Source organism: Gorilla gorilla, chromosome 9, assembly GCF_029281585.2.
Source record: "Gorilla gorilla gorilla isolate KB3781 chromosome 9, NHGRI_mGorGor1-v2.1_pri, whole genome shotgun sequence".
Lineage (NCBI taxonomy): Eukaryota > Metazoa > Chordata > Mammalia > Primates > Hominidae > Gorilla > Gorilla gorilla.
This window is the reverse complement of record NC_073233.2, coordinates 97476019-97620197: the sequence shown is the minus strand read 5'-3', so window position 1 is coordinate 97620197 and position 144179 is coordinate 97476019. Positions and strand designations below refer to the sequence as shown.

The 144179-nt window shown below is 36.7% G+C and overlaps 2 protein-coding genes and 2 pseudogenes across 11 annotated transcripts; 1 reads left to right on the top strand and 3 right to left on the bottom strand.

Moving 5' to 3' along the window:
• Window positions 1–12452: 12452 nt before the first annotated feature.
• LOC101146795 (cell adhesion molecule-related/down-regulated by oncogenes-like) lies at window positions 12453–16850 on the bottom strand (annotated as a pseudogene).
• A 12364-nt stretch (window positions 16851–29214) lies between these two features.
• TRIM77 (tripartite motif containing 77) lies at window positions 29215–36768 on the bottom strand. 2 transcript variants are annotated; one of them, XM_031006258.2, is made up of 6 exons: window positions 36358–36768; window positions 35562–35657; window positions 32668–32898; window positions 31910–31932; window positions 31103–31200; window positions 29215–29708 (listed from the first exon to the last, which is right to left on the bottom strand). In XM_031006258.2, exons 1-6 carry the CDS (start codon window positions 36766–36768, stop codon window positions 29215–29217), a joined length of 1353 nt encoding a protein of 450 aa, XP_030862118.2. The 2 variants fall into 2 exon arrangements, with proteins under 2 accessions (XP_030862118.2, XP_030862119.1); XM_031006259.2 differs by lacking the exon at window positions 32668–32898.
• An 11599-nt stretch (window positions 36769–48367) lies between these two features.
• Window positions 48368–110855, bottom strand: LOC101149915 (glutamate carboxypeptidase 2). Of its 9 annotated transcripts, XM_031006261.3 has the most exons (20): window positions 110438–110599; window positions 108785–108881; window positions 108079–108184; window positions 102225–102411; window positions 94753–94854; window positions 88615–88740; window positions 87635–87821; window positions 85110–85203; window positions 77831–77929; window positions 76855–76940; window positions 75273–75392; window positions 73110–73192; window positions 71117–71180; window positions 66641–66708; window positions 59878–59969; window positions 58641–58731; window positions 56173–56437; window positions 55791–55872; window positions 50359–50451; window positions 48368–48674 (listed from the first exon to the last, which is right to left on the bottom strand). In XM_031006261.3, exons 2-20 carry the CDS (start codon window positions 108855–108857, stop codon window positions 48485–48487), a joined length of 2208 nt encoding a protein of 735 aa, XP_030862121.2. In that variant the 5' UTR covers window positions 108858–108881; window positions 110438–110599; the 3' UTR covers window positions 48368–48484. The 9 variants fall into 9 exon arrangements, 8 of the variants coding, with proteins under 8 accessions (XP_030862121.2, XP_030862120.2, XP_030862123.2 ...); XM_031006260.3 differs by lacking the exon at window positions 108785–108881 and having other exon boundaries at window positions 110438–110804; XM_031006263.3 differs by lacking the exon at window positions 50359–50451 and having other exon boundaries at window positions 110438–110519.
• Window positions 110856–125133: 14278 nt separating this feature from the next.
• Window positions 125134–125278, top strand: LOC115936420 (uncharacterized; annotated as a pseudogene).
• The last annotated feature ends 18901 nt before the right edge of the window (window positions 125279–144179 follow it).

Sequence of the window (144179 nt, the reverse complement as noted above, 5' to 3'; positions counted from 1 at the left end):
TCTTGCTAGCGGTCTATCAATTTTGTTGACCCTTTCAAAAAACCAGCTCCTGAATTCATTAATTTTTGAAGGGTTTTTTGTGTCTCTATTTCCTTCAGTTCTGCTCTGATTTTAGTTATTTCTTGCCTTCTGCTAGCTTTTGAATGTGTTTGCTCTTGCTTTTCTAGTTCTTTTAATTGTGATGTTAGGGTGTCAATTTTGGATCTTTCCTGCTTTCTCTTGTGGGCATTTAGTGCTATAAATTTCCGTCTACACACTGCTTTGAATGCGTCCCAGAGATTCTGGTATGTTGTGTCTTTGTTCTCGTTGGTTTCAAAGAACATCTTTATTTCTGCCTTCATTTCGTTATGTACCCAGTAGTCATTCAGGAGCAGGTTGTTCAGTTTCCATGCAGTTGAGCAGTTTTGAGTGAGATTCTTAATCCTGAGTTCTAGTTTGATTGCACTGTGGTCTGAGAGATGGTTTGTTATAATTTCTGTTCTTTTACATTTGCTGAGGAGAGCTTTACTTCCAAGTATGTGGTCAATTTTGGAATAGGTGTGGTGTCGTGCTGAAAAAAATGTATATCCTGTTGATTTGGGGTGGAGAGTTCTGTAGATGTCTATTAGGTCTGCTTGATGCATAGCTGAGTTCAATTCCTGGGTATCCTTGTTGACTTTCTGTCTTGTTGATCTGTCTAATGTTGACAGTGGGGTGTTAAAGTCTCCCATTATTAATGTGTGGGAGTCTAAGTCTCTTTGTAGGTTACTCAGGACTTGCTTCATGAATCTGAGTGCTCCTGTATTGGGTGCATATATATTTAGGATAGTTAGCTCTTCTTGTTGAATTGATCCCTTTACCATTATGTAATGGCCTTCTTTGTCTCTTCTGATCTTTGTTGGTTTAAAGTCTGTTTTATCAGAGACTAGGATTGCAACCCCTGCTTTTTTTTTGTTTTCCATTTGCTTGGTATATCTTCCTCCATCCTTTTATTTTGAGCCTATGTGTGTCTCTGCACGTGAGATGGGTTTCCTGAATATAGCGCACTGATGGGTCTTGACTCTTTATCCAATTTGCCAGTCTGTGTCTTTTAATTGGAGCATTTAGTTCATTTACATTTAAAGTTAATATTGTTATGTGTGAATTTGATCCTGTCATTATGATGTTAGCTGGTTATTTTGCTCATTAGTTGATGCAGTTTCTTCCTAGTCTTCATGGTCTTTACATTTTGGCATGATTTTGCAGCGGCTGTACCGGTTGTTCCTTTCCATGTTTAGCGCTTCCTTCAGGAGCTCTTTTAGGGCAGGCCTGGTGGTGACAAAATCTCTCAGCATTTGCTTGTCTGTAAAGTATTTTATTCCTCCTTCGCTTATGAAGCTTAGTTTGGCTGGATATGAAATTCTGGGTTGAAAATTCTTTTCTTTAAGAATGTTGAATATTGGCCCCCACTCTCTTCTGGCTTGTAGAGTTTCTGCCGAGAGATCCGCTGTTAGTCTGATGGGCTTCCCTTTGAGGGTAACCCGACCTTTCTCTCTGGCTGCCCTTAACATTTTTTCCTTCATTTCAACTTTGGTGAATCTGACAATTATGTGTCTTGGAGTTGCTCTTCTCGAGGAGTGTCTTTGTGGCGTTCTCTGTATTTCCTGAATCTGAACGTTGGCCTGCCTTGCTAGATTGGGGAAGTTCTCCTGGATAATATCCTGCAGAGTGTTTTCCAACTTGCTTCCATTCTCCCCATCACTTTCAGGTACACCAATCAGACGTAGATTTGGTCTTTTCACATAGTCCCATATTTCTTGGAGGCTTTGCTCATTTCTTTTTATTCTTTTTTCTCTGAACTTCCCTTCTCACTTCATTTCATTCATTTCATCTTCCATCGCTGATACCCTTTCTTCCAGTTGATCGCATCGGCTCCTGAGGCTTCTGCATTCTTCACGTAGTTCTCGAGCCTTGGTTTTCAGCTCCATCAGCTCCTTTAAGCACTTCTCTGTATTGGTTATTCTAGTTATACATTCTCCTAAATTTTTTTCAAAGTTTTCAACTTCTTTGCCTTTGGTTTGAATGTCCTCCTGTAGCTCAGAGTAATTTGATCGTCTGAAGCCTTCTTCTCTCAGCTCGTCAAAGTCATTCTCCATCCAGCTTTGTTCCGTTGCTGGTGAGGAACTGTGTTCCTTTGGAGGAGGAGAGGCGCTCTGCTTTTTAGAGTTTCCAGTTTTTCTGTTCTGTTTTTTCCCCATCTTTGTGGTTTTATCTACTTTTGGTCTTTGATGATGGTGATGTACAGATGGGTTTTTGGTGTGGATGTCCTTTCTGTTTGTTAGTTTTCCTTCTAACAGACAGGACCCTCAGCTGCAGGTCTGTTGGAATACCCTGCTGTGTGAGGTGTCAGTGTGCCCCTGCTGGGGGGTGCCTCCCAGTTAGGCTGCTCAGGGGTCAGGGGTCAGGGACCCACTTGAGGAGGCTGTCTGCCCATTCTCAGATCTCCAGCTGCGTGCTGGGAGAACCACTGCTCTCTTCAAAGCTGTCAGACAGGGACATTTAAGTCTGCAGAGGTTACTGCTGTCTTTTTGTTTGTCTGTGCCCTGCCCCCAGAGGTGGAGCCTACAGAGGCAGGCAGGCCTCCTTGAGCTGTGGTGGGCTCCGCCCAGTTCGAGCTTCCCGGCTGCTTTGTTTACCTAATCAAGCCTGGGCAATGGCGGGCGCCCCTCCCCCAGCCTTGCTGCCGCCTTGCAGTTTGATCTCAGACTGCTGTGCTAGCAATCAGCGAGACTCCGTGGGCGTAGGACCCTCCAAGCCAGGTGCCGGATATAATCTCGTGGTGCGCCATTTTTTAAGCCCGTCGGAAAAGCTCAGTATTAGGGTGGGAGTGACCCGATTTTCCAGTTGCGTCCGTCACCCCTTTCTTTGACTCGGAAAGGGAACTCCCTGACCCCTTGCGCTTCCCAGGTGAGGCAATGCCTCGCCCTGCTTTGGCTCGCGCACGGTGTGCGCACCCACTGGCCTGCGCCCACTGTCTGGCACTCCCTAGTGAGATGAACCCAGTACCTCAGATGGAAATGCAGAAATCACCGTCTTCTGCGTCGCTCAGGCTGGGAGCTGTAGACCGGAGCTGTTCGTATTCGGCCATCTTGGCTCCTCCCCACAAAGGTAAAATTCTTGACAGCATGACACTCAGAGTTAAAGATGGTATTATTTGGCTTAAAAACCACAAATACTGACAAATATAAACTAAACTTGTGAGTTTGCTATTTTAGTAAAATATCGTTGGTTAAAATACTGATCTCTTTGCTTCTCTGTTACCTCATCTATACATTCATCAACTGGAAATAAAATTATGGTTAGATTAGGCCAGGTGTGGTGCCTCATGCCTATAATCCCAGCATTTTGGGAGGCTGAGTAGGCCAGATCACTTGAGGTCAGGAGTTCAAGACCAGCCTGGCCAACATGGTGAAACCCCATCTCTACTAAAAATACAAAAATTATCCAGATGTAGTGGTACATGCCTGTAATCCCAGCTACTCAAGGGGCTGAGGCAGGATAATTGCTTGAACCTGGGAGGCAGAGGTTGCAGTGAGCCCTGATTATACCAGTGCACTCCAGCCTAAGTGACAGAGCAAGACTCCATCTCACAAAACAAAACAAAACAAAAAAATTACAATGAGATTAGATATAGGTAAATGTTAGACTTAATGCTTATAAAGTACCTAACTCACAGTAGATTTATAGAAAATGTTAGGCTGTCACCTTTTTTTCTTCTTTATTTCTTTCATCATCCATATTTCTCCTTTACTTAATTCCAATGAAAACCTTTAAGTAATGCATATTATGTAACAATATATATTACATTAAATAAATTAAAATGCAATTAATGATATTTATCTGCAATGCACATAAAGACCTACTACCTTGCTAGAATTTGGTCCCAAATTTGACCCAAGTTTACCAGAAATGTTTTAAAATAGTGTTGTGGATTGTGTCTGTGTATGTGTGTATGTATGTGTGTGTGTGTTTGTGTGTATACATATATATATACACACTATATATTTGTACATAATAATGAGAGAGTGTTGAATGCAATGGCAATTGATAGGAAGTGCAGTACAATTTTTAAAATGTAAAAATGTTTCTGAAAGGAAATTAAATCAAAATTTGTCCTTGAAAAAACAAGTATTAATTCAAAAAGGAAGTATTGGAAGTGGAAGTGATGTCCAGACAGAGGAAACAACATACCCAAACATTCAAAGTGAAGAAGGCCATGATGCTTGTGGAGAATCTACTTCTACATTTCTTTGTTCCAGTCTTCTGTTACACACAGCTCATGGAAACTGCTAAACACACTGAGATCCAGTTTAGAGGAATTTCTTGTTTACACATTTTTAAAAATTTCGCCTTAAAATTCTGAAAATATAGAGAGGTACAGTGTGCTTTCAGACTATTTCCAAACCTCTAAAGAAAAACAGAGAAAAACTAGGTTAACAAAATTAAAATTCATGAACAATATTTACAACAACACTGGGTAACAATGTGCCCTACAAAAAATCCCCAGTGTAAATAGTTACAGACAAATCAGGAAGACCTGCAATATCCATGAGGAATCAGAATCCTTTCAAGATGAAGCAGAGAGGGTGAACACAATATATTATGGATTTGAGAACCCCCAAGTCAGCAACAAGGATTCATTAGAAAGTGTGCAAGGCAATTAAAAAACAGCTACAGAAACTAAGTAGGGTGGGAGTTTGCACACATCAATAAGCAAGAGTCCAGGATGAGATAAAAAAGAGGCTGGGACCATATGGCTTCTACAACTCTTAAAATAACCAGACCAAATTCTCTTCCAGGATCAAGTTCTGTATTGAGAAGAATTTACTGTAAGTAAACTACATATTAAACAAGGCTGACACAATAGGGCCAAAAAAAGAGAAGGCCTCTAAAAAGTAAGTGGGGACAGAAGCAGAACCAGGACAGAGCAAAAAGTGAAAGGTCTTATTACTGAATATCTTATAAAATCAACAGGAGAGCTCTAGATTCAGGATGCTAGGAAAGCTATCTTGACCGATCTTTACCTTATAAAAGTTCAAGTTTAATTCCATACAAATGGCATCAATATGGCATGCTTTTGTTGTTGTTTGTTTCTTATTTAAGGAGAGTGCAGAGGGAAGAAAGTGCCTTTCCCAAAATAGTATACCTTGATATGACTGTTCATGAAGTAACGTCTAGTGTTTTTAAAAGAACCTTAGTGCCAGGGCTACAGTGAGCTTATATTCTGCAGCTGCAACCTTGAGAGAAGTGCTTCTGGGCAGTCCTCTCTGTTTCCTTCCCAGCAGAACCTCAGCCCCACTTCACTGGATCCAGCTCCATCACTGTGCCTGGCCACCTCAAGTTATTCCTGAAGGTCAATTTCTGGAGTATATCCTAATCCTCTCCTTCTCCAAGCACCCCTCTTGGTCCCTGCAATATCCCTCCCGAACCCCCACCTAAAAGCCTTTCTGCCTGCCCTTGTCCCATAATACCTCACCCAAGAATGTATTATAAGCCCAGCGTGGTGGCTCACACCTACAATCCCAGCACTTTGGGTGGCCTAGGCAGACGGATCGCTTGAGGCAAGAAGTTCGAGACCAGCCTGGCCAACAAGGTGAAACCCCCTCTCTACTAAATATACAAAAATCAGCAGGGTGTGTTGACACATGCCTGTACTCTCAGCTAGTCAGGAGGCGGAGGCATGAGAATAGCTTGAACGTGGGAGGCAGAATTTGCAGTGATCGAGATAGCGGCACTGAAATTCAGCCTGAGCAACAGAGTGATGACACAGTGAGAAAAAAATGAGAAATAGGAAGAGGCAGAGGTAGGTATCTATCTACATATCGATATATCTATGTATTTAGTTATGTATAATATATATGCATATTACACATGTACATGAATATATGCATTATATGTTGCTTAATATGTAGTTTACTTCCATTATTATATAGTACATTATACATGCATATATGAGAGAGAGATCTCAAATTTATAGAATCCCTAATAACAAGCAGCTACCACCCCCATTTTTCACAATGACTAATTACTTTACTGCGTGATTTACTCTCAGATATGGTACTGAGGACCACGAGGTATCTCCAGCAAATTATCTGCAAATTCAAGTGCAAGTTTTTGGCTTTAGAAAATGTTTCAAATCAGTCAGTTACACTTGGGAAATGAGGTTAGGAATATGCACCCAAAGGGTTGATCTTAACTATTCATTATCACTAGTGGGAAAATTCTGGAGATTAAGGGATGTTTGGGGTGGCTGTCTTGCTCTGAGAGGGGTATGGGTGGGGAATGGATTTATCCTCTTTTCCTTTTGTGTTAATAATGGTGGGAGATTTTGGTTACTGTGAATAGTACCTACATGAGCTGGATAAATCACGAGCAGTAAAGGTTTTGGGAGGGTAAAGAGAGGGGCTGCAGGGACTGCAGGGAGGAGGGACTGGGGCTTTTTCAGAGAGTTTGCAGAGAGAAAGCAATCACCTTCTCTGTCCATCATCCACAGCTCCAGGGTTAAAGAAAACTCTGCTTTCTCCCTGCACATTCTCTTTGTATCTGCAAGAGAAAGTGGATGGGTTAAAATTAGTGAACTGAAATTAGTATTTTCCAGAAAGACAATTGAATCACTACCAAGATATGTAAAGGCAACTGGGGCCTTGTGATGCCACCCAAACAAGCCTCCATCCAGGGTAATGAAAGGGGATCCAGTTGTCCCCAAAGCTGGAGATTTCGGGTAATTAGGAAAGAGCCAAGGAGGCAGTGGAGGGGTCAGGTTAAAATAAAACGCCTTGTGTAATATCTGCATTAATGGGCCAGGCTAGGAAAGAAAAACTGGTAAATACGAGTTGATAGAAGAAAAATAGGAGAGAAAGTTTTATTTTATTTTTTAAAATAACTTTCTGAAACCAACTTTATTTATATGAGTTTTATGGAAGAAAGGACTAGAAATAATAGGAATAAAAATATGTGTGTTTAGCAAAGGAAGTTCGTGGTCAGATAAAGAATGTAGTTGAAAGGATGGTGGTGGTGAGATGAAGAACATGGTTTCTGTAAACTGTTGGGAATGAAAGATTTCACTGACTTCAAAAGAGATGGAAAGTTTCACAAATGAGTACAGAGAACATACTCATGTGGTGAATAAATATGCTTTGTAGCCTGTCAGATTCTTTCCCTTACACTCTTACACCTTTCTTTTGCTTTGGACTCACGGAATCAGGGATAGGTCAGTAACCTGACTAAAGGTATCAGAAACACCAGCTTCTGAGAATGCTAACATACTGACTACTTGATTTTCTTTATCTATTTCTATGAAACATTTTCTGTACCATTTTTAAAAGTGTAGAGGTAACATTAGTTTTGGTTTTCTTTAAATAAAAATATTCTCTCTTAGAATACTGTGCATGTCTTTCCTTTTATGCTATATCTTTTCTTTTCCCTTGATCTCTAAGCCAGTCCAGGTAAATAAATACCTGAGTGTGTTTATCCAAACTGATGGGCTAATGCAAGAGCACAGGTTTCTTCCCCCTGACCTGGAATTTTCCTTTCTCTGTTAGACACCTGCTAAGTCCCAATTCATCAAGTGTAAGTTTCAACATTTCTTCAGGGAATTATTTCTTTAGCTCCTGGACTAGATTAGGTTATTTGTTGTATAGACTCAGAAAATCTTATACCTTTCTTTGTAAAACTCACAATGTAATATTGGGCTTCTTTTCTGGTTTTCAAATTGCAAGAGAAGGATGGTGTTTGTACTACACACAGGTATATTCCAAGAAATTACACAATGCTTAATATATAACATATTCAATAATTGTTTGAATAAAAGAATAAATGCACAAAATAATTGATAAAAACATGTGATACAACTGTTTAAAAGGCAACCAAATTTACCCCTGTATTTCTGTTGATTTTGGCTACTGAATGTAACCAAAATCAATAGGGATACTGAGAAATATTATTTAATAAAGTTGTAAATTGGACTGCTTATCAAATTGATAGGCTCAGCAAATTTTCTTTAGCTCAGTCACAAACTATTGATGAACACAGATCTTTACAGAATGACAATGATACAAATAAAAAGACTGAAAATCTGTAAGATTTTAGTAATTTCACCGATGGCATCCTACACACAGTTACCTGGGAACATGTCATTAGCAGAACAGAAAATAAGACTCACTTTTTGCTTCAGAAAATACAGAATACTCAGAAGCCTCATTGCATTTTAATAAAATTCCAAATTTATTTAGTTCTTAGAAATTTTTAAAATACATGTGCATTAAAATATCCTTATTATCAGAAATACCTATATTTTGATCATGTTGATTTTGTATGAAGCCTTTCCTTAAGTATCGACTGGAAATTGGTTCCAGGACTCCCCAGGGATACCAAAATCCTTGGATGCTAATAATCCTCAGATGTCCTTACATAAGATGGCGAGGTATTTGCATGTAGCCTAAGCACATCCTCCAATGTACTTTAATTATCTCTAGATTACTTAAAATACTTAATGCAATGTAAATGCTATGTAAGTAGTTGTTACACTGAATTATTTAGGGAATAATGACAAGCAAAAAAAATCTGCACATGTTGAGTGCAAGTGAAACCATCCGATATTTTTTTCCTGAATATTTTTAATCCATGGTGAGTTGAATACATGGGTGCAGAACCCTATCATAGGGAGGTCCAACTGTATAGCAAATATCGTATATAATGGTGTATTTTCTGATATTTAATTTAATTACTGGCAATATGGCACACAACAAACATATCCAAAGTTTTTGATATGTAGTTTTTTAATTTATTTAAAGCAATCCAACAATGCCTCCTTTAATGAAGATTGCTGACAGCAAAGTCTAAAAAAGACTGACTCCATCTATAAGCAGTAGGCCTAATCCAAAAGTTTAATGACAGATGGGTTGCATAATGGGTTATTTCAATGATAGGAGTAATGCAAACATACAATTCTGTAGTCATTTATATTTTAATTGTATTATACTCTTTTAACCATCCTCATCTTGTGTATTATCTCATTATGTATTAGAATACAACTATTAGAGCAATAAGGAAGAGTGGATGAATACGGCCAGTTTTTTGTTATTGTTTTGTTTTGTTTTTTTGAGATAGGCTCTCACTCTGTCTCCCAGGTTGGAGTGCAATGGTGAGATCACGGCTCACTGCAGCCTCAACCAACCCAGATCAAGCAATCCTCCAACCTCAGTCTCCCATATAGCTGGCTACAGGCTGCAACATCATGCCTGAGTAATTTTTTTTTTTTTTTTTTTTTTTTTTTTTGAGAAACAGGGTCTCACTCTGTTGCCCAGGCTTGTCTCAAACTCCTGGGCTCAAGAGATCCTCCTACCTTAACCTCTAAAATTGCTGGGACTATAGGCACAAGCCACTATGCCAGGCCTAAATTCAACCAATTAAACTGAAGTTTAAATTATTTGTGTTTCACTCTCTTTCATTATAAAAAAATCTGTGTCTTAAAATGTGTTCTTGAATATGAATTACTTTATGATTGCACCTTCATAAGACTAGTTCTTAAAGTTTAAGAATAATTCATGAAAATATGAAAATTCATTTATAAAAAATGACTAGCATTAATAGAAGGAATACTAGGTACAGGCAGTGGATAATAAAACTTTAAGTGCATTATATCATTCTGTCCTCACAATTATAAGAGAAAGTGGTCCTCCCACCTCAGCCTCTCAAAGTTCTGGAATTATAGGCATAAGCCACCATGCCTGGCCTAAATATGGCCAATAATTTAAACTTCAGTTTAATTGGCAGTTCTTATAAGTTTATGAGAGAAATATGTTTTTCTTATAATTGTGAGGACTGGATTAGAAAATGCACATACAACCTCCACTGATAGGGTAGACTCTCCACTCCGGAACAGGAGGTCTAGTGTTGCTATGCCCAAGTTTCCCACTGGATGTATCTTCCATCCCTCAAGGGATAAGACAAAACACCAGGGGACACCATCCCCCTACCTACCCCAGCGCAGACTTGTAGGGTGTGTGTGAGTGCTAGAGAAGCCACTGTCAACTCCTTTGCAGTGATGTAGAGATTCATCTAGGAAGACTGACAGGCCAGAAAAACTGAGAGCTTTGCTCAATGCCTCACATTAATGACTGATTTTGAATCAGTCATGAAAAGGTACATTCCCAAGGGCATTGTCAAAAACAATGGAGATCTTGGTTAGGAACATTAAAGAGGAGCTTGGAATCTTTAGCATGCTTTGTAGCTACAAATAAACTTCTGGCAGACAGCCTGAATTTTACCAAAGAAAACCAGTCAAGGAGAAAGCCAGAAAAAGTGTCTTAGGATCACTAATTTCTGGAGACCTGGAAGGCTGTGTATCTGTGCTAGACTGCATCCTCTCAAGAGCAATCAAGGGGGAATGTGGACAAATTTGTAAGCACTCCCCAAGCTAACCACTGATTCATCAGCAAAGAGCCTTTAGCCCTCCTGGCTAAAGAGCTAAAGCACAAATTCTGAGTGAACACTGGGTAAACAAATTATTCTATTCCAGGGAGTGGCTCCTAGAAGCCAGACTTAAAAACAAAATCACATTCATCTCTGGTGATCTGGAAGCCTGACAATGCACTGTCTTAGCAGTAACCGGAGAGAGGACTTCTGAGCTGTTAGTCCACTGAATGTGGGATGTAATTGTAAACTTCCTGACCAGTGAAAGCTGTCTCCAAGCCACACACATTGAATGATAAAGGATAAAAATCTAACTAGGAGGGTTAGACACAACTTTTGAAATACAGATTTAGGTAGAAATAGAGATAAATAGATATGGATATTGCTGAGTTTAATGTTTAACTGAATTTATGGTAAATATTTGTCATCATGAATATGTTCACCTCAGAAGCCAAAAGCATAGCTACTCTCACATGAAAGTTATATATATATATATATGTGTGTGTGTGTATATATGTGTGTGTGTGTATATATGTATATATATGTGTGTGTGTATATATGTGTATATATATGTGTGTGTGTATATATATATATTTCAAAGTAGTCATTTATATATTTTTTTAATTAGTAAGCTAATTTTCCAAGCACTATTATTTTATCCATGAAGTAAATATATATATATATATGTATTCTAGTGAAGTATAAACTAAGGTGCTTTCTGCATAAGTGACTTGCAGATAATTTTATACATTATATGTATTTTTTAATTTCAACTTTTATTTTAGATGCAGGGGGTACATGTGCATATTTGTTACATGGGAGTATTGCATGATGCTGACGTTTGAATACAGATCCTGTCACCTAGGTAGTCAGCATAGTACCCAATAGGTAGTTTTTAAAAAACATATTATTGTTATTTATTAGTGTGGAGAAGAGCCTTCTGAAGGCAGCTGCAAATGTCCTTGTCACGCAGAGGCAGCAGTGGTCAGGAGCTCTGCCGACCATTGCTTTAGATGCCTATTTACAAGGATGACATTCTGAAAAAAATGGCGGGAAACTTCAGAAGAAAAAAAAAAAACCCTTTTCTTCCAAAGTAGATATGTTCTGACACTCACACCTTCAGGCTGTTGCCCCTGTGGGAAGTGAAAGGATGACTGGTTTCTGGCAGTGTGACACCAGGAGCATGCTCCTAGGCTCATGGAACAGACTGAAGAACTCCCTCCAAGACAAGCTTCCCACAGCCCTTCCCTTTCTTTCTTCTGAAAATCTGTATCTTTCTTTTCAAGCCACCACTTAAAATCTTAGTTTGTTCCTACTCTTAGAAACAGTAAAAAAGAGCCCCATACTGGCCATTTTATAAATTAATGTAATTTTAAAGCAGTGGGACATTAAGGCATTATTTGTCTCTCTGGCCTTGGTTCCTTTTCTGCATACTGCAATCATTCAACTACATCTTACACTCTACCATGTCCACGACACTGCTTATGACTAGTGACTAGAAGACTGAACATCACTTGTGCCCACGTGCAGATAGAGAGAAAGTCATCTGGTCACATTACCACTTTGGTGGAAGGCACTCTTATAAAATTCATCAGCCAGGTCTTCTATTATAAACACTGGGTCAAAACTGTGGTTGACTTCGAAGTGTTCTCAGAAAGTCTGATAATACACTATTAAAAGACAATTTTCCATCTGAAAACCTGACTGGTGGCAACCTTCAATTGGCCCCTGCATTTCCTCTGAGCTGAAGCAGCGAAGAGATGGAATCGTTTGCATGAGGAGTTCTTACTGCCACTAAGGTTGTTAGAAAACATGGAATGTTCCCTCTGCCCTCCGGGTGATTGAAAGCTATGCAAAACAAGGTTGTTTCTTTCTGAGAGGAAGGAAGGAATGGGTAAGAAAACTTTTAAGGCATAAATAATATAAAAGGGCACACATTTCAGGATGCATTCATATGACATTATACTACAAAGAAATAAATAATGATTTTCTTTGATTTGAATTAAAGTCCTTCACATAGTTCATTCACAGGCCTGTTTTGTGCAGTTGGTTACAGACTTGAAGTCAGAACATGACTGGTTGTTTGCACATCTTCCAGTTTCCTGGGGCTGCTGTAGGACCTCTGAGGGGCTGTCTAAAGGAACACCAGGCAGAGGCCATGTTGTCTTTTCAGCACAGTCCTCTGAGATAGGTGGCAAAATAAGAGGATTCCAATGTAAAATGTTGCTGTCCATTTCTGAAGAGACACAGCTGTCTCCTCTGCTGAACTCTTCTGGATCTTCTGTGTGATTAGAGCTGACAATGTTTCTATTATCCTGACAGCAAGTATGCTGAGTAGAGATTGGTACCACATTGTTCTTGATGCTCTCGTGAGGCAACTGGCCACAATCAGGGATGCAGAAGCCAGGCATACGGGCATCTTCATTTGACTGAGGGGCTTGATTCCCACACCATACTGAGGACAAAGTGCTACCCTAGAGACCACAGGAAAAGGGCTACTGCTGAAAATGCTGTTGGTTTTGGTGAAACAGCTATTGTTGTTTCAACAATTTTGACAATTAACACATTCCAGAGGGTCAATCTGAGGCACTGCTATGTACATTCCACCACCGTTCACTAGATGATGAGGCTGTTCAAAATTCACATGTCCTGGTTAGAGAGTTAGTGTGCCCAGAGTAAAGTCCTCCATTTAAGCTCCCATTCACAGTTGCATTGACTCCATTGGAGACCTTATGGTGAAGGTGGGAACAGCCACTGCTGAGACTGCCTTGGCTCAGGAAGCCTTCATGAACATTTCCATTTATCTCATTTGCTCCTGAGAGAGTGGTGTATTCCACCATCTGCCCATTAATATCTGATCCCTGGTAGAGATAACCCAGTGGGTCATATTTCTCTATGATATTCTGCTGGTGATTCTTCCACAGGCACATTGCAATAAAAAGCCACAAAAATAAGGACCATGACACCCAGCATACAGCCAAGGATCAGATATAACATGTCACTGCTTCTGGCAGGGCTGGTTGCTGGCCTCACATTTCCTTCACTTTCTGAAGAATTCAGAGGGATACTCAAGCCTTTAGGATACTCAGAATCTCCAGGAACATGTTTTACTTTACTCTCGCAGATCACCACATTGATAAACCCACTTTCTTCTCCTTCACTGAAGCACTGCATTTTAATGCCATAGGAAGTTTCTGACAGGAGATGGCCAATCATGTGCCACTCCTTTGAACCTTCTACTACATCCCTCTTGTAATCACTGTCATTATCACTATCTGATGGTCAGTAATAGTTATAAAAGAATGGAAGTGTTATTGTTACTTCATGGAATGTATGTCCACTTTAGCACTATCTGGGCAACACTGACAGCCTCTGTGTAGGCAATGTGAGTTCCATTATTGGATGGCTGAAAAAATGACTGGGGAACCCAGCCACCTGATAAGGACAAGATTCTGGACTCTTAAAACTCCCTTCCTAATGATTGATAGCAATGACTCTCAATTATTTGTATGTTGAACCCAGTTCTAAACTATGAACTTCCATGGAAATTTTGGAAGCAAGGATATCTTCAGCTGCCACCAGCCAATCACTGGTCCTCATCCTTTCATATTCAACTTTGAAAGCAGTGATTGCAGAAACCCAATTTTCCAGAAGAATCTGAGTGACATAGACCAATGTCTCTGATGCTTTGGAGATAGTAGGGCCATTTGGTGCCTCTGGAACTTCGCTGTGCCTTCAAGAATCTGTAAGTACCACTCCAAAATTGTTTGCAGCTTCTGAAACAACAGGATACTTATGGATGCCCATGGGTGGACAGGATGCCTGGGTGTTTTTTGTCAATGCTCTTTTTTCTTTGCCGGTTCAGAAGGTAAGCATGGCAGTTTGTCCTTCACCTGCTCCACCTCTTGCTACTATCAAGACTTTGTAAAGACTAGACGGCCCTAGTTCAGCTAAATGGAGCTCATTTTCACTACCTGGGACTCGAACCATATGCCAAATTCCTACCAAACCAACCCCATTGTTCATCTTTTGATATTTCATAAAATACACATTAATGGATAGCCCACCATTCCTGCCTGCCCTCCACACCAGGTTGTATGTATCTGGCGTGTGGGTCTGTTAGGAGATCAGTAGGATGGCGGCGTCAGGAACAGCGATGCCATTAACATTTTTCTCTGATGCTGATTGTGCACTGCACTGGAATGTACCTTAACTGGACATGAGCTCAATCCAGTTTCTGAACCATCTCTTTTATTTCTTTCATCATTCTGAGTAGCAGCAGAAAGTGTGACTGTTTCCACTTTTGTATTTGTTTCAAAAGGAACAACCATGAGAGATGCTTCTCCCTGCATGGTACTCTGTCCATCTGGAGCTTCCTATATGTGTTTCCCCACATGTTTCTGAGTCACATCCTGAATATGGAGAGAGCTAGAGCCAACTTGGGACATGAAGAAGTAGACAGGCTTCAGGTCCAAGATTCCAGGTCTTGATAAGTGTGACTTTGGGGACTTAGATCTAAGGACTTAAGACAGATGGCTGACTATTAATCCATAGCTGTCATAACCAAGGAATGACTGGAACTGACAGCCCAGTGGCATTGCAGGACACAGTGACAAAGTCTCCACATACCACCTTTGCACTTATTGGTGCCATGATTATAACTGGCTTGAATCCATTGTCTTTTTTCAATTTCAAGTCTTCCAGTAGACTGCATAAATCCAGTCCCATTATCTGTTAAACACTGATACAGCCCAGTATCTTCCATGATAACCCCACTGACTTTCAGTCAATTTCCTGCAGTTAGATGTCATGGGGAAGGATGACTAGGCTGTGCAATATAAAACCAAGTATGGTTGGCGGCTGGGTTTCCATGAATATGACAGGTAAAATGTACTGTGGCACCCAGAGACTGATCCTGTAGTCCTTTATAAATGGGAGCATATTCAAGCACATTAACCATGTATGTCACATATTTTACATCTCCAGTCTTGTTTCCCACCACGCAGGAATAGTTTCCAGAGTCTGCTGGGTCAATGCTATCTGTCGCAACATGAGAATATAACCTTCTCCAGTTGCTTCCTGGAGCAATATTCCCTGTCCTTTAGCCAATACACTTGAGGATCCAGGACCCCACTAACCACACACTCCAAGGTTAGAGGAATACGTGAAAAAACAACTAATACCTGTGAACAAGCAGGTTGAAGAATGTCAAAATCATCTGAAGAAAGGTGACTCATAAGGAGCTTTTGGCCAATGGGTTCAACTTTTAATTCATGTATGACAGGATTATAAGCCACATATTTGTATGATCCCTTGTCCTCTAAGGATACATGCAAAATGTAAAGATGTCCTGATGGAAGGATTAAGTAATTCTTTATGGAGTGTTTCAGCCACTTCCCATGGATTTTAGCACACACCTCAGCTTTGGGGTTACTCTCTGGTACCCTGCAGCCAATGAAACCAGCACTTTTTTCTTCTGCTGTAATAACATGCTTTGTGGATGAACCAAAATCACCAAGAACTGCTGTGGATACTGTTACAGGGCCACTTACAACAACATCAACCTATTATTGGAAATGCATTGGTAGTAACCCAAAAGGGAGGCTTTAAGAGAAAAAAATTGTCAAAGTCCCCTGATGATTCTTAATATATCCATGTTTCTATCCTATTTTTTTCCATTATGTGACCATGAGATATGAGTGGTCACAGGTTTAGCAGAACAATATAGTTTTACAGGTCCACTAAGTTTCTGGACGGCAGAGTTGCTCAAAAATGAAATAAGGTGCCACGTCTGAACTCACAGAAAAGCAGAGAATCATCAGAGTAACATACAGTAGTGTCCATAAAGGGCCAAGATCTGGATGCAGAGCACCAGATTACAGAAGCAGGCAGGACAGACTTCCATATCCAAACCCAGGCCTTGGTTCATTTTCCATAGTAATGCAGTCCAGGGTAATCAAACACATTCTTTAATCTTGACTCCTTAGTGCTCACTAAAGACTCTGATAAGGGACAGTCTTCATGCTGTCCACAGGGGTCTCCCAATATTAAGAGTAACAGCTGCCTTACATCTTCAGTGATTCAAGTCTGCAAGGTGTATAGACTTCTGCTGGGGAGGGAAAGCAGAGAAGCCACTTTCTGTACTTAGCCTGGAACTCACCTCAATGCTGTAAACATCATCGCAGTCCTGCTTGTAATAAAGTCCGGACTAGCAATCTGCCTTTGAGTTGAGCTTTTCTCTTACAAGATAAGTTGTTAAGTCATGCCTTGATTTTAGATCTCTCCACGGAGAGGGCTAAGCATCTAGAGCTCCTGCGTGGCAGCCAGCTGGGAAAGCCACCCCTATGTCATACTCTCCCGCTGGCGGCAGCAGCTGTGGTGACGGCTGCGATCTGAAGGGGCCCCTCCAGGCCCCGCATAGGGCAGAGGAGGGTGTGGTGCCTCGCACGCCAGGGCAGAAGCACTGGGTAGGACCGGAGGGTGCGGGGTCCCAGGTGTCCTGGCACGGAGCGGCCTAAGCCGGGCACCCGGGCTCAGGGGAGGTTAGATGGCGGGGCAGAGTGACAGGACGCGCCCCTGCAGCTGTGCTTCTCTGGGCGGAGGCTTGAGGGCAGGTAACCCGGTGGGCACAAGGCCTGCCAGGAGCAGGAGAGCAGCAGGAGGAGCGATTCGGAGAGAGACAGACGGGGCAGGCTGTAGAGATGGCCCTCAATAGGCAGTTTTTTAACCCATCCCTCTCCCTCCACCCTCAAGTAGTCCAGAGTCTGTTTTTCCCATATTGATGCCTATATGTGTTCAGAGCTTAGCTCCTTCATATAAGTGAGAATATACAGCATTTGGTTTTCTGATGCTGCATTAATTGGCTTAGGATTACAGCCTCCAGCTCCATCCACATTTCTGTAAAGGACATGATTTCATTCTTTTTTTATGGCTGTGTAGTATTCCATGGTGTATAAGTACCACATTTTACTTATACAGTGTGTAATTGATGGACACCTAGGTTGATTATGTCTTTGTTATTGTGAATAGTGCAGCCATGAACATAGGAGTGCATGTGTCGTTTTGGTAGAATAATTTATTTTCTTTTGAGTATATACTCAGTAATGGGGTAATTGAATCAAATGGTGCCGGTTACATTTCTGCCTGCTCCAGTCTTTTTTTTATTTGTTTGTTTTCCCAAAACGACTGCCTTATTGATCTCCAACTTGTGTAGTCAGTCTCCATAGTAATATGTCATTATTTTCTTTATTCTCCCTCCCACCCTCCTACTGGTTCTGCTTCTCCAGTTGAACCCTGACTGATACAAGACTAATAGATTTATTTTCACTATTAAGATAGCTTTATATAATTTCTTCATTACTCTGCATATCATTCTTTGGCAGACTAAGCTAATCTTACTAATATAATCAATACCCACACATGGTTAGCTAATGCTTTATATTTGGGAGATTTAACTCTCATAAAGTTAATACATACTAAACATTCTGTTAGCTAAGAGAAAACCCTGGAGATTATAAGAAAGACATATTAGAAACTTTTCAATTAATTCAGGCCAACACTATTGTGAGTTTTCCACCTCAGCTGACTTTACATTTTATGAACTTATTTCAAAAGTCATTTTCTTTAGTCAACTCCAGAGAGTACAGAATAATATAACATAGAAAGTTATAGTCAACAAATTAAAATAAAAGCAGGTTATTTTCACTTTACTAAATATTGTTTGAATTCCTTTTTTTTTCTTATATATGTCCAGATTTTGAGGCAATTTATTCTTTGGACTTCCAAATCCTTATTTCTTGCTCTATTTTCTTTTCTGAGTTGGACATTCATAAAGCCACCTAGATATTACGCAGGCTCTTAATATAAATTACAGCCACTTCAAGTTCCTCACATCCAAAAAAACCCGTCAGGTTTTGTTCTTGAAAAGTTATTCTCATCTTGTCTTCCTGGTTTCAGGAATCAGTATGACTACTTACCTCCTTATCCATACTGGAAAACTAAGATTTAGTTTAGATGATGTTTTCTTCCTCAACCTCTACATCCTATCAGGCCCTACACAGTGTTATTAAGTGATTAAACTTTAAATGTCTGTCAGATATATTTTGTCCTTCACATTTCTAATTTCTTCTTTCTTAATTCAAAGTTTCATTATCTCCTGCAAATTTCTTCTAATTTTTGGACTTACTTCCGCCATTAGATTTAGCCTCACGAATTGTTTCTGAAAAACCACTTTCCATGGGCACTTGGTGGCCACCCACTGGATTCTCCTTAGGTGCTTGTGCTTGTGCCTGACACTGAGGGACTTGTAGGTGAACCTGCCCAGTATGGCCCTGCCCATCTTGCCCCAGCTGACCCCAGAGCTGAGGAGGGAGCTGGGAACATTGTGTACTCCACGAATCAGCCCATTGCCTGGGACTTCTTCTAGTAAACAAGGATCAAGTATAAACCCAGCCATGTTGGTCAAAACCAGCTCTAACACATAAGCACATTTACTGGCTTGTAGGTCGAACCGCACAGCCCAATAAAAAAACCTGTAGACAGAAATGCCTAGGGCTGTATGAGAGAAGCTGAAAGACCAACCAAACCCAGCATTCTCTACATCAACTGACCTTTGACAAAGCAAACAAAAATATAAAGTGGGTAAAGGACACCCTATTCAACAAGGGGTCCTCAAACCCTTGGCCTGTTAGGAACCCGGTCGCACAGCAGTAGGTAAGCAGCAGGTGAGCGAGCATTACCATCTGAGCTCCACCTCCTGTCAGATCAGCAGTGACATCAGATTCTCATAGGAGCTGGAACTCTATTGAGAACTGCGCATGCATTGGATCTAGGTGACGTTCTCCTTATGAGAATCTAACCCGTGATGATCTGAGGTGAAACACTTTCATCCCGAAACCATCCCCCTTCCCGCTTCCCAGGAAACCAGTCCCTGGTGTGAAAAAGGTTAAGGACCGCTGATCTACAGTCATACTAGGAAGGAGGAAAAAGAGAAACAGTGGGGTGGGGGACAGGTGGGGACACAAAAACAAACCAAAAGGAAACCCAATAACATTATAGGAAAATTTAAAAATATCCTATCAGCACAAAAGTAATTACAAAAATTAGAGATGTCTAATCTTTGAAATAGGAGTCCATAATGAACTCCAATCCAGCCAATTTAGCTTCAAAACCCATCTCTTAAGGACCAGCTGTCCTACCTCTCCAAAAAATGGGTTGCAAAGGAGGAATAAGCAATTATTTTTTTCTTCAATAAGCAATTATTTTTTTCTTCTTGGTGGCTCATTTAACATGCACTTCATCAAGAATTTATTAAGTAGGGTGGATAATAGCTTTTCTTGGTGCAGAGGAAAAAGGAAATAAGGTTTTATGGATTCTGACAATTGGCAAATAAGCCTGAAGTATAATGGATTTATCTGTGATAAAGCAAGGAAGTATCAGTAAGATTCAATAATAGATGGATAAATTGGTTTATATTCTGGCTAACCCAATACCACTGCAGAATTATATGAATGTAAGGAGAAAATCAGTGTTTAGTTTTAGAAGATGCCTCTATTTCTCCATGAGGACAGACAACATAATTTAGAAAGACTGAAAATAGAGGGCAAGAAGAATTTTTAGTAACTTCATATATATATACATATGAATATATATATATGCACACACACATATATATGTGTGTGTATACATATGTGTATATGTGTATGTTTATGTATACACACACACACACACACACATAAGACCAGAATGTCTCATAACAGGGGGGATCTTAAAAAGGAAATGCGCTACAAGCCAGATATGGACTTGCTCAGGTGAGAAAGATTTAGGGTGTCAAAGTGCTGAACATTCACATGCATGGAAATTATTTCTCTCAGATGAAATCCACATTCCGTCCCACTTTCATTATTTGTTTCCAAAAACATACTTCTATAACTGTGGCTGGTTTATTGTATGCCCTCAAAAACTTCTCTAGAATTCGTGCAGCTTACTTATACTTTATCCATGAACAAATGAACTTTGCGAATTGGTGAATGTAGAAGACCAAAGGAAAACTGGCCATTTAAATGAATAAAAATTTATTTAGGTTTTTGTAAATCCATAAAATAATATTTAGGTTAATATTTTGGTCATAGAAATATGAGAAAAGCTTGAGATTCTAGCTAACTAACTGCCTTCCTACTCTATTTTCTCTTTAACTGTTATCACTGGATTTGTATCGTGGTCATCTTTGAGTCAGATATACCTAAGAATGAGACCTTGGGAATTTTTGGACAACTCATTCATGTTTATAACAGAGCACATTGGCTTCCCAGATCTCCTTCCCCCCCACTCACTCTGAGAAGATCCTTAGAAATAAGACTTCTTCAGAGGTTTCCCCTCTGTCAATCTGCTCAGTTGGGAGTCTCTATTTTAAAGAAAATAGGCAATGACTTCTCAAGTATGAGGAAACTGAGGAAAGACTATTTTTCAAAATTGTCTCAAGTTCTTAGACAGGACTTAGTGAAAGAGATGTCCTGTGAAGACCACTAAGCCTCCTGTTTTTGCCTTCACTGGCTTTTGGAGACGTAATGCACAGTTGAGTCTGTCCCTGATTCCAGCAGATGCACTTTCAGAGTTTTCACAAGAGCTACTGAAATGAGCTCACACATTATTAAAATGTTAACTCAATTTTTTATGAATCTATTTTTCCCTTCCTCTGATATAGAAATGTTTCTGGTATTCAGTAATTTTATTTGGCATGGTTTAAAAGTTGCAAAAGAAAAAAAAACAGGATCCTAATAATCTGTTCCAGGTTAATTTTTTAGTTCTAAAAATCCTATGCATATGTGAAAGTGCTAAGTTTTTTTAAGTGTAACAGAGGCAATTACTTTAGTGAATGCAGGAATGGTGGATGCCCGAATAGAAAAGGAGAGAAGGAGTCTCCCAGGAGTGAAAAAGCTAGTGAGTTACTCCTATATGTTACAATAGACAGCCAGAATAGATGAAAGAGACCCTATACGTGTGAGAACAATGTGGTCCCAAGGGCAGCTCTATAAACCAATCTCACAGCCTCCACTTTGGCAAACAAACACACAAATTACTAGCCTTGAAAAAAATTCCATTGTTCCAGACAGGGAGCATTGCAATGGAGTCTGGTAAAAACTGTATACTAGCATTTTATTACTGAATATTCTCAAGACATAAGAGAGTCAGGGCCTTTAAAAATTACTAGTTATTAGAAGTAAAGAATAGACTCAATTCTGACTGAGAATTTTCATTTGATTTGAAAATTTAGGAGCCACAAATAAGAATTAATCTGGGAAAAACAAAGTGATGATATTGTAGTTTTCAAATTGTGGAATAAAATAAGATTTTGTTGAAGCATCTTAAATACATAATACTAGTGATTTTTTTGTAGCTGTATGAATGTTAACTGCAAATTTTTCCTTATAAAAGTGAGGCAGTATAGTTGCAAGTGCCCTAGGCTGTGAACTCACAGCTCAGAGCAGGGCTGATTTATAGACTGATTAAAAAGCTTAACTGCTTTCTATGTAAGGGGCAGCCCATTAGCAATACGCTCATAATCTAGTATTTTTTGTGTGAAATCATATGGATAATCTTTTTACTTTAATTATTGAATTTATTTTCAGAAATTATTACATCATTTTGACCGTATAGACTTTTTATAATTGCATACATCCTTGTAATCATATTGGCAAGATGCAGAATGAATCAGTATGAAACTTAAATAGATCCAGGCTCACAATTGGTGACTTACATAATAGGCAAACAGAATGACAAAGGGAAAAAAGGAATAAATGGTGCAATGTTCAGAGTTCAGGTAAATTATTCAATGTTATATATAAAATTGTACATTTATTCAGTATATTTAATTTTTATTTGCTAAGAGTAGATTTTTGGGGTTGTCAGTTGTACTGGTGTGCTGTTCTTTATATTATTTTTACAATGGCATATATTATTCATATGACATAAACTTTGAATAAATATTAAAATTGTTTTTAAAAAACTAAAATAAAAACTAAGTAAGGAAGCAAAAAAAATTTAACTTACAGTATGAAGAGCTAATGTTAAATCAGAAAATTCAGGGTAGCCCAGTGTGAATGCAGAGAATCAGACAGACTAGAATTTTAAGAAAATTATTTATAAATAACACTTCTAAAATGTTTATATATATATATTCACTTCAAAAAATAACATGTGTAGACTTCCTTTTGTTTTCTAGGGAAGAACTTGAATAAATGGCAAATTCTCACATCCTTGGCAAATTCTCACATCCTTGGCAAATGATGTTGTTATTTAGAACTAAGAAATGTTTTCCTGGAAATTATTATTTAGAACTAACAAATGTTTCCAGCCATCTCTGATAGCTGAAGGGAGTTAATGACAGATAATTTATAGGGCATTTTGTTATGAAAGTTGAACTCAAATATATTAGTCTTATATTTGATTTTTATATATATTTGAATTTTCAGAAAATGGTTAATGTCTGTGGTTAGAGATTTGTTTGTTCTGCAGATGTATTAGTAATCCTCTACTTTATTAAACAATTTAAACAGAATTGTCATTGGCCTCTTGACCTCATATTGCTCAGTTATATAATATCTTGGGAAGAAATACACTTTATACACTTTTCTGGGGAGATAAGATCCCATTATTCACGTATGTATACGTATGCATGTATCTTTTTTCTTTTTGCAATGAATATTACTCTGTATCCTGACAAAGCTAATAGCCATATCCTCCTACTTGGAGATTTGAGAAGCATGAGTGTTGGACGTGATCCTCAAGATCTACTATGTACAACTCCAAGATCTAAGTGTTTTCTTGAATGAGAACTCAGACTCTCACTTTTGGCAGACTTTGCTTGGAGATGAGAGATTCTTGAAATTGGGCTTTTGGTGTCTGTAATATTACTGGAAAGGGAAGAATAGGGATAATGAGATAAATGACGTGGAGAGATTCTCTCCTTAGATTGTTAAAGAGAACTTTCACTACAATCTATTTACCACTTCCTCGCTTTTATTTCAATATGTGCCATGGTCTGTCAGTCAAAAGAATTTCTAGTTAATGGAAAGGGAACTGTGAACTTTGTTAATATTGTTCAGTTCCCTTTTATATAGCACTCCTTCTCTTTATCAGGCCTGTCTTTTACTGTAGTCATTTCTGACCAGAAACAAATCAGGAAATTATCTATATATGGAGTAACAGAAGTACCTGAAGGAGCCCTTCTAGTGTGTGTGTCTTCTCAAATAAGATGCATGGGTTATATCTGATTAAGTTCCTTCTAATTTAATGAAAGCACATTTACTATAATACTATTGGACATATTTGGACATCTTACATTTTTATTTTATTTTATTGAAACAGAGTCCTGCTCTGTTGGAGGCTGGAGTGCAGTTGCACAATCTCAGCTCACTGGAACCTCTGCCTTCTGGATTCGAGTGATTATCAGGCCTCAGCCTCCCCAGTAGCTGGGATTACAGGTGAGCACCACCATGCCTGGCTAATTTCTTTTTGTATTTTCAGTAGAGACAGGGTTTCGCCATGTTGGCCAGGCTGGTCTCGAACTCCTGGCCTCAAGGGATCTGCCTGCCTCGGCCTCCCAAAGTGCTGGGATTACAGGTGTGAGCCACTGCACCTGGCCTATTTATACTTTTCAAAATCTGCTTGTATATATTATTTATTCATTTTATGAAAATCATCACTCATGATGCATAGCATAATGCTATTCTATGTGAAAAAGTGCTTATTAGTCATTAGATTAAGGCAAATTAAAATCACAAGATGAACCACTAATTGCCCAGAAGAGCGACCAGAATTTACCGAGAGATTTATTACTATGTGTTGACAAAGATGCAGAACGAATGAAATTCCAGTCATACACAGGGGAATGTAAATTTATACAACCACTTTGAAAACATTTTGGGAAATCTACATAAAGTATTCCTTATGACCCACTAATCCACTCCTCAATATACATCCTACATAAATACATTCTCTTTTTTTTTGTAGAAATGGGGTTCCACTATGTTACCCAAGCTGGTCTCAAATCCCTGGGCTCAAGCAATCTGCCCGCCTCGGCCTTCCAAAGTAGTGGAATTACAGGCTGCATTCATATATTAATTAAAATATGTGTACAACAGTACAACATTCTTCATACCATTACTCTTCATAGTATACCAAAATTTAAGTTAAGAAGTTTATCTCCAGTAGAATGCCTAAATAAGTTGTGATATATTCATGCAAATAAATTTTATGAAGCAAAGAAAAATAATGAATTCTCACTACATGCAACAAAATGAAAGAATATCAAACATCACTTTAAGAAATGAATCTGGACAAAACTTATTCTTAAAGAATATTTAATATTGAATAATATTAAATATTAACAACAGACAAGTTCTATTCTATCTAAAGATTTTTCTTCTTTTACCCCACTTTTTTCTTTACCTCTTTCAATGTATCTAAAGATTATGTCACACACAAAGACCTGGACCTTCCCTGTCTCGTCTTCCCTATCTCCGCAATGTAACAGAAGTCTAAACCACTGCAGGAGGATCGAGAAACATAGCTTCCCTTAAGGTACTGGTAAAAATTTATTCCAGCTCATAGACAGGAACAAGAAATTAAAAGATGGGAAATAGCATAAATACGTGTTAGATTAAGACCTAGAACCGAAGGCAGAGCAAGATCACTGAGAAAGTCCCATTTACAAGTCCCAGAGATACAGTGTCTGCCTATAACAGAGGCTTAATCAGAACTGTTTCTTCTATCTGTGTGTATGTTTGTGTAATTATTTAGCCTGATCATAGAAAATACAATTTTTTAAATAATATAGAATATTCTGTAAACCAAATAATCATAAATTAAATCAAAAGGAAAATAGTAGTAAATTCCACAGTGTTAAAATACACACAAGATCTATATTATGATCTTAAAGTCTTTTATATAATATATATGTGTGTTTATGTGTGTGTGTGTATATATATGTATGTATATAAAGATTCCATACATATATATATATGGCTTCCTCATCTATTTGATACTAAAAGTCCTATATAAATATTTTCTATATTCAGTATGTTTCTACCTGGGGTTTCTAGCATCTATTTTAACTTTTAACTTTACAATTTTGGTTCCTATACATTTGGTACATAGCTATTTATAAGGTTTAATTTTTCATTGCAAATTTTGATAGCATTAAGTTGTCACATTGAAAGTTGTTGATTTAAATTATACCGACTCTCTTATCAGATTCTCAGATCCTTCTTTCTTAATGTCTCCATCTTTCTAGCATAATTTTGTCCTCTTTACTTGCAGTCTTTCTGAATTATTTTGCTTTAGGTGTCTTTTTTTGTATACAGGACATAGCTGGGAATTATATTTGAGCTTAAAAAATATTTTTTATCTTTTAATAGGTAAGTTAAGACCTTTCACATTTATTTTATAAATGGTGCATGAATTGAACATCTCTAATATAACTAATAAGTACAAAAAAGATACTCAACATCATAGTCATTGAGATTATTTTAATTAAAACCACAATTACATGCCACTATAAGCTCAATACAGCAGCTACAATAAAAAACATAGACAATAGTATTCGTTGTTAACGTTATGAAAAAATGGGAATTTTAATGCATTCTAGGTAAGCATGTAAAATAATACAGCCACTTTGAAAAATAGTTTGTTTTCTTAAAAAAAAATAAATAAACATAAATGTACCAGAAAATCCAGGAATCCCTTTCGTAAGTATCTACCTAAAAGAAATAAAAAATAATGAAATACTGATTTATATTACAATATGGATAAATATTGGAAATATTATGCCAAGTTAAAAGACACACTAAAAACTACATATTGTATAATTCCATATATATGGAACATTCAGAGGCAGAACATTAGAGAGAGGTAATTGATTTCTTGGTACTAGGGTAGTTGGTGAAATTAATTGTAAACCAGCACAAGGCATCCTTTTGGAGTAATGACAATGTTCAAAAACTAAATTATGGTAACAGTTGCGGAGCACAATAAATATACTAAAATTCATTGAAAGTTACAAATGGGAGAATGTTACATGGGAGAATTTTATGGTATACAGATTATGTCTCAATAAAGTTGTTGAAAGTACTGAGGAATATAAAAGTTATAAAATTGCCAAAGTACTTTTCAAAAAAGAATAAAATGAGATTTACATTATCTGTATCCAAATGTGCTATAAGTCTGTAGGGATCAAGAAAGTATATTAGTGTATGGTGAGATAAATAAATATCTACAACAATGCAACAGAATTAGGGTCCAGAAGTAGATAACACATATATGGTCAATTGATTTTTGACAAAGGTGGTAAGATCATTCAAAAGATTCAAGGATAATCTTTTCCACAAATAGTGTTTAAATTTTTGGAATTTAGAGGCAAAAAATATGAACTTCAAACCCACATTACACTGTACATAAAAATTAACTCAAAATGGATCACTGACCTACCTAAATGTAAGCTGAAATTATAAAACTTCTAGAAGTAGTCATATAAAAAAATTTAATGACCTTGTGTTAGACAAGTATTTCTTAACACGTGGCATCAAAAAAAGAAACATTAAAAAATGACAAACTGGATTTATTAAAATTAAAAATGTTGTTCTTCCAAGGAGACAACAAAATTAAAATATAAGCCATAGACTGGCAGAAATTATATTTGCCAAACGTATATGTGATAAAGGATTTGTATCAAAAAGAACTCTTACAACTCATCAAGTAGACAGACTATCCAATGAAATCATTGTACAATGAGCAGATGATTCACTAAAGAAGATACTTGGCTGGAAACTAATGATAGTAAAAGATGCTCAAGGCCAGGTGCGGTGGCTCATGTCTATAATTACAGCACTTTGGGAGGCCAATACAGGAGGATAACTTGGGGCCAGTGGTTCAAGATCAGCCTGGGCAACATAGAGAGACCACATCTCCGCAGACAATTTTAAAAATTAGCTGGGCAGTGATGTGTGCCTGTAGTCCCAGCTACTTGGAAGGCTGAGGTGGGAGGATACCCTGAGCCCAGGAGTTTGAGGTTACAGTGAGCTATGGTCTTGCCACTGCACTCCAGCCTGGTTGACAGAGGGAGATCCTCCCTCAAAAAAAAAAAAAAAAGTTCAACATCATTAATCACTAGTAATATATATGCAAATTAACCCACAATAAGCTATTACTATACGCTAAAAAATAGAAAAGCTTATGTAATAAACGTTGAAAATACTAAATGTCAGTGAGGATGTAGAGGAATTAGAACTCTTACCAAGATGCTAGTGGCAATGTAAAATGGTACAGTCACTTTTTAAAGAAGTATTTTGACAGGTTCTTAAATGATTAAAATCCACTAAATAATTCAGTACTTTCACCCCAAGTAACTACCCACAATAAATGAAAGATATGTGGGTTGATTTGAACAGAAATATAAATCACAGTTGCTAAAATTGGGAACAATTAAGATGCACATCATCTGGTGTTTGGATAAATAAAACGTGGTGTATACAAGGTATGAAAAACCACTCAGCTAAAAAAGAATGGAAGATGGCCAAACAGACGCAACCGGAAAGCTCCATTCCTGCTGAAAGAGACCAAAATATTGAGTAAACCATATAGCTAACAGACACTATAAAGCAACTATACAATCAACTCTACAAAACAACCAGCTGACAGCATGATGACAGGATCAAAATCTCACATATCAGTACAAATCCTAAATGTAAATGATCTAAATTCCACAATTAAAAGGCACAGAGTGGCAAACTGAATAAGAAGACAAGACCCAAGTGTATTTGGTCTTGAGAGATCCATCTCACATATAATGACATCCACAGGCTCAAAGTAAAGGATGGAGAAATATCTACCATGCAAATAAAAACAAAGAAATGCAGGAGCATCTATTCTTACATAAGATAAAAAATACTTTAAACCAAAAAACAATTAAGAAGAGCATTACAAAATGATAAAGTTTCAATTGAACAAGAAGGCTTAAGTACCATGGTACCATATCTATGTATCCTTTATGTAATGATATTTCTAAGCCTGTTCTGTCTTGCTAATTATGGCTATACTGTAGCATATTTTTGTTGGTTCTATAGCTTTTGATTTTAATAATTTTTACATGTTTATTCATTTAATTATTTACATATTTCTTGACTATCTCTCATATCATCAGACTGTTTCTTATTCCTATAATGAATGAGAAGAACTATCATTGGCATTCCCTTTTTGTAATTTACAAACTTGAAAAAAAGACCCAAGTTCTGTTAGGAGTTTTACAGAGGAAATGTATGGGCCATTTTTGACATCTGAGACCTCGTCTAGTTCAGAAAGGTGGGAACTGGTGAAGGGAAAGGTTTATCCAGATGAAGGCAGGGAATAGAGAATTTTAGGCTGACACTGAGTTTTAAATAAGGGCTATCTGGAAGGCAACTTGTCTGTGCTTTAATTTGACTCAGTTAGCTGGGTTTTCATGCTCATGTATTCTTTCATCTCTAGTACGCTTTGATAACAAGTTAAAAGAACATGCATCCTATACAATATAATAAGAGACGTTACATCTATTCAAATAAAATAGAAATGACAAATGTTCATTATCAACACTTTAAAAAATGATACGATAAATATATATGCAGGAGGTAAAATGAAGTAAAAGGTTATGAGATATGACTGATTTTCCCCATTAAGAAAGTAACCAGAATAGGAGCCTCCTCTGCTATTAGAATTCCCAAGGCCTTGGTCAGGTTTGTGACCTGTCCCTGATTATTTAGATCCGTGGCAAATGAAAGGTCTGAGAGGAAAATAGAAGATGCGTGAGAGGAAACTACAAATGAGGGAACTTTGGGCAACATTAACAAAGCTCACTATCCCACATTCATAATCCAGGAACACCCCTAGCCAGCCTTGGGGCCTTGGAATATAGTGAGGTAACAGTGGGGAGGTCGAGAAGAGACTGAAATGGTCATCCACTTTAAGACACAGGAGTAGAAAGATACCCTCAGAGTCAAGGCGCATGTCATTCCTCTTTGTCCAGGCTTCTCTGCAAAGTCCTATAACCCAGTTACAAGAGTCTTTCACATCCACCTCCCAGTAATGTTTGCCAGAGCTGAGGATCTGAGCTCCCCATGAAGAAGTATACTGTGTACTTGTTGGATTACAGGACATGTCTGTATCATCAAGGCTGCATTGCAAATGCCTTAGGTCTTCAAACAGAAGCTTGTGATTACTGCATATCTTACGATCCAAGGTGATATACACTGTAGCAAAAGAAAACAGTGAATGCAAAAACAGTTTAAAAGTTTGGAGGTACAGGTCCAGAGGCAGTCTGGCAAATGCTTAACAACCAATCCCTGAAAACAAACAAACAAACAAAAGAAATTGGTTTTGTTTATTAGGAATATTTCCACCTCACTAAGGCCAGTTTCCAGCTACCAACAATTTAATAATCAGTCAAAAAATTTCAAAACATTTAACAATTTGCTCTCATGAGTCAGTACTAACTGGCTCCAGCATACCACTGTATCACGAGTGGCATACAGAGTATATCAGAGTAATTATGGAGATAGTTTAGCAACAGCTTCTTGTCCATTTGCAGGGCAAATGAATCTTTAACCAAGCAGCTAAGATGAAAGAAAATTTAGAGAAAACATAAAGATGTAGGATGTCAAGCTCTGATTTAATTTTTACTAGACTACTAAAAATTTGCCAGCTTATTCATAAGATGCCAAGAAAACATCAAAATTGGCCTTTATTTAAGCCTCCTTATTAACCAATTTTCGCAAAATAAAAAAACATACTAAAAATAATAAAACTATTATTAATTATACTTAAGCTATGACACTGTTATCATTATTAGCCCTAAACAATACCACTTTGCCTAAGATGGGAGGGCTTCACACTTGATCTTAGCCAAAAGGCCAAGAAGTAATGAGGGCTTCACAACTTAAGCAAGCAAAAGTGAAATAAACTGAAAATCTATATGTGCCTTTTTAAAAAGGTGGTTTCTCTCCCAGAATTTCTGGTTTGGACACCATTAAATCAGAATTCTCTTCATCTCACCCCATGGCTGCCTCTCTTCTATATGCCAGACTCACCCTCCATTTCCATTCATCTGCATAGCCCTCTACACAGTGAAGGGATTTTCTTTCAGACTGCTTTGTGGTTGTACCTATTGTTTACAAACTTGTTTTTCTGCTTTTGAGAATCCTGTGGTTTTTCAAATGTATTCCTTAAAACTTCAATCTTTAGGTAAACATTCGAATAACAACATTAAGATATTTCTAAGAATCGGATCGTGTAAATATAACCAGAGTTGAAATGCTTTGAATGAATATGCAGTTTTATATGCTACACTGAAAAATGAATGCTTTATTTATAGCATTCCTCCAGGTCTTTTTTGAGTATTTTTTTAAATCACTTAAAATAATCATGTTACGCACTGTATTTCTTATTTATTTATTCCAGACTTCAGTTAGCTTTTCCTGAAAGTTTATTAACAGTTTTAAAATTGGTTATAAAGGTTTCCATATTTACCTGCTTGTTCACTGAAAATAATAATAGAGACGGAGAAGTGAATATAGGCTAAACTGAATATAGATCACCCATATAAAAATACTTACGTTGGAAACATTAGTGCAGTTCACACTCTTACCTCTGAAGAAGTTAAGCCTTTCTGACACCCCAGTGATGGTCCATGCACTGAGCTGTGGGTTCACAGGCTGAGGCATGGCCAGCCTCAGAAACTCATTCCTGCAAAGAAAAATACCTACTTTTAATTACCAGTCCCAAAGGAATAATTAGCAATCCACTAATAAGATGCTTGATCAGAATCCTCACAATTAGGTTGAAGAGTGTGACTTGAACTCAAGAACTAAGAAATATTGCAATTGTAACTGTATTTTACAATGTGCTCTGCTGCTTTTAATACCTCTATGACAGTAAAGTATGTTATCTCAGTCATAATTATATCAGTTCTCACCTTCACAGCTTCCCTAGGTGAGCCATGCAGAAATACTCATTTAATTTCTGAAATCTGATAGCTGTCAAATTTTTGGAACATGCCACCTGCTACATATGGAGCCTCAGCTCTATACTACATTCCTTCTTGGTGATGTTCCCTTTCTCCTATTTTCACCATCTTTCCATCAGCTGCCTCTCTGAGATTATTTGCCTTTCCCATTGACAACCTGGAATAACCTTCAAATAATTAGGATGTAGAAAATTAGAGGCAGGAAAAATAGTTGCCTTATTGAAACTTCTACATTAGGCCTTGCAATTAAAACTGCTTCCCATCCTTCACTTTCACCTGAAGTAGTCAATATATAAAGCCTGGATGACCTTTGATAAGGAAGGAATAAATACAGACAGAAATTCCTCACTAAAAGTGTGGGTCGATCCCAGCAGAAACAGCCTGATTATTGTCACAATTACCAGGACTTGGATAGAGGGGCAAACTTACCTTTTCATTATGTCTCCCAAATCCTATAAAGAGAGAGAGGATTGCTTAGTTTGCAGCACAACATGGTTCTTTCAATATATCCTAGACATGCAGTCTGAGGATATGGACTGAATTGGAAAACTTAACGTCTTCCACTTTCCTTCTTTGGACAAAGGCATTTTTCATTTTGTTTTTCTTTATAAATATGAAACCCAGTCTGATGTGTACATATAGTTGATAAAATTACACTCTTGATGAAACATAGTCAGATGGACTGAGGTTGAAGAAATGGGAAGGGGAAGGGAAGACATTCTACTGTACAAACATCTGCAACAAGATTGACAGAGGTCCCCACAAAGTTCTTATAAGGATGTGTGGGGCCCAAATTTAGGACTTCAAAACTAAAAGAGTAAATAAATTTCATAAATCTCACACTTTCACATATTGACACATCCTTATACAAAACTGAATCATGTGTTCATGAGCTGCTCTGTTGCAACTACTAAGAATCAGTGGGTGTAGTAAGATAATTTTAGAAGAGAATTTTCCTGAATTTGTTACTAGAACCTTTCCAAATAGTTTTCCTTCTCCTCTATGGGACAAGAAAGAGTGAGACCGGGTCTACAGAGGAGTGAAACCTGCCACCATAAGGTCAGGAGAGGCAGAATCTGAATATTTGGAACCAGAAAAGTAATATAGATCAAAAAGGATATAGACTCTAGCAGATACGATTCCCAAGCAGGGTGGTGCTCAGCACCCTGACCTCCTTCAGTTTTTACCTGAGGCAGGTTCACATCTGCTTTACAGCTCATTTCCTTCAGTTTCTCATACATTTCTCTCAGGAGTATACCCATCTTAGCCATTCTAGTTTGACTTCTCTTGAGTTGCTGAAAAACTATCCTGCCTTCTCTTGCCCGGCTCTCTACATGCTTTTGCTCTTCTTCACGGAGGTATTGACACACCTTAGGATATTCAGCGCTGATCATCATGCTCCGCAAATTTATAAAAACCTGTAGTGATATTTGATTAATTAAATCATGTGTCTAAGTGGTTTTATTCTTTCCTTATCAGCTATTCTGCTTTGTTTCATGTTTTGTGCTATTCTACTAAATATAGTTTAATGCTTTTCCACTTCAAATACAGTATAAATCTTCCTTTCTTCCTCCTTCCCTTCCTCTTCCATTTCCCTGCATCACTCCACCTACTTTCCCTCAAACCTCCATATTTACATTTTAAAAATAAAGATAATAAAGATAAATTAAGATCAAATTTATGTTGTCTTATATAATATTCTAACCTCTTCATCATTATACCTAAATTTTATTCCATTTTTCTCAATACTCCTACTCATAACAATTTACTTCCTCAGGAAAAGAGAGAACCTAAGACATTGCTGCATCTTTCTAAATTACCTCCATTTCCAAAACACTGGGTGCTTTTACCAGTGTTTGGCTATGCTTGCCTATTACCTAAGACTACACATCTCTATCCACCCCTTCTCTAGATTACTTTCTTACAATGTTCATTCTTTCCTTCTGCCTGCCTCTGTCTTCCTGTCTCTGTCCCTATTGTTTGCCTGCTCTCTCTTTCTGGCTCCATTTCTCTGTCTCATTCTTTCCCTGGCTTGTCTTTGATTTTCTCTGTCTCTATCTTTCTGTCACTGTGTCTTTATTTCCCCCATCACTCTTTCACTCAATTATATTATTATTATTATTGAGACAAGGTCTCAGTTTGTCACCCAGGCTGGAGTATGGTGGTGCAATCATGGCTCACTGCAGCCTTGAATTCCTGGGCTCAGGAGATCCTTCCTCCTCAGCCTCTTGAGTAGCTGCAACTTCAGACACATGCCGCCATGCCAGGCTACTCAATTACTTTATTTTTATTTTTTTTTTTTTTTTTGAGACGGAGTCTCCGTGTGTCACCCAGGCTGGAGTGCAGTGGCATGATCTCAGCTCACTGCAACCTCTGCCTCCCGGGTTCAAGTGATTCTCCTGCCTCAGCCTGCCTCCCGAGTAGCTGGGACTACAGGCGCACGCCACCATGCCCAGCTAATTTTTGTATTTTTAGTAGAGACAGGGTTTCACCACGTTGGCCAAGATGGTCTCAATCTCTTGACCTCATGATCCACCCACCTCAGCCTCCCAAAGTCCTGGGATTACAGGCATGAGCCATCGCGCCTGGCCTCAATTACTTTTTCACAGTTTTTCCCTTCTTTCCACACTACCTTTAAATACGTGCAAATTTTGCAAATTACTTTGGAAAAAAATTAAAATATTCTTGTCCCAATTACTTCATCTAGCTTCTCTTGCTAAAACATTTCTATCCTTATTAAAGCTAAATTAATCAAATGTGATCAAACTTGCTTTGCTCATGTGTGTGATTAAAGACCCCTTTACCTCTGTTCCCTACTCTTTCCTGAACCAAACATTACAACTTACCAAGAACTTCTTTTTTTCTGAATCCAAATATTATGCTTTAGTCCTAGAATTCTTCACCTTCCTTCTGCATTTGACACCATTTTCTACTTATTCCTTTTAACCATACCTTGTTTTTCCTGCCACAGAAAAATACATTCTTACAAAGCCACTGATTCATTTCTTCTGCACTTTCTTATCCCTGAAAATGGGTTCTTCTTGGCCAGCATAGATTCTACAAACCTGGATTCTTTGTATCCATTCTCTGCTTTATTTTTCCCTGAAGCACTTCACGAACATTATTTATTATAAAGTTTACATTTTAATTTGTAGATTGAATTCCCCCACTAGATTATAGACTCCTAGGGCAAGTGATCTATTTCTTCTTTTGTTCACTTCTGTATCATTTTGTTGGGCTACAGCAGTGAGCAACACATGATAGGCCCTCATGAGAATGCAGGACTCCTCAGAAAATCCATCTGAAATGATCAACATGATATTTTTGTTCCCCTTTGGCATTCTCACAGTATCACATATCAATTATTATTATTCTCTACTGGTCCCTGTTTATATGTCCCCTTCAGAAGTGCTTGAGATCTTTGAGAATAAAAATGTTGTTTAATTTACTTATTCAGTTTTAGGTACTTAATTCATATTTGTGAATGGATTATATAATCCTAAATTCTTACCTAAGCATTCACATTCTAGACCTGGTCATAAGTACATTTATAGCCATATCTCTCATCACTGCCTGACTCTTTTTCATGAATTAATCAAGAGGAGTTACTCACATGTCCAAATAATTTTACCGCTTTTCTAACTTTCAGCTTTCTTATTCCTAAAATCTTCCAACATTATCATCGGTAAATTTCTAAATTTTACTAATACATTAGCATCAGATTGATTTTCACCTAGAAGCTATTTTTTTTTTAGCATTTCATGTCTGCTAACCTGCTGTAGAACCACATTTTCACCTTCATTCTAGTGATCTTACATGCCACTTTTAGCACATTTCTTGTCACTGCTGATGTATTATTGGTAGATACTGCTTTATTCAGAAAAATCAGGATATTTTTAGTTATATATTGGATTCAACATGAAATCTCACACTAAAGATTAAGTTATATTGTAGAGAAACACATGTAGGTCCTTTTTCTGATCATCCTATTCAGGGGACATATGGTTAACTCAAGTTCTTCTCCCACAAGTCACATTTTCTATTCCAAACTGGTTCTGAGAGAAATGAGCTTACTGCTTACTTCCCATGTTCCGATTATGTTGGTCTCTCTGTTTAGATTTCTTTGATTTTTCTGTATTTTTTTCCAGATGGACTTCATTTGAATCAGGAGTTTCTTCTGAAAAACAAAACTATAAATTTGAGCACTAGAAAAGAAAATATTGTATATTTCAGATACTTCCAAAAGAGGTACAGACATGAGACAAGTAAAGAGTGCAGAATGCAGACATGCAGGGGCTTTTCTTAAGGGCACTGATTGTCAAGTCCGAGAGGTCAATGAAACCAAAGGTAGAATTCCCAAATTTAGAAAACAAGACCCATTATCTTAGAAGTCTGGCACTGAAACTCATACAACCTTGTCAATTTTCAGAAGTAACTCTTATTTTATATTTAATTTTAAAATGCTAGCCCTCAACTTATCTACAGTACTATTGGAGCATACTAACCAGTATTTATTAGAATTTTCTATAATAGATTCATTGCAATCATGACTGTGTTAGCCAATGACTATCATAGAAACTAGTGATTAATATAGAGCTTCTTACACTGAAATACCAGAACCCTAATGCTCATCAACTTTATCATCATTCTTCTCCCTCAGCCCAAGAGAATTTAAATTTCAGGTGAGCAGGGATGTTTGGTTTCTTCAGTGCTTTATCTTAGTGTCTAGAACAGTGTCTAATTTATGGTCATAAGCAATTCTGTTTGTTTATTGCATAAAATTATTAATAACAATAATGATAAGTATATCTTTCCTTATTACCTGTAGGATTCAGGGTTCTTCACATTTCAAAGTGCAATCAGTAGCATTTACTTACCCTATAGTATTCATCAGCCTCCTTTGTCATATAGTGTTTGTGAGTAGCATGCCTTGGGGATTGAGAGCAGAGAAAACACAGCAGGCTCCTATCAGTTTCACAGATGAGGTTCTTGATTTCCTGGTGTCTCCTACAGATCAGCATGGCAGGGCTTGATAACTGGCAGGGGACTGATTCTCTTGTAGGAATAATTTGTTTCTCAGCAAAAATAATGCGTTTGAAGTACATTTGCTGTGATATTTCCCTGCACACAGGGCAGCAATTAGGAGTTAGTGTATCTTCCCACAAGAGGCAGAGACAGGGACTACAAAATCTGTGCCCACAACAAATGGTGACAGGGTCTGTCAAATAGTCTGTGCAGATCGAGCAGGTGAGCTCACTGGTAGAACACTGTGTGATAGCAGAAGCCATGTTTCTGAGAAAATAAAAGGAAAGTGTCATTTTTTCCCCCATGGCATATGAAATGAGCTTAAGACCTTTTTTTTACTAATTTGTGTACGCACTGTAGCATGACAGGCCATGTTTTCTGAAAGACTAAAATAGGATGGAGAGACACAAACAGTGCAACAGATTGATCACATGCCCTCTTTCTTGACAACCTTGGCCTATAGCACTATTTTCCAGTTCCCTAATAGAAATCCAATATTTTTCATATCTGTTATCTCTTCTACAAAAACATAAAAATTACAAGTCCTGGGCTCATCTGTAGCTGCAGGCAGTGGATCATTATTTTGTCCAAAGCTATCAAGATTTCCCCCTTTTTTTCTCTCTCTCTGATTGGTCATCATAAGACATGTACTCCAATTCTGGCCAAGAGAACAAGAAAGTAGACTCATAGAAGAATTCTGTAAAAGGTGTTCTTGCTACAGAAGAGACACATAGAAGAAACAATTGCTTTTTCTGCCTCTGGACATTATTTGGATGCAATATTTGCTTGTGTAACCATTTTGTGGACTCATAGTGAACTAATCTAAGACCAAAGCCAATACTCTAAGGAAAACAGAAAAGTGGAAAGAACCTGCATCCTTAATAATACAATAGAACACTACGTAATTCTGGAGAGGCCAACTAATGCAATAGAAGGAATGGTGAACAATCATCATTTTATAGATGCCATAAAAATAACTGAATCAGGCAAGAATCATTAATGGATAATAAAATAACTAAGTCATAGATTTTGTGAAAGAGCCTATTTACATATCATCAAAGTTCTACCCCACATGTTAGCTCTATCCACAGTGTTATTGAGGCATAATAGATAAGTGAAAGTGTATAATTTAATGTATACAAACAGAGGTAGATGACTAAGGACACAAAACACCTCTGTAGTATTTTTGCCAAAAACATTTTACCTGCATGTAACCATGGGAGGAAATTAGATAAATGCATTTGAAAAACACTATGCAAAAAATAAAACTGGCCTATTAAAATAATTTTAATTTCTAAGGAGAAAATGTCTGGAAACAGCTATATAGCAAAGATAACTAAAATAAATAAAAAATCTAACTATGATGTAATTATAGTATCATTGATTTGTACCTGGTTTGAAAAAAGTAACAGCCGATTAGGACATTTTTAGAACGTTCAGGGATATCATAAAACCTAGTAGAGTCTTATGGTTGCAGCTCAGAAATGGAGAAGGTTGAAAATACTATTGCCGCCTCCCTGCAAGAAAAAAAGTCCGAGAGAAACTGAAGATTAATGAGGTTTAGTTTGTTTGTTTGCTTTGTAAACCATTAGAGAACAGAGGTAACAAGACAACTCAATCAGTTCTGGATAGAGACAGGTACAGCACTGAGAAAAACAGGACCCATGCATGTGTTTATCTGGGACAGATTCTACCAAAGGCCATAAAAACAGAAAATAAACCAAATGGTTTTAATTTACTGCTAAAAATCAAAGCTGGGCTAGAGTGAGTGTGCAAAGACCCTTAGGGTCACAGACATAGAAGAATCCTCGCCCAAAGGGCAGACCTTTCCAACAGAAATGCCAAGAGGCTCTCACAGGGAAAACCAGGAAGAATCAAGAGAAATTTTCCCTTCTTGTGGTACTGGCTGGGAGAGAAAAATGGCAGCAAACACATGAAATCAACCGTAATATCCATCAATGATAGACCAGGTCAAGAAAATGTGGTACATATACACCATGGAATACTATGCAGCCATGAAAAGGAACGAGACAATGTCCTTCACAGGGACATGGGTGGAGTTGAAAGCCATTATCCTCAGCAAACTGCAGGATACAGAAAACCAAACACCACATGTTCTCACTTATAAGTGGAAGCTGAGTGATGAAAACACATGAATACATGGTGGGGGACAACACACACTGGGGTCTGTCAAGGGTAGGGGGTGGAAGGAGGGAAAGCATCAGGAAGAATAGCTAATAAATGCTGGGCTTAATGCCTCGGTGATGGGATGATCTGTGTAGCAAACCACCATGGCACACGTTTACCTATGTAACAAACCTGCACATCCTGCACATGTACTCCTGAACTTAAACGTTGAAGAAGAAAAAATACATTTTAAAACATCTTTTAATTCCTAGAAGCTTTGCTCACCATGCATTTTCCCCAAGCACTATATTAAAACTGAAAGTGATTTCACACCAGATCTCTTTCTTCCAGTCTCTGCCTTTCTCAATACACATAAAAGCACCCTTTGCAGTGAATCTGATGATATTTTGTTTAATTTTCTTAATGTTTCTCCCACTGAAACACAACATTTAAAATAATTTATACCAACTATGTTAACGAATATTAACATAATAGTGACAAAGACTAGTTATGTATCATGGATTAATTTAATGTAATTTATTTTTATGTTATTTTTCATTTTGAAAGTTTTTTACAAGTAGCAAAAATATATGTGCACAGTTGAATTGGGAGAATAAAAGTAGACAGGTATCTGTATAGTAACCATAGGCTTTTGAATTAACAGTAACAAAACTTTTTAACATAAAAAGTCCAGAACCTGTTAAGGCACTCGGGGCGTTGGCGGGGTCTCCAGGTGCAGAGAGTGGTTCTCATTCCAGTTCTATTCCTTTAAAAGATTTCTGGATAACCACTGCCACCATCAAGGTGGCCACAAATGGGGCTTTTCCACATTAATATGCTTGCTGAACTCAGCTTCAGTTTATTCTGAAACATAGGAAAGAGATGCGACTGGACCTTTGGTTAAAGGCTTTATTAAAGGCTCCGTGAAAACTACGGAGAAAGAAAAGCAAACTGTAACCAGAAGTCAGGTAGCCTAGCTCATGAAGCTCACTTTTCTCACCTTACAGTTGGTGCTTCTCCTCAAGGAACCTCCTTTGTCTTATCCTGCCTGCCCCACCACACAGAACTGATGCTTTGTAGCTGCCCGCACTGTCCAGATCTAGGAAGAGGAGGAGACAGGAGAGGGCTAAAGTCTTCATTACCAGCTGTGCTTTGTTTGCTCTCTGAGAAGGGATTGTTCTCAGATTAACAGCCAGGCTAATGAGTTAGCCTAGCTGGTGCATCAGTATCACCTGAAAAGCTTCTGAGGCCACAGATTGCTGGGGATTACCCATGGCTATTCTTCATTCAGTAGGTCTGGGGTGGGGCCAGAGACTTTGAGTGTTAGGCAACTTACAAGAGATTGCTGCTGGTCCCTGAACCATACTTTGAGAATCTCTGATTTAGCCCATTGTTCGTAAAAGATGATATGTTTAGGTTGTACAAGGATGGACAATTTTAAAAAATCTGTTTGGAAAGCACAAAAATAGAAGTCCAGGATGTAAACTTGCCACTGCAGCTTCTTAAGAATGGTAGGAAATGCATCCCCTTTTGCCCATACAACCACAGCACCGTGGGAAGGCTACTGTGCAGGACTCTTGCTTTTCAGGGTCTAGGAGCTCAAGGAACAAGATATAGACCCAATGTGCAGGGTCCCAGACAGTGCTAGTTTTAGACCTTACCCCAACCTTACAACCAGTAGGTGATCAGGAGATGGGCCCTCACTACAGAGGTTCACAATGTGTGGCTGTGAATATTTTTAGGATTCATAAAGTCAAAACTATTTTTATAATAATAATACTATTTAGACATTAATTGCCCTTTGAAATTTTATTATCCCATGAGTATACAGGAGATTTTCCCAGGGGCTACATGACATGAAATATCACAAAAGATTGAATAGAGAAGCAGATGTGAGAATCCAGATAACTTCTATTAAGCCAGACATTAAAGTGATTTGTAAACATGTAATCAAAGCCACTCTTTTATTTATTTTTATGGTTTTGGAAAGTATACTTATTTTTTATAGAAATATTACATTACCAATTATGGTTTTATAATTATTTTAAATTATTAATAAATAGATATTTAATTGTTTTTCAGCTTTAATTTCTAATACAGCATATCTTGACATTAAAAAACCCACATCAACAAAAGCTTGTGAAGACTCTCAATTATTTCATCAGCTTAACTGAGGTATAATTTACATACCATAAAATTTACTTAATGTATAGAGTTTAAAGATGTTAATAAATTGCTGTTAAATTCATTTTATGCATGATCACCATATCCACCTTTAGAACACTTTAATTCTTTCAAAAACATCTCTTCTCCCCCTGCTTTTTTTTTATACTTAAGTTCTAGGGTGCATGTGCACAACATGCAGTTTTGTTACATATGTATACATGTGCCATGTTGGTGTGCTGCACCCGTTAACTCGTCATTTACATTAGGTATATCTCCTAATGCTATCCCTCCCCACTCCCCCCACCCCAGGACAGGCCCTGGTGTGTGATGCTCCCCACCCTGTGACCAAGTGTTCTCATTGTTCACTTCCCACCTATGAGTGAGAACATGCCGTGTTTGGTTTTCTGTCCTTTCGATAGTTTGCTCAGAATGATGGTTTCCAGCTTCATCCATGTCCCTACAAAGGACATGAACTCATCCTTTTTTATGGCTGCATAGTATTCAATGGTGCACACATATGTTTATTGTGGCACTCTTCTCCCCTTTTATAGTCAATCTCTACTCACATCCCTGTCTTCAAGGAACTGCTGCTCTGTTTCTTGTCTGTAAGATTTTTGTTTTTGTTGTTGCTATTTTTGTCGTTGCTTTCTAAAGAAGAGTCTTGCTTTGTTGCCCATGCTGGCGTGCAGTGGCACTATCACAGCTCACTGTAGCCTCAACCTCCTGGGCTCAAGCGGTTTTCCCTCCTCATCTTTCTGCATAGTTTGTACTTCAAGCAAACACCACCACACCCAGCTAGTTTTTAATTTCTTGTAGAGACAGGGTCTCACTCTGTTTCCCCAGCTGGTCTCACACTCTTGGGCTTACGTGATCCTCTTGCCTTGGCCTCCCAAACTGCTGGGATTACAGGTGTGAGGCACCCCACCTGACCTGTCTATAGCATTTTGACTTTTAATAAATATTACACATGTAATCATTCAATATATAATCCTTTGTGTCATTTAATATGTTTTTGAGATTCATCATGATTTTATGTATCTATGATTTGTTCTTTTTTTAACTTTTTTTTATAATTTCAACTTTTATTTCAGATTCAGGGAGTAAATGTGCACGTTCTTTACATGGGTATATTGCGTGATGCTGAGGTTTGGGGTACGAATGATTCCATCACACAGATAGTGATCAATTTATGTATGTCTGAATCAGTGCCTGGAACTTTAAATAGACTCTTATAAATGTCTGTGGATTATATTATTTAAAACAAGCAGCCGTTGAAAATTCACTTTTACTGAAAACATTTCATGAAATAGCCCCTTTGATAAAATCTTTCTAAATTGACCCTTACATTTTCTTACCTTTTCTTCTACAACCAACTCTACAGCCTTCCATCATGTCTACTCCATTTGATTGTTTAAGTCACCATCCACTTCAACGTTGTTACGTACGATACCCTATCTCTAACCTCCTTTTAATCACTCTCTTTTCAATAATACTGTTGGTTACTTATTTCTTCTTGATTTCATTTTATTCTTATAACTTCATATTCTGAAAACACTCATTTTTATTAGATTCTCAGACAAAATTTATATTCATCTGACTTCCAGCCTACCTCAGAGAACACCCTTTAGCAGACTTTTTGGAAGTCTCCTTCTTCTCTGTTTCATATCCAACTATTAGACTGTCCAAGTGCTCAGTTTTGCTACCTTTCCCTCCTTGATTATGCTCAAAATTAGTGTCATATGGTGTGATGCTTTAATTAATACCTGATAATGTTACCCAAAGTTATGCTTCACTGATGTATTCATCTATTCAATATTTACTCACTAAATATGAGTGCAAGGCATTGTTCCAGATTCTAAACTGTTCAGTAAAAATTATAGGGGCACTTGTTTTGGACCAAGCTCCTGTGCTAGGCCCCAACAGAGCAGACTAAAAACCAAAATGAAGTTTCCCATACTGAAGTTCTACATCACCAAACCAAAACTAAGTGTTGGTTGTTGGGTTGATTTCTGACTGTCCTATTAATAGAAATCAGAAGATAGAGATTATGTAAATTCCCAAATAGGGTAGTTTCAGTCGGCACGATATTGAGGTTCTCTCTGTTTTAATGTTTACCCCAAAAAGTAACCTGAAGTATTCTGATATTAACCAATCAGTTATTTTTCTGTACTCTTTCTCCCTGTCCCTGCCTTACAAGGAACATAACTTTAACTTTGAGGTGATCAGCCAGTTTTCCATTCATTGTTTTTGCTTTCTTCAGCTCTGTATATAAAACCAAGCTTTTCTCAGCTTATAAGAACACTTACTCTATTTTATGAAATACAGTGTTGCCAACTTCTGGAATCACAGATAAAGCCAATTAGGATCTTTAAATTAATGGTTGTCGCTTTGGTTTTTTAACAGAACCAAACAAATGTAATACATATTATGGAGTAGTAAACTATTTTTTTGTTTTGCTTTGTTTTGAGACAGTCTCGCTCTGTCGCCCAGGTTAGAGTGCAGTGGCACAAGCTCCGCTCACTGCAAGCTCCGCCTCCCAGGTTCACGCCATTCTCCTGCCTCAGCCTCCTGAGTAGCTGGGACTACAGGCGCCCGCCACCAAGCCTGGCTAATTTTTTGTATTTTTAGTAGAGACGGGATTTCACCACGTTAGCCAAGATGGTCTCGATCTCCTGACCTGGTGATCTGCCCACCTCGGCCTCCCAAAGTGCCAGGATTACAGGCGTGAGCCACCGCGCTCGGCCATGGAGTAGTAAACTAATATTTGGACTCCAGATTCTTATATGCACTGGGATAGGTAATGGGCATTTCAAAAATTAGAACTCCCAGCTTCCCTGACAAAACCTGCTTACCTTTTTCTAAATGTCAAAATAACTAGGAATGATCTGGATTTCTCTTGTACTTTTACTTTCCATTTCAGGAAATTATCTTGCTTCTACCTCCAAAATATGTGGCAAATTGTCCAGTTTCCTTACTTTTTGTGTATTAAGTACCATTACTGAGCACATGAAATAATTTGCTGCCAAGAGAACTTTCTTCTATCTGTCTTCATTTGTCTCCCGTTCTCCCATGAAAGAATCCAATAGAGCAAAAGGCAGAGGAAAGAGGAATTCAACCTTTTTATTTTTCCCTGCCTTACTGGTAAGCTAAGACGTGTCATACCATCTCTTGCCATTGCACTAGGATTTACATTATTAGCTGCCCTGGATTTCAGGCCTTCAGATTCAGACTAAATTACACCATTAGCTTTTTCCAGAGCTTCTTGTTTAGAGATGATAGGATTGTAGAGCCAATTTCTCATTATAAAATCACATTCTCTCTCACACATACACATGCTCACACACACACATGCTCATTCACACACACACACACACACACACACACACACAGAGTCCCCTATTGCTGCTGTTTCTCTGGAGAATTTTGACAAATACCTTAAGGAAAATTTACATTGATACATAATAAAAGAGATTTGACAAAAAGGAATACACATTACAGAATAAAACTGATTAATCCAAATTGGCATTTTATTAATATGTTATTATTTCAAATGTTAGCATAATTGTTACAGTTGTAAGTGGTGTAACAATTAGCTTAAAAATTAGAAGCAATACAAAAACATATAACTGCTATTATTTAATATTGCTCTGTATTTTCTAAAAGAACACATAAATAAAAAGAGATTTGAAGTATTAAAAATATAAATATTGCCATTATTTTATGGTACAGTTTACCTAGAAAATCACTTATAATTTGCTAAGAAATCTAGGAACAAAAACACTAAAATCAATGGATATAAAATGGATGCCACTTCTTCTGTGATGCAAACGTTAATGAGAACATGAAAACAGAGGAAAGTATGAGAGGGCAGTAGCCTTCAACTGACTTTAAAAGATAGCAGTAAACCAAAATAATTAAAGCTATGTGGTACTGGTGAATTCACAGGTGGACCAGGAGAACAGTATAGTGTGCATATCTACTCCTGTATCTTTCTAGGTATCCATGTATATTTCTGTATCTCCTGAATGATAAAGGTGAGATGGACTTGCACCTGAGGCAGCAGGAAGAATCTGGAGCTTCCGCCCAGCAGAATAAATACAACAGACACCACTTGGAGAAGCAGTGCCCTGCCCAGTCACAAAACATTGATTCTATGGAGAAGTTTATTCAAGTGAAATAGATAAATTTCCATGTTTAATTTCATGTTTTTGAAATCAGTAAGAAGTCTCTTTGGGAGCTGAATCAGATATACATGTAAAAATATTGCCCCCTACATCACTCTGCCCACACTCAAGCATGGGAATGGCCAAGTCCTTACTTCAGGGAGTGGGGAGAGTGATGGCAGGAGTCTGGCAACGTTCTTAAGGCACCTGCCCTAACTCCCACCAGCTACTCTTCACTCTACATTCAGCACAGGAGTCCTGAGGGACACTTCACAAAGAAGGTGGAGATTACAGACTCAGTGTGCCCCTACCACCTCTTGCTGGCAGAAAATAAGCAAAGAAAAACTTGTTACTTCTGGAATACTCAGTCTAATACCCCATAGCCCAATCATCTCATTGTTTATTCCAAAAACCTCAATTCCATGAACTCTCTCTCTCTGGCTAGTTGTGTATATGGGTGGGGAGGCAATACTGGCTAATACTAATATTTGTTCTCTATGGTTGGTCCCCACTTCCTGGGTTTATGGACCTAATATAGAGAGTAGTGCACTGCATCAAGTTCCTTGTTTATAACCCGTCCCACTTTGTACAGAGGAGGAGGGGGAGAAAGGAGGGAAGGGAAAAGGCAAGGAAGTAAAAAGGAGCAGGAGGAGGGTCCCCTCCCTTTGACATAGATAACACAGATGGACTTTTGGCTTGGAAGGACTGTCCAACCTTTTAGGGTATTAACCAGGCTCAGGTTGAGCCTGAGTCAGGAATACCCTGAGGAAGCTGAGCTACAGCTGCTGCCCTCAGACTAGCCATCTTCATCTTCACTCCCACTGCTAGAGTCAGAGTAGTTACTACTTTCATCCTCTTTCCATCTTCCTTCTTGTTTTCCTAATCCCTATGAGGAATTATACTTGACCCAAATGGTTTCTAATGAATTTGTTCCTGGAGCCAGCAGCCTCTGCTCCTCTTCAAATTCTTCTTTCAGACTCCATTCTGATGGGATGGCAGATCTTTCTATCAAACCTGGCGTTTGGGCCTCCTGTGATGCTCATGTTCTTGTGCTAATTAGAAGTTGACTGTCTATGCAGCATAATTTTTTTGAGACAGACAATTAAGCCAGAGATTCAGGTCTACCTTGCAGTATTTCAGCAACTCCTCAGCCTGGCTCTTATGTTCCTTAAGGCTCTGCAGAATATACTGATGGTATCTGCCAATCTCTGTCATGGTCTTACTCAATGGCACCTGTTGCAGCTTCCTACTCAATCATGAATCTTGATGATACTTTTGGAATCCATTCATGAGGGGCTTCTTGGGCTCTCCATGGAATTGTATCTTAATGGAAGAGTCATAGTTTTCTGGTTGAGATCTCAATTGCACATTTTCTGAGGCCTTATTGATGCCCTTCTAATCCATCTAGGCCAGAATGCTTTCTGAAATGCAAATATGCTCGTATCCCTATCCTGCTTAACCTTATTACGGGTTTTTGATAAACTACAGGAAAGTACTTACACTCCTCTGGATGTCTTCTATGCCCTATGTGATGTATTTCGTGCTCAATGTATGGATTGTTCTTCCCACAAATCTCTTGGATTCTAGAAACACTGAGTTCTTTGTATTTCTTTAACATGCCACAATCTTCCGTACTTGTTTTTTATCTTGAATAACATGATTACTTTGCCAGTGGGAATACAAATAAATAAAATCACTTTGAAACAGCTTGGCATTGTAAAATTGAAGATGCACAAACTTTACAACACAGACATTCAACCTATAGGTAGATACTGTCTGGAAGGAGAATCTCTTGAATATTTGCATTAGGATACATGTTCACAGAAGCAAAATATAGAAAACATTCCAAATATACACCAGCAGAAAATGAATAAATACATTTTATTATTCACCAGTTATCCAAATTTGGGTTATCCACTCCAAACTCCCACTTGATTGTCTACATAAATAGATCTGGGCCCATTAAATAGATCTTCTTTGTCACGTGTTAATGATGTTAAACTTTGTGAGTAGAAGGCATTGGAGAGATGTTTCAAGAAGGTGTTTTTCAATCTGCTTTCTGTGTGCACCCTTGGCAAACTCTGGCAATGCAAATGACATCTCCAGCATCTGACACGGAGGGCATACAGAGCTACACCAGTGCCCAGATTCTGTAGTTCAGGCTGCTGCTATGGCACCCACTTCCTGAAGTTCATGGTGGCCAGGAGAACCCAGCGGCCAAGAGCTTCTCCTGAAATTGTCCTTTGCCAAATTTGTAGTAGAGCCCCTCTGGCTTGACATTTCTTCATAAACAGCTTTACACAGTGGCCCAGAAGACAAGTTTCTGGGGAGTTCTGAAGTGTCAATTTGAAGCAGATTCTCCAAGGGTAACACTACAGCGACTTCTTAACATTGAGCGAGGCCACAATGTGAGGGGACTCTTCATTGGCTGCTCCAAATTCACCATGGAGACAAGAGCGATTCCTTATATCTGCTCATCACATATTCTTGAGACTTCTCTTTACATATTACTAGACAATATTTCATTGTTCCAATGCTGTAACAACCAATAATTCTTTATATTAACTTTCCCTATTCACATTACTGTATGTTTTCTCTGTCTTGATGGACCCTGAATCCTACCCTCACGTGAATGAATGCTCTATATCAGCAAAATATGGCAAACTACATCCACAGTGATAATATATTTGAACCCTTAAAAGTCAATGAAAAAAATCAAGTCCCTGAAAATTACACATGGTATGATTGTCTTTATAAAAAGTTCAAAAATACATAATGCCAAAACATGTAAAGGATACAGCCATGTGTGATAAAATTATAAATAATGACAGAGGAAAGATAAATAAACATAAAATTAAAGAAAATGCAAAAGCGTAACTGTCATTAGTACATGGGGCATCCAAAGATATTAGAAATGTTATTTTCTTCATATGGCTATTAGGTTCACAAATGTTCATTTAATTACTATACATATATGTTATACTATAGCCTTTTATATAAATAAAAAGTAATTAATTATTTCTTATGCTATAGAGTGATAACATTTACTAAAAGTGTCATTTGATCCATTTCCCAAATAGTGTGCTGAGATAGTGATCCTCTCAGCCCAGGGTGGCCAGGCAGGCTGTGAGGCCTCTGGCTTGGGATAATCTTGTGCATATTCCCCAGTGTGCTCTCTGACATACTGATGTTTTCTTCTGTGTGAAGTGGCATGAATAGATTAGACTTGATTCCCTGATAATGCCAGATGAGAGTTTTACTATATTAGGCCATTCTCCTTAGATTTAATACTGAGTTAAATGTTTCCACTTCAGAATAACCTCTTATAATTATGAAATTTATTTTTAATCCATAGGGAGAAGATAAACAATATAAACACACACATATATAAACACTCACATAACTATATATAATATTCAACTTTATTTCAAATATACCAATTTTAAAATTTATCAATATACCCATTATTATTCTTTGAGTGACATACCACACAAATTCAATACAGAGTCTCTAAAGAATCCTCTTAGGCTACTTCACTCAAAGTCTCTGCAGCTGCCTGCACTGTGAAGGCTGCAACAGAAATCTGTCTCTTCACATCTCCCCAGGCCTTGGAAGGGTCCACTTTGTTTTCAATATCAAACAGAGCATCATAAATTCCTGGGAATGACTCCCCTGCATACTTGTTGTGGCTGCTTGGAGCATAGATGACATGCCTGTTGATAAAATCGTTTGCTGTTTATTAGGTGTCCAAATGATATACAAGAGAAACACAAGAGCACTCTGCAATTCCTGGATTGCATATTCCTATAACAATTTGAACAAGCCACTTGTCAACTGAACTTCCAAGTTCAATCATCTCTGAAGACTATTATATGAAATCTATAGTAATTAATTATATTTTATTTCAAACAAATAAATTAAAGTGGTTCAGTACTGCAAAACTAACAATGATGATAGTAACCACAGCAATCATTCTTGGTATTTAGTGTTTACTTACAATTTTTCTGATGTTTAGAAATAAACTCTACACAGTTGATATTAGTATTTCACAGAGGAGGAAACTGAGGTCTGAAAGATAAAGTAACTAAATGATTTGTCTCAAGGCACGTGACAAGTAACTGCTGGTTTTTTAGTATATCATGCTACCCCCTACATTACAGTACAATTATGATCGTTACAGTCTTGTGATCAGTAAACCCTCTATTGTATTTTTTTTTGTCTTTTTTTAAAAAGTCACACTACCATGTTAGAATACTTAATATAGAGTTTGAAGAATCATCAAAAACAATTTCGTAATGTTCCACGTGACCAAGGCAGAAAATGTTTTATAGAATGGGCTAAGACAGTTCATGTAATAGCCCACAGAAGAGAAAGACAAACTCCAAAGTAAAGATGTAAATAAGGCCAGAAGCAGTAGCTCATGCCTGTAATCCCATATATTAGGGAGGCCAAAGTGGGAGGATTGCTTGAGGCCAGGAGTTCTAGACGAGCCTGGGCAACATAGGGACACCCTGTCGCTACAAACGAAAATACAAATATTAGCTGGGCATGGTGGCATGTGACTGTAGTCCTAGCTTCTTGGGAGGCTGCCACAGGAAGATTGGTTGAGCCCAAAAGTCTGAGGCTGCAGTAAGCTACAATTGCACAACTGAACTCCAGCCTGGGAGACAGAATGGGACCCTATCTCTTAGAAAAAAAAAAGGGGGTGGGGGATGGATGAAAATATGCCGCCATTGGTGATCTGATCGAGTCAACCTGTTTGGAAGATGTTCTTACTCCCAAGCCCAACCCTTTGATAATCCCTAGAAAGAAAGTTAGGGCCGTTTCTGGCTGTCCAATGATCTGTCACATTCTGCAATATTTAGAAGATCAACCTGGGGACAGTCAATGTTTGGCAGAAAAAAATCCAACTGTCAGGATTTAGGAGGAAATGAAATATCTAAATATCAACATTAGGGAAAAGAATAAATAAATATATATTTATTATATATATTATATAGAGAGATGTTTGGGTTGTGTGTATACATAAGTAAAAATATATTTAAGATAGAAAAGGAGCTAAAATTATACACACAAGAATATAACAATGATTTTATATTTTTCTGATAAAATTGGGGAGATTTTTATTTTATGTCGTGGCTTTCTGGATCTTCTATATTTTCTAAAATAAATTTATATTCTTTTATAATCAGAACAAAGATACTCAAAATAAAGATATGCAAAAATCATATTACATTATCTGAAGAAACAATACAACTATCACTTACTACACATATTTTGAAATTTTCTATTTGCTTGCAAGAAGTCAACTTCAATATTTTTTCCACAGTGAAAAAAATAAAAATAATTAGCAGAAAAAGTGATATTACAGAAAGGAGTCATATTTTCTTTTCTTACCTATAAAAAGGTCTGTCTGGTAACCCTAATGGATCAATAAATGCTCTTTCCAGAAACATGAGTTGATCATTCATCATTCTTAACAATATTGGGCTGAGAAAGAAAATGAATACAATTATAACTTCATGAAAATGTTTCTACCCAGAAAATAAAAATTTCAGAAAAAAACTGAATTTAGTTATCTCCGGGGATTGGTTCCAGGACCACCCTCTACACCAAAATTTGTGCATACTCAAGTCCTGCAAGGAGGACACATGTATATGAAAAGTCGGCCCTCCTCCTCTGTGGAATTTTTTTTTATTATTATACTTTAAGTTTGAGGGTACATGTGCACAACGTGCAGGTTTGTTACACATGTATACATGTGCCATGTTGGTGTGCTGCACCCGTTATCTCACTCATAGGTGGGAACTGAACAATGAGAACACTTGGACACAGGGTGGGGAACATCACACACCAGGGCCTGTTGTGGGGTGGGGTGATAGCATTAGGAGATATACCTAATGTAAATGACGAGTCCTCTGTGGAATTAACAGGGTGAAAATGAACAAACTACCAAACAAATTAAATTGATCTCTCGGTATAATGATCCAGATTTAAGTCTAAAAGTTACTGAAAATTATATCATTTCAGGCGATTTTCAGAATGGTTTAAGTACAGCATTCTTGGAGCCTGATATGACTTTCTGGATTAACTTGGTCTGCCTCAGTGAGGAAATGCAGCTGTGTATGTGGAATCTGAAGCCACATCTGATCTCCCTTGGGTTAGCTGCCCCCAGTATAACTCTTACCACATGCTTAATCCCCCTTTCACATCTTAGTCTTCATATTGTTAAGACAATGAGATAGGCAATTATATAAAATGGAAAATGTTTATGGAACACATGGCTAGCAGTCCAAATGGAATGTAACAGTTTTTTTTAAGTTTCTATAATTCTCTTACTTTATATTTTTCATTAGTTTCTCATTAGCTACATCTGAGGTTCTCAGATTCAAGCTTGTAGAGTGAGCATCATTCTGTGATAAAAGTTCTAATATATCAAAGCTAAAAGAAAGATGATTGTTGAGATTTTTTCCACATAAATGAATTTACTCACTTAAAATACTTTTGTTCTAGATTTATGTCCATCCTACTTTTAGATATTTTTAATGAAATCATTTTATGTATGCAATGCTAATATTTTCAAATGTAAGCTTGAAAATAAAAGATTTAATTTGGCAAAATAAAAAGTTTTCCATATTGAAAAATAACAAGAATAGTCGGCCCTCCATATATGTGGGTTTTAGTCCTTCAATACTGTATTTTATTTTGTTTTCTTAAGAGATGGAGTCTTGCTCTGTTGCCCAGACTGGAGTACAGTGGCTTAATCATAGCTCAGTATAGCCTCAAACACCTGAACTCAAGCAATTCCTTTGCCTCAGCTTCCTGAGTACCTGGGATTACAGTGAATAATACTGAATTTTCCATCTGAGTTTGCTTGCTAATGTGAAATCTATGGATAGAGAGGGCTCACTGTATTAACTGAAAAAAATTCGTATATAAGTGGACCTTTGCAGTTCAAATCACTGTTGTTCAAATGTCAATTGCAAATTTTTTTTTTTTTTTAGTTTTTAGTTTTTTATTTATTATTATTATGCTTTAAGTTTTAGGGTACATGTGCACAATGTGCAGGTTAGTTACATATGTATACATGTGCCATGCTTGTGCGCTGCACCCACTAACTCGTCATCTAGCATTAGGTATATCTCCCAACTCTATCCCTTCCCCCTCCCCCCACCCCACAACAGTCCCCAGAGTGTGATAGTGTGATGTTCCCCTTCCTGTGTCCATGTAATTGTAAATTTTAACATTCTGTAATATGCAAATTAAGAACAATAACATACATAGCTATGACATCTTTAAAATCTTATAAAATACTATACTGCTCAGGCTTATAAAAGCACAGAAACAGTTGTATGTGCAAATGGAAAAAATAATAGTGATTTTTATTTACTTTGGCATAATTAACTGATCAACCCAGATATACAAATATAGGCAAGATTTTCTTCACCTTAGGTATCCTAGCAATCTACTCACTGAAGTAATATCAATATTAAAATAAGATGACTTGCTAATGTTTAGTAAGATGCCTGGCAAATTATAAATATTTACCAAGTGATAACTAACAATATTCCTTTTATTTTTAAAGCTAAACCTATTATGAACACAAGAGATGGTGATTACTTAAGTCTTTCAACAATATTTGGAAACCTCCTATTTATCAAACACTCCCTGCTTTTACAGAACTTACATTCTAAAAGGAGTGTTGGGGTTGTTATTATAATAAGAATGATTCAATATAATTGAAAGTTTATCAGCAAGCTCTGAATACTTCAACAATGAGTTACTGAATTTAATATACCAATTATTTCACAATTTAATTAACTGAGAAAAATCATTACAATAAGAAAGCATGAATCATCTTATTCATTAATTTACCTCTTGCTTTTCATAATTTAGTTTTACTAAAAGTTAGCATTTAGTGATCATTTCCTATATGCCAATTACTGTTCTGAATGTTTATACAAAATGTGATTTTTAATTTTCAGAGCAATTCTGCAAGTTGGGTAGGGTAACGGCCCCATTTTGTAGATGAGATAACAAAGGATCATGAGTTAAATAACTTGCCTAAATTCACACTAGGAAGTTTTAGAGTGAAATAGGAGATTGATATTGTTCTTTCAACTGCATCTTGCCGACAAAAGGAAAATAGGAACAACTTAAACTCCCATAATTTGGATTTGACCTATTTTTAACATTTATGTACTTGGCATCATGAATTCAGATTCTGTGATATTATAAAGGTAAATGAAACACAGAATACCTGTTAGCAACTCCGATAAACAGTTGAGACAATCGAATGAAGGATAATTTCAATAAGATGCTATGGGTTTTGGAATCAAATTCACAAAGCATTGCTACAAGTACAAAAACTCATGTGGCTACACACACACACACACACACACACACACACACACACACGCACTTCTCTTTCTCTGTATCCTGTGTTAATGTCTTATGTTCTTTGATGGGGCAAGAAGTGATACAAGAAAAGCAGGATAAAGTCATGTCTCTTCCTTAGATTTCAAAGTTTTGGTTGAGAAATTCAACATTCAGTTTAATTTACTTAGTCAGAATTTACTATTATTATGTGCAAAACACTGCTCAGGTGTTTCAGAATTTGTAAATATCATATAGGGAACAGAGTGGATCTTTACTATCACTTAGAGAAAATAAAAGAAATATAGAAATACTGAAGGAAGGGGAAGCTGAGTGTGCTAAACAATAAGTGTCCTAAACAAACCACAATTCAAACCATGAGGCATTTTGTCAGAGGGAGAAAACATTTTTTCTTTTAAATACAAAAAGAAAACCAGTTTTATAGAATACATGGTGTTTGGGATCTCCTTAAAATGTATTTCTTATTGTTGACTTTTTTACCCACATATAAAAATTATAAAGCATTGAAAAGAATAGGAAAACAATTCTTCCAATATTCCCTGAGGATAGCACAATTATTATAATAATTCATTAATTCCCTTTAAGTTTTTCCTGTATTTGTTAAATAAAAATTAATCAAATTATATTTACAATTTTACAACCTTCTTGCTTACTACATATTTTATTCTAAGTATCTTCTATTATGTTGTATTTCTAATAATCCATTGTAAGGATTATAAAATGTTCAAATTGGTGAATATCAAATTTTTTAGTAATTTCTCTTCTCTTAGGCATTAGGTTATTTTGAATTACTTGCTATTATAATTTTATACTTCAAATCTTTCTCCAGGAAGCCTTTCTTTTCCAAAATTGAGACTTTTTCCTAAGAAGTAATCCAAGAAATGCAAATACTATGTCAAAGCACAGGACTCTGTGACAGCTCTTGAACACATTAGCAATATGTATCTATCTTTTTCAAAAAGGCTAAAATAATTCATAATGCTATCAGAAAAGCATGGAGAGCATATGCTTCAGTGTACCAGCTACAGCAATGGGCACAACCAAGGTTTAAATTGTTATTAATGTGTTATAAAAATAACATCACATTACTTTCATTTGTATTTCTGAATTATGCATTAGTGAACTGCAATATTTTGCTATGTTTCCTTACAGGTGTATCTTTGACAATATTTTTTAAATTATTTGTCTTGTTTCTTACCAATATTTTCAGCTGGTTCTTTTGGACTGTTTAAATTAATTTTCAAAAAATATTTTTATAATGTATATATTACTCTCCATTTTTGCTAGAAAATAAGTTTTCAACTTTCTTAATTTTTCTTGTGAATATTAATTTTCATATTCTGAACCATTTCAAATGGTCTCAAATCTGATTGCATCATTTCCCCATTGCTTCTAAACTTGGCATCTTTCAAGAAATTTCCATTTTTACTAAATAATTCTTTACACCTGTTGTTTATGTTAGCATACAATGTGAAGTGCGATTCTGAATTTACTTTTATAGCAGGTACTAACATAGTTTATATAATATTATGGTTGAGTAATCTTTCCCCATTAATTTTTGCTGTATCGTTTATTACTAATACTTCCTTATAGATCACTGAGCCTATTTCTACATCATCTGCTGTAATCTTTTTATGTGTCCTTACATCAGCTCCTGGGGATTTGATATTTATATCATGATACTATATTTAATACACAGATCTGTGCCTTCAAAATGATACTTTAAAAAAATTACCTTAGTATTCTCACCAAGTATTTATCCTTCCATCTTAAAATTTTGTTCAAATTGTGTTGTACTTGTGTAATCTTACAGAGAATTAATCCTAAATGTTTAACATTTCCAAAATTAATGGCTTCACAATATTTGCTATTCTGGATAAACAGAATTTTGCCAGATGGAAGTGGAAATAAGGAGCTCTACGTGGAGGTAATGACAAAAACAAAAGAGGTAGAAAGAAATCATGCTTTGAAAAATAAATAGTCTGGCTGAGTTATGATGTACAGATACTGAAAAAGCAAGAAATAAAACTGGAAACAGCTGGGGTCACACAGTAGAGGACCTTCAATATTAAGCAGAGTATTTTGTAACTGATCAAATGGCAGGAGGGAGGGACTGACATTTCTGAGCAGCACAATTGCCACTCAGAATGTCGAAAGTAGGTCTTTTGAGATAGGGCAGCCCTACATAGGATGTGCTAGAGTGGAAAGACAGAAAACAGCAGGAAACGACACTTGTATACCTATGTAACAAACCTGCACGTTCTGCCCATGTATCCAGCAACTTAAAGTAAAACAAATTTAAAAAAAAGAAAACAGCAAGAAATTCCCAAAGCTAGTTCAGCAACAGTGATGTTAGTTTACTTTTAAATATATATATATATATATACACACACACACACATATACACATATGCACATATATGTAGAACATACTTGCTTTTGTCAAAGTCCTGGAGTCTCTCACTGAACCTGGAAGCAATTTCGGTAAAATTCTTTACTGCAGAAAAAAGTGAATCTGAAATAGAAATTGGGATCATCAAATGCTTAAAGAACATAATTTCTAATGGCACTGCTCTATAGTTCAAGAAAAGGAACAATATAGAAGCCATCATCTTTTGTGTTTTACAAGGTATTTATATTTTTATATTATAAGACGTGAGCATCCATAAAATGGAAAATACATTTATAGACATAAACAGAATATTGGATCACTTGAAATAACAATAAATAATAAATGACCTAAGACAGCCCATTATATTTAGGAGATTAATAGAACGATACAGATGAGGAATTTGAAAAAGGAAGGGTAACATACCAAATGATACACTGTATGTCTTCATTTCCTGTGGATGTTTCATAGAAATATTGTAGATTTTGTCAGCATACTTTCTTAAAACTACAGCGTAATCTCGACAATCAAAAGGGAGCACTATGGAATTGGCTAGCTCAAACACCATCCCTCCTCGAACCTGGGCCACAGTGAGGTGATATTTAAACATCGGATCATAAAACTTTTCCACCAACTCATATGTTTCATAGACACTGTGATACAGTGGATAGCCGCTGAATTTGTTTGTTTCCTACAGAAAAAATAACAAGACATATCTCTTATAGGATAGCTTACAAAAAAATGATTAGCACCATATTTACTATTAGCATTAGTAAGATTGGTCAGTGATGGATCAAGGAAAGTACTTAAGCATCTCAATAAGCTACATCCTAAATGGCTAATATTATGATATATAAACACACTCCAGGCTTGTATCAATTAAAATATGTGTATATGATATAACAAATATTATTTAAAAATTATTTGAAAGGGACCAAACTGGCTTGCCTCTAAGAATGCAGAAGATTGCATTCTTAGATTCATGTTTTAAGAATCTGAAAAAAAAAGACAAGACAATCTTGCATTTGGATAAAAATAAGAAGACGAATTGTTAAAGGCAAGTACATAAGTATTACACAATATTATATAGGAGAAGACACTAAATTGTTTAATCACTAAAATTCCATGGGTAAATGATTGTCTGACAAGCAGTGTGCTGAAGGCTGGAGAGTCTGAGTGGTGAGGGGTGCAGTAGTGGATCCAAAATCTCACAAAGGAGAGAGAAGGGAGGCCCAGACAGGTGTCAGAAAAACCAAAAGTATAGGTAGAAGGAAGGACTTTTCAAACTGTGAATTGCTGGTTTATCACTTTTGATCATCTTAAGATGCTTATTTTTTATTATTAATATAAAAGGACATTTTATGTACTGACGTGTTGAAGAGACTGGGATTCTGGAATTACCCTGACAGGGTTTGAATCTAGGCTTCAGGACTTACTACCAAAAACTTTAGGTGGTCATTTGACTTTTCTTTGTTGTAATTTTTTCATAGTAAAATGTAGACAATATTAATATTTATCCTCACTATCACCTCCTACATAACTCTGCCTAACTTCCTACCTCACAGACAGGAGATTGAAGATTTTCTGTCTGGGAAGAATAGCCCATGAGGAAAGGCTTACAGAAACCTAATGTCAACTCTAAATCACCAAATGTCTTTTCTGTATTTGGAGTTGAGCTCGATCTCTTATTATTGCAATATTCTTATTGGAATAGTTTTGAATGAACTCTTCCTTACCATTTTTATAACTGTGAGAATGATTTTTCTTTATAACATAAAATTTAAAATTGAAGAAGTATCAGGATTAAAATATTATAAATATGGATGTATCATAAAAGTTGACAAAGGTTTCATCTGATGAACAGAAATCAGGGGTGGTATGAATATGAAATGGAAATAAGAAACAACTGTTTTTAATTATAAACCAGTGTTCTTATAAAACTACTTGACATTTTATAAACTATGTATCCAATTTACTTTGAAGAAAATGAAAACCATATATATATATATAATCAACAACAAAAGAAAGGGAATCATGACTTTTACATGTACACAGTGTATTATACTGATATGATTTGACTCTGTGTCCCCACCCAAATCTCACCTTGAATTATGATAATCCCCACGTGTCATGGGAGAGACCTTGTGGGAGGTAATTGAATCACGGGGGACGAGTTTTCCTGCACTGCTCTCGTGATAGTGAATAAGTCTCATGCGAGCTGATGGTTTTATAAAGGGAAGTTCCCCTGCATATGCTCTCTTGCCTGCTGCCGTGTAAGATGTAGCTTTGCTCCTCATTCACATTCAGCCATGATCGTGAGGCCTCCCCAGCCATATGAAACTGTGAGTCAATTAAACATATTTCCGTTGTAAATGACCCAGTCTCGTGTATGTCTTTATTAGGAGCAGGAAAACAGACTAATAGATATACCATTTTTCATTTGTTTAATGACTTGTTATTTGTTTAATAATTGGAGATACAGTAAGAGATGGAAATCCAAATACACTCATTAATTTTGAATGATAATGGGGAGATATTGACTAATTTTGAATAAGGAGGAGGGTGAAATCAAAGACAATTCCTACATTTCCAACTTAAATGACTGAGTGAATTCAGTGCCACCAAATGAAACAGAAAATATGTTTAAAGGAGTACACAGAAGTTCACATTTGCAGACATGAGTATTGATACCAACTGACACCTGAATTTAGGGTTGGAATATCAGATACAGGAGTTATCCTATGTAGTAGTGATACTGTCAACCATTGAGACTTCTCCCTCTGCTTTCAAATTTCTCTATTCCTCTAATGCTTGAGTCACTTTTTGGAGTCAGAAATATTTGTTTAGTTAAAACATATTCATAAATAATCTTGGATAATTTGAGATTCACTTACCCAATTTTTAGTATACCGTGCTCTGCCTGAAGCAATTCCAAGTCGTTGAAAGAACACCTCAAAATCATTTCCAGATCCCAATTTGCTTATCCTTTTAGAGATAAAACAACAGAATTATTTCAAAGTAATTTGTTCATTAAGCACAGATTACATGACCATTAAACTAAAACCCATTCTTACTATTATAAAGGTAATTTTAAACATACAGCTTTAGACATGCAGCAAAAACATGAAAAGAATATTAATTTTGATCACAAAATATCTCCTTCTATGAGACTATTTCGTGTAGGAATGACTGTTTTATGTCACATTTTGTTAAAGGTTTCTGAAGTTGGAAAACATTTTCCTTAAGATTATTTCATTCCATTTATCATCTTTATTTGTTGCACATAATAGAGTGAAAAGCAAATATTTTTCAGATAATTTGGACATAAATTTTGCCCTTAATAATATAAATAGTGCTGTTGACATCGATAAACTCAGAGCACTGAGATATTTATTCTTCTGCCCTTGCTTGTGAAGATACAACCAATGTTGAAATGATGCTTGCATTTTTATTGCAATAAGCAAAATATTTGTTAACTATATGATATTCAGAAAAAGGATAATTACAAGGTGATGAGGTGGCAGAAAAATGAGGAAAATTACTTTTCACCATTATCTCTATCATGGGTTGAGTATCCCTAATCCAAAAATCCAAAATCTGTATCAAAACATCTCATGCACCCCAAAAATAAATACACCTACTACGTACTCGCAAAAATTAAAGATTAGAACATTTTTAAAAATGCTGCAAAATCCAAAAGTTTTTAAGCACCTATATGACATTGAAAGGAAATGCTAACTGAGGCATTTCAGATTATGAATTTTCAGATTAGGGATGTTCAACCAGTAAGTATAATGCAAATATTCCAAAATCTTTAAAAAATCCAAAGTCCAAAACACTTCTCATCCCACACATTTCATATAAGAAATGACCAATCTTTATAATCTGTTGAAATGTTCCATATGTATATACTACATATTCTAAAGAGAAATCACATTTTGATATCCTGCAGATTTAACTACAAAACACACAGTAATATTTTATTTGTGAACCAAAGTAATGCTTTTCCTTTATCAGATTTTAGACCATTTTGAAACTTAATTTTTCACTTAATGATTGAAAGAAAATATACTTTTTATTTTCAAAACAATCCCACACTGAATTCAGTGGAAACTTCATTCATTTGTTTACCTGGGCATGCCACTGAACTCTGGGGAAGGACTTTTCTTAGTCCAACTTTCATAAAGAGATTTGCCTTCAAAGCCTTCATCAGGGCTTTTCAGCTACACAAATTAAAAGAAAAAAAGAGAATACTTACAAATCAGATATATTAAAAACTAGATGTCCATTAACCAGAAGTGAGTAACTAAGCCACAATTCAGCAAAAACAAGGGATGCTATCCATACATTAGCAGTCATCAAGAATTATAAGTTTCTGACAAGTGGGAAAATACTCATGTGATTATATACAGGTGAACTATATTATAAAAATAAATGCATGAAGTGCATAGCATAAACAGGCTACACCAAATTCATACCAAGCCATCGTCTTTAGATGAATGGCATAGAGTATGATCTTTTTGTCTATTTTTCTGAATTAAAAGATAATACAATCAAAACTATTTCTCATCTCACAAAAAAGAAAATAAAAAGAAGCAAGCTGGTTAAGGGGAAGGATTCAATTTAATATTGTTTCTTGCCAGTAGGGTTGCCAAAGTCATTCAATAATATACAATAAACCGCAATGTCTGTTCTTGTACCAGTATCATGCTGTTTTGGTTACTGTAGCCTCATAGTATAGTTTGATGTCTCCAGCTTTGTACTTTTTGCTTAGGATTGCCTTGGTTATATGGGCTCTTTTATGGATCCATATGAATTTTAAAATAGATTTTTCAAATTCTGTGAAGAATGCCAATAATAGTTTAATAGGAATAGCACTGAATCTATAAATTACTTTGGGCAATATGGCCATTTTAATGATATTGATTCTTCCTATCCATGAGCATGGAATGTTTTTCCATTTGAATATGTCATCTCTGATTTCTTAGAGCAGTGGTTTGTAGTTCTCCTTGTAGAGATCTTTCACCTCCTGAGTTAGCTGTATTCATAGGTATTTTATTCATTTTGTGGTAATTGTGAATGAGTGTTAATTTGTGACTTGGCTCTTGGCTTGTCTGTTGTTGGTGTATAGGAATTCTAGCAATTTTTGCACATTGATTTTGTATCCTGAGACTGATAAAGTTGCTTATCAGCTTAAGGAGCTTTTGGGCTTTGACAATGGAATTTCCTAGATATAGAATCATGTCATCTGCAAACAGGGGTAGTTTGACCTCCTCTCTTTTTATCTGAATGAGCTTTATTTTTTTGTCTTGCCTGATTACCCTGGCCAGCACTTCCAATACTATGTTGAATAGGAGTGATTAGAGAATAATCCTTATTTTGTGTCGGTTTTGAAAAGGACTGCTTGTAGCTTTGGCCCATTCAGTATGATGTTGGCTGTGGGTTTGTCATATATGGCTCTTATTATTTTGAGGTTTGCTCCTTCAATACCTAGTTTATTGATAGTTTTTAACATGAAGAGATATTCAATGTTATTGAAAGCTTTTTTCTGCATTTATTGAGATAATCATGTGGTTTTTGTTTCTAGTTCTGCCTATGTGATTAACTGCATTTATTGATTTGCATATGTTGAATCAACCTTGCATCCCTGGGATGAAGCCTACTTGATTGTGGTGGATAAGCTTTCTAATGTGCTGCTGGATTCTGTTTGCCAGTATTTTATTGAGGATTTTTGCATCATTGTTCATCATAGATACTGGCCTGAATTTTTGTTGCTGTTGTATCTCTGCCAAGTTTTGGTATCGGGATGATGCTGGACTCATAGAATTAGTTAGGGAGGAGTCTCTCCTCCTAATTATTTGGAAATAGTTTCAATAGAAATAGTACCAGCCCTTCTTTGTACCTCTGGTAGAATTAAGCTGTGAATCCATTTGGTCCTCGGCTTTTTTTGGTTGGTAAGCTATTTATTACTGCCTCAGTTTCAGAACTCATGATTGGCCTGTTCAGGGATTCAATTTCTTTCTGGTTCAGCCTTTGGAAGGTGTATGTTTCCAGGAATTTATCCTTTTTTTTCTTTTTCCTTTTTTTTTTTTTCTGTTTTTGTTTTGTTTTTTGATGAAGTCTTGCACTGTGGCCTGGGCTAGAGTGCAATTGTGTGATCTCTGCTCACTGCAACCTCATTCACGCAATTCTCCTGCTTCAGCCTCCCGAGTAGCTGGGATTACAGGCACCTGCCACCACACCCAGCTAATTTCCATTTCTTCTAGATTCTTTAGTTTATGTGCATAGAGGTGTTTATAATGTTCTCTGATGTTTGTATTTCTGTGGGGTCAGTGGGAATATTCCCCCTTATCATTTCTGACAGTGTTTATTTGAATCTTATCACTTTTCTTCTTTATTAGTCTAGCTAGCACTCTATTTTTTATTTTTTATTTTTTTCAAAAAATCAGCTCCTGGATTCGTTAATATTTTGAAGGGTTTTTCATGTCTCCAACACCTTCAGTTCAGCTGTAGTCTTGGTTATTTCGTGTCTTCCGCTAGCTTTGGGGTTTGTTTACTTTTGTTCTCTAGTATATTTAGTTTTGACAGTAGGTTGTTAACTTGAGATCTTTCTAACTTTTTTTTTTTTTTTTTTTGAGACGGAGTCTCTCTCTGTTGTCCAGGATGGAGTGCAGTGACGTGATCTCAGCTCACTGCAACCTCCACCTCCCGGGTTCAAGCGATTCTCCTGCCTCAGCCTCCCGAGTAGCTGGGACTACAGGCACCCGCCATCACATCTGGCTAATTTTTTGTAATTTTAGTAGAGACGGGGTTTCACTGTGTTTGCCAGGATGGTCTCAATCTCCTGACCTTGTGATCTGCCCTCCTCGGCCTCCCAAAGTGCTGGGATTACAGGTGTGAGCCACCACACCTGGCCAGATATTTCTAACTTTTAATGTGGGCATTTAGTGCTATAAATTTCCCTTTTAATTCTGCCTTAGCTGTGTCCCAGACATTCTGGTGTGTCCTATCTTTGTTCTCATTAGTTTCAAAGAACTTCTTGATTCCTGCTTTTATCTCATTATATACCCACAAGTCATTCAGGAGCAGGTTATTCAATTTCCATGGAATTGAATAGTTTTGAGTAAATTTCTTTCTCTTGATTTTGAATTTGCACAGCAGTACAAGAGATGTTTTTAATTTCATTTCTTTTGCTTTTGCTCAGGAGTGTTTTACTTCCAATTATGTGATCAATTTTAGAGTAAGTGCCATGAGCTGATGACAAGAATGTCTATTCTGTTGTTTCTGGGTGGAGAATTTTGTAGATATCTATCAGGTCCATTTGATCCAGTACTCAGTTTAGGCCATTAATATCTTTGTTATTTTATGTCTTGAAAATTAATTAATATTTTCAATAGGCTGTTAAAGTCTACCACTATTATTGTATGGGAGTCTAAGTCTCTTTGAAGGTCTCTAAGAACTTGCCTTATGAATCTGGGTGCTCCTGTGTTATGTGCATATATATTTAGGACAGTAAGCTCTTCTTGTTGAATTGAATCCTTTAGCGTTATGTGATGCCCTTCTTTGTCTTTTTTTTATCTTTGTTGGTTTAAAGTCTGTTTTGTCAGAAACTAGAATTGCAACTCCTGCATTTTTCTGTTTTCTATTTGCTTGGTAGACTTTCCTTCATCTATTTATTTTGACTTATGTGTGTCATTGCATATGAGAAGGGTCTCTTGAAGACAGGATACCAATAGGTCCTGGTTCTTTATCCAGCTTGCCACTCTATGTATTTTAATTGGTGTATTTAGCCCATTTACATATAAGATTAGAATTGAAATGTGTGGATTTGATCCTGTCATCATGATGTTAGCTGGTTATTCTGCAGACTTATGTGATTGCTTTATAGTATCACTGGTCTGTGTACTTCAGTGTGTTTTTGTTGTGGCTGGTGACAGTCTTTCCTGTCCATATTTAGTACTTCTGTCAATAACTCTTGTTAAGACAGGTCTGGTGGTAACAAATTCCCTCAGCATTTGCTTGTCTTGAAAGAATCTTATTTCTCCTTCACGTATAAAGCTCAATGTGGTCAGATATGAAATTCTGGATTGGAATTTCTTTTTTCTAAGAATGTTGAACATTGGCCCCCAATATCTTCTGGCTTGCAGGGTTTCAGCTGAGAGGTCCACTGTTAGGCTGATGGGCTTCCCTTTGTAGGTAACCTGGCCTTTCCCTCTAGCTGCCTTTAACATTTTTTCTCTCATTTTGTCCTTGGAGAATCTGATGAGTATGTGTCTTGGGGATGATCTTCTCAAGTAGTATCTTACTGAGGTTCTCTGCATTTCCTGAATTTGAATGTTGGCCTATCTAGCTATGTTGGGAAAGTTCTCATGGATTATATCCTGGAATATGTTTTCCAAGCTGGTTCCATTCTTCCCATCTCTTTCAAGTACACCAATCACTCATAGATTCAGTCTCTTTACATAATCACATATTTCTTGGAGGTTTTGTTTGTTCCTTTTTCTCTATTCTTGTCTGCCTGTATTATTTCAGAAAGACAGTCTTCAAGCTCTAAGATTCTTTCCTTCACTTGGTCTATACTGCTATTAATACTTGTGATTGCATTGTGAAGTTGCTGTAGTATTTTTCAGCTCTATTCTTCTCCAAACTGGCTTATTTTACTGTCAGTTCCTGCAATGTTTTAACATGATTTTTAGCTTCCTAGAATTGGGTTACAACACGCTCCTTTAGTTCAGTAAACTTTGTCCCTATCCATATTGTGAATTCTACTTCTGTCATTTCAGGCATCTCAGCCTCAACCCGGTTCTGAACCCTTGCTGGAGAAGTGATGCAGTCATTTGGAGGAAAGAGGGCACTGTGGCATTTTGAGTTTTCAGTGTTCTTGTACTGATCCTTTCTCATCTTTGTGGGCTTATCTGCCTTCAATCTTTGAGGTTGGTGACCTTTGACTGGAGCTTGTTCTTTTCTTTTCTTTTTTTTTTTAAACAGTCTAGCCACTTTTCTGCAGGGCTGCTGTGTTGTGCTGGGGGGTCGACTCAAATCACTAGTTGCCTCAGATTTTACAGTACCTGGAGGAATCATCGGTGATGGCTGTGAAACAGTAAAGAATGCAGCCTGCTTCTTACTGTGGGACCTCCATCCAAGGGAGTTATAGACATGTTGCCAGCCTGAACAGACCTGTAGGAGGTGGCTGGAGACCCCACTGGGAGGTCTTACCCAGACAGGAGGAAAAGGATCAGGGACCCAGTTTAAAAAGTAGTCTGGCCACGTTTTTGTAGAGCAACTGTGCTGTGGTGAGGGTCCACTTCAGCCCTTGGTTGTCTTGGACACTCTGAAGTCTGAAACCTGGGATGGCTAAGTCACCCAAACAGCAAAGATGGTGGTTTGCCCCTCCTCTTGGCAGCTCCATCCCAGGGTGTCCTAAAACCTCTGTTAGCCAGAGAACACCAGTGGGGGTAGCCAGAAACCCTAGTTGGGAGGCTCCACCCATTGATGAGGAACGCAGTTGGGGATCTGCTTTATAAGGAAGTCTGGCCACGTTTTTGTGGGGCCACTGTGCTGTGCTGGGGTACTGCTTCCACCCACCCCCCACCAGTCATCTTGGGCTCTCCAAAGCCTAAAGGTGGGAATGGCTAAACCACTCAAACAGCAAAGATGGCAGCCCACCCCTCCACCCCCACCTCCCTGCCCCCCACCACCACCCAAGAGCTCTTTCCCAGATAGGCACAACACTGCTACCAGTGGCTGGCTGGAAATCCAAGCCAGTGGGTCTTATCCTGTGAGGTGCTGTGGAAGTGGGGCCTGCAGACCATCACTGCTCAGGCCCTTGAATTCGGCCTCTTTTTTATGGGTATGTATGGGGGTCTAACCTCCTGCTTTGCTGGAGTTGCAGTTACTTTTGCCAGGAAGCCTGGAAAGCTGGAGTACCTACTAAAGCTCCTGTGTCTCCATGCATGCCTGAGTAGCTGTTCTGCTTAGACTCCATGCAGCTGTGTATCAGACTGAAGGCCCTGGTGGAGTGGGTTCACGAGGGTATCTGCTGACCTAAGGGTTGCAAAGATCCATGGAAAAAGCATGGTTTCCTGGGGTCGCACATTCGCTCATCATTTTCCTGGGTGGGGGAGGTTCCCTTGACTGTGTCATTCCCAGGTGGGCTGGCGTCCTGCCTTGCTTTTCTCCATTCTCCTTGGGTTGGGTTGTTTCCTTGATTAGTCCCAGTGTGAGTACCTTTTCATTTCAGTTGAAGGTGCTGTATTTACTTGCCCCTTCAATTTCTCTTTGTGAGAGCCACACACCATAGTTGCTTCTAGTCAGTCATCTTGGTCACTCCTCCATTCCATTCTTTTGCAACCAAAGCTTAATGGCATTTAAATTTTATTTATAATCCCTATCTGAAAAAATGTAATTGTGATCTCATCTAGCCTCTGTCCCTGGAAGCCAGCACCTGGTATTCTTATGAATATTCTTTCTCAATCAATTAGAACATTTAATGATTCCTGTGTTCTGAATTAATTGGTATCACTATACTGAAGAGTATAAACAAGTTTTTTAATTAAGGAGTTGAGCCATAGGACCAAGTCTTGGTTCGGCTACCGTACAAGTTGTGTGTGACTTTGGTGGCCAATGTTCTTTGAGCTCGGTTTCACTGTTTTAAGAATGGAGATGGTAGACATGATGCTACTAATGGGCTACCTCACAGTGGTGTGGTGAGAAATGAGGCAATCTGTGTAAACAGTTTACTAGATGTGATGGTCTGTGAAGATGTGATGTCATATATGTTATATGAAAAGAAGACAAGAAGTTATAAAACAACACCAATGTTTAACATGATAATACCTCAAGAAAACATCATTCGTAGAACTTGGGTTTTCTTAAATTATATGTAATTATATACCTCTTTTGTTAGGTTGTATACCAAGCTGTGCATCAGTGGTGTACAATCAACTCTCAGAGTGTAGTTTCCTGAAAAATAAGAAAAGAATAGATTTTAAAATTTAATTTCTTTCTGTTATTATTTTCTTCAAAGACCACAGCTAAATTCCTGCCAGAATGATTGTTTTAAAACCTGATTTCAACGGTAACTCTCCAATGGCTTCCCAACTAACTCTGTAAAGTCCATCATCCTCACCATGGCCCACAGTGCCATATATGAAACCCCAGGTCACCTCTCAAAATCTGCATTTTACATTCTGCCCAAGAATACTCCCTCAGCATCTTTGCATACACTGTTCTTCCAGCCTGGAACAGTATTCTGCATTATATCTGCATGACTTACTCCTCCTCCTCTGGTCTAATATCATGTTTTTCTGAGAGATTTCCCCTGATCACCCTACCTAAAATAGCACTCTTGTACCCCCTAATTTTAGCCACTCTCTCTTTTAACCTTGGCTCCTATTTCTCCATATTACTCATCTATTTAACATAAAACATATTAAGTACTTGTCTTTTTATTATTGGCCCTCCCACTAGACGATAAGTCCCCTGGGATAAGGTGCACTCTCTTGTTTGCTGCCATACCCCAGTGCTTAGAACAATCCTAGAATTTGGCATTTAACCAGTCAATATTTGTTGTGACAATTAATTTGTGAACCAGGTGCTCTTCTTAGAGTTTCAGTCCCCATTCCTCAGGAGGGGGTTCGTGGTTGTGACAATCAAGTGAAGCACCCAGGAGAGGTGTTCTTGGGAAGCCAAGACAGCACAGGGAGGGGCTGCTGACTCAGGAGGAGTTTTGGGGGAGGGAAGTCAAGACAACTTCACAAACTTGGAGAAGGGACTCTTGAACTGGGTTTTCTAGAACCAGGACACAGTTGGGGGGAAAAATGGCATTTGCAGCTAAAGGCATAGCCTGTGTGAATGCCCAGAAATGTAAAAGCAAATGAAACACTCAGAGGATGGCAACTAGCTTTTATCCCAAAGCCTCAGATCCATGTTTGAGAACAGCAAAAGTTGAGGCTTTTAAAATAGTGACACCACAACAGAATTGTTTATGGAACTTAAAGATTTGATTTTAGATTCTAAAATTTATCTGGAAGAATAAATATGTACAAACAGCCAATGTAATTTTTAAAGCAGAAGTGCTTATAAGAGTGGAAATTGGGGAGGGGAGTAGTTTGGCAGCATTTATTACAATTTAATTGCCCACATCCTAAGACCAAATAAATATACTTGTAGCTCTCTGCCCTCTCCTCACATTATACCAAAAAAGCATGCAAATAAAATAATATTAACCACAACAAACTGAAGCAATCTGTCCAGCAGCTAGAACATTGATACAGAATTTGTCCTATTGAATACAGTGTAGATTTTTGTTGTCTGATGGTAGTGTTTGTTTTTTAAGTGAAACAGAGATATGTGCTGATATAGAAAGTTTTTCATAATGTGTTGCTGAATGAAAAAGGCAAGTTGTAGAACCATTTAGCTGTAATATGATATCAAATACCTGTATAAGGTGGTGAGAGACAATAGAGTGTAGTGGTTAGAAGGGTAAAGTTGGAACAGACCAGTCTGATTTGAGTCTAAGCTCAACCCTTCACTAGCTGTGTGGCCTTGGGAAAGTTACTTAACCTCTCTGAGTGTCAGTTTCTTCTTTTATACAAAAGATAATAAAAATATTTACCTACTTATCTCAGAGGGTTATTGTGAGTACTGAATAATTTTTTTACGGGTAAAGCACCTGAGATAGCACCCACTACGCTCTTGGTGCTTTGTGAAGCTAAATTCTATATATTAATGCCAACATGATGGAAACACCCAAAACTGAGGACTGTAATACCTTTGGAGAGAGGACTAAGTTTGAGAGTAGTTTGCGTTGGGGAGTTTTGCTTTATTTGTAAATTTTACATTTTAACATTAGAAATTTCGGAATCTGTGATTATTTGTATTATTTGAGAAAGAAACGTTAATACAATGTAAAAATATAAAACAAGTGAGATGAATGGTGTCCCAATCATATAGTACCTCCTGTCCTTTGTTCTCGATTTTGAAAATTATAGAGACACAATGAAGCAATTTCAAGACAGGGATGACATAAGTAGCAAAGCTTAATGAGTTTTTAAAATACATTAAAATATCAAATCTTAAAAAACTATGGCCAAGTATGGTGCCACACACCTGTTTTCCCAGCTACCTGGGAGGCTGACGGGGGAGGATCAGTTGAGCTCAGGAGTTTGAAACTATCCTGGACAATACTACAAGATCTCATTTCAAAACAACAATAACAACAACAACAACAACAACAAAAAAACAGAAAAACACTATCAATAAAGAGAACGTTATTCTACATTTCAAGAAAATATATTTGGAGTATTTATTTTGGGTGGGCATATAATATATATATTTCACCTTATTATGTGTTTTAAGTAGGTGTAATGATACTAATCAAAGTTAACTTTTTTTGACATTTACTCTGTGCAAGGCACAGGTCTGGGAGATTTGCAAATGTAACTTTTTTTGCTCTTACAGGAGCCTTTGAGATAGGGGCTCTTAGAAGTTATATTTAGAAGTGAGAAAACTGAGGCACAGAAAGTAAGTAGCTTGGGTCACACAAATAGGAAGTTGCAGGGCCAGGAATGAATCCAGGCATCTGACGCCAAAGGTCAAGCTCTTAGCCACTATCCTAAGAGAAGGAGAAAAGAATAACCAAATGCACTGTGTAAACTAACTTTCAGAACAGTGTAGCTCAGAGGCATTGACAAAGAAGAAAAGGAAAGTTGGGAGCTGTGGATCAGACCCGTAATCCTAGCATTTTGGGAGAACAATGTGGATAGACAGCTTGACCCCAGGAGTTTGAGACCAACCTGGGTAATATGGTCAAACGTCATCTCCACTAAAAATACAAAAATTAGCTGTACGTCTAGCGTTTGCCTGTAGTCCCAGCTACCAAGGAGGCTGAGGTTGGAGGATCAGTTGAGCCTGGGAAATCAAGACTAGTGAGCCATGATCGCTCCACGCACTCCAACCTGGGCTGCGGAGTGAGACCCTGACTCAAAACAAACAAGCAGACAAACAATAAAACAAAAGAAGAACAGAAACAGAAAAAGCAAACAAACAAAAAACAGAAAAAGAACAGAAACAAAAAAACACACAAAAAAAAAACAGAAACAGAAAAAGAAAATGCCAACGTGACTCCATCAAGGTCTCATGTTCCGAGTGTTGACGTGGCAAATTTACTAATACACTAAAGAAAATATTCTAAAAAATTCCCCCTTCATTCATTTAGTCCGTTTTTTTTTGCAACCATACCACAAATATTTATTTAATAAGACATTAGGAATCTAGGAGTGAATAAGCAAGATGCTGTCTGTTCCTTGTTAAAGAATAGTCTATTACTTGTAAAACAAATAATTACTTAATAATGACAGTGATGAGTGCCATGAAGACATGTCTTCCCTGAAAAAGTAACATTTCAAAGGAGGGTCTAAGGATAAGGATTAAACATATAAAGAGGTGTTGAAGAGCAATCTGAGTGTAGAGAAAAGGAGTGCAATGGCTGGGATGTTGCATATGGTCAAGATATAGATATATTAGTGGAGCTGGATTGTAGTGACAATGGACTCTTTCATTTTCATGAAAATCAATCTGAGATTTCCTTTAGTTTGGTCCTTTGCTTATTAAACGTGTTTCCATTCTTCAAAGTCAGCCTCAAATGCCTATCCCCTTTCTCAAGCCTTTCCTGAAGTTTCTATTATTCTTTCCTCTGAACTCCCAGAGTGGTTTTATCCTACCCTTTCTAAAGCACCTGCATACATTATAATTCAAGATTGATTTAGTATATTATCTATACTGAGTGTGCCACCACGCCCGGCTAATTTTTGCATTTGTAATAGCTATGGGGTTTCACCATGTTGGCCAGGCTGGTTTCGAAATCCTGACCTGAAGTGATCCACCTGCTTCAGCCTCCCAAAGTGCTGCGATTACAGGCGTGAGCCACCGCACCCCACAAATGATACTTTTTTTCTACACCATTCTAAATTATAGAACTCTTTAGGTCCCTGAGTTAATCATTCAACAGATATTTACTAAATTCCTGCTGTATATAAAAAGAAATCTGCCAGATGAAGCTAATCAAAGAATGCTGCTTTTCTGAATTAGTACTCTACACTTCAAAGCAAAAAAAAAAAAAAAAGTAAGAAAGAAAGAAAAGAAAAGAGAAAAGAAAACAAAAGGAAAGGAAAGAAGAAAAGAAAAATCTGCTCACCTAGGGCTCACCCAACTCTCAACTAGGGTTCACACACTGCTTCCTGTCAGAGGTTGCAGTAGATTCCCTAACCACACGTTAATACATAGCCTTCCTTGTTAGTGCATAATTTATTAACTAGACTGCTGCTCCTAGTTTAATCACATCTTTTCTTATGAGACCAACGATATTCACCTTCTATAGACGAGTCAGCATTAATATAAGCCACGCCACGCTCTTGAAGGAGTCTTGAATTCTCCTATAATAAAAAGGAAAACTATAAATATAAAGTTATAACCCACTCCCCCTCCCCCACAAAATGCACATCTACATTTAATGTATGTAGATTTCTAATTGAGCTGACCCATATTAACGACAAATTTGACATAAGAAATTCTCATAAAAGAGCTGCTTTGAAAGAATTTCAATAAACATTACTGGTAGGAAACAACAAGCAAAACTTGTTAAAAGCTAATATTTAAGATGAAATTGTCCATATACTTATGGTAAGTGGAAAAAGAGTTAATTTCTTAACCATACTGTAGTTTATCCTTCAAAAAATTGTCTTAGCAAACATGAATGACCTAAGAGACTTTTCAGTGAAAATCTACCTGTAAACATCTCATTATTTAAGCAGAGAATCTTGTCTGATTCATATGGAATGAAGGTATTTTAAGTGTATGAAATTTCAAGTTAAATTTCATATTACGAAAAATAAGTGAACTTAAATCATCTCCTGACCATGAAGTCAGGCTCTCCTGTACCATCTCCTGGTCAATATTGATAATTGCACACTTTTAGAACAAAGCGTAGCAAAGATTTTTTGAGATATCAGTGTGAATTCTCAGTCTCTAAAATACGTAATTTCCTAAGCATTCTGACTATAAGATAAAAAATGAAAAAAATGCAACTGTAAGTGAAAAAAATAATTTGAAAGACACAAATTACACCGTCAAAATATTAGGTTCTTCCAGATAGTGGCAAAATTCTTTCTTATAAAACTTTGACTAATTCTACAGGAGCACCATTTTTTTTTCAAAGAAAATTAAAGTCCACAGGGTTTCACATAATATCTGGAGTATGAAAGGAGCCAATAAATATTTACAGCATGACTGGAAATTAATGGAATAAACATTGACTTTGCATACATTTACTTTATAGCTAACGTTTCTGTTATATAAAGCCAACAATATATGCAGGTAAAATTACTTTTCAAATGGCTTAGTAAACATTCTGTGGTGGAAATTTCTGCCTTACTTTTAGCATAATTTAACATAGAGCAGGTCATTATGAATTAAGAAAGATAAATGAAAGGTATACCTTACGACCAGGCGTGGTGATGCACGCCTGTATTCCTAGCACTTTGGGAGGCCGAGGCAGGCATATCACTTAAGCTCAGGAGTTTGAAGCCAGCCTGGCCAACACAGCAAAACCCTGTCTCTATTAAACATAAAAAAAATTAGCCAGGTGTGGTGGCACATGCCTGTAATCCCAGCTACTCAGGAGCCTAGAGCAGGAGAATTGCTTGAACCTGGGATGCTGACGCTGCAGTGAGCAGAAATCACGTCACTGTACTCCAGCCTGGGCAACAGAGCGAGACTCTGTATAGTTAGCTTTAGGAGACATTTTGGAAAGCGTAATAGAATCATGATAGAAATCAAACATAATACAGGAAAATTTGGCTTCATGGTCAGGAAATAGAGACAATTTAACTTCATATTTTTCATAACTTTGAAATAGCTTAATTCCCTTTGAATCAGACAAGATTCTCCATTTAAATGACACGTTTATGGGAAGATATTCACTGAAAAGTCTGTTAGGTCGTTCATGTTTGCTAAGACAATATTTTGAAGAATAAACTACAATATGATTAAGAAAGTAACTCCTTGTTTTGATGTTTGGTTTCTAGCATATCTACTTATTTACGCTCATACTCCCAGGAAATAAAGATAAATTAATTTTGACAATTGACATTAAGTGGCTCTAAAAGGTTCAAACAAAACTTAGTTCTTTAGCAACAGAGATTTTTATTGCTGATTTTTGAACAAGAATATGTTACTTCAGATTTTGGGGAAAAAACTTTGAATACTTTCTCATTATATTCACTTCTTATTTTTACATGCTTGGCAAATAAGTCCTGGCTACTTTATTTTATAAAAATTTATATTATAGCAAATTACCAACTAACCTCTGCCCACTCAGTAGAACCAAGAAGACCAAATTCTTCTGCATCCCAGCTTGCAAACAAAATTGTTCTTCTAGGTCTCCACCCTAAAATGTATGTGTATATATAAATGATAGAAAAAGAATTCATAATATACCCAGGACACTACCAAGCCCAGATTGGGAAAAAAAAAAAAAAAAAAGTCATTGATGGTTTGGGAAGGGCAAATTGTAGTAAAAAATCTTTACTTACGTAACTTTCTTTTGTAAGATTTTAAAGTTGTCAATACAAAATAGCACAATTACATAGAAAAGGGGGGAAATGTGACAGTAAAAATCTTGCAAGATCATGAAACATTCTGATAGATTTATAATGATTCGCTATGCATAGGGAGTCATTGGTGGTCTGCAACTGCCTAGAACAAAGAAAGAAATTTCTAGATGCATTTCGTATTCTGAAAGTAGATATAACTGAAAGAAAATCCTTTAGAACTCTTTCCTGTTGTTCTGACATCAAATGAACAATTGTTCAATATCAGCTGGTCCGTATGATTTCACTCCATTCTCTGCCAGAATTAATCAACAAGGGCTCAGTTAGCAACAGCAACGTTTGCTGTTGCTGAAAATCACGTAATTCAATAGAGGGGTGATGTGTCTCGGAGGTTATAAACACTGACCTTGGAGTTAAGGCAAGATCTTGTTTCAAACCCTGGTTCTCTCACTAGCAGCGTGACTGAGGGAAAGTTATTCAAACCTACTAAACTTGCATTTCTTCATCTGTATACAAGGAACAAGAGAGTAAAGATGAAGACACCACTTGATTGTGGGAGGATTAAATGGAATAATGTTTAGAAAGCACTGAGTAGGTGCCCCCAAAATTGCGAGTAGTAATCTTAGTAAATATTCATGTGTGCTTAAGAATGTGTCTACTATAGCTGTTAACTCGAGTCTTTTGTTTTTGTCAATAGTATTATTCACATTTCCTATTATTATTCATCAGCATTCCATTTCTTTGGCATATTCTATAATTGTCACAGTGATGTTTTGTATAGTTACCACAGGAATTTCCTAGAAAAATCATGAAACATTTTTGTAATAAAATTAAACACTACCTACTTCATGAATTATGTAAATTTAGGTCTCCATTGTTTGTTTTCTTCAAACATAAGACAGCTGTGTAGAAAAAAGAACTGAGCGCCTTTACATTTTATTTTAAATAGAGACATCATGGTTTTGAGGACTGGTAGTCAGAAATTTGAGTTTCAGCCCTGATTCTCTTATTCTGCCACATGCTAGCTACATAATCCTGGGGAAATTACTTGATTCTCTAAACCTTGGTTAACTTATCTGTAACATGAGAAGATAAGTAAATATGTCTTCTCCCTAGTTGCTATGACTTCAAAGAAGATAAGACATATAAAAACAGTTTCTCAAAAAAAAAAGTAAATACTATGCAAACAACATACATTATTGTTTTTATTGTTGATAAAAATATATAGATTACATTTTACATCCCCAGACACCTTGTTTGCAGGGTCAATAAAGAGAATGAACTTCCTGCTCTCAATGTGTAATTATTATTTTAAAAAGCAAACATTTGAACTAAATTTTACTTTGGCTTTCATATGAAGATTCTAAAATGGCTAAAGTGGTGATGTTACGAGTGTAAACCTAATTTTTGTGAGAGCACACCAGGGCTCAGGATGTGAGAACACAGATTCCAAACTTTTGACAGAATCCCATTAGACCTAAGACCAGTATTTCTCTGAATAGAGCACCTATCTCCTTAATTACTTTGTACACGTAATCTGAGGTCTGGGGTTAGAAGAGACGGAGGAACGTCTGCTTACAGTCTCTGACTAGGAAGCTTTGGCTTATAATCTAATTTCAGTGTGTTTTCTCTAGTGATGTAACCCATCTTCATCTTCTTAGTTGCCAAGAACAACCATTAACAGTATAATTCCTTTATTTCAGATTATCACTTAATACATAAATATCAATAATATATGTGTTATATAAATAAATGCAAAAATAAATAAACAATATAATTAACCAACCAACATTGAAAATTGTATTGGTATTTTTACCAAACACATGTAATGGTTGAGGTAGTATTTTTATACTCCCTTTACAGAAGACTAAACTGAGACTCAGATAGGTTGGTTTTTTTGCTGTTTGTTTGTATTACCTTCCTTTTTCAGTGTTCCAAAGCTCCGCACAATTTCATGAACAACAGCTGCTCCACTCTGAGGGTCAATACCACCAAACACCCATGAGTCCCGGTGACCTCCCAGAATGACATATCTGTCTAGAAAGCATAGATACAAGAATATTTGTCATTTCAGGTCAATAAAAGAGAAAAATGCAAACAACTCAATAGCATCTAAATACAAAGCACTCATGACTCAAAAAAAAAAAAAAAAAAAGGCTAGGTTCCCCAAGATTTGTGAAAATATGTTATTTCTGATTTTAATATGTGTTTCTTCTATCTGAGAAAGCATAAATGTGATAAAGCAAATATATATTTCAATGTAGTACTATAATTATAAGTACTACATTAAGTAATTAAGAAAGTTTAAGGTTATCCTTATTCACATTTTTTGTAATTCTCTATTACTCCTCTCTTACCTAACTTACCACTTTCTAGTATATTCAAAGTAAGAGAACATAGTGGCCACATAGGAAGTTTTCCAATTCCTGTTCTTTCTATTCAGTTTTTAAGGTACAGCTCAAATATTTTCTCCCTCCATTCAGTTGTTAAGGTACAGCTCAAATGTTTTCTCCCTCTATTCAGTTTTTAAGGTACAGCTCAAATATTTTCTCCCTCTATGCAGTTTTTAAGGTACAGCTCAAGTATTTTCTATAGAAGACGGAATTTCTTTGCCTACTCAGCTCTCAGGAGTGATAAAGCATTGATCACCCTTAAGCATATGGCTCCCTTCACAAACTGTCAGTTGTTTGTCTCGGGTCTGTGTCTTCTTTTATCTCCCCATTTCCAATGCTTATCATGGAACTGGCACAAAATAGGTACTCGGTATTATTCAATAGTAGCCACTTACATATTGTTTAGTACTCTTTAGAATATGCAAACAACAAGGACATCAATATTCTTGATCTAAAATAAATCACTAGCTGCTTGTAAGAAACATGCAATTAATATGTTTAATATGCATTTAATAGTATCTGTTTTGGTAAGAAATACAGAACCAAATAGTTCATAAGAAACTGAGCCTTCATGAACTAAGACTATGTATAAAATGTATTAATCAGTAAATCATCTGAACTTCTATGGAAATCATATGTCCATATATTTTATCAGTGGCTTTAGTGGTAGAAAATAAAACTATGCAAAGGATTCATTAATACAAGATTATCTTAATTTTCTAAGAGTGTGATATTTTATATAGATGTTTATAGTTATCATGAAGATATTTCTCTATGCAAAAATATGGTAAAAAAAAAATTCAGAAAACTCGGAAGAAAACAAATCTTTCCCTACCCTGCTTCCCTTGATCCTTTAATTGAGGCCTGCATAATTTATCATTCACCTTGGTCATCTGCCCAGCCTAGCACCAAACGTTCACTTTTCTTCACCACCTGTACCACAATACAAAATTATTTCATACTTATTTCTTTTGTTTTTAGGTGAGTTCCACTGATTTTCTTCGTTTGTTTGTTTGTTTTGATTCACTTTGCACTCCCAGAGCTTGGTAGTATCCAGCACATAACAGTTACTTGATCAATATTTGCTAAGCAAACGATTCCTTTACCTGGTTCCACTGCTCCTCTGAGAGTACCTATCACATTGTAAATTCTTGTCACTTCATTGGTAGAGTGGATGTGCATCTTGACTTTTCTAATGCAAAAATAAAAGACATTCTTTGAAAACAAAACAAAACAAAACTGGTTAACAGATTAACACTATAAGGGTTAAGGGAATTTTCCCCTCTGCCTTTGAAGGTTCAAGTCTGGTAAAACAAACTGAAAATTGATTAACAGGAGAAAAGGCGTACAAACTTACTAACACACCAGTGTATACAGGAGCCAAACAAAATGTGAGACTCAAACAAAGGCCAAATGGCTGAAGTTTAACTAGCACCCTTTTCATAAGGAGGGGGAAGTGGGGGAGTGCAGGTGCTTTTGAGGGGTGGTAAATGGTTTTCAAGAGAGTTAAATGGGCCCAAAGAGCAGGCAATAGTTTATAAATAATTCTCTTTGGAACTTGAATGGAACTAGAGAACAGTCAACAGCTTGTGACAAAGCCTATAAAGATAAAGTGATATGCCTCAGTCTTCCTTCCCACTATATGAGTTCAATCTTCCCTGGTTAATAAAATTTCAGGGAGGGGAAGGAAAGTCATTGTCTTCCTTCTGCAGGAGCTTCAGATAAGGGAACTTCAGAGAGAAACTTACACTCTGCTCTTGCGGGGTGAAGTAGGAGGTCAGAATTATTGATTCTGAAGCTGCATCTAAGGACTTTTATCCTTTAGTTCAAAGTGCTCAGCATGCCAAAACACCATACTTTGGGTTATTCATTTTCTGAGTTCCAACAACACTCATAATTTTTAAATCTTCAATCTTGTTTAAAGATTTCTAATTGTTCACAGGCAAAAATTACACTGGTTCTAATTTGCAGTTTTGTTTTCTGCTGGTATTACATAAATTTTACTTTTTCTGTCATCCTCTATAGTATTTTTTTCTTTAAGCCTCCCCCTTAAAAGAGTTAAAATTAAAATAGTCTCTTAACTGTGTAGAAAAGTTTCCAGTAAAGCCAGGTCCAACATTGTAGGGCACTTTGAGACTTCCTCTCCAGCTGCTATCTGGTGGTGCTGAGCCACCCATTTTTCTGTTGGACACAAAAAAACATTATTAGCCACAAAAAAACCTTGAAGTAACGCATTAAAATGTCAATGGGTTCACTTCATTGAGCATCTGCTCATAATATCTTTAATGAATGCAAAGTGCTTTGAATATAATGCGTCATTTAAACCTTACCACAGTTCTGAGGAATTGCTACCTCCACTTCACAGATGGGGCACAGGAGGCTTAGATAACATGCCCAAAGTCATGCAACTAGTAAATGGTATAATTAAGTTCAAATTATTGATAAGAATTTGATCTGCCTTACCAGTATCTAGTAGTAAATCTAAAAGTGCTTTCCAGAGCATGTGCTGAAGAAAGAGCTTGATGTCTAACTCTCTGAAATTTTCCATTCTTATTTGTCTCACTGGTATATAGTTATTTTTTACAAAGTACTTTCATACACACCTACTAAGAAGACAGGAGGATCAAAAGAAAGGATTTCATTTCAGAAGCCCCTAAAAGCTTCACGCTATTTTTTAAAATTCAGAAATAAAGATTCAGGCAGACCACCCAGTATATGCCATGGTCCCTGGTTATCTTTCAGGAGGTGACTGAGAAAGAAAACATGGTAATGTTTATGAAATGGTGGGGTTCTTGTAGTTTCACTTCAACATATCTGCCTTTACTGTATTAAGATGATGGATTAACTTATTCTTGATATGGGCATGTAAAACAATATACTTTTACTAAACAGCTACAGAGAGACAAATGTGTTTCAAGACAAACTTAAGAGACTGAGTGTTCAAACTGAATAATCTTGACCTTAATTGTAACTATATTTTTATGAAAATCCAGCTGTAAGGCAAAAACAGACTTCTTTGGGCCTACCACAGGCATTTTGTTCCTGTTAAATGAATATTCCAAACCTTAAACCCAGCTCCACTTAAATAATGGCCTGGAAAAATAAATGTCATTATCTGATACTATACTGAGATGTTCAGTTATGAAATTAAAAGTGGAGAATTTCAATCTGTCCTGTAAGGCTTTCTCTGTGGTCACGCACCCTCATACACTCCAGGCTGTGCGGTGGAGCATGCTCTGTCGTGTCCTGTTTTCTTCTGTGCCTGTACACAGGTGCTTGTTCCCTGTCTACCTGTTTGAGGAAATATTAATAGCTCAACTTAACCTAGAATCTACTGCACATGCAATAAGGAAACAATCAGTAAGATCACTTTCTCATGGAAAATTCATTAGAATTAACATCTCGTTTTAAAATGCTCTATCAAAGTGTAAATAATTCCTCTCTTTTTTCCCTTTTTCACTAAGGAGTTTGCATATTAAACAGAATTTCAAGTAATGTATTATAAAATTTATTTAAACTATTTACAATAAAATGCCACGTCTAAAGCATCAAGCAACATGAAGAGGCATTTTACATTGGTAGAAAGCATAATACATAGTCAAAACAGCAGAGTATTAAATAAACAGAAAATTTGCAAAAGGCAAGTAAAGAATATACATATACTTAATTATACGTAAAATATTGATATAGGAGGTAGAAAGAAATTTAGTAAGCAGATAATGGGGGCAACAGAGTCCTCAGCAGAGCTTCCCTTCTAACAAAAAGCAGCCCAAGAAATTTTTTTTTTTTTTCTAACAAAAAGCAGCCTGAAAAATCGAGCTGCAAACATAGATTAGCAAGCTGAAAGTGCAGGGGGAATGCTGGCAGCTGTGCCAATAGAAAAGGGCTACCTGGAGCCGGGCGCGGTGGCTCACGCCTGTAATCCCAGCACTTTGGGAGGGCGAGGCAAGCGGATCACCTGAGGTCGGGAGTTCGAGATCAGCCCGACCAACATGGAGAAACCCCGTCTCTACTAAAAAAAAAAAAAAAAAATGCAAAAAATGAGCCGGGCATGGTGGCACATGCCTGTAATCCCAGCTATTTGGGAGGCTGAGGCAGGAGAATCACTTGAACCTGGGAGGTAGAGATTGCGGTGAGGCGAGATCACGTCATTGCACTCCAGCCTGGGCAAAAAGAGCAAAACTCAGTCTCAAAAAAAAAAAAAAAACAAAAGAAAAAAAAAAGGCTACCTGGGGGCCAGGCATGTACACATGGAGGGTCCATCTTCCCTGTTTTTGTTATCACATGCACCGTAACAGAGAAATGAGCAATATGGCGCAGCTCAGGCAGAGAACTCACCTTAATAATAAAAGATTAGGGTGGGGCCACCAGAAATTCACACCCTATGCAAATGACACACCTGGTCTAACCAGTTTGTCCATGACTTATATAAATCAGACACTACCTCTTCACCAGCTCATCTATAAAACCCTCTGCATTTTGCAGTGGACTAGCAACACACTTTTTCCAGGACCTCTCTCTGCAGCGGAGAACTATGCTAATATACTATAAACTAATAACATCAGTTGCTTTGGGGGTGTAAATGGATGAGAGGAAAACTTTACTATAAATCCCTTTAAACTTTGAACTTTGTAAATGTATTTCCTTTTCAGAATAAAAATTAATAGTCCATATTTCCATAAAACAATACAATATAAAGCCACGATTGTAGTGTCCCCACAAGGACAGGTAAACTAATGACTAGAAGAGAACATAATAATAGTTATATATAAGAATCTAATATACCAATGAAAAAATAATGCACATACATGGAGAAGTTTGAGTTGAAAAATGTTACTGAGGTATAAATCTCTTTAGGTCATTTTCTCACTTTATAAATAAAAAATAAATTCCACAAATATTTAAAAGTTGAATATTAAAATTTCAAACCACAAAAATATTAGGAAGTACAAATAAATGTTGGAAAATGTCTCTGAACATATTTGGTAGATGGTAGATGTACAGTAATTAATGTATAGACAGTATTGAGTTTATAATTCTGTATCTTGTAGCATATTAATTTTGATTTGACCATTTGGAGAAGATTTGTTGTCTACTATGTTGAAGGCACTGTGTTTTATTCACTAAAAAATATAAATATTTACAAGACTCAGTCTTTCCACCAAAGAGTTTATAAATCACTCAGAAGAAAATACATATAAAACCAATCATAATATAAAACAGAATATGACAGAGCAAAGGTAAAGTTCTAAAAAATTTGGACAAAAGAAAGCTTGAATCAGCTTGTGCGATCAGGAATTACTTTCTAAAGAAGGTTTCACTTGATCTGGATTTTAAAGATGAATAAGGGCCGGGCATGGAAAAATGAGGGCGAGGAGCCTTCCAGGCACAGAGGCAGGCAAGCATAGAGCAAGTGTAAGGCATGATGATTATTCTGGCTGGGATATAAAATGACTAAGATTCCTTGAGAAAGAAATTGAAAAATAGTGTAACTCAAGTGCACATGGAGCATTTTTCATAATAAATCATGTCTGTAAAACGAGTCTGGATAAATTTAAAAGGTTGAAATTATACGATCATTTTATTACTCATATACTTCTTTTACTAATCCAACCACAATAAAAGGAATTTAGCAATCAATAACAAAAGTAAATTTAGGAAATTCACAAATATATGGAAATTAAACAGCTAATTCCTAAATAACCAATGGGTCAAAGAAGAACTTGCAAATACAATTTAAAAATGCTTTGAGATGAATGAAAATGAAGACACAACATACCAATATTTATGAGATGCAGCAAAAGCAGTGCTTAAAGGAAAATACATAGCTGTAAACACTTATATAGAAAGAGTCTCAAATCATTAAGCTAAGCTTTCACCTTAAGAAACTGGACAAAGAAAACTAAACTAAACTCATAAAGCATAAGAAAGGAAATTAAAAAGATTGAAAGAGAAATAATAAAATAAATAGAGAAAAATCAGTGAAACCAAGGTGATTCTTTAAAAAGATCAACAAAATTAGCGAACCATTAGTTAAACTGACCAAGTTTAAAAAGTAATTACTAAAATCAAGAATACAAGATAGGACGTTACTACTGACTTTACCTAATTCCTACTTCTACCACAGTGCCTGAAATATAAATGTCATTCTATAAATGTTTCTTGAGTGAGTGGGCTGTGAGAAGCCATTAAAGGTCTCCCAAGCAGAGGCATAAGAATGAGACAACACCATAATCAATAGAGGTGGCTACTAAATGCTTGCGTCATTGAGTAGAGAGTAAGTAGTGTTTACCAAAGTGTCTTTTGCATCAGACATGAATCTGGGCCCTGGCTCTCTCACTTACTCTCTGAACATTGGTTAAAATGAGTATCACAATACTAACTCATATTGTTGTTTTATAGGTTAATTGAGGAGATGTATGTAAAGCATTTAGCACAACGGTAATTGCTAAAGCGTAATTAGCACTCCATGCAGGATACATGCTATTACTGTTACTGTTGGCACTATAATTATTGTCCTAGAAGTTACTGTAGAAGGCAAATTAAAACCACATAATCACACTGTGTTCAGTATACATGTAAAGAAAAACAGGAAACAATATATATGGTGTCCCATTTCTCTCACACTCAAGTCAACATTGAAGTTTTTACCATCACTCACATTTCATCAACTTTTTATTTAAGTTCTCAGCATTCTTGGGCCATTATATGACTTTATATCTCTCCTCATTTACTCACACATTTATTGATAAACTTTTATTTCATGATATATTCCATTTGTAAAACACTGTCTTTTCTAATTAGTGCACAATGCTAAACTGCTAACCACTTGAGAGAACCTGAGAATTGAGTATCTTGGCACACTCCCAAGGTACCTGTGCCAAGAGAGTAAATTTTCACAGTGAAATTCATAAACAAACTATATGTTCTTTTAAACAATTTTTTAAAACTAAATTCCGCTTATATGGACTGTTTCATTATGGCTTAGAAAGTATGGGTGGATAAATAGAAAGTGTCTATTCTTAATTATGAAATTTTGAATGTAAAATGCACTTTTCCATGAAAGTTATGTTATTAACAGTGATTGTATTTGTAAAATGGCTTACAGAGGCTGACACAGTAATGTCAGATGAATTGCGTTTGTTATTTTTCAATCAATCAGATAATTCCATTACACAATCAGAGCACAGCTGATATTGACCTAGTAAACCAGACCAAATAGTAGACGTCTAAATAAATCTCACATCTAATTCCATAATATTATGCATCCCTCTTTTCTAATTACAAAGATAATACAGGTTCATGTTTTAATTTTTTTTTTTTTTTTTTTTTTTTTGAGATGGAATCTCACTCTGTCACCCAGGCTAGAGGCAGTGGCGCGATCTTGGCTCACTGCAACCTCTGCCTTCCGCGTTCAAGTGATTCTCCTGCCTCAGCCTCCTGAGTAGCTGGGACTACAGGCACGCACCACCATGCCCAGCTAATTTTTGTATTTTTAGTACGGACGGGGTTTTACTCACCATGTTGGCCAGGATGGTCTCCATCTCTTGAACTCATGATCTGCTCGCCTCGGCCTCCCAAAGTGCTGGGATTACAAGCATGAGCCACTGCGCCCAGCCCCATGTTTTAATTTTTTATATAACTGAGATAATACTATATATATATAGTTTTGAAATTTGCTTTTCTTCACTTAATAATATAAGCATTTTTCTACATTATTAATTATTCTGGTACTACATATAATATCTTTTAATCACTTCATTTACTATGATAGTCATTAATGTATTATTTGAGTACATATAAATTGTTGAAGATTTGTGTTGTCTACAGTTTTCCACTATTACAGGTAATGCTAAAATCACTTTTATCTTTTAAATATCATGAATACTTAGTCCTTATTTATACATATTTTTAGGCAAATGCATAGTCTATGGTGCTATCAAAAGTTGTGCCTGGTCCTGAATCTTAACCAATGCAGTAAATCTTATAGCCCCAAGGAAGAAAGACCAGGGTACTTTCTTAATCTGCCCTTAAATTGAACAGATGTGTCCTACTCCCCAGATGTCAGCCTCCTCACCTCTAAAAATGAGTGCCTTGCCCTTGGTCAAAAAGTGCTTCCTCATAGATACTGGAATAAAATGATTAAGAAAGGCTTGAACTTAAAGAAGAAAAGGGACCACCTGGCCAGACGCTTTGGTCTCTATCAATTTCACTTTTAGAAAAGCCAGTGTTCTCTTACCTCTAAAGAATAATGGTGGCTGGGCGTGGTGACTCATGCCTGTCATCCCAGCACTTTGGGAGGCCAAGGCGGGCGGATCACCTGAGGTCAGGAGTTTGAGACCAGCCTGATGAGCATGGTGAAACCCCATCTCTACTAAAAATACAAAAATCAGCCGGGCATAGTGGTGGGCACCTGTAATCCCAGCTACTCAGCAGGCTGAGGCAGGAGAATCATTTGAACCCGGGAGGCGGGGGTTGCAGTGAGCCGAGATTGCACCATTGCACTCCAGCCTGGGCAACAGAGTGAGACTCTGTCTCAAAAAAAAAAAAAAAAAAAAAAAAAGGACATTGCGATGGGAGAAAGCAGCACAGGGAAGAGGAAACAGTTCCAATGCCAGGTTAAGCAGAACAAATCTGGGAAAGTTTCAATAATGAAAGCAGAAAGTTTCAATAAAGAAAGCAGAAGGGGAAGAAGAATAGATATAAAAACAAAATGGAAGTTGCTCTCATAGTGTGTTATTCTGGGTCCTCCCAGACGTAGACAGTAAGAGGAATACATGAGTAAGAGATTTACTAGGGAAAAGCATGTGTGGAAAATAAGGAGAGAGCTAGGAAACCCTGAGAAAGTCCTTAGACTGCAAGGTAGGTCTAATATTGAGTAAAGGAAAAAGGGAGGAGGAAAAGAAAGAGGAGTGTTGGGTGCAGCATCTATTTAAGCCAGGCTATCAGGGAGTCCCTGGGCCAAAGTTTTGCATCAGAGGAGTCCAGTGCCTTCCAGAAACAGGCGTGCAGTAGTATCCTTGCCACACTAAGTCATTGCCCGAGAACACCTACAGGAAGCATAGTCTTGACACAGATATAGTGGGGTTTCAAAGCACAATGTCTGAAGCAATTGATCAATTAGGTTCCCTGAAGTTAAATATCTGAAAGGCTCATTTTCATGGCTGTCATACACTAGATACTCATGTATATACTAAATTCCAGAACAGAACCACTCTTCTATTTTATAGTGATAAAATCACAAGCAGCACCCACGTTGGAAAATTTAAGTACTAAAAAATGGAGATAAAAGTCTAACATTTGAAAAATGTCAATAATAAAAATTACCCAAATAGCTATCCATGGTTTCTTACAAACTTACTCTAGGAGCTTCTGTGCATCATAGTATCCAATTGGATGAACAGGAATACTTGGAAGACCAACAGCCTCTGCAATTCCACGCCTATAAGCATATTCTGAAAAAAAAATTGCCATATTTCCAGTAAAAACTCAGTTTCATTCGAACGGTTCTCTATAAATCACATTAAATACATTCTAATTTCACATTTGCTAAAATTGTTAAAGTAAAACAGATTAACAATTCAAATGTTAGCGAGAATGCAGAGCAACTGAAATCCTCATACATTGCTTGTGAGAATCTAGGCTAATATTATACAATCACTTAAGGTAACTCTTTTGAAAAACAATGTCAAGCAGAAATGTGCACTATGGCACAGCAATTCCACTCCTGGGTACTCTAGAAAGATGAGCACATGCCCACAAGAAGACGTGTACAAAATTGTTCATAACAGCCACATTTATATTAGCCAAATATTAGACAAAGTCCAGGTTTCTAACAACAGAAGAATGAATAAACAATCCGTAGTATAATCCCACAATGGAATGCTACTCAATCATCAAAAAAAAAAAACTAATACATACAATATGATGGAAAATCTCAAATTACTACATTGAAATAAGCAAGGCTTTAAAAAAAAATCTACTGTTTGATTCCACTTAACTTGAAGTTCAAACCCAGGCAAACGAATACACGATGCCAGATATTAGATAGTGATTGCTTCTAGGGGACACAGAGAAAATTGACCAGAAAGGGGTACAAAAGAACTTTCCAGAGTGATGGAAAGGCCCTTATGTTCTATTTTAAGTGACATAAACACACGCAATTTGCAAAATTTATTGAACTGAACTCTTGAGATCTATGTATTTTATTGCATGTAAACTGTACCTCAGAATAAGCACACACATCCTATCATTTCTTCAGATTTAAGAAAAATCAGAGTTATTTTTCCATTTTTTTGTCTGTTTTTAAAACAATCTAATAAGAAACTTAGGTAACTGCAAATCCTTGTTTTTATGGGTAAAATGACATAATGATATGTTGTATGGGATTTGTTTTCAAATTCTTTAGAATAATAGCAAAAAAAAATTGGAGTGATAAACAAATAAAACAAGATTGACAACATGTTGATAACTGTCTCTACTTTCGTATATGTTAGAATTATGCCATAATAAAAAGTGAAATTAGAAAGAAAATAAAAATGTATAGAGCACAAAAAATAATTCAATAAACATTAGCCCCATAGAAATAACATAATTTCCCCCTAAAATACCATCATTCAAATTTGAAGAAAATCAACAGAAACATTCCAGTTAATCTCATTTTATTTTCATTATTTTGACTTTGCATAACTAATAAAGCTTAGGCTAAGCTGCATTTTTTAAAACTTGGAAATAAAAAGGTGGAGCAAATAAAGTTCAGGTAGATTTATATAATTTTACTATAGGGTAATATGTATCATTTTTTAAAAAAGAAAAAATTTCTGACAATGTATTATGTTCTAAGAATATTTACAAAGCCAAAAAAAAAAATACATAATCTTTACAGGAGTCTACAATTTAAGAGTAAAACCAGATGAAGGCATAAATGTCATAGATAACTTGGCAAAGTATTTTATACAAGTTTTAAAAATTTAGTTAGCTTTAAACCACACAAACTTAATGATCACAGATTTTTGTAAACATCATCAAATAGTTGAGCACATTCAAAATAAATTAGCTCCCTTTGTTAATGTTTTACAGGGGAGCCTGTCAGCATAAGACTAGTATGTGGACTCTGTGAGCCAGACTGCCTGAATTTGAATCCAACTGCTCATTCAGAGGAGGGGTGATCTTGGGCTGACTTCTAGTCTCACTTTCCTCCCTGTCAAATAAGAGATAATAACACCCCCTAGCTTTAGGGTTGTTAATGCAAGTAAAATGCTGGCATTTAGGAAACACTCTTTGAAAGTTATCTCTGTTATCTTACAGAAATGAAGCAATATGCATTTCCTGGGCTCTATATCCTAAATTGGACACTTAAAAAGTTTATGGAACTTCTGCTCTCCTGTCCCTTACCCACACTGTGAAATCTGTAAATCTGGGGGGAATTTATTTAACAGCAAAACCTGATCTGACCTGAACTCATATGAAAGCAAAATTTGACTTGAATAGACATAAGTCTGTTTATATTCCTTATTCCCCACCCCCCATTTACTACTTAGCGTAAGTATTCATACACTCTGCAGCAAAAATATTTATATGCTTTTTCCCCATATTCTGTCCCGGCCCCCTATGTCACTGTTATGCAAGTTATGGTATATGTGTAACACCATAATGTCTTTTAAATAGCTGAAAAAGTCTGAATTTGAAAGCCCACCAGGCCAAAGTTTCAAAATAAGGGGGTAAGGGGTCTGAACCAATCACTTTAGAGTTCAAAATTCTTTCATTCTTAAATGCAAAGAGAAAAAAAAGAAAGACATGCTTAGTCCATTGTACCAAAGGAAATTCTTTAATAAAGTCTCTTTCAAATGTTAAGTTTCCTGTGATATTCAAGGATTGATCACTCACCATTTGCTGGGTAACCTGGTGTGAGAGGGTCTCCTGCACCATTCAGATTTAGGATATTTCCACGCTGGACACCACCTCCAGGAAGATTCCAACCATCTGGATAGGACTTCACCCCAGGAGCAAAGTAGTCAGCAGGGTCTGAGTAGAGAATGACTCCTTTGGCCCCTGCCAGCTGGGCATTTTTAACCTAGAAAACACAGTGTCTTTCTTTCCTTATTTTAAATTGGTTGTTCCAGATTCGGTAATATCAATTTTCAATATTACACTTAAATGAGTACTAGAACTTTATCTTCAACCTTTTGTCATTAGGCCTACAACAAAGGACATCTCAGAGAGAATTTCCCTTTTCTTTTTGCTACTATAAGCTCTAAAAATCCTCAGAACATCAGTTTTGGTAATGTTCTTATTAGTGGTAGTGAGTATTTGCTATTTCCTTCAACTAGCTTAGAAATATAATAAGCAAGTAGACCCCACAGGCCAAATTCCTATTTGTTCTACAGTCGAAAGGGAATTTTTTAAAATTTAATTTCCCACTAAAGAGAAAAATATATTTATTAACAAATCAAATGACAGTAATGTTTAAATTTGCTATGTGTAAATTGTTTTTCCTCATTATTTATAACAATTCATACTACAATTTAATTTAGTAAACATTTTTGTAGAAAATATTTAAAACAAAGATACTGAAAGTTAATAATAAACCCAGTGCATGCTTCTTTGTAGGCCACAACCATAACCTGTAAGCACAGAAAAATTTGTTCTGTTCACTCTAAACATCTACACTGGCCAAATTCCAATGCTCGAATTTAACCCCGGGATATAACCTAGTAAATGTGTCCTCTCTGTAAGGTGGACACGTCACAGAATACAAGAAAATAATGGTATTCATAAAGTTTTAAGAAAACGATTCTACACATGTAAAACCCACTATAACTTTTTATATTGGGGGAGAGAAAAAAAAGAGATAATTTTTACCTTACCTTATTTCCTCTGAAAATTTTCCCATATCTGGCAATTACAATTTTCCCAGAGCAATTGATTTTCATGTCCCGTTCCAATTTAAAGAAGTCTTCAGTTCGTGCATAGTTAACATACACTAGATCACCCTGTTGAGATCAGGAATGACTTAATATGAGTCAGATATAAAACAAGGAGGTTTTTCTGCATGGGGACTGTTGGACATTTTTGAAAGAGGGAAGAGGTCAGAGCACACAGGAGGGTCAGAAATGCATGAGCTCCGAAGAAGAGATTCAAGGGAAAAATGAATTTAAATTGAGAATGGAATTAGATGGGCTAGAAGCACATGAATAAAGTAATATTTGTTTGTATTTGTCCCATATTTAGTGGCTATGAAGCTGAAGCTACAGAAGCACCCCCCACAGAAAAGCATATACGTGTACACATTGCTGCACGCAACTTGAAGGGGTCCAGATACCCTAGGCTAAGAAGCCCTTAATGAGACCTTTTCTCTCTTCAGTGTGTGTTCACAGGGAGTAGCTTAATGGTTCTTAACGACTACCAAGTAAAGAAAAATGCACAGGTAACATCACTGCTTCACAGGTCTGATTTCAGTCATTAATGTGATTATGTGCAAATCTTATAACATATTTGAGTCTCGATATTCTCATTGGCTCAATGATATGCTAGATTAAATCAGTGATCTTCCAACCTTTTTTGATAACCTATTCTCTAAATTAATTTTGACAATGTACCCCTTCATCTAAAGTTTAAAATTTTTTATCATACCTTTAAGGAGCTGCAAAGCATGCAGTATCTAGCTTACTATAAATATTAACATTTTTAGAAGAAATTGTATACAACTTTTATATTGATCCAAAGGAATTTAAATACTGTATTAATTTACTATTCAACATGATCAATTTTAAAAAATACATGAACATGCTGTTCTTTACAGTCAAAATTTTGTCATCTCTTTTTTTTTCTTGAACTTGTATATTGTCCATCTTCCCCCACAGAATTTTACTCTAAAGTAAAATATATTTGTGCTGGGCACCAGATGAGCTGTCCAGATTCATGGTCAATGAAGGACTTTTTGCTCCAGCTGCAGGGAAGGCTCTCTGCAGACAATCTTCATCTGTCAGCCCCTTCAAAGATTGCCTCAGCTGTAGACAGCCCCCTTGCTCAAGGTCATGTCCCTTCCTAGAATGCCACACATTCAGTGACTGATTGAGGTGAGGGTACGGAGACCTGGACATCTCAGTCTAATGTAGGACAATTCTGAGAAACTATTCCAGACCTCCTTACAGGCTTAGCCAAGGCTATCCTTCAGCTGGCATTGCAGGGTGACTTCTCCCTCTGCCTAATCCAGCTCTGCTTTTCACAGATGTTGATCCCAAGAGAACACTCCACAATTATCAACTAGCATTCTAAATTTCAATTCAGAATCTATCACCTTAAATATGGGTATGCTTGAAAGTCTTTTATTAATCACTGTCAAATTTCCTTGAATCAGTATATCTATATAAGTCAATTTTTTTAAAAAATTTATTTTTGTGACAGACTGTGTTAAGAAACAGCTTCAAGAGTAAGTTATAATTATAGGCCAGGCATGGTGGCTCATGCCTGTAATCCCAGCACTTTGGGAGGCTGGGGTGGGCGGATCACTTGATGTTGGGAGTTCAAGACCAGCCTGGCCAACATAGTGAAAACCCATGTCTACTAAAAACACAAAAATCAGCTGAGCGTGGTAGCACCACCTGTAATCCCAGCTACTCGGGGGCTGAGGTACGAGAATTGCTTGAATACGGGAGGTGGAGGTTGCAGTGAGCCAAGATCATACCACTGCACTCCAGCCTGGGCGACAGAGTAAGACTTGGTCTCAAAAAAAAAAAAAAAAAAAAAGATAGATTAAGTCATAATTACTAGCAGTATCAAATTAAGTCTAACAACATCATTGCAATTCTTATATATAATGCATAACCATAAAATTTGATTAGAAATATATCTTTTAATGCAATGAGTGGGACAGTGAAGCGTTATCTTAACACATTTGTTCAGTGGGTGAACAAATTATTGCTAAAATGAGAAAGGGATCAGCAACAACAGTTCAATTTACATTTGTTGTTTTTACAGTAAGTTCTGAGAAAACTTGGATAGGAATGAAAGATTAGTTATGGAATTGTCACTAACTTATTTAAACTTCTTTCAAGTTATAATCTGAAAATCACAAACTGATCCATCATTCAAGTGTCTTTTAATGATACTAGCTGGAAACTCAATTGGGTTTACCTTTAATTTTGCTCAGTTGTAAACTATTTGAATTGCTAAGAATTTGTTACCTAGCTATTAGAATCATTCACTATCTTAACATTGAAAACAATATTTCTAATTGTCTCTTTTTTTGAAGCCCCAGAGATTTTTACAACACAGATACATGCTTCATATTGACTTAGAATGGGTAGGAGATGTTTTTCATTTATAAAATAAGATGAAAATGCTTGTAAATAGGGAGCAGGACCTCACGACAGGCTAGCTTTCAATACCATGAAAAAGCGCACAGGGTAATTGATGATCTGGAAACCGATCTCTTTAAAACCATGTCATGTTTGCCTTTCGAAAGTCTTTACACACCCTAGTTTGAAACCCGTCCCGGATGAGTTCCAATATCCTATGATTTTATTTTGGTTATTGTTTTCCTTTTTGACTACATTTTTCATAGCATGTACATGACAAATATATATAAGATATTAAAATGAAATTGTTTCCAAGCTGATTCTAGGATTCATTTGACAAATTGGTGAAGATCTATTATGTGTTAGGCAGTGCCCTATGTTAATACAACAAATCTCTGCCCTTGAAGGAACTTACACTGCAGGTCCTCCTTCAGTCACAATGGGATTAAGTCTTATTAAACTCACCTAAGTTGAAAATAATTATACATCTAAAGTGTGTTTTTGACTTAGGATATTTTCAATTTATAATGGGTTTATCCAGACATAACCTCATGGTAAGTTGAGAAGTGTATTGAATGAGTATGGCTATTGCACAATCATAAAGTCAAAAAAATTTAAGTAGCCATCTTAAATTGGGGGTTTCCTGTAATGTGGATGGGATAATACAATAATGAGCATTAAATTTAATAACTAAGCAAAGCATACATTATATTAAAAGGTGATAAGTAGTATAGAAAAAATTAAAAAGCATTTAAATAGAGTATACAAATGGTGAACTAGAGCTTAAGTGGGTGTAATATTAAAGAAAATGAGGAAAGTCTAATTGGGAAACTGACATTTGAATCTTTGCCTCTGTAAAAGGATTACATTTAGCTCTTGTATTTCTTCCTAAGACCAATGTAATATTAATGCACTATTAATCATAACACTATATGTCTGATTTATCATTGTTAGCCCTCTCTGGAGCACACTTATTCTATTTTAACTGTGGCTACAAAGTCATTAACCAATGTGATTTCAGCAAAATTTTTTTTTAGTTAAGTATCCTACTTTCTTTACCCTTAATATAAGTAACTTTGAGGAGACTGTACCTTTAAATGTCTCTAAATGTGGCTATCTTTTGATATATCAGCAATCCTCACAAAACAACCTGTGAGGGAGAGAAAACTGAAAAACATATCAGCTTAAAAATGAGAGTAAACTTTGAAAATGAAAACAAGTGTGACAGATATTCCCTCTCAGCACTTCTCAAATGCAAGTTGTCACTGTTAGAAAAGAGCTTTGTTTTTAGACAAAGATCTTCTTGTACAACTTACACTGTACCATCCATTGTTCTATGACTGTGAATAAATAGAATCTTGCACTCTTAGCCCGGAATTTTCTTTGTTTCCTTAAGCTTCCATCTCCCTAACTCTTATTTATAGAGATAGAATTGGGAGGCAAAACCAGTAATTCTCAAAGATGGTCCTTGAACCCTCAGAAACAATATCACGCTTGTTACAAACACAAACTCTCAGGCTCCACACCATTAAACTTAGGAAGTGGAAACTAGAATCTGTGTTTTACAAGCCATCCAGATTATTGTGACAGACACTAAAGCTTGAGAACCACTAGATAGACTATATTTTATGAACATCGCAAATTGCTAATTTTAAATAGCATAAAGCAGAGTCCCCTATTTCATATTCCACAGGATTCAGACGTAAATTCAAAGATTACTGATCGTGAATTTTTGTTTTGTTTTGTTTTTTGAGACGGAGTCTAGCTCTGTCGCCCAGGCTGAAGTGCATAAATTTAATTTAAAATAGCTAAAAAATATAAAATATACTTTAAAAATCTTAAATGAATGTGATCTATTGAAGAAGTTGAAGTGTGAAGTGTGAAATTGAAGAACACTGAAATGTATTGAGCAGTGAAAAGATTACGTATACAAAAACAGGTTGGCCGGGTGCGGAGGCAGGCAGATCACCTGAGGTCAGGAGGCACAATCTCGGCTCACTGCAAGCTCCAACTCCCGAGTTCACGCCATTCTCCTGCCTCAGCCTCCCGAGTAGCTGGGACTACAGGCGCCCGCCACCACTCCCGGCTAATTTTTTTTGTATTTTTAGTAGAGATGGGGTTTCACCCTGTTAGCCAGGATGGTCTCGATCTCCTGACCTCTTGATCCGCCCGCCTCGGCCTCCCAGAGTGCTGGGATTACAGGCGTGAGCCACCGCGCCTGGCCCGTGAAATGTTTTAAACACACATACGGACATACATAGTTTTGAAAGAATTAACACTCCACTGGCTGGGTTACAGATGATCCAGTGAGGAACACCGATCAGCAAACTCATCTGATATTTGAACATAAACAGCAGACCCATACAACATGTGTGCTCTTTGTATTTAGCCATTGATCTGGAAGAGTTTAAATCTATTTGAAGGAAATAAGAGACAATGGTCTTTAAAACTCTTTCTTACGATTAATAGTAATGTCAAAGTCCAAAAATTATTTGGAAGATTATAATTGGGCATGTAGTAAACCTACCAACTAATCTAGGTGTAATTTTCTCCTTATAATATGATGTCTTCTCATCCAGAAACATAAACGGTTTAACTGTTTTTTGTTTTGTTTTGTTCTGTTTTTCTGAAATGGAGTCTCGCTCTGTCACCTAGGCTGGAGTGCAGTGGCGCAATCTCAGCTCACTGCAAGCTCCACCTCCCGGGTTCACGCCATTCTCCTGCCTCAGCCTCCTGAATAGCTGGGACTACAGGTGTGTGTCACCGCATCTGGCTAATTATTTTGTATTTTTAATAGAGATGGGGTTTCCCCATGTTGGCCAGTCTGATCTCGAACTCCTGACCTCAGGTGATCTGCCTGCCTCCACAACCGGCCAACCTGTTTTTTTATACGTAGTCTTTTCACTGCTCAACACATTTTAGTGTTCTTCAATTTCACACTTCACACTTCAGCTTCTTCAATAGATCACATTCATTTAAGATTTTTAAAGTATATTTTATATTGTTTAGCTATTTTAAATTAAATTTATTCATTATACTTTCTGCTATCATATACTATTTGGTCATTTATGTTTAGCTTCAATCTGATAATATTAATACTATTTTTAAAGAAAAATGTATTGTTAATTTTTGGTATACATAAGTCATGCAGTTATATCACTGTAAATAATAAAGAAGGAGAATATTAATAAAGAAGGCCCAAAGTGCAAAAACATAAGGAAAATAATTTGACAATATCAAAATTAAGAATCTCTTTTCAACAAAGGAAAACACAGAGTGAACAAAAAGATGAAAAATTAGAATAGGCAAAACTAATTTATGGTAGCAAAAATGTCAAAGAAACATATCCTCTGGGGTATGTAGAGTTGATTAAGAAGAAGCATAAGGGAACTTTCAGAAGTGAAGGTAATATTCTGTACATTGATAGGATTTGGATCACCCGGATGTAGGCATTTGTCAAAAATCAATAAATGTGCATTGGGGATTTCTGCATCTCATTGCAGTAAATTGTATCTTTAAAAATACCATTAATAAAATATAATCAATATTCCTTCTTCTTACTAAGACATTCTCATTACTTAAATGTGGAAAAAATGAATTGGATTACATCAAAAGTCCCTTTATGACCCTTTAATTATTGGCTGAACATATGAAGAGAAGGGAGGCTTCTTTTTGTCATTTTTATTTGTTGCGCTGTGTTTTTACCTCTGGCATTCCTTGAGGAGAGAAAGCACTGAAAGGTGGTACAATATCCGAAACATTTTCATATCCTGGAGGAGGTGGTTCAAATAATGATGTGTTGAAAATCTAGAGAAACAAAATATTATAATCAAAATAAATCAGTTAAAGTTTGATTACTATAATCAAACACAAAAAAATGAATATTATATTTTATGTCAGTAGAGGGTGAATGAATCCTTCAGGATTTTGATGATAGTATCAGATACCAAGCACTATGCTAGAAGTTGTGAAGAATTCATGAGATGAATAAATCACAGATTCTGTCCTCAAAATGGTAAGATCTATTCAAGGAAACAAAGCTAAAAAAACCCACCAATAACTAAAAATCAACCAAACAAAAAACAACAACCATAAAATAAGTACTATAGAAAGAAAAGCTCAGAGGAGGTAAAAAGATACTCTTCCAAAAGGAATACTGTACACTGTAAACTGTGTACTGATAGAAGGAAGAATTAGAAATTGATTTTTTTGTAAGTGGCATACATACTAAGCTAGTGTAAATAAAAGCCTAAATATGTAGTTGCTTCACAGAAGGTTAGAAGTAAATTAACCTCATGAATTTCTTGAGAGAACTTGTAAGGACTAGCTTTTGATTTTGGAGAAAGATTTTAATCACCAAATAAAAAGTACCTTTGTTTGGTAATCTCAATCATTATAATAGTGCTTAGATAATTACCTAGGAACAAATTAAATATTAAATTTACTTAAAAAAAAAGTATATGATTGGGGAATCCACAACTGGCCGTATCTAGATTCTCTGAACAACATATGCACTGAAAAGAATGAAAAACACTGAACCAAATATATATCTTTTTAAGTTTATAATTAAATTGGAAAAAAATAGGAATGTTCAGAAGCAAAAAAGTAAAATGAAAGCAAGAATCCTCAGAGGTAGCACGAAAGTTGGCTTTGCCTTAGATGGATCTATCAAAGCCTATGGCCCCTTGAAAAGGATTCAGGAGTTAGTTTAAAGCTGGTTCACATAATGGAATCCAGCAGAAGACTGTGCATAAAGCTGGTCTAAGAACAACAATATCCTGGCCAGGCGCCGTGGCTCAAGCCTGTAATCCCAGCTCTTTGGGAGCCCAAGGTGGGTGGATCACGAGGTCAGGAGTTTGAGACTAGCCTGACCAACATGGTGAAACCCCGTCTCTACTAAAAATACAAAAATTAGCCGGGCCCACGTGCTTATAATCCCAGTTACTCAGGAGGCTGAGACAGGAGAATCACTTGAACCCAGCAGGCAAGCTTGCAGTGAGTGGAGATCGTGCCACTGCATTCCAGCCTGGGTGACCAAAAAAAAAAAAAAAAAAAAGAAGAACAACAATATCCTTCAGGGTTAAGGATAAATTCAAAATAAACTTGCTCCATGGAAAGTAATGGTTTAGTGTAAAGCAGGAAAAAAGGGTTCCAGATAATTCATAACCCTACAAATTTCCATTCACTGTTTATATAGTATGCCTCAAGCTAAAATATTTATTTTAAAGCAGTGCCAGGTTTGTAGTGCTCCCTGGGGCCTAAGAGAAATGATCAGGAGGAATCAGCCTTCGAATTAGCCTTAAAGAATTCCCAAATTCTTATTACTATCATATTAATAAACATATTTATCAAGTTTATGAAACAAGACTTAATTAAAATTATGCATATAAATTGGTAATATATAACAAAAGTGAAAGTGTTCTAAGGTTTCTGTATTGTAGAAATATTGATTGAATTATGACACCAAAGCTTTAGGGGAAAAAAGGAAGAGTAAAATTCACACTAGAGGAAGGTAAAAGTGACCTAAATATTGTATATTAGAATTATAAAAAATGAAAATGGAAAAAATAATAATTAAAAAGCGTGGCATGTCTAAATAAAATCAGCTGTGTACCAATTGACAAGCAGTGACATAAACCTACTGAAAAAGAAATACCAAACAAATATTAATTTAAAAAAAATTTTAGGACAAAGTCAAATAACATTATGACAAGATAAGAAAGGCTACTACATAAGTGTTAAGTCTGTCATTTCATCAACAATTCTAATTTTGTTTATATATGTTAATAGGTCTCCAAATTATACATAACACAAATTTATGGAATTATAAATTTTATATATATAATATAAAACAGACATCACTATAGTGAGGTGAGATAATTTAACATTTATCTCTAATTAATAACGGGAGCAGACAAAATGAGAGAGCACATTAAGGATAATGGAGATTTCAGCCAAATAATAAGCAAACTCAAACTAATGTACAAATATAAAATATTAAACCAAACAACCATCAAATACATGTTTTTTCCCAAAGAAACACAGAACATTTATAAAAATTGAGCACATATTAGGTTCCAAAGGAAGCCTCAACAATTGTCAAAGGATTAGTGTCCTACAAACCACATTATCTGATCTCAATATGTTCAATTTAGAGATCAGATCAAACAAATAACAATAACAATCTTTATATTCGGGATTTAAAAAAATACTTATAAATAGTTCCAGGATCAAAGAAGAAAATACAGAAATTAAAAAATATTTACATACTAATGATAATTAAACTACTCCTAATCCAAATTTGTGAGATGTAGTTGAAGTGGAAAGGGAAGTTAAAGGGGAAATTTATGGCTCTAAATACTCACAGTAGAAATGAAGAAAGACTGAATGTCAATAAGTTAAGCATTCTACTGAGGATTTTACAAAGAACAGCAAAGTAAACACAAAGAAGATAAAAGAGGCAATTATAAAACAAGAACAGAATTAATAAAATATAAAGCAAAGATAGATGAGAAAAGATTGCCAAAGCCAAAGTTTATTCTTTGGATACACTAGTAAATTCGACATATCCCTCTCAAGAGCAATAAGAAAAAATATATAGCAAAAGCATAAATAAATAATATTAATTATCAAAAAGAGGCACATCTGCAGATGCTGAACAGATTTAAAAAGATAAGAAAATACTAGGAACAACTATGCTATAAATTTGAAAGCTTACATGAAACGGAAAATGCATTTTAAATAAAACTTATGAAAACTGACATAAGAATACATTTTTTAAAAAATCGGCCACCCACAATGGCTCACGCCTGTAATCCCAGCACTTTGGCAGGCCGAGGCAGGTGGATTACGAGTTCAGGAGTTCGAGACCAGCCTGGCCAACATAGTGGAACCAGGCCTCTACTAAAAATACAAAAATTAGCCAGGTGCGGTGGCACGTGCCTGTAGTCCCAGCTACTTGGGAGGCTGAGGCGGAAGAATTGCTTGAACCCGGGAGGCGGAGGTTGCAGTGAGCTGAAACCATGCCATTACACTCCAGCCTGGGTGACAGAGTAAGACTCGGTCAAAAACAACAAAAAAATCTAGTTGTATAGCCATATAACAATAAAGTCATATATCAAACAATAAAAATTGTTCTATGACATAAAATTATCATATGACAAACAATAAAGTCATTTAACAAACAATAAAAATTGTTATATGACATAAAATAGTCATATAACAACCAATAAAGAAATTAAACCAGTAGTTTAAAATTTTCCACAAACAGTCAAGGCCAACTGGTTTTCCTTGAGTTTGAAAGGTTAAAGGAAAAAATAATTTAATTACAACAAAACCTATTTCAGAAAATATTAAAAACCCAACTCATTTTAGAAGGCAAGTAGAATATTGAAATTATAACCCAACAAATAGATTGCAAAAATACAGACTAAACATGTTATGAGTATAAACATAATATATATCAATATATGAATTTAAAACCCTAATGCTAATATTACAAGTTCAAAAAATGTAAGATTATTCTAACATTAGAATATCACTGAATGTCATCTTCAGATCAAGAAAGAAAAATCTCATGCTCATCTCAAAGAAAAATGTGTTTAATATAAATCCATATAGCAAAAACTTTTAGTATATGTGGAAAGGATGTACTTTAAGATAACCAGAAAAAGAAAACAGTAAATATCATAATTAATGGTGAGAAAGAATTAAAGGTATTTCCTTCAAGACCAGAAGAAAGTTAAGGATATCTGCTATCAAAACTTCTTTTCAACATTATATTGTATAGGTCTTGGCCAGTGCAGTAATACAAATGGGAGGGATTTGGAGATGAGGAGGGGATCTGGGCAGATTTTACATCGTACTGACTAGAGCAGTAGTTATTTCCCTTTTCTGACACTGATAGAAGCTAAAATGAAACCAAACCAACTACGACTTGCCACATCCCCACATATTCCAAATTTCCCATATTTTTTTCTGTGATTCACATAAGAAATGAACTCATCTGAATCACTAGGTAAGATTAAAAGAAAAATTATGCTGAGGTGCAATAAAAATCAATAAAGGAACAAAGTCATTATATAAGCATGTCTTTCAGGCAAGGGAATATTCAAACTTGTCTCACTTGATTTACCTTTATGGTAATCAATTTCGCAGCACCACTATGCCACACTGAATTTTACAGCAAGTTTATGAGCTATTCTAACAAGTAAGAAAAGTTTTTAATGTCAAGGAAATCCCTTTTTCGTTGACTTTATCAAAGTTAGATTAAATTTCAGTCTTAGAGTATTTTTTACTTTCCAAAATGCACTGGTAGCCTCAAATTATATATTCTGAGTATAACTAAAACAATATTAGTTTACAATTTCTGTTTACATTTTGTGACATAAAAAAGTCAATATATAGTTAAACCTTTATGGGATGTTATTTCTGCATAATCAAAGGTGAAACAATGTCTCTGTATACATTAAAAATATTTCTCATAGGATCCACAAAATACTAATCATATTTGTTGCCTACGGGATGGAGAACTTGTCTGTTTTGTGCAGGGGTATAAAAGGAATCATAGTTTACCACATAGCTCAGCTGTGAACTGTTATTCATAACAATTAAATTGTACTGGGAGATGGGAGGTAGTAAGAGAACATGGTGGTTGGGGCCAAGGCATGAACAGGGAGCTGACTTGTCACAATGTCAATAGATAATGCCTGCATCTGAAATAAAAGCCATATAAGCATGTAATTTATAGAAATAGATGTAAATATCAAAAGAGTGAACTTATAGTTGAATAATGATTGCCTCTGGAAAGAGGAAAATAGAGAAAAAGCAAGGCACTCAGGAGAATTATGTGATTATGTACATATATAACATGGATAAAAAGAAAAAAGAACTAATGATATAAATTTTAAAAATTAAGAAACTAGGTATGTAACACTATTCAGGAAAATCTCCCAAGTGAAACTTTTACATGATTCATTTTGTATTATGTAACAGGCTTTGGTAACATTATGAATGCTTGTAATACAAAAGTAAATAATGAAATAAAATAAGCAATGGTATAGTCAAAACTGGGAAGTGAGGAGGAAGGAAAAAAGGAGAAAAAACGACAACACAGCAAGACCGCATCTTAAAAAAAAACTAACCAGCACTTTGGGAGGCCGAGGTGGGTGGATCACGAGGTCAGGAGATCGAGACCATCCTGGCTAAAACGGTGAAACCCCGTCTCCACTAAAAATAAAAAAAAATTAGCCGGGCGTCGTGGCGGGAGCCTGTAGTCCCAGCTACTCGGGAGGCTGAGACAGGAGAATGGTGTGAACCTGGGAGGCGGAGCTTGCAGTGAGCGGAGATCCCGCCACTGCACTCCAGCCTGGGCGACAAAGCAAGACTCCGTCTCAAAAAAAAAAAACAAAAAACAAAAAACTAAAATATATTATATGTCTGCTCTTTTCCACATTGTACCTAGACAATTCTCAAATTTGATAGATCAAAAGAGACGTTTAAGCATATGTATACATTTTAACATTGTCAATATTTTATTTCTTTAAATAAATTTTCTGAACGTGTTTTAAAGACCCCTTGGTATTTAACTGTATAGATATGCCACCACTTATTTAACAAACATTCTGAGACTATACGACGTGCAGTGGTATTGCCTTTTCAATATAATATATTTTAGAGTTTTTTTAGTTTGTTTTTCTTTTTTTTTTTTTTTTTCTTTTAAGGTGGAGTCTTGCTATGTTGTTCAAGCTGGTCTGCAACTCCTGGCTCCAGCAATCATCCTATCTCAGCCTCCCAAGTAGCTGAGATTAGGGGAACATGCCACCACGCCTGGCTTAATAATATTTTTTAAAGTTATATTGTTAACTACTATGATTGAGAACAGTAGTTAATATGAAAAGCTCCAATCACATTAGGAAATTTAGTATGGAATTATATCACTGACTGTAAAACATAACAACATATTAATCACTAAGAAGAGACTGATTCATTAGTCAATGAAAGGAGGTTATTGACCTACTATGAAAAAAAATTATATATGTACTTAAATCACATGACATTTTCAGTTCACTGATCAAACTGGACATATTTCAAGCTACATGTAATTAAGAGTGCCCAGTAATAAAAGGACTAAAGGAACTTACCTAAATAGAAATGGACTCTTCTACATACGGTAGCTCTAAAACTGAGGTATGTTAAGTAAGGATGAATGTATGTTATATTTTGTGATCTTTCATATTGAACGTACATCATAATAAATATATCAATTTATCTGCATTGTCTTCTCTTTCTCAAGTATATGCCCCAACTTGCAAACAAGACTGCAAATTCTTTAAATACCATGCTAAAGACCTTGCCTCCAAATTTGTCCTCTCCAAATGTCCACATACAAATTCTTCGCACAGAGCTCAACCTGATCAATTGAGACATAATCATTAAGTACCAATAAAAACTTGCTGGGTCAAACTGCATACTGGATCCGCGCATTTCCCAGCAACTCCAAATCTGTGCAGTGTCCTTATAAATTAAACCTATCAAAAATGTATCTCTTGGTCAGGCGCAGTGCCTCATGAGTGTAATTCTACAACTTTGGGAGGCTGAGGTGGGTGGATCACCTGAGGTGAGGAGTTCGAGACTAGCCTGGCCAACATGGCGAAACCCCGTCTCTACTAAAAATACAAAAATTAGCTGGGTGTGGTGGTGCACACCTGTAATCCCAGCTACTCAGGAGGCTGAGGAAGGAGAATCCCTTGAACATGGGAGGTGGAGGTTGCAGTGAGCCGAGATGGCACCACTGCACTCCAGCCTGCCTGACAGGAGTGAAACTCCATCTGGGAAAAAAAAAAAAGAAAAAAAGAATATCTTTTATAAAGTATCTCTTTTTATGCTTGGAGGTTTACAAGTATATCATATTTGATATTGGTGTGTAGTACTAAAAACTAAAAAATAGCAGCTGTTATCAAGCATTAATTTCTCAGAATCTTTCTAAAACACAGTAAACTCCAACTTCATAGGAAAGTAGTTGACAGGGATAATGAGATATTAAAGGTATTCACAAGATCCAATAATATTGATTTCTATTAATATTTAGAGATGGGATAGAACATTATTTCATAGAAGGTATTTGAAAAAGAATAAATGGGGGGAATGTTTCTTTCATTTATTTATTTATTTTTTACCTCATTTCCATCTTCATTAATTATTGAGATGTAGTTGGGATGTGTCTTATTTGGGTAGGACAACAGGACATCATAATGAGCTAGCTCGACAGAATCCAGGCCAAATTCTTTCCACTGGGATTGAATTTGCTTTGCAAGCTGAAAGTTTTGTTCTGTTCCTGCTAAATGTGGTATCTGTGTAAAATTACTGGTGAACAAAAATTGAAAGTGGTTAGATATTAATGTTTAATCAACTTTTATTCCAAATCAACAAAGAAAAGCAGAGTTACACAAAAGTACTTTGAAGTGTGATACGTTAAAAAATTAAAGTGGTACTATTATTGCATGAAATAGATTTTCAAAGTCTGCTTTGAAATTTTTATGCTCTAATTTGTACTAAATCAAGAGAAAAATTGGAGAAACTGATTTTTGTACCATTATGTGTAATCCTATTACTATAACCTCGTATGGTAGATTATCATATTCTTTCTTAAGACCTGTACTTCTTGCAACTTACATGGAATTATCTGTTTATATCACTGTGTAAAATATTGAAACAGACAAAAATATTTTATCCAAAAGACCAAGGTGTGACATGGCAAGAATTACCAATAATTACATTTATTTAAATACTGAGAGTTATAGACAAGTGATAGACTTTTTGATTAGCAACCATTTATAAAGTATCTTCATCAAAGAATAATCTGAACATACCGATACAAGTTTGGAATGAATCTCTTGCACTCCATCTATCATACAGAGTAACACCCTTAAAATCAATGACAATAATTAGTCTGAAGAGGAATATCTCTAACAAAGAAATTATGTGGCCAAAATTTGGCTACCAGAAATATTTTCAGGAGCAGACTAATTTCTCATTTAATATATTTAGATTCTGGTGCTTTTGATTGTTTTAAATTTCTCCCTCCTGGGAAATTTCTTGTTTCCCTGAAGAGCTCATTGGTAAGTATTTTTAACTTAAGCCCTTAAATATATGACAAGATATTATGTAGCATGAAAAGATAAATATATATATATATTTCCTAAACTTTTGGAACTTCATACGTTTCTAGTTTTAAATATGTAGTTTTATAAAATCAACATAATTCCATCCTCATGGTGATTTAAAAAAAACTAATAACCAACGTGACTATGATAATTACAGTTTCAAGCTTCATTCTACCATGTATTTTAATTTTTTTTCATTTGGTGAATCAACAATGAATTAAAGTAACTCGATTTTTTAAAATTGGAATTTCCTGTAACTTGTTTACTTTAATAATTATATTAATGTTATTTAAATTGTATTTATAAAAATAGTATTAAAATCCTCATTTGGTAAATGTTTAGGGGCAAAATATCTTACACAGAATTTCTAATATGGAAAATATTGTAACAAAAAGGGCACAAACATAAGAGGCAGCTAAGGAGTCTCTATCCCTTATCAGTGAGCACCTGCAGGGAAAACAGAAAAACAGCCAACATATCGCTATTTTCTTGAATATTACAAAGATCACAAACTGCAATATAACTAATGTAGGATGCAGATATCCTGAAGTGCCAGCTATGCCTCTGTCCCTATAAGCAAAAGGAATTACTATGGGGAATCTTGAACCTACTCACAAAAAAGCGGGAGAAAATCATTATAAGGCTTTGCTACTATTAAGTGAATTTTCTTGTAACAGTCTTGTCACTACCAACTAGGAAACAACATTTTGCTATTATCAGGGTTGGGACTCACTCATTTGAACAAAACACATCCTGGAAAAGATTAGTAGGAGAAAAAAAGATCCATTGCAAATACTAAATAAATTAATTAGCATAAATCATGTATGTGGTATAATACAGGTGTTGTCATTAACTCAGTATGTAACCCTAGCTGTGTCTTGAGTTTCTCATCTGTATATGGGGAGAACATCACTGTCTCACTACTTCACAAAGACTTGAGGCTCAGTTAGGTTGCGTATTAAATAACACTTCTCAATGATTTTAATCATTTGAGATGTGTGTCACAAGTTGTTGAACCTACCAGAATATCAAATTTTGTAAAAAATAAATAAGAATAAAAATATGAATTTACAAATTTTCCCAAATAGCCAAATTCTGTTTATATATCACTGTAGGGCTGCTTTAAATGTGTTTCTAGTATTGTCACATTATTTCTTTTTTTTTTTTTTGTAAGAGACAGAGTCTCATTGTGTTGCCAGGCTGGAATACAGTGGTGCAATCATAGCTCACTAAAACCTGGAACTCCAGCCTCCTGAGTAGATAGGACTACAGGCACATGCCACCATGCCCAGATAATTTAAAAAAATATTTTGTAGAAACAGAGTCTCACTCAAGGCATCTGCCTGCCTTGTCCTCCCAAAGGGCTGGGATTACATGGGTGAGCCACTATGCCCGAATACATTATCTCAGTCCTTTAAGAGAGCTACTGTTATTTCTGTTTTAGTACATTTCATCTTGTTTACAAATAATTTGGCAGTGTTTCCAAGACTTCAAGATGATGAAGGTATTTAGTAAAAGGTGGAATTAGCTGGGCACGGTGGCATGTGCCTGTAGTACTACCTACTGGGGAGGCTGGAGCTCCAAGCTGCAGTGAGCTATGATTGTGCCACTGCACTCCAGCCTGGCAACAGAGTGAAACCCTGTCTGAAAATTAATAATAATAATAATAATAATAATTGAGATAATGTGACAAGACAATACTTGGAATATATTTAAACCAGTCTGACAGAGATCTATGAATGGATTTTTGCTATTCTGGAAAATGCGTAAATTCTTATTCTTACCTTTTTTTTTTAACAAAATTTGATATACTAGTATCAACAAATTACTTGTGACACACATCTCAAGTGATTAATAGATTAAGAAGTGTAGTTTAATGTGTCATTTCATTGGGCCTATATATTCAAATACAGACCTATGTATTCAAATACAGACCAGTAAAATTCTGAGACCAAAAGTCTAAAACACCTTTTAAAACCATCTTATCTGGCAAAACAATATGGAAAAGGAAGAATCCCTCTAGAGAGATGCAAAATGGTAAACAGATCTGTGAATTCAACTGGGTGTTTTCAAAGAAGGGAAAACACAGACAACCCTGTACCCCAAGGCAGAGTGAAAAAAAGCTGCTCCTAATTAATCTTCCCATTCACTACTGAGGCAGACATTTCGGAGGCAGTGGGGGCTTTTAAGAGCAGAACTAAAGATTTTAAAGGGGGATCAGATGGAAGGTCAGAAGTTTTAATAGTCCCTGACCCATGGGTATATTTTAATTGAAAGCTCTCTGATGGGCAAATGGCAAATTGAAAATCTGGAGAGTTTAGGAGGCTTCTGGAGATTCTGTGGTCCTTGGAGGAATGAGAGGGAATTCTTTCAATTTCTTTCTTTTGTGTGTTTATGCTGAATATCCCCCTGAGTTCTGGTTAGAGGAGCTTGGTTAGGGACATGGAGAATAAACAAGAAGCTGACTGCTTAATCTTGCTGAGGGCCCAAAAAGAGAAATAAAGAAAGGCATTTATTTTTCTTCTTTGTTGGTCAATCTATGTCACAAGTTAATGTTACAGGTAGTTAGACAGGAGCAAGGCAGGAGGGGGCTCTCCCCCCACCCTCTAGAAGGTCAGGTGGTGGTTCGGTTCAGCAATGATCGCATTGCCTCTCTAAAAATAATTTAGCAGTGCCAGGGAGAGGCCAGCTCTTGATGGTCCACACCTGTTAACACCAAAATGTTAACTGAATGCAGACTCCAGGGAGAAGCAACTTCCTGGGCATGCGTGTTAGAGACAAAAATGGTATAGTATAATCTTCCAGGTACACTCCACCAGAAAAAGGAAGAGAGACTCAGATGGGCCTGTGTATACTTCCCTAAACACATTGCGGGTGCTCATTTCCGAAGGGTTAGGAGGGCTGGGCAGCCCACCCTAAGAGAAGAATCATGGGAAAGAGGCAAGCCTAAAAAAGTCCTATGATCACAGTTAAGTGGGGCACTTGGCCTTCTCTCACCTTCATGTGCCTGCTTGGCTCTCTTCCAAGCACACCTTCCTTTCTTTCCTTTTGAAATAAACTTCCATTCCTGCTCTGGAACTTGCCTTGGTAGAGACCAAGGCTTTTGCTTGGTCTCTTTTGCTTGGGCTTTTTCTGCTTTTGCCCCCAATTGAATTCTTTCTTCCGAAGAGGCAAGGACTGAAGTTGCTGCTGACCTTATGGATAGGCTGCTGATAACCTGGAGTAACTTGGATCTCTTCCACCACTAATATTGGGAAAGGAAGAAAGCTGGAACAGCAGCTCTGTCCAGGAGTAAAGACCATACCTTGCCAGACCTCCACTTCTATTATACCTACTATACATTATTATAGTGGAATAAGCACAACAAGCAGAGGAGGGGTTTCCACAAAGATAAAGAAGTTCGAGCTTCAGAGTCTCACATTTAAAACGGCCCTTCCAAAGACCTGAGAGGTATCCTATCAATTTTTACTTATACTTTTAATTCCGTTGTAATTAATACAAACATATATGTGTTTGTATGATTATATGTGTGCACATCTATGCATACCTATGTGTGTGTGTGTGTGTGTGTGTAATGGTCTTTTAGAACTACAACCTTTATTCACCAGGGAATGCTGCAATCATTAGAGGGACTTCAGGTATTTTTGGACACATGAGCTAACTCAATTTGTAAAAATTCACAAAAGGATCTCATGCTTAAAAAAAAAAGCAAGTATTCTGGGCTGGGTGTGGGGGCTCACACCGGTAATCCCAGTACTTTGGGAAGCCGAGGCGGCCAGATCACCTGAGGTCAGGAGTTTGAGACCAGCTTGACCAACATGGAGAAACCCTGTCTCTATTAAAAATACAAAATTAGCTGGGTGTGGTGGTGCACGCCTGTAATCCCAGCTACTCAGGAGGCTGAGGCATGAGAATTGCTTGTACCCGGGAGGCGGAGGTTACAGTGAGCTGAGATCACGCCATTGCATTCCAACCTGGGCAACAAGAATGAAACTCCATCTCAAAAAAAAAAAAAAGAAAGAAAAGAAAAGAAAAAAAAACAAGTATTCTAATCAATTATATATAGTAATTCTATATAAGTATTTTCTTTTTGGTTGCTTTTTAAATTTACTTATTTATCTCTTTTCTCCTACACTGGAAATAGCTATTTCAGGAAGTAGGGAGCTAGTTTTTAAAATATGCCAAATATATGCTAAATATATGCTCTTTGACTTCATCCATATCATAATAAGATCATTATTCCCATTTTACAGATGTGGAAAAGAGAGCTCAGAAAGATTAAGTATTCATCCAAAGTATTAATAGGCAAAGATGCAATTCAAACTCAATTCTAACTCGAAGTCCATTTTTGTTTAACTAAAATGCAATATCTTTCTCTAAAGCATTAATCAGCAAACTAGGTTCCACTGGCCAAATCTGGACCACTAACTGTTTCTGTACAGTCCACAAGCTAAGAATGGTTTTTATATTTTAAATTGGCTTTAAAAATAATATTTTTGAACATCAATTATATGAAATCCAAATTTCAGTGCCCATAAGGAAAGTTTTATCAGAACTGACTGTTTATGTATTTTCTATGACTTCTTTTGTGCTGCAATATCAGAGCTGACTAGATGTGACACAGATCAGCTGGCCTAAAAAGGCTGGTCCTTTTACAGAAAAAGTTCGCTGACTCCTGCTCTAAACCTCTGTAATGACAAAATTTAGCTGAAAGTATAGTCCTCCTCAGATGAAATGTGATCCAAGATCTTTAATAAATAAAATTTTAAGAAAAAAGGCCAGTTCCTATATATAAAATATTGGACCAAAACAGAATGATAAATTTTTCTAACAACTTGTCCATATAAACTTTCGAGAATGTGCTTACTATAAGAACTTCTTGATGTTCTCAGCTTTCAATTCATCCAAAAATGCTTTCATATTATGCTTTGGAGTAATGTTAGTAGCTTCATTGGAGGATTTTATAAACCACCCTGAAAAATACATCCAAAAATAGGCATGAGCTATGAGCCCATAGATAGGACTTATTTTTCATTATTGTTGTATGTATCATTTGTAACACAAATTATCAATATTACCTCTGACATTAGGTGAGATATTTCTGAATTTTAATTTCTCTTGCCTACTTTCACTGAAAAAGAGTCATGCAAACAGATTTTTAAGTTGCAAACCAATTGCAAAATATTTTTTATCCAACTTCAATGATAGGTATTGCTGTTACTCTAAGAAATGTTTTATGAGATAATCAGGATGAAAATAAAATGACATTAATGTTTCAACTAATGGGTATAAATGAGATGTTCTGAAAATGAAGGCAAAAAGGAGATCCACCTTCTACTTTCATAAAGTTTCTATCTTCCTCTGCTGACTCAGAATAAACATTTAATACATTTTTATAATGAATTATGAATATATTTCAAATACATAAATTATTTCCAAGTGTTGAAGGAGATTCAGACTTCTAATTTGCTCTGATTCTGAAACTAAAACAAAATGCTGTGAGAGTTTGTGTTTCCAGTGAAGTAGGCTTGAGAAATCCAAGTTCAGACAGCTACAATGAAACTACAATTTACCCAGCCTCTCTGCCAGACACCCAGTGCACGCATAGGCGGCCAGAAACAATGGATAGCTAGATCCTGCAGTCATTAGACCTTGCAGTTGGCTTTTAACCTGAAGGAGATAAGGCAAGATTCCAGGGTTTATTTAGAGAAATTACAGGATCTGGGAATAAAATAGTTACAAAATTAGTGCCCAACCAGCTTTCATGGAGCTTTCCAATTATTAATTATTCCAGTTCTTAATCGCATGCATACAAATGCACATACATATATCCATGCATATTAAAATACATGATTGGACGCAAACGGAAATAAGATTCCACCTGTGCATAAAACAGAAAGACTTGGATTAGAGTGAGGGATCAGGAAACACCACACTGAGGATGAGATGCTTGAACTGAGATCTGAAAAATGAACAGGATGAAGAGGATGGAGGCCTGTAGGGGGAGGGGAGAGCAGAGAATCCTAGGGGGTGGGGGGCGGACATCAATAAAGAACTCTTCTGTGTCAGCCACTGAGCACGGAATACAGGGATGAGAGTGAGGGCAATACCAGGAAGAATAAAATCCTTTTAAGAGATGAAGATTGTTATGAGCACAGTGTGTGGTTCAAAAATCTTTTAACAACCCCAAGGTGAAGCTAGTGGAAGATATTGAATTTGTTTAAACCCATCTGCTCCATGCCCTGTTCTTCTAAATCCCGAAAGAGGGTCAAGAATTCCGAGCAGGAGTGGACTACCTGGTGATACCTTAGACTAGTCCTGTGTATTAAAGTCCAATGAGGAGCATCTTGGTAAAAGAATAAATGAAGTGGCGAAAATCCCAGTACTGTGCTAGATTTACATGCTACATTATTTACTATTACCAATAATTTGCAGATAATATTATCCTCATCATAAAATAGGGTAACTAACGCTGAGAGGGACTGGGTAACTTGTTCAAGGCCACTAAGAAGTGGCAAAGTCAAAACTGGAATTTAATAAAAGAGTCTGAGCTTGCCTGTGTGGTTCTGCTTTTCTTAGAAAGTTGGATCAAGTCTGCAAATCAGTACCCAGGAAAAACAGCAAAAGACCTGCTGGTAAAGACCTGTCCAGATTGCTGACCTGGTTCACACAGTTCCCAAGCTTGCCTCTGTTACTTCCAAGGAAGAAAGAATGCACAGAGAGGAAACAAACAAACAAACAAACAAAAAAAGAAAACAAAAAACAAAAAACAAAAAAAACTTCCTTTGCAGAATATCCTGAATTCTACCGTACACCTGAAACAGTACGGCCCGATAAAAACCCTAAAAAAGTCTTGGTGCACAGCTCCCTGGGCGACCTGGTTCAACAGCCCTCAGGGTTTGGCGCTTGTCCTAAACCCTTAAAAGTGCCCTGTCTTGCAGGGCTCAGCACGTGGAACCTTCCTACGCCCAGTTTCAGGTTCTCTCAGTTCTACCCTCAACCTGAGTGACTGTCCTACCAGCAGCTTGTCGAGAACTCAGCCCTGCACCGTTCCCAGCTACCCTCCTCCTAACTCGAGAGGTGCTCACGCCACATTACCCCGACCCTAATCGCCGCCCCTGGGGAAGACCAGCAACAGGACCCCACTCGGCAGCTGACCCGCGAGTCCCAGCACCGCGGCACCACGGGGAAGACTCCGAGGTTTGCTCCGCGAGGCGCCCCCCTACCGAAGAGGAAGCCGAGGAGAAAGAAGCCACCCGCCAGCACCAGCGCCCCAGCGCACAGCCAGCGCGGGCGGCGCGCGGTGGCCACAGCCGAGTCGGTTTCGTGAAGGAGATTCCACATCTTGGCGAGAGCAGAGCCTGCCTCCCGGGACCCGCGCCTGTGCTGCTGCTCTACTGCGCGCCCTCCAACCACCACGGCGGGGTAAAGTCTCTCTCACTCTCACTAATGCCTCGCTTATCAGCCCTGCAGGCTGGAATTCGCTCCAGGCCCTGGGGTCCAGTTTCTCCACCGTAGCAGTGTTTCTAGAGTGCGCTGAACCAATCCGAGCGAGAGAGAGAGGCAACATCTGCCTCCAGGAGAAGGAAATCCGGCCCCTTTTGAGAGGCGCCTTAAAAAAAAAAAAAAACTTTCTAGGAAAATGTCCAGCTCTTGCTTAAATATAAAAATGAGAGGAAGAAAGAGACTCTCCTCTCTCCACTCCTATAATTATGAGGAACTTTTATTCAGCTCTGAAATTCTATACAATCTCTACAATACTCTACTGAATAAAAGTAGAGCAGAAAAAGCTGCGCTTTTTTTCCATAGTCGGGAATGCTTGTCATCAGTGTAAATCACCACCGCGCCCTTTTTCCTAATGAATATTATTGTTATTAATAAACATGTAGGGTATTATCCTCCACTTACATTACAAAACCATTTTTTAAAGAAATAGGCCGGGCGTGGTGGCTCACGCCTGTAATCCCAGCACTTTGGGAGGCCGAGACGGGCGGATCACGAAGTCGAGAGATCGAGACCATCCTGGCCAACATGGTGAAACCCCATCTCTACTAAAAATACAAAAATTAGCTGGGCGTGGTGGTGGGCGCCTGTAGTCTCAGCTACTCAGGAAGCTGAGGCAGGAGAATCCCTTGAACCCGGGAGGTGGAGGTTGCAGTAAGCCAAGATAGCGCCACTGCACTGGAGCCTGGTAAGAGTGAGACTCCGTCAAGAAAGGAAGGGAAAGGAAGGGAAGGGGAGGGAAGGGGAGGGAAGGGGAGGGGAAGGGAGGGGAGGGGAGGGGAGGGGAGGAAAGAAAAGAATACTGGAACTTGTTGAAGACAGAGACTTTATTTTCATATCCTGGCTATGTCTGGCTACTGTCTTACCTAATAGATATAAAATCAATCTTGGTTGGATTAACCAGAAGAATCATCATACAAAATTATATCCCTGCTATAAATTCTTAATAATAATAGGGACATTTCGAGGGAGAGAATAGCTACATACTTTATAAAATAAACTGTGTTCTTATAATACGTGAGAGAGGCCGTGCGTTTACTAGGAGTACTTTATGGAAGCACTGCTTTTAACTGAACCATAAGGTACAGGTAGGATTTGACCCAGTGGAGATGAGAAGGAACATTAGGGGCCATGGGCCAGCTGAGTAGGCAAAGGCAGAAAACTCAGAATGTATTCAAGGAATAGCAAACCGTTTGCTTTGAGAAAGGGAGAGCACAGTATGAGTTAAGTGGAGAAAGATGGGCTAGATTGTAGTCTTGGGTGTTTCGATGAAGACTTTCTGAGCAAAGTGAAAAATTTGGGAAAATTAATTTGTCAACAATGAACCATGACAACTCCTAGATGACTTAGGGCAGGAAGGAAGGGAATTTCTTCATCTCTTTCTAACAAAATCCTGAATGTACTATATCTTTCCTAATGTTCCTATTGTCAAATCTAATCAGAGATGGCTAATAATAGTGACTAATATTTAAAGAGCACTTATTATGAGTGATGCATTTTATGTACGTCACCTCATTTAATCACCGTTGGGACCCTTCAAGGTTTGTTCTATTACTCTTCCCGATTTACACATGGTAAAACTGAAATTTAGCTAGATTGGGTAAGTCATTCAAAGTCACAAAGCTAAGACTTAATATAATGTCTGTCTGTCTTTGTACCACTCTACAGTCTCTGTTCAGCACAGGATACCTTTATGGAGTTTGCTTGTGGCACTGGAGGGAGCACTGAGTTTGGAGTCAGAAGACTCTTAACAATCTTTGGACCTGGTCCTGTCCAAGCTGTGTACCCTTGGGTGCTAAGTATTCAACTTACCAGAATATATCTTCTCATTTGTAAAACGTGGGATCACCCAGTAACATTATGCAGTGAAATTGGTTAATGTGTTTTCTTTGAAGGTTAGATGTGATTATAAGTGAGCAAATTTCAGTTAAATATAAAAGTGATTTTTGAACAATAGAATTTATTCAATTAATAATTGAATTAATAAGACGCTATGGTGAAGAGGATGTATTTGAAGAATTCAGACAACGAATGAACATCTGTCACATATTGTAAGCCTTGTGGAACTTACAATTTAGTGGAGAAGATAAACCTTCAACAAGTAGTTAATAACCAATATGCTGAGCATTTTCTATGTGGAGGACACTACACTATGTGCTTTATATGCATTATTTCATTTAATTCTCATGACTTATCCTGAAATAATTTAAAATCTCTAAGAGGTGATTATGTAAACCACACTAGATTTTTCTGTTGCACCCTGTATTATTATTTACCTTTTACAGATAAGAAAACTGAGGTTTAGAGAAATTGATTAAGTTTTGCAGAGCGCTAAGGAGTTAAAAGAAAAATGAAAAATGGACTTAGCTGGTAGGAACAGAAACAGGGGTAGAGGGGAATGAATGTTCCAAGAATAGGGTCAACTGCAAATGGCTCACTTAGCACCCAAGCATCCTCTTACAAGCACCCAGCTCACAGCCCATCTGTAACCAAGCATCCTGTCTGCAAGCATTCAGCCTCAGGAGCACCCTTATAAAACTCCACTCGAGTCCCTGCCTCTTTGCAGACAGCCTTCCCTCTGCTGTCTGGCCAGTTGCTCCCTTTCAATGTGTCTCCCCTTTTCTCTAAATAAATATGCCTTTCTAAACTCATTACTATCTTGGTATTAAGGTAAATTCTTTTACTACCTGCACGCTAGCCTCACACAGTTGTTGACCATGACAACTTTCTCAAGAAAACAAATGGCAGATGTTTGTTTTCTGAATCCCATCAATAAGCATTAGGCCATACTATACTTCCTTCTTTAACTATTGGAAAAAGATTGAAGATGACTCTTCATGTCAGAATTTATAGAAACAAACATGAACTAAATCAAAGTATTATACTCATCTATGAGGTGTGTTCTAGAAAAAAATTAAAATATTTTTAATTCCTTTTATTTCCAGCCTTTTACCCATATTTGCCTTTGAAAAATACTTAGTTAAGAAAAATCACTGGCTGCTTTATTTATTTATTTATTTATTTATTGTCAAAGTCTGGCTTTGTCACCTCAAACTGCTGGGCTCAAGCCATCCTCCCACCTCAGCCTGCCAAGTAGCAGAAGCTACAAACACCAGCCACCATGCCTTACTCATTTTAAAAAAATTTTTGGAGAGACAGGGTCTTGCCACGTTGCCCAGGCTGATCGTGAACTGGCCACAAGCAATCCTCTTGTCTCGGCCTCCCAAAGCCCTGGGAATAAATACATGAGCCACTATGCCCAGCCTCCTTGGCTACTTCTTAATCTGTAAACATAGCATTCTTGGACTCTAAACTGCATGCTAAATAACATAGCTCTAGAAGATAAAAATTCTAACTTATTTCTCCAAGTAATTTGATTTTTTTTAATTTCAGTCTTTTTAAATTGGGGGTGGTTACATAGGCATTTATATTTGTTGAATTCCTTCTGTCATATGTTAAAAATATGTGCACTTTATTGTATTTAAAGTATAAATTTTAAAATTGATATAAACAAAAAGATATGGCCATAGATAAATAAGAATTTTCCCTAATGGTTCATCTGAATTCCATTGTTTCAAAGTAATTAATTCTCATTCTCCTTATGCTAACTTTACCTAATGTAGGGGAACATTTGCAGAGGGAACTTTGTAGACAGATTTCTTTGCTTCGGAATTTTGAAAAATGGAAAATGTGGTAATACTGTTTCCAATGTAATGATGAAATGGAGTAGTAAATGAACATATTTTAGGAAAAAATGCTTGTAATATTTAAATAAAATATATATTTTTCCTCTGTTAATTTTTATTACTAAAATAAAATGCTTTTTTTTTTTTTGAGATGGAGTCTTGCTCTGTTGCCCAGGCTGGAGTGCAGTGGCACGATCTCGGCTCACTGCAACCTCCACCTCCCCGGTTCAAGATATTGTGCTGCCTAGCCTCCTGAGTAGCAGGGACTACAGGTGTGTGCCACCATGCCCAGCTAATTTTTGTATTTTTAGTAGAGGCAGGGTTTCGCGTTAGCCAGGATGGTCTCGATCTCTTGACCTCCTTATCTGCCTGTCTTGGCCTCCCAAAGTGCTGGAATAACAGGCGTGAGCCACCGCACCTGGCCAAAATGCTTATTTTTTGATGTATACAGAAGTATAAAAAGTAAGAAGCTTAAGTACCATTTTATAACCTTCTGTCCTTTCCCTTAACATATCACCATCCAGAGATGAATACCATCAACATTTTGGTAGTAATTATTTGAGACATTTTTCTTCAAATACACACAATAGTTCAAATGAAAAATGAAATCATGCTATGCCTTTATTTTTAAGAAAACTTTTAATTAACATATACATACATAAAGTGTACAAGTCTTAAGTGTACAGCTTGATGAGTTTTTACAAAATGAACACACTGGTCATTCAGCATCAAGATCAAGAGACAGGGTATCAACACAACTCCACAAGCCCTCATCACATCCCCTTTACATCACTATCTTTCATGCTGACGGATATCCACTATTCTCCTATTCTAAATTCTAAATAGTGTCTAGTTTCGCTCTTTTGAAATTTCTGTAATTGGAATCATGTAGTACTTGTATGTTTGTGTTTGGCTTGTTTCCCTAGGAACTATGCTTGTGAAATACATTAGTAGTGTGCTAGTAAATCAGCTCTAAAGAAGGGGAAAAGCCTTGGTTTGCAGCATTTACTGATTTCTGTGATGCAAATATTCCCACCATGGCAGATTTCAAGGAAACAACAAGAAGTTACTGAATGTGCAGTCTCAAAGGGAAGGCCACAATTGCCTTTTGTAAGCTGGCAGAAGCAGGCTGCAGCACACCACTGGACACTCGCTGTCTTTCCATGTAGCAATAGTTCATTCATTTTCAATGCTGTGGATTTATCAATTGTATAAATGTTTCGCAATTTATTTATCTATTCTCTCCTTGATAGATTTTTAGATTTTCTCCAGTTCTTGGCTATTAGAAATTGTACTTCAGTGAACTTTCTTGTGCATATCTTTTGGAGGTCTTATGTATTTATTTTTGTGGGTATTTATCTAGAAGTTATAGGTATGTATATGTTCAGCTTTAGTAGAAAATTTTAGAGTTTTCTAAGGTTTTTATGTACTACTCATACCAGAAGAGTATGTGGAATTCCAGTTTCTCTCTGTTCTTGCCAACCAACTGGTATTTTACTGATGACAACTAAAATGGAGCAGCTTTTCATGTGGTTGCTTCTAATTTGTACTCTTCTTTTTTTGCACTGACCAAGTGTTTTGTCCCATTTTCTCTTGGGTATTCTGCCTTTTTTCTTTTTTATTTGTAGGAGTTTTTGTATATATTATGACTATAATTTTATAATTTATTTTATTCAATAACGCAGAATTTTACATGAGCATATAAAAGATCTATCTTATCATTTTGTCACTTTATAGTATTTATAAAATATTATATTTATAATATTTTAAAGAATAGACATAAAATGGGGTATTTCATTTTTATTCATATCAAAATTCTTATCAAATAAGTGATTTGCAAACATTTCATTTGACATTCTAGTTGTCTTTTCACTTTCTTGGTAATATCACATGAGTACTTAAAACAAATTTTTTTACGTGTACCTGAGTCACATGAGAATTTAATAGATGCTCCCTGACTTACAATGATTTGGCTTAGGATTTTTCAACTTTATGATGCTGCATAAGTGATATACATTCAGCAAAAACCATACTTCAAGTACTCATACAATCATTTTGCTTTTCACTTTTTGAACAGTATTCAATACATTACATGAGATACTCAACACTTTATAACAAAATAGGCTTTGTATTAGATGATTTCTTTCAACTGTTGGCTAATGTAAGTGTTCTGGGATGTTTAACTTAGGCGAGGCTAAGTTATAATGTTCAATAGGTTAGTATATGAATCATACATACCTGATTTTAAATTTATCTCAGTCAGTAACTCACATATGCAAATATGGGCAAATTGTTCAATTTTGCCTCATTCGTAATGTTTACCATTCCCAGAAAAGGTTCTTCTCAAAGTTACCAATGGTCTATGTCTTTTCAAAGGCAGCGATCAGTTCTTTGATTCTGTTTTGTGTGTGTGTGTGTGTGTGTGTGTGTGTCAGTGGAATAACTGAACCATGTGACGTGGTATAGTCATAAGAATTCTTTAGACCCATAAGAACATGTGTTCTTACCAAACAGGAAAAACATGACAAAAGTGTAGGTTTCCATCAAGATCAGAGGTATTTTGACCTATGTAAGAAGATATTTTAAATAATATAAAAACCAAAGAAAATTAAATCCAGTGATATAACCCTGGGTGGGTTTGCAGAGTTCTGTGGGAAAAAAATATTACAGGTGAAATCCAAACTGAAGCATGTAATGTACCTGAGCTATAAGATCTGCAAGACCATTTAGTGAGTTGATATGGTGACTACAGATAAGACTGAGTATGTTCTATCACAGTAACAGATATCAGAGTCCCTGGTCAATATCTTAGGCGAATATGCATATTCCAACCATCTAGGGGAGTATCCTCAAAGACTCTGTGGTAACAGTGTTGTTTCCTTTGTAGGAAAGCCTACTTTTACCCTTAAAATATTTAAAGTAAACATAGAAATATTTAGGTAATTAAACCCATTAGTTAAAATAAGTTTAAGCATATTTAGTATTTCAAAAATGTGATGTGTACTGTTCAGAAGAATATTGACTATTCAATGAAACTTGTTTCTAATGTAAGCTGTATAAATTGAGTAGTTGAGCTCACCTTTTGAGTTTTAAATTCAAAGTACTTACTGTATTTATATGCACTGTGACTAGAATATGGAAAAGAAGTTAAAATCGGGCCAGGCACAATGGCTCACTCCTACAATACTAGCACTTTGGGAGGCTGAGGTGGGCAGATTGCTTGAGCTCAGGAGTTCCAGACCAGCCTGGGCAGCATGGTGAAACCCTATCTCTACAAAAAATAGAAACATTATCTGGGTGTGGTGGCTTGCGCCTATAGTCCCAGCTACTGGGGAGGCTGAGGTGAGAGGATAGCTCATACCTGGGAGGTTGGAGCTGCAGTAAGCCTGAATGCAAGCCACTGCACTCCAGCCTGGGTGACAGAGTGAAACCCTGTCTCAAAAAAAAAAAAAAAAAGAAAAGACAAAAGAAGTTAAGATTACTCATAATTATCAATTAAATATATTAGACTTACAAGAATTAATTTTAAGTACTTAGAAATGTTTGTTGGACAGACCATTGAAGTACCTAAAATATTAATAGAATACATTTATAAATGTTATTTAAAATGCTTAACAGTATTTAATTAACTATGTAAAATAAGATGAAGACTATGAGACATCCTGTAAGTTACTGTTAAAGTTTATTAGATTTCTAAATAGAGTAAGATATGCCGAGACCAGCTCGGTCTGGGAGACCCTAACCCAGCGACGCTAGAGGAATTAAAGATACACACACAGAAACATAGAGGTGTGAAGTGGGAAATCAGGGGTCTCACAGCCTTCAGAGCTCAGAGCCCTGAACAGAGATTTACCCACATATCTATTAACAGCAAGCCAGTCATTAGCATTGTTTCTATATATATTCGATTAACTAAAAGTATCCCTTATGGGAAATGAAGGGATGGGCCAAATTAAAGGAATAGGTTGGGCTAGTTAACTGCAGCAGGAGCATATTCTTAAGGCACAGATTGCTCATGCTGTTGATTGTGGCTTAAGAATGACTTTAAGTGGTTTTCCACCCTGGGCAGGCCAGGTGTTCCTTGCCATCATTCCTGTAAACCAACAACCTTCCAGCTTGGGCGTTAGGGCCATTATGAACATGTTACAGTGCTGCAGAGATTTTGTTTATGGCCAGTTTTGGGGCCAGTTTATGGCCAGATTTTGGGGGGCCTGCTCCCAACAAAGATATATACATATACATATATATATATATGTGTGTGTGTAGAATATCAAGAAGCTAAAGAACAGGGTTTTTTTTTTAAAAAAATGTAGCTTCAATCAGTTAAATATTGATTATAAAAATTAAAGTAAAACTATGAAGAGTTTTCTGTATATAAACCTGTCCTCAAGGATATAAAAAAAAAGTCAGTGCAGACACTCAGAGAGTTTAACAAAGTTAATTGCTAATTCCTTCATTAACACTTTCTCTTCTAGACTGTATGACACCATCATCCTCTGAAACTGACTGGCGTCCCTTCTCAGTCTCCTTTGCCAGCCCTGACTTTTTTACCAGACCTTTAAATGCTGGAGTGTTCCAGGGCTCTCCCTTTGGCCCTGCTCTTTTCATTCTATAGTGTCTCTTGAGGTGATTTCAAACTCCAAGTACCATCTATATGTGGCCACAACTGGCTAGAGGTTCACCAAACACATTTCCCTATTGTTCTGGGAATACAGCTAGGCCACATGTCTCAGTCTCCCTTAAAGGTAGGGGTGTCCTCATTATTGCGTAAGAGCTAATAACATCTGAGAGGAAGTGATGTATGCCCCTTCCAAGCTTATCCCCCTCCAAAAACCTCCTATACAATTTTCACCTCTCTTTGTTTACCCTAATGGTTTCTGAAACACACAGAGGCTCTAGCAGAGGATTCAGAGGCCCTGGAGAACGATACAGCCACAGACAGAAAGAGCCTAGATTACCGAATCATTGCTAGGAGCAATCAATAACACCCAAAAAAACTTTATAGCAATAAAAGAATAAATTATTTTTTTAACTGAATGGATTGATTTGGTACAGAAGCTGGTGCACTAAACACTTCTGATCTTGATTGAGACCTGCATGTTTTTTCGTACTTGTTGTCCACTTAGACTTCTCCCTTGAGATTCAGCATTAAATATGTAATTACTCAATTGAGGTCTCCAACTGGAAGTCTATTAGCTCAAACTTCACATAGTGAAAGATAAGTTGCTCTACAACCCACTGCCCAACAAATTTACTTTGTGCCTCCCCAATACCAACCCAACCTATTGCCAAGACTTCCCTCCCTGTCGTATCTGAATAAATGATGACACCACTCTTCACAGCAGTTCAGGCTAAAATCCAGTCACTCTTGACTATTTTACTCATAACCAGCAGCTACCTCTACTTAGTCCTAAAAGGGAAAAAAAAGTCATCTTTTCTTTGTAAACCTTTGCCTTTACTCTATTTTTCTCTGCAAAACAAAGTTTAAACTTTTTATCAAGATGTACAAATCTTTGCAAAATCTCATACAAATCTAGTCTTGTGAGGAACTTCTACCTTGAAAACCTCATGCCCCTGGTCACAGTGAAATGGATGAAGAGTAGATATATGACTCAGCTTTGGAGAATATTTTTGCTAAGGTGTTGAATTCAAGTTTAAAGTGACTGGAAGCATTACATGAGTGGCTAGCTAGCTTCTACCTCACATATGAATTGAATACTGAAGAAAGCAGGATTAACTAGAAAGCAGAATAAAGCAAGTGCCCAGAGAGGAGCAGAAACAATACTAGAAATGGAGCACTCCTTCAATTTATAATCTCCAAGATCTTGATTCCTGCATTTCCTGAGACCCATTGTCATTTTTAGATTTGGCTTCTGTGAGACATTCTTGTGTCTTTATAATAAGCCCCTACCACCATTACTCCCTCTCTTTTTTGCTTAAGCTAACTGGAATTGGTTTATTTTATCTACCGTATAGAATCCTGAATAATTAAGCTTTCTAGCCTCATCTCTAATTCACTAGTACTCCCCGATTCCCTCCTGCCATCACATATGAAAACTGGATACATTGAACTACAAATGGTTTCTAGAATATTGTTGGCTATTTTGTGATATTAGGATTTTTAAAAAATCTGTCTCATTTGCCTGTGATATTCACTGCCACTTAGCTTTCTGGAAATGTTTTAGTCATGCATTAGGGCTCGTCTCAAATATCACCCTTGCATTGGACTTATTTGGACCTTCTGCAGGAAGATATTTTTGTTCTATCTTTTGTGCTGTCATAGTACTCTATCTACCCATCTGTAATGACATGAAGGACATGAAATCATTATTGAAAGATTTTCTTCCTCATTAGACTGACGCAAAGGCAGGAATGATGCCCAATTAATTCTGAATGCCTCAAGTATACTACACGATTTGACACACAGTTGTATGTCTGTTTGTCAAATGAAGGAAGAAATACATGAAAGAAGAAACTGTGCTAGCCCTGCCAATTATTATTTTAGCAGATGATATCTTATTTTAATTGTTTAAGTTTCAAATGATCTTTGTGGTATACTGGCTTATTTGTTTAGGTTATTTCTCAGCACATTCTTTGCATATTTTATTTCCCATCGGCAATAAAAGTCAAGAAGGGAAAGAAGGAATTGTAATAAGCAGCTCTTCACACCCTTATTTCTCTTCCCTAATATTTCCCCAAGTTTTTATTTTGTTCTCACAATTAAGTCTATACTACTTAGAAAATAAGATTAAATCTTCTATGCTCCTTTGGTTAGAAATTTTTCTGGGATGGATTTAAAGTTGAACATCTATTGCAACTTAAAATTTTTGTTAAAGGTTCTCTTTCTTTCTAATGGCAATTATGTTGGGCTAGAGGATAAATAGTTGGAGATAATGGAATTTTCTCTTAGTGTTATTGCTGCCTCCCTTCTTCTATATCTTGTAATGGACTCTTTGGAAATTATAATAATAATGAATACTAACTTAATATTTATCAACCACAGAGCCAGGGGCTGAGCCAAGTGTTTTTATATACATTGTCTTATTTACTCCTTTTCTCAGCACTGTGACTGTAGTACTTTCATAATATGTATAACTTTAGAGGTATTTTGAATTACTAAGAAATAACATGAAAACAAGCTCTTTGCACCTGTAAGATTACTAGCTAGGATGGCTTTGTAAGAGAAAGACCTCTTTACCCTTCAGGAGTAGCAGGAAAAGTATGCTATTCAACGGGATTGGCTTATCCACCTGACTCTGACATAATCATATATGAAATGATACTGACATCAGCTTTCTTTCTCCAATTGTTGATAATTTGGTTCCTTATTTCTTGTCCTTCCTCTTGAGTAATTTGATCTGTCCTGTTCCAGTTCTTCCCTTCCAGAGCAGGAAAGTCAAAGGAAAGGAAGAAGTTGTGTAGAAGAAAACAGTTTCAAGGGGCATTCTCCGGAAAGACTGAAACATTATGCTACCCGGTCAAAACATAGTTTGAGAAGTTAAATTTGGATTAGAAGTCTCTTTCTATAAATGTTTTTTTTTGTTTGTTTGTTTTTTGTTTGTTTGGTTTTTTTTTTTGTTTTTTTTTTTTGAGACGGAGTCTTGCTTTGTCGCCCAGGCTGGAGTGCAGTGGCGCGATCTCGGCTCACTGCAAGCTCCACCTCCCGGGTTCACGCCATTCTCCTGCCTCAGCCTCCCGAGTAGCTGGGACTACAGGCGCCCACTACCACGCCCGGCTAATTTTTTGTATTTTTAGTAGAGACGGGGTTTCACCGTGTTAGCCAGGATGGTCTCGATCTCCTGACCTCGTGATCCGCCCGCCTCGGCCTCCCAAAGTGCTGGGATTACAGGCGTGAGCCACCGCGCCCGGCCTATAAATGTTTTTTTTTTCAATTTTTAAAAATTTTCATCTTTAAAAAATGTGTTTTTCAAATTTTGTCAAAAAGCTCCATCTTTGTCCTAGCTGAACTCACAGGAAAAGGAATATTTTCAGATCTCAGATCTGAATAAGTAGGGGAACAGCTTATCTCTGAGGGGGCAAGCTGGTAAAGAGGGCCCCATTTGAAAAACTCGGAAACAAGAAAGGATTTTAAGTGGGAACCAGGAGTTTCTCTTCAAAATAATCCTTTACTCTCTGTTCATTAAAAATATATATATATTTTATATATTTTAAATATTATATATTTAAATATAAATTTATTTAAATATATATTAATTTAAATATATATTTAGATATATTAATTTAAATATTATATATTTAATATGTATTATATATAAAGATATGTATTTTAAATATTATATATATAAATTTAAAAAGTAGTCCTTTCAGAAGGTCTAATGATTTCTCAACTGCTGATAATCTCAAGGGAACAAACTGAGTCTCTAGATAGGGAGAAAGTGAGAGTTGCAACATAGTTCCAGACTCCAGAAGAAAAGGGTTCACGTGCCACAGATTGCCAAGATATCCTGTGATAACTTAGCTTCTGCTTAGAGTGCTTAGGCCTAGATCGCCTATCTACTATTTTCTCTATTTCTTGGGAAAGCTGTCTGATTCCATCTGTGTTTCTATCTGGATATTTAGCACTTATCGCCATTTTATTATATTATCATATATTATTCAACTGGATTATGTGGTTTAATAGAATGTTGGGCTAGGTATCAGACCAGTGGTTTAATGCACTGAAAACACATAATGGTGTTATAATAACTAACAGTTATTGCTTATTTGCTCTGTGTTGGGACTGTGCTTAATGCTTTACATGGTATGTTGAGAATTACTGAAGAGTTCAGTGAGCAACAGACTATGAAGGTAGATCTATATGATAAAAATTTAGTTTGGTAACAGAATAAAACATGTAAAATGAAGTTATCTGTGGTGTATGTGGGATTTGTCTTTAGACATAAGTGTAGGAGGGGGCATTTCAGATGAGTGTTGCTATTTCTACAAGTCAAGCCAAGTAACTCAATAGAATAAAAATTTGCCATTATTAATTATTATTACTATTAATTTTGTCAGGCCTGGGCAGCTATATGTCATACCTTCAGTAAAAAGGAATACTCATAGCCTAGACATTGAAACTAGTATATTTATTGTTCCAGATACTTAACACAGCTGAGTGATGCCCTTCATTCAGGAGCTCCTGGGGAACACGGTGCTATGTAATAGAGTGAAATGGGAATCAGTGAGAGGAGGAAAAATAACTTCATCAGGAATGTGAATCCAAAATTCTTAAAAGGGCAGAGTACTTTTCTCATTCGTTGTTTCCCTTTTACCTCCATTCAATTAAAGAGACTTGGGGTCATCGATGTTTCTTTTCTCTTCCATTTCATTTTTGACTTAATACACAAATAGAGTACGTTATTGACAGAGGGGCCCCCTTGTGGTCCAGCGTAAACTCCCTCATTCAGTCAAAACTGCACACCGAAAACCTATATGATTCATAAGCAAGTGGCATAGGTGTTTGCATTAGGTCATATTTCAACAGGTAGCATACCTCCAATTTATTTGTTTATTTTTCAGTTGCTTACTTTGTATTTGCATTTTCTGGGTGCTAGATTCTTGGCAAGAATCAGGTAAGGCTATCATAGCCCAATATATGGAGTTCTATAACTCAGCACTTTAAAGAAAATAGTCCTCAGGACTTTAAAAAAGTTTTTAAAAAAGTTTTAAAAAAGCTTTTAAAAGGCGAATTAAATAATTATTTGTTTTTTAAAAATATTTGTACCTTTAAAATGCTATTAATTTAAACATGATTATGGACAATAGATTGCTAGTGATAAATGATGGGGTTCTGGATGAGCCAGACATTGTACAGCTTCCCTTGGGGCAAGCATGGTGATCGATGTGGGTTTCGCAAGCTGGAGTCATTCAACTTGGTGTTCTAGTCTTGTGTATATATTTAATTTCATATTTAAATTGTACAATTATGTTATTTTGACTATAGTCAACCTGTTGTGCTATTAAATACTAGATATTATTTATTCTTTCTAACTAATTTTTGTACCCAATAACCATCCCCACCTCACCCTCAAAGCCTACACTACCCTTTGCAGCCTTTGGTAACTATCCTTCTGCTGTCTACCTCCATGCGTTCTATTGTTTTGATTTTTACATCCCACAAATAAATGAGAACATGCAATGTTTGTCTTTCTGTGCCCGGATTATTTCACCTAAAATAAAATGTTTGTCTTTCACCTAAAATAATAAAATGCTTGTCTTTCTGTGCCTGGATTATTTATCCTCAAATAATGATCTCCAGTTCCATTCATGTTGTTGCAAATTTTTTTCATGTGTCTTTACCTTCTGTTCTGGTACCATACCCATCTGTGTTCAATTTTTTTTGTACTGAAAAGTATATATATATATATATATATATATATATATATATATATATATACACACACACATATATATACATATATATACATATATATATATCTCCAATTCCCTGTGATACCGAGGAAAGACAGCATACACACACACACACACACACACACATACACATACACACATATATGTATATGTACATATATACATATGCATATACAGCTACTGAGTGACAAGTGGTATGGTATAATATCACCTGTCACTCAGTAGCTATCATATATATATAAAACATATATATATATATAAAACATATATATATAAAACAAGGAATTGTTTCCAGGAACCCCAAAGATACTGAAATCTGAGGATGCTCAGCTCAAGTCCCTTATGTAAAATGGCATAGTTATATTGTTTCTCTGACTTTTGTCTAAGATGAGGTTTAGTATCTGTTCTTATCAGTTTAAAGTGGCATAGTATTTGCATATAGCCTATGCATCCTCTGGTATACATTAAGTAATCTCTAGATTACTTATACTACTTAATACAACATACATGCTATGTAAACAGTTGTTATACTATATTTTTTATTTGTATTATTTTTTATTGTTGTATTGTTATATTTTAATGTTTGTTATTTCCAAATGTTTTTAATTCATGGTTGGTTGAATCTGTGAATGCAAAATCCATGGATATGGAGGGCCGAATGTACACACACACACACACAAACACATTCATAATTTTCAAAGTCCACAGTAAGTATCAAGCAGTGTGTGTTTACCTGCATGTGTATGTGAATTAACTCTGTTCCTGAGGCGGTTTTATTTCCCTCCAATGGATTCTACTTTATTTCTTAATGTCAAGAAATGGCTTATCTCTATCTGAGTACCTGTACTTCCTTTCTCTGTCTCTCTCTGCTGTCTCTGTCTCTGTCTCTGTCTCTCTCTATCTTAGTGTTTGTGTGGGTGAGAGATCACCATTCTGCTTGCACCACTCAAAATGCAGCTCTCCTAACTAAAAGACTGTATTATTCACGGAGGTCTCAAACGAAAATGTTTCTCCCATTGGACAGAAATGAGAATGCCCTGGCACTTCTCATATAACACCACTTAATATATTCTTTCAATTGCAACAGTTTAGAATTATTATTGATAAATAATTCTAATACCATTTAGTGTCCAATAACATATTAGGGAAACATGATAATTTACCACATCCTCTCTGTATTCTTGTTCATTTATTTTTCATTCTGTCGTACTCTGTACCTTTTTATAGGCCACTTCAATTTGTTTTTTACTAGAGCTGGAAACATGTTACTTCTCCTGTGGACCAGCCAAGTTTTTATGTGCTTATTATGGATTCAACATACCCCTCTTCTCAATTCACAACAAATGGCTCCTCTCTATCTGAGATAGAGCAAGTTGAAGTCCTATCCCTCCAGTACTGTACTTTACAACGTGAAGGCTTGGGACAGATTCTCTTCCACAGCCCCCAGAAGGAACCAATCCCACTGACACCTTAATTTTATACTTCTAGCATCTATAACTGTGAGACAATAAATTTTTGTTGTTTTCAGCCACTAAGTTTGAGGAGATTTGTTCTGGCAGTCCTAGGAAACTAATACAGTGCCTCTATTAAAACAATTCATCTTGTTTACTCCAGTTTTGTTTTTTTTTGGCATATCTGTTTCAGACTGGACTATGTACTCATCAAGAGAAATGACCTTATTTGTCATATACTTCACTCTGTGGTATTTATGTGAGGGACATAAAATGTAAGATATGATATGCTATGTAAGATATGACACCTGCCTTAAAATCCAGTGTTTATTCATCAAATTTTTATTGAGTGCCTGATGTAATTATGTAACAGCCACTCCTCAGGATACTGGTCATACAACTGTGAGCACAGAGATGATGGTCTCCTCTCTCGTGGAGCAAACAGTCTGGAAAATTGTGGGGTGGGGGGACATTAAAAACACAAACAAAAGGAAAATAATTGCACAAAAATAATTGTCAAGCAGGAGAAAAACATCTGTATGTAAAGAAGAGGAAGCAGCGATCGTTCTTGGCCATGGGATGATCTGGAAAGGCTTCTAAAAGGGGCAGTAGATTTTAATAAACAGCACACAGAGAGAATATTTCCTTGTGAAGAAGAGAATGGGGAAGGACCCCTGGGTCATTAGTAGTTCATTTGCCTGGAGCATAAAGAAATAGAGTAAGTAGAGTAATCATGGCAATAGTTTTTTGGGTGTTTTTAAAATGCTTACTAAGTATCAGCCTTATGTTATCTCATTTACCTTCACATTTTTTTGATGTAGGCTGTTGTCATCCCAATTTACAGATAAGGTTGTTGAGTTTTCCTTAGCCATAGCTTTATACTTATTATTATACCATACTACCTGTCACTCAGATTTATTCCTAGGGATAACTATAATTTGAAATGAGATCTCTGACTCCACAGGCTCTGTTTTTTTTTTTCATTCCACAACAGAGAATTATTCCCTAAAATGCAGAGTCAGAAAGATAGGTTGCAGGCAGATTTTAGAATACTTCTATTACTAATCAAAGACTATAAAAATATACTTTACAGTAAACAAAGGGGAAAATCAAATGTCTGCAAAGTAGTAACATGATACATGCTAAAACATTGAAATAGGAAAAAATTTTGGGGGAAGTAGGTTTCCTTAGCACTTACTGAAGGAAAGATCCAGATAAGAAATGTAAATGTACCAGGCTTGGTGTCTCACACCTGTAATCCCTGCACTTTGGGAGGCCGCAGCTGGTAGATCACTTGAGGCCACGAATTTGACACCAGCAGGGCCAACATGGTGAAATCCCCATCTGTATTAAAAATATAAAAATTAGCCAGGCCTAGCTGCATGCACCTGTAATCCCAGCTACTCAGGAGGCTGAGGCAGGAGAATCGTTTGAACCCGGGAGGTGGAGGTTGCAGTGAGCCGAGATTGTGCCACTGCACTTCAGCCTAGTCGACAAAGTAAGACTCTGTCTCAAAAACACACACACACACAAAAACAACAAGTTATGTAAATCCATCGTCAGAATGACTTAGTGTGAACAAGAAGCATCTCAGTTGTCTGCTAAAAATTCCTGCTTCTTCGCAATGAGAATATTCAAAAATCTCTCTTCAAGGTGGTGGATAAATTACCTCAATTTGATCATTACACAATGCACCCATTTAAACACATATCGAAACATCAGATTGTACCCTATAAGTATGCACAATTATTATATGTCAATTATATTTTTGTTTAAATTCTACTTCCAGTCACCACCCCAGAGGACTGCTGACGTGAGGAGGTTTTAGACAATATTCTGTTCTGGCCTAGCTAAGGGATTAGGGAGGCAATGTAAGCCAAACTTCCTTTTTCACAGCAAGCTCTCGGACTGCAGGGATCAAATTTCATTCATCTTTTTATTCCCTTTTCCCCTAAGTCCCAGACCCTTGCTCATAATAAGCATGTGGATGACTTGAACTGAATTGTAAGAGTGAAAGACTCTTGTGAAAGAAGAATCATTAAGACTGTGTGAATTTAAAGAGAACGAATTCAAGAGAACATGCTTTGTAAGTCTGGGAAAGAGAACGTGCAGGGTACAAGGGCGGTAACATGTGACCAAGAAGAGAAGAGTAAAATGAACTCACTAGCCAATTACATTCGAGTGATCTGCTACTTAGAATGCATGATTGAACTCCTGGGTGGTCTTATAGCCACTGGGTACTTTTTCTCTGCCAGACTTTGAAAGCACTTTGAAGACAGGGTGTCATCTAAAGGTTGGTGATTTGTATTGAGTTCCCCCACCCTAGAACTGGCAGGCACCATTCTCTCTGATAAATATCATAGGAAGAAATCAGAGAATTGTATTTTCCATTGAAATAGTTGGAAGATATATAGAGAAGCCTAATGTGGTTTTCTGAGTTGGAAATTTGCTAGGACATAGGGATGTGAATGCCCATCTTCTCAAAAGACATGCTGTAGATGCCAATAGATCTGAGCAGCAGGATGGAATGTATCAAAATAAATGGCAGGATTATCCAGTGCTGGAGCCCTTATTTAAGAAGCCCATATTAATTGAACTGAACATAGTTGGCATTCCAACAAATATATGCTGAAAGAAAAATAGCAAAAACAACTTAGGGGATATCTTCTCTCAAGTGGTTGATAATTTGTTTCCTAACTTTCTGTCACTGAACCTGGCTGGATATGGAAAGGTCCATTCTACTTTCATTCTACTTCAGCTACTCAGATCTTAGTTGTACCCTAGAACTTTTCATGATGGATAATTGTACCCTTCTATACTTTTCATTTAAACGATGTCACTCACCAATAATCACCTACATTTTCAGCTAATTGCCTCTAGTGCCTTGGCTCCAAACATTCTTTGACCCCACAGTATTTACACTTTTCCTCATTCCTTTATACCCCTAAAATTTGCAGTCGCCTTCTTACTTAGCTAATATTTTACAACCTCTCCCACAAACACCCTCAAATAGCCTTGCATCTCTCTTCTTCATTGTGTTACTTTTGTAAAATCCAGGCCCTATTTAAATACAATGTTCCATGTATTCTGTGCCTGAACCTATGCAGCTGATGTAGCTGAAGCAAAGCAGGGGTATTGGCTGGCCTCACTTTAAATTCTTCATCCTTAATTGGAAATGTATCTTCATACTCCCTGGTAATTCTACTTTATATATTTTTACACCTATTACTTTTCCTGAACTTCCAATACTGACTTGCTCCTCTTCATTTTGGTTTATGAACCTGGCTTCCTATTTCACTGGGGAAATAGAAGTAATCAGTAATAACTCGCACGTCTTTTCACCACCACATCGACCAGCCCATCCTATCTGTACATGTTTATTGTCTCTTCCTTCCTGTTCTTACTTGAGCTGTACATGCTCCTATCTGATCACACTTATGCACAGGGTCTCATTCTCTTTCACTTCAGCAATTAGACTCTTCCTTAAAAAATAATTTTCTGTCTCAACTTGATTATTCCCACAATAGTGCAAACATGTTGTAATATCTTTTTTCTTTAAAATAACCCATTTTCTTTAAAATAATTTCCAACTATCAACTGATTCCTCTGTTTCTCTCTATATAAAATTCCTTAAAAGAGATTTCTTATGTTGCTTCTCTCCCTTTTCTCTCTTCCCATTCTCATTTGAATCTACTTCAAAAGGTTTACCATACGAAGAAAAAAAGCTCTTCTCAAGATTACCTATGGTTTCCATAGTGCTAAATTCAGTGATAAATTTAGTCTTTGTCTTAATCAGCCTCTCGGTATCTTTGATTCAGCGGGTAATTATCTCCTTCTTAAAATACTTTCTTCACTTGACTTCTGGGAGCTACTCTCAGTTTTCCTATTCACTTTAGATGTTCCCCTAAGCTCTGTTTACTCATTTATCTCATCCCTCCACTGGAGTTCACTAGAGTTCAGTCCTTAGATCCTTTCTCTATCAGCATTCACTCACAAGGTGATATCACATAGCCTTTGAATAGTATCTGAATATTGATGATGGTCAAATGTTATTTCCCCTGAACTCAAGATTCTATTCAACTCCTACTAGACATCCTTACCTGCACAATTAATAGACACATCAAATTTAATATATCTTAAGTTGGACTCTTGATGTCCTGCTCCTCCAAACCTGGTCCTCTTGCACATTTTCTATCTCATTAAATGTCTATTTCTTCCCATTGCCTAAGCAATTCAGAGTCACTCTCAAAGTGACTTTTCTCATTTCCCCATGCATATTTGATCCATCAGTCGTGTTAATTATGCCTTTTAAATGTGTCAGGAATCTAATTACTCCTCTTCCACTGCTAACTTTTCTTGAAATGACCATCAGCTGTCTCTTGGATAAATACAATCCTTTACTTTTGGTATTTCTGATTCAGCATTTGCTTCCTTATTATCCGTTCTGAACATAGCATCTGGGTCAGAGGTCTTGTCACCTCTGTGTCCCAAAGTCTACAGTGATTCCCACCACCCTCCTTATCAAGGCTAACAAGGCCCTACATGATCTGGTCCCCACTTCTTTTCAGACCTAATTTCTTCTACTTTTTTCAGGCTTCACTCATTAGCCACACTCTCCTCGTTGGTGTGCTTCCACTCTTAGCACATTCCCAGCAAAGGCCTTTTGTTCTGATTGTCCCTCTTCTTGGAGCTCTCTTCCTTAAATATCTGCAAAATATCTGCTTATCTTCTTCCATCACATCCTTCAGGCCTTTCCTCAAATGCCAATTTCTCAGGGAGGTTTTCCCTGGCAACCGTATCTAAGATTATGCTTTCCTACCCCAGCACTATCTAACCCCATCGCTGCACAGTTCTCTTCCTATTTACAGCCATCTAACCTACTACATATGTGACATATCTATGTATTGACTGTTTTCCCCTCTAGAATATATGTACAATGAGGGCATGGATTTTGTTCACTGTTTCATTTCCAGCACCGTAAAGAGAACCTGATATATAGAAGACCCTATATAAGTAACAATTGAATACTTAAAGGCAGGCAACTCTAGGGTTTCTTCCCCAGACCTCTGTACTAGAAATTGAAATAGGAAATAGAAGATATTGAGGATACTAGGTATTCTCTACCTGTGTTATTGACCAGAAACAGCAACATATAATTTTTCTTTACAAGGACTAAGCTAATCAATAACGAAGCAATGTCACTGACAATCACACTCATGGAATGAATTTTAATAAAAATATATTTTTATTTTGGATGCTTTTTGTTATATTTGAGAGAATGAATTGAGAATTTTTGTTTTTTTAAGTCAGGTGGACTCCTAATAACTTTTAAAGGCTAAGTTAAAAAGGTCTCATTTTCTCTAAAGCATTTCTGACTTACCAGTCAGTCAGTCACTCTTTCCTCAGCATATTTTATGTATATCTTAACTCTAGCTCTTATCACATTATTTCATAGTTTGCTGTATTGGGTTAATTCCACAACTAGGCTTTGTGTCCCCAGGAGCTACAACTGCTTCTGTCACATAGTAGGTTCTCATAAATCTTTGTTGAATAGCTTATGTAGACTCAGATGCCACAAGATTGGCAATAATTCACTGTTATTACAAAAAGAGAATTAATATGAACCATCACCTTGTTTGTAGACATATTAAAGAAGAAGGGAACCATGAAACACAATCTTTAGGAATTACAATGTGTCCTCTAAGTTTTGGATTTAATTGTCCTACCTAAATCTTAACAAACAAAAGCACATTGATACTTTATTTTTCTTCTTCATATGTTTTGTATTACCCTGACTTAGTCACCAGATGTCACTATGAGACTGTTGTCCAGGTCACTCTTTCTTTAAACAAGAAGGAAACAAAGACCTCACATGAGGCATGGAGCAAAACCTATGTCCTTGCGGAAACACCTTATAAATGTTAAGGCTAGTAGCTTTAGGGTTTTATTTTAGAGTGGATTTTGGCATGGCTTAGTGTGTAAGAAAGAGCACTGGACTGGGAATCGAGAATCCTGGATTTTAGCCCCAATTCTATCATTTTAAAATATTTGACCACCTGGTAGATTTCTTTACTTTTCTGGGCTGTGAAAGATATCCTCATCTGAAAATAAGGGTGGCAAAAGAACCTCAAAATCTTCAAGCTCTAACATCCAGTGATTCTATTCCCTTCTTTTGCTAATTTCTTGGAAAGTAGCCAGAGGTCTTTACTACCAGGGATGATTTGGAAAGTCAGCATAAGTGAGAATAATGAGTACCTATTGCATACTCTATTTTATTCTAAACACAGTCTCTGCTAGGTTTTGACCTACCATGAAGTGGGGAAACCTTTATGGTCACTCTCACTTCTACACAGTCTCTGTATATTGGTGGTACACATTGTGTGAAATACCTTTTCCATCTAGAGATTGCTTCATTTTTTTATTATAAAAACATTACACAAAATTTGTTTAAGGTGTCATGTAAATATACTTTTAGTGACTGTCATTTTTGGGTTTCACTCTCAGAGGAAAATGAATTATTTATATTAGGTATTTCTGAATACCTAATCTGAATATTCTTGCTTTTTTTTAAAACCAGTTCTCTGCAATGTTCACCCATCCACCTACCTAAAATATGCACCACTTAATCTTTTATTCATGCTGCTCCACAGCGTCCTGTAATCATAACCCACTTGTGGTAGACTCAGACACTGTTGTTGTATGAATGCCTCATTTATCTCTTTCTGTGCATATTTATGTTTCAGCTAGCTATTTTCATTGCATGTAGTTCCTTCCATAGTGTGGGTTCTCGTATTCTCAGCCATTTTCTTTGTCATTTTTTTACTCAGAGTCGAACCACAGAGTAAATATTTTTGAGAACAGTCTGAATTACATGGAGCCTTTAACACTTAGAGGCACTATCCTAATACCCAAATTATTATAGAGAACAAGTTGACACATGCTTTTATAGAATTATCTAATCCTGAAACATATCTTGAGTATTTACTAAATGCTCCACACTGTTGATGTTCTGGGATTGAAACAACAGATAACACAGTGTGGCACAGAGAGAGGAGGAACAAGCATTTACACAGCAAAGTGGTGACTGTTACAGTGGAGTTGTGTGCAACACACTGTGGGAGGCTAGAGGAAGGCAGCCAGGCTTCACAGAGGATGGTATAGATTTACCCTTGAGCTGACATTCAAAAATAGTCAGGAGGGTTTGCATGGGAGGTTGGGAGTCTATTCCAGGCAGAGGGGGCAGCAGAGGCAAAGAAAAAGAGGTTTGAGACTACATATTAAACTGGAGAAGTGCATATGGTCTGTGCTTACTGCTTAGCAACAGAGTAGAATGATTTGCTGGGAGGTGAGACTGAATTAATATTAATCTATTGATTTCTCTTTGAAATTTACAAAATTTTATCCTCTCCCCTTCCTTCTTTATGTATTTTGGTTCTGCTGGAGTCAGTTCAGGTGTTTCTTAAGAAATTGTTCTTTATGATCTCTGTGAGTTGACATTAAAATATACATTATGTATGTTCTGTGACACATTGTTACTCTTATATGTTAATTGTTTAACGCCTACATGGGCTCTTGCCTCAGCTAAACAGTGAGTTCTCAAAGGTCACATTCATGATTAGCAGCCACACTGAATTATTATTACATGGAAGAATGGAAGGCAGGAATGAAGAAAGGAATGGTGGGAGGGAGGAAAGAAGGTAGGAAGGAAAAAGAAAGAAGGGGCGGGATAAGCGCTTGTAGTGGAAGATGGAATTAATGTTTTTAAGAGTATCTTAATTTCTAAGATGCTCAAATACAATGAGAAATATATTTGAGCATCCTGAATTGTGTGAAAGTTTTAAAATAATATTTGTCAATGTTCAGGAGAAAAATCCTTCTGAGCATGTGAAACAAGAGGAAGACCGAAGGTAGATATGCATAGAACCCTATCCACAGTTACTGAGTATGTTTAGTAGTGTAGAAATTGAGAAAAACTGCCTTATAGAGAGCTCAGCTCCAAAATGACTGGCATGGGATTTAAACTCAGCACGTATAGGTTACATAAAATAATATCACACTCCAATCTTAGATATCATAGACCCTAAAAGGGCAATAGTGCAAGGTCTTTCATTGCACTGTCTTGATATTTCTAAGTCAAACTGCTTTTTGTTTCAAGGAAACAAAACCTCTTGAGGAAGAAACTTCTGAGATGGCAGCTGCCAGAGATATACAAGCTGCCCAAGTGAGGGGTTAGGAAAAGCTGAAGCCAGGCAGACATGACTGTGGGTCCAGGCTCTACCTCTTGGTAGCTATGTGACCATCGGCAAGGTGCTGTGTTTCTTCTATCCAAGCTTCAGTTTCCTTGCTTATTAAATACAATGAGTTTTTTTTTTCTTTCTGACAGAGGGGGCAGCAAAGACAAAAAATTGATTACAAGAAAGGGAGTATCTGAAAAACTCGGCATCGTGCCTGACACGTAGTTAAGTGCTCGGAAAATAATAGCCATAATTATTGTTGACAAGTCTGGAGCAGGAAAACAAACAAGCATACAAAACACAAGATTAGACTGTAGGTTAAAAAATACAAGGTCTAGTTCTGGCTCTGTCATTTATTTGCTACGTAACACAGTCACGTGTGTTTTTTTCCCTCATCTATACAATTGGAGAATTCTACCTATTGTACCTACTTGGCAGCATCATGAGATTATATAGATATAGATATATATAGCACTATATGGTCTAAGGGATCATTTTTATTACAGGCTTGATTTGAAAAATGCAGAGTTCCACTCCCTCAAGATGAAGCACCCGTGCCTTGTTCTGCCTGACAGCCTGGGACTGATGCTACTTGCAGAATTTTAGTGCTCTGGTTACTGAAAACAGTATCACATGGCACCGTGCAAAGTACAGTGCCCACTTCATGGTCTTATGAAGCACACATGCCAAAGTTGAGAGTTTAATTGGAAACCTAGCAGTTTTTCGTGATGGCTCACAGTACTTTACATTTTTAAAGAAAGTCTTAATAGGTTAGCAACATGGTGTTTTGTTGTCATGGTTATCATAAACATCCAAGTCACTATCGAGTGTTATTCATTTGTAGGTTATTTAGTCAATCATTCTACTCACTATTCTTAGAGATTGATATGATTTAAAGATACTATTGTTCTTTTCAATTCTTGTTTCTGCAATTAAGATATACTACAACATTTTCTTACATTAATGCCAAATCTTTTTAAAAATGTCAGCTTTCTTCCAAATAGTCTCCTCAAATAATACGTTAAGGACTTCCAGAAGACATGGGGACTACCAAACCAATACTCACTCTTTATAGCTAAGGAAAACTGAGCTGCAGAGAGTTTTAGAGATTTATACAAACTTCTATGGTGTTAGTTGAAGAATATTAGGTGTTCTTGCCTATATGTTTTCAAAGGCAGATCATGTCATCCCTGAAGGTAAAGTCATATTTTGTTTTGTTTTGTTTTAATTCAGTTTACTTCATAGCATTTGTATTTAGTATAATTAATTCAGCAAATGTCACTTGTTTCTTTATATTGTTATATTTTGTTTTATGTTATCCCTGGTAAGTCATTATAAACTTAGTTTTCAAAATAATTTCCACACTAACAATTTTGTTATATCTTAGCCATATCCCTTTGAAGAACATAGTATAGTTATCACTCTATTATAAATTTTACGTGCCAAATGATGATATTGAAGTTCAAAGAATTTATGGCCTTGCTCAATGTCTCATGGCTAGTAAAAGAAGATGTCAGAAGTTAAATACAAGTCTCTGACACCAAGCTTTCTCTAATCTACAAAAAGTATTATTTAAATGAAAATATTAATGCTTAGAGAAAGTAAACTTGAAGAAATAAGGAAGTCAGTTTTGCTTGGAATTAGAGGTGATAATTTTCATTCTCTTCAGAGCTCTGGTTGCATGTGAAACTAGACTGGATTGGAATCCCATTATGTAATTTGAAGTATCGTTAGTCCTTAAGACACTAGACATTGACATGTTTAAGCATAATTTTGTAAGCTCCATTCAGAGTAAGATATAATGTAATTGTTTTTGAATTCCCCATACTAATGCCTTTCTTCACTAGAGAAGTTAATGGTGTCTTCTATATGTGACTTATATGTGCACTTCCTCAAATTATCAACAAACCACTGAACTTGGCTTCCTCAGTATGAAAATATCTTATTGCTTTCAAAACATTGCAATATTACAACTCCAAAAAAATGTAATTTTGATCATATGCATTTTATTAAGAAATAATGGTTGTTACTATATTTGGTTTTATTTATTCTGTATTACAGTTAAATACCATATAGTAAATATTTATTCATATGCTGCTTCCTCTTAAACAGGCTTTGAGATAGGCTCACATATGCAATAGATTAATAAAATATAAGTACACATGAAAAATTGACAATGGTTGAAGAATGATGGATAATGCTTGAATAAAAGAGGAAAGAATGAATTTTCTCTAAATTCAGCCATTATTTATGTATTTTGTAATCATAGAATTTTAGAACAAGAACAAATCTTAAAGTTTTTATTATTGAATATCTTTTTTTATAGCTGAAAAAATTATAGACCTAAGCGTTTTGCCAAATATCACACAGTCAATTGGTACCAGCACCAGGACCAGGACATAAGTTATTTTTTAACTTTGTGCCAGAACATCCCCAACCTGACACATCTGACTTCCTTAATAATGCATTACTTAATAATTTGACTCTACTTTCACTTTTCCTTTGTAATCCCCAAAGTGAATTACATGACCAGAAAGCAGAAGTTCAGAAAGAATATATTTATGATCAAACTTTGTCTTCCCTTTTCAAATATATTTTTCTTATTATTTGCTTAAGCAAGCACATTGAGTGAAGAATAGCATCTAGCAGTTTGCTCATTCAATGTGCATTGCCGATAGCTACCATAAATATTGTCAACCACTGATACAACTTTTTCTTTTCTCATTCCAAAAAAGGACATAGGCAGGGGAGCCATGTGAATATCCCATCACACCATGGCTGGATTATTGGCTAGTACAACTCTGAGTCCTTCTATCTGCTCCCAATCAATTCCAGCCACAAATTTTATGCTCATTGAATCCATGAACAAGAACATCATCTTAAAATATTGACTTATCAGAACAAAATAATCAATGACTCATTTAAAATCGTTAAATCTAAACTTCTTTAACAAAGCTCTACAAAATCAAACCCTATGAACTAATATTGTAATGAGGGAGGGAAGGTACGCATAGGGCAAGTTTTAGATTTTAAATTGGAGGAGTAAGTGCTATTTGAGGGAGATTCAGGGAAGGATCCAATCCTAATATCAAAGTCAGAGGCATACTCCATCATGACAAAGGGGGACAAGAAGCAATGGAGGCAGGATGCGGTATTGTCCTCAGAAAAGAAGCTTGAACCCGTAGAACGACTCTCATAGAAGAAAAAGGCACAGGTGGAACTTCCCAAGGACTTTCTTCTCTACATTGGCAGGCCACCTGGCAGTTTCTGGGGACTGAGACCCAGGTGCTTTAGCCAGATGGGGTTGCCTCAGGGAAAATGCACACAGAGCTGATCTTACTCTGCCTTCCTTTCTAATCTCCAGGGTTTCCTGAACAAGTTTCACTGAATTTTTGATCAGAAGCAGCTTTGGGCTGTTTGAAAAAAATTCTGTTGATCTGCATAGTTCTTTATGCACCATTAAATAGAAGGCACCTCAGTTCAGTCTTTTACCATGAAACCAAACATACCCTTTTTAGGTCCATGTTGGAATAGTTCTTTGACCAAATAAAAAAGAAAGGATTATATATCAGGTTATGAACAAAGAGCATGTGTGATAAGATAGAGACAGATTGGTCAGAAAGTACACGCTGTCATTCTGAACTGGATTTAGGAAGACTGCTGTTCCAAAATCACTTTAGAGACTATATAAGCAAAACAATAAATTACAATGTAAAATAAAAATATTAACACCTCTATTTTTATATAAGATAAGAATAATTATCATTTAATGTAGTATAATATTTAATATAATAAATTAACACATATTCATTATTCATGTATCAGAAATACATTTTCCAAAATTTTCTCTGATGGGTGAAGCATCAAAGAAGTTTGGAGACTGCCACTCTGGACCTTCTCTTCATAGGCTCATGAATCTTACAGAACTATTCACTTCAACATTTTAGAAAGACATGAGCAGATTACAGATGAACCTGCTTAGCCTTCTGGAATAACTACGGATATGGTTGTGAAGCCAATGTGAGTTTACAGTAACTAGTCAAACTGAGGGGCCAGAAAGAGGATATGAAAATGCCTTGCTTTTCTTCTAGAATATAGACATTCAATGGATAAGAAAAAAAATAATAAAAACAGGAAAACTGAGACCCAGAGAGATATATTTAAATGTCTAAGATAACAAACCTCATAACAAGTGCGTGAGCATTTGAATTCAGTTCAATTTTTTATCAAGGCCTGTGTCTTGCTGCTACAACTTGAAGCATTTGTTCTTTTGTTTATATTATTTTCATGACATAATAGCCTCTTTTCTGTCCTTTCCTTTATCTGAGTCCTTTCCTTCCTTCAAAACTCAGTCCCTCTTTTCCATGAAGCCCTACTGATAATTCCAGCACTTATTATTCAGTGTCTTTTTCCAAACTCCAGACATGAACTTTGTTTATTGAGAGTTTACTCCATGCCAGCCACATAGGCATTTCACATCTCCTCACATAACTCTGTAAGTTGTTGTGGTAGGCAGAATAATGGCTCCCAAAGATGTTCACACCCTAATCCCTGAAACCTATAGATATGTAACATGACAAAAAATTTACAAATTAAGGCGATGTACATTAAAACACACAGCTTATCCTGGGTTATCTGAGTGGGTCCAATCTATTCACATGAGCCCTTAAAAGTGGAAGAGTAAACTAGAACAGTTCATCTGAGATGTGACAGACGAAGATGCGGGAGAGATCCAAAGCACGAGAAGGCCTGGACCCACTGTAACTGACTCTGATGACGAATCAAGGGGCAATAAGCAAAGGAATGTAGGTGGCCTCTAGAAGCTGGGATTGGCCCTCAAATGACAGCCAGCAAAGAAATGGGGAGCTCAGTCCTACAACTGTAAGAAACTGAATTCTGTCAATATTCCAAATGAGCAAGGAATTGGATTCTCCTCTAGAGCCTCCAGATAGGAATACAGCCATGATGACACTTTGATTTCAGCCTTATGGGGCCCAAAGCAAACAAGCCAAGACTTTTGATCTGTGGATCTAAACTGTGAGATAATAAATTTGTGGGTCTTTTGGGCTTTTTTTTTTGGAGACAGAGTTTCGCTCTTGTTGCCCAAGCTGGAGTGCAATGGCACAATCTCAGCTCACTGCAACCTCTGCCTCCTGGGTTCAAGTGATTCTCTTGCCTCAGCCTCCCGAGTAGCTGGGATTACAGGCATGCATTACCTTGCCCAGCTAATTTTTTTGTATCTTTAGTAGAAACAGGGTTTCATCATGTTAGCCAGGCTGGTCTCCATCTCCTGACCTCAGGTGATCTGCCTGCCTCAGCCTCCCAAAGAGCTGGGATTTCAGGTGTGAGCCACTGCACCCGGCCAAATTTGTGTTTTTTAAGCTGCTCAATTTGTAGTAACTTGTTATAGCAGAAGTAGAAAACCAATAAAGTTTCTATTTCTGGGATAAATCCCACTTGGTCATGATGAATTATCTCTTTAATGTGTTGTTGAATTCAATTTGCTAGTATTTTACTGAAGAATTTTGCATCAATATTTATCAGAGATACTGGCCTGTAGTTTTCTTTTTTATATTTTGATGTATCTTTAACAAAAAACTGGCTATAGAAGTGACATACCTCAATATAATAAAAGCCATATACAGCAGAACCTTAGCTAGTTGCATACTGAATGGGGAAAGCCTGAAAGCCTTTTCTCTGAGATCTGGAACATGACAAGGATGTTCACTTTCACCACTGTTATCAAACATAGTTCTGAAAGTCCTAGCTAAGGAATCAGAAAAAAGAAAGAAAGAGCATCAAAATTGGAAAGCAGGAAGTCAAATTATCCTTGTTGGCAGATAATATGATCTTATAGTTGGACTCCACCAAAAAACTATTAGAAACTATTAGAATTGATAAATAAATTTAGTAAAGGTGTTATCTATAACTTTTAAACAAAAATCGGAGCCATACAAGAGTTAAGCTCACACAACTTGCAATTGTCAGAATTCACGCTATTAAATATGCTCTACTTTGAATGTGTGTGACACATGGTTTCTCTTTCTCTTTCACTTGAGAGAGATAACTGTGTCTTAGATACATTACTTATCTATCTTCTCCATATTATCTGGTGTAGTCCTGGACACACAGACATCCCAGGGGGTGGACACTTGATGTGCTTCCCAGATCCTCCAACAATGAAGGACTTGGTGCTCTAAGAGGTGAGAATGTTGTCAGCCCCTTCAGAGATTGCCCCAGCTACAGAGCGGCCATAACCAACCGCACACCCTCCGGAGGGTTGCCTGGATAAAATGACCACTCCATATAGAAGGCCTGGCCAAGTTGGCCCGAGTCTGGACAACAATGAAGGGCTCTGATAGCTTCAGAGCTCCCCATAGGGTTGGTGGAGGCTGCTATTGAGATTACTTTGCCCATCAACTTCTTCCTGCTGCTTCCTGCTTCCTTCCCCTTCCTTCAACAGATGTGGACTCCATGGACACTCCTTAATAAACATCTTGCAAGCTAAACTGCTTCTCAGAATCTGCTTCCCCGAGAACTAATCCTGCATAATCCCACTGATACTTTTGGTTACATATGTACATATTGAATAAAGTTTATTTTACCTAGTAATTTGGGTAAAATATTAGCTCCTTGTCACAAATTTCCAAAGTGCACAGAGGGACTATTTTAATTGTGCTTGCAACTTTTATCTCATATTGTATGACTTTGAAAGTTGTTGAGAGCATATTTTATAAATAATGTCGCTATGGGTGTTTTAGTAGTGTATGTGTAGCGCATAAATTAGGCAGCATTCTCATACAACACATATATCAGGTACTACAGGGACAGAGGAAGATCAGCATGTATCAACAAAAACCACACATTTTATGATTAACACAGAGGATGATATGGAAAGTTGATGTATACCCTCCCCTAATTTTTTCCCCGACTCTACAACCGTGCTGTGATGTTCCTGGCTATGCGTGAGTTAACTTACTTGGGAGTACCAGAAACGAAAAGAGGCTTTTCAGCGTAGGATTGTTTGTTTATTTGTTTGTTTGTTTAAGAGATAAGATCTCACTCTGTTGCCCGGGCTTGAGTGCAGTGACGCAATCATAGTTCACTGCAGCCTTGAACTCCTGGGCACAAGCAATCCAATTCTCCCATCTCGGCCTCCTGAGTAGCTGGAACTAAAGGCATGTGCCACCATGCCCGTCTTGTTGTTTTTCCTTGTTAAAACCACTGAAACCATCTTCCTGGTACCCATGATGAGATCGCTCCTCTACTTGTCTTCTTGTTGCTTATTCTATCATCTCTGCACCTCCTGCTTTCCAAGAATTCACTGGCTACTAGATAGCCTTCTGCTATTTTCTAGTATCCTTATGTGCTCTCAAAATATGTGATACATAAGCAAAACACTGTTAACCATCACAAGAGGTTAGATTAACAGCTGCTTTCTTTTTTGTAGTTGCAATCTTTCCTCTCTCCTTCTACCATTTTTTATTTGTTTTTAATGAAAAGAGGCTTCTAAGCATTTATTTTCACTACCTCTTCAAGAGCCACAAAAATCAAAAGTACTAAGAGTAATATTTTTAACTTTAGGAGCCCCAGGCAATCTTTCAAATAGATGACAAGCTTACAGTCAATAAAGAGGAATTTTAACCACATATCTCATAGATACAATGATGAACACTTGTCCCTTTTTACAGTCAGGAAGTAGAATCATCAGACCTCAAGTCAAAGTCCACATTTAAATCCCAAACACTCAGCTTCCTATGATGCATGCAGACATCCTTGCCCTTTGAACATACTACATCCCATAATAGTTGTTTTGCAGTGAATGCACATTTCCTGGAGAATTGAGGTTGCCTCCTGGCCTTCCAATGTCCTGTGCTTCACTTCTATAATAGGTACATATTCATGGGCAAAGCTGTTGCCTTTGTGTTTTCACTGTCCAAGCTCAGGCAGGAACATAAGTTATCAGGATAGCATCCTAAAAGCACCTCTATTTCTTCCTGTTGGCAGTACATGCCAGAAAACTACATTTTATGTTGTTTCATCTTATTTTTGGCAAGTTCATTCTGCAAAAGATATATCTTAACAGTAGCCAAGCACAAGCAATCAAACTCAGACTTATTATTTTCTTAATCCCGCGTCACCCCTCGATATGGCCATTTTGGCCAGATTTACCCTGTGATTAAATGTCTACTTGCGTTCTGTTTATTGGTTATTGTCTCAGTACATCTGCAATTTTAAGATTCATTACATTATATTTTGTTCGTCTCTCCTATTCACCTGTCCGCAGTCTGTGTTTCACCTTTGCCCTCACCTCCTGTCATCAGCCTGTCTCCCAAAAAAGGCCCCACCATGGTTCTGTTGCAAAATTCTATTTGGTCAGCTGCGTCATTACCTCTATTCAGGTCTTTTTCCTCTCTCCATATGCTCCAGTTCACTGTTCCTGGATATGCTGGGTATAACTGGCACTCACTACTGAGTACAGGTACCCCTTATATGTGAGAGTCCTGGAGGCACCCAACCAATCTCACTATGGTCCTCAGTCAATGACTGAAATTGAGCTGCATTTCTTCATGGAGAAGTGGGAAGAATACCTCTTTCCCAATTTTAGCATGGCTGTATTCCACACAAGCATAAGACATTTATGTTTGTGTCTCAATCATTTACAAAGTTTATAGTGAAGTAGCTCTTTTAGGTTATAACTTACACTGTTTACTTTCCCCACCACCTATTAGCAAAAGAATGAGCCCATGGGACATTTGAGTAGGAGACCAATCTGAGTGAAACTATCTACATGCAGATAGGTAACACCCAAAATTCTTCTTGGTAAAGCCAAATGCTGATGAACAGTGGGCCAAACTCATTAGTTTAGCTCTCTTCCCCCCTACCCAGCTTTAATGAGGTATAACTGACAGTAAAAATTATATATATTTAAGATGTACCACATGATAATTTGATATATATACATGGTAAAATGGTGACCACAATCAAGTTAATTAACATATCCGTCACCTCACATAGTTACCATTTTTTTCTTTGTGGTACAAACAAAAAGATCTACTCTCTTAGCAAATATAAAGTTTACAATACAGTATTAATAACTACAGTCTCTATGTTGTCCATTACATCCCCAGAACTTATTCATTTAATAACTGAAAGTTTATACCATATGATCTTAGCTCTTTCTTTTATGGTAAGTCTCAGAGTAGCCTTACTCCTGGCGGAGACCAGATGAAATTCCTGAGCAGAAAGTTGGAGTAGAGCAGGTAGATCTGAATAGAAAGTTAGCATGAAAGAAGTCACAGGGGCCTAAAAAGAAGGAGCATTGGGGAAGGGGACATGGTATGAGGACAGAAGCAGAATTATCATCAAGAGACTGCAAAGCACATATCAGTCATAACTGCCAGGAAGCCATATGGATGCCAGAATAAGGCTCGTAGTCCTATTGTGGCTATTTACATAGGCATTTCTGCACATAACCTCTGTCAAGGGTACATGTTGGCTGTTCTCAGCACCATCGGACAGAACAAACCATTACCACTTGCCTCTCCATGTGTGAGGACCTCCCAACAGAAATACTGCTTACCTGTGCCATGAGATTTGTTTAGTACCCCTGTGCTGTCTGGGTACCTTCCTCTAAGCTTCCCAGGAAATTCCTAAGGTCTGGAAACACAGGATAGTGTTCTTGACCAGTAGTGGTTTCGAAGAGAATTTTCATTCCACTTC

Excerpts from the sequence above, each read along its gene's own strand:
- TRIM77 (XM_031006258.2), bottom strand. The coding sequence starts at position 36,768 with ATGGCTTCTGCTATCACACAGTGTTCTACCAGTGAGCTCACCTGCTCG. Across the intron at positions 35,658-36,357 it reads AGGCTGATGAATACTATAGG|AAGAAACTCCTGATTCAAAT; the intron begins GTAAGTAAATGC and ends TTTGTTTTTCAG. Across the intron at positions 29,709-31,102 it reads AAGGCTTAACTTCTTCAGAG|TGTATATCACCTTGGATCGT; the intron begins GTAAGAGTGTGA and ends CTTTTGCTACAG.
- LOC101149915 (XM_055355353.2), bottom strand. The coding sequence starts at position 110,781 with ATGTTGCCTCTCTCTCTCGCTCGGATTGGTTCAGCGCACTCTAGAAAC. Across the intron at positions 88,741-94,752 it reads CTCCTCAAGGAATGCCAGAG|GGTGATCTAGTGTATGTTAA; the intron begins GTAAAAACACAG and ends TGATCTCAACAG. Across the intron at positions 77,930-85,109 it reads GATGCACAGAAGCTCCTAGA|AAAAATGGGTGGCTCAGCAC; the intron begins GTAAGTTTGTAA and ends TGTGTCCAACAG.